Source organism: Argentina anserina, chromosome 2 (genome assembly GCF_933775445.1).
Source record: "Argentina anserina chromosome 2, drPotAnse1.1, whole genome shotgun sequence".
NCBI lineage: Eukaryota > Viridiplantae > Streptophyta > Magnoliopsida > Rosales > Rosaceae > Argentina > Argentina anserina.
In genome coordinates this window covers 2,059,995-2,189,841 of record NC_065873.1, presented here as the reverse complement: position 1 = coordinate 2,189,841, position 129,847 = coordinate 2,059,995, and the positions used below count along the sequence as shown (strand labels likewise).

General features: G+C 38.4%; 14 protein-coding genes and 1 long non-coding RNA gene across 25 annotated transcripts; 9 read left to right on the top strand and 6 right to left on the bottom strand.

Moving 5' to 3' along the window:
• The first annotated feature begins 11,476 nt into the window (after nt 1–11,476).
• On the top strand, nt 11,477–18,492 carry LOC126782646 (uncharacterized). The gene is made up of 6 exons (XM_050507940.1): nt 11,477–11,535; nt 11,663–11,736; nt 12,168–12,299; nt 17,253–17,384; nt 17,484–17,556; nt 17,631–18,492. The coding sequence occupies exons 1-6, from the start codon at nt 11,533–11,535 to the stop codon at nt 18,348–18,350; spliced, it is 1,134 nt and encodes a 377-aa protein (XP_050363897.1). The 5' UTR covers nt 11,477–11,532; the 3' UTR covers nt 18,351–18,492.
• Nucleotides 14,097–15,561, top strand: LOC126782666 (uncharacterized). Of its 2 annotated transcripts, XR_007670784.1 has the most exons (4): nt 14,097–14,896; nt 15,073–15,198; nt 15,310–15,406; nt 15,483–15,561. It is a non-coding gene; the product is annotated as an uncharacterized LOC126782666 (long non-coding RNA). The 2 variants fall into 2 exon arrangements; XR_007670783.1 differs by having other exon boundaries at nt 15,073–15,406.
• Nucleotides 18,493–21,238: 2,746 nt separating the features above from the next.
• Nucleotides 21,239–25,282, top strand: LOC126782660 (FAD-linked sulfhydryl oxidase ERV1). 4 transcript variants are annotated; one of them, XR_007670780.1, is made up of 7 exons: nt 21,239–21,439; nt 23,033–23,110; nt 23,610–23,657; nt 24,233–24,297; nt 24,450–24,527; nt 24,829–25,030; nt 25,141–25,282. XR_007670780.1 is itself a non-coding variant. In XM_050507956.1 (6 exons), the coding sequence occupies exons 1-6, from the start codon at nt 21,239–21,241 to the stop codon at nt 24,938–24,940; spliced, it is 582 nt and encodes a 193-aa protein (XP_050363913.1). In that variant the 3' UTR covers nt 24,941–25,109. The 4 variants fall into 4 exon arrangements, 2 of the variants coding, with proteins under 2 accessions (XP_050363913.1, XP_050363914.1); XR_007670781.1 differs by having other exon boundaries at nt 24,829–25,041; nt 25,141–25,281; XM_050507956.1 differs by lacking the exon at nt 25,141–25,282 and having other exon boundaries at nt 24,829–25,109.
• Nucleotides 25,283–29,374: 4,092 nt separating this feature from the next.
• LOC126782645 (probable polyamine transporter At3g19553) lies at nt 29,375–31,893 on the top strand. Its single transcript, XM_050507939.1, has 3 exons — nt 29,375–29,705; nt 29,796–30,973; nt 31,155–31,893. The coding sequence occupies exons 2-3, from the start codon at nt 29,997–29,999 to the stop codon at nt 31,693–31,695; spliced, it is 1,518 nt and encodes a 505-aa protein (XP_050363896.1). The 5' UTR covers nt 29,375–29,705; nt 29,796–29,996; the 3' UTR covers nt 31,696–31,893.
• A 572-nt stretch (nt 31,894–32,465) lies between these two features.
• Nucleotides 32,466–34,167, top strand: LOC126782651 (uncharacterized). The gene is made up of 2 exons (XM_050507945.1): nt 32,466–32,584; nt 32,925–34,167. The coding sequence occupies exon 2, from the start codon at nt 33,059–33,061 to the stop codon at nt 34,034–34,036; it is 978 nt and encodes a 325-aa protein (XP_050363902.1). The 5' UTR covers nt 32,466–32,584; nt 32,925–33,058; the 3' UTR covers nt 34,037–34,167.
• Nucleotides 34,168–36,603: 2,436 nt separating this feature from the next.
• On the top strand, nt 36,604–38,492 carry LOC126782648 (uncharacterized). Its single transcript, XM_050507942.1, has 2 exons — nt 36,604–36,705; nt 37,004–38,492. Exon 2 carries the CDS (start codon nt 37,150–37,152, stop codon nt 38,209–38,211), a length of 1,062 nt encoding a protein of 353 aa, XP_050363899.1. The 5' UTR covers nt 36,604–36,705; nt 37,004–37,149; the 3' UTR covers nt 38,212–38,492.
• Nucleotides 38,493–40,007: 1,515 nt separating this feature from the next.
• On the bottom strand, nt 40,008–42,125 carry LOC126782655 (uncharacterized). Its single transcript, XM_050507950.1, has 4 exons — nt 41,718–42,125; nt 41,400–41,622; nt 40,725–40,849; nt 40,008–40,501 (listed from the first exon to the last, which is right to left on the bottom strand). The coding sequence occupies exons 1-4, from the start codon at nt 42,045–42,047 to the stop codon at nt 40,409–40,411; spliced, it is 771 nt and encodes a 256-aa protein (XP_050363907.1). The 5' UTR covers nt 42,048–42,125; the 3' UTR covers nt 40,008–40,408.
• A 2,076-nt stretch (nt 42,126–44,201) lies between these two features.
• Nucleotides 44,202–46,945, bottom strand: LOC126782659 (leucine-rich repeat protein 2-like). The gene is made up of 7 exons (XM_050507955.1): nt 46,722–46,945; nt 46,484–46,616; nt 46,309–46,380; nt 45,980–46,123; nt 45,817–45,888; nt 45,646–45,717; nt 44,202–44,489 (listed from the first exon to the last, which is right to left on the bottom strand). The coding sequence occupies exons 1-7, from the start codon at nt 46,810–46,812 to the stop codon at nt 44,423–44,425; spliced, it is 651 nt and encodes a 216-aa protein (XP_050363912.1). The 5' UTR covers nt 46,813–46,945; the 3' UTR covers nt 44,202–44,422.
• A 2,394-nt stretch (nt 46,946–49,339) lies between these two features.
• Nucleotides 49,340–50,355, bottom strand: LOC126782663 (uncharacterized protein At2g23090-like). The gene is made up of 3 exons (XM_050507959.1): nt 50,283–50,355; nt 50,134–50,174; nt 49,340–49,459 (listed from the first exon to the last, which is right to left on the bottom strand). The coding sequence occupies exons 1-3, from the start codon at nt 50,353–50,355 to the stop codon at nt 49,340–49,342; spliced, it is 234 nt and encodes a 77-aa protein (XP_050363916.1).
• Nucleotides 50,356–51,015: 660 nt separating this feature from the next.
• Nucleotides 51,016–55,769, bottom strand: LOC126782638 (uncharacterized). Its single transcript, XM_050507932.1, has 5 exons — nt 55,592–55,769; nt 54,592–54,750; nt 54,338–54,510; nt 52,368–54,252; nt 51,016–51,606 (listed from the first exon to the last, which is right to left on the bottom strand). The coding sequence occupies exons 1-5, from the start codon at nt 55,697–55,699 to the stop codon at nt 51,553–51,555; spliced, it is 2,379 nt and encodes a 792-aa protein (XP_050363889.1). The 5' UTR covers nt 55,700–55,769; the 3' UTR covers nt 51,016–51,552.
• A 669-nt stretch (nt 55,770–56,438) lies between these two features.
• Nucleotides 56,439–86,826, bottom strand: LOC126782654 (probable prolyl 4-hydroxylase 9). Of its 2 annotated transcripts, none has more exons than XM_050507948.1 (7): nt 86,725–86,826; nt 86,475–86,632; nt 57,726–57,828; nt 57,483–57,578; nt 57,248–57,313; nt 57,031–57,150; nt 56,439–56,766 (listed from the first exon to the last, which is right to left on the bottom strand). In XM_050507948.1, exons 1-7 carry the CDS (start codon nt 86,809–86,811, stop codon nt 56,683–56,685), a joined length of 714 nt encoding a protein of 237 aa, XP_050363905.1. In that variant the 5' UTR covers nt 86,812–86,826; the 3' UTR covers nt 56,439–56,682. The 2 variants fall into 2 exon arrangements, with proteins under 2 accessions (XP_050363905.1, XP_050363904.1); XM_050507947.1 differs by lacking the exons at nt 86,475–86,632; nt 86,725–86,826 and adding exons at nt 59,407–59,564; nt 59,650–59,954.
• Nucleotides 86,827–107,246: 20,420 nt separating this feature from the next.
• On the top strand, nt 107,247–108,416 carry LOC126782413 (E3 ubiquitin-protein ligase SINA-like 10). Its single transcript, XM_050507653.1, has one exon. The coding sequence runs from the start codon at nt 107,247–107,249 to the stop codon at nt 108,414–108,416; it is 1,170 nt and encodes a 389-aa protein (XP_050363610.1).
• Nucleotides 108,417–112,996: 4,580 nt separating this feature from the next.
• LOC126784847 (endo-1,4-beta-xylanase 5-like) lies at nt 112,997–115,812 on the top strand. Its single transcript, XM_050510359.1, has 6 exons — nt 112,997–113,069; nt 113,372–113,418; nt 113,551–113,770; nt 114,208–114,374; nt 114,481–114,579; nt 114,676–115,812. The coding sequence occupies exons 1-6, from the start codon at nt 112,997–112,999 to the stop codon at nt 115,810–115,812; spliced, it is 1,743 nt and encodes a 580-aa protein (XP_050366316.1).
• Nucleotides 115,813–116,599: 787 nt separating this feature from the next.
• Nucleotides 116,600–118,805, bottom strand: LOC126782966 (E3 ubiquitin-protein ligase COP1-like). Of its 6 annotated transcripts, XM_050508329.1 has the most exons (5): nt 118,268–118,549; nt 117,884–118,177; nt 117,520–117,601; nt 117,297–117,335; nt 116,600–117,018 (listed from the first exon to the last, which is right to left on the bottom strand). In XM_050508329.1, exons 2-5 carry the CDS (start codon nt 118,010–118,012, stop codon nt 117,005–117,007), a joined length of 264 nt encoding a protein of 87 aa, XP_050364286.1. In that variant the 5' UTR covers nt 118,013–118,177; nt 118,268–118,549; the 3' UTR covers nt 116,600–117,004. The 6 variants fall into 6 exon arrangements, 3 of the variants coding, with proteins under 3 accessions (XP_050364286.1, XP_050364284.1, XP_050364285.1); XR_007670824.1 differs by adding an exon at nt 118,562–118,805 and having other exon boundaries at nt 116,600–117,601; nt 118,268–118,439; XR_007670823.1 differs by lacking the exons at nt 117,297–117,335; nt 117,520–117,601 and adding an exon at nt 118,562–118,805 and having other exon boundaries at nt 118,268–118,397.
• A 7,138-nt stretch (nt 118,806–125,943) lies between these two features.
• On the top strand, nt 125,944–128,644 carry LOC126782410 (endo-1,4-beta-xylanase 5-like). Its single transcript, XM_050507650.1, has 7 exons — nt 125,944–126,004; nt 126,295–126,347; nt 126,445–126,664; nt 126,780–126,946; nt 127,052–127,150; nt 127,412–128,197; nt 128,282–128,644. Exons 1-7 carry the CDS (start codon nt 125,944–125,946, stop codon nt 128,642–128,644), a joined length of 1,749 nt encoding a protein of 582 aa, XP_050363607.1.
• The last annotated feature ends 1,203 nt before the right edge of the window (nt 128,645–129,847 follow it).

Below are 129,847 nucleotides of genomic sequence, written 5' to 3'. Positions count from 1 at the left end.
GATTCGAACGCATGACGTGTGCACGAATTCGTATCGATGAGCTCTACGACTTTCGTGAAGGAAGTTTTTGCAACCGAGCGACGAAATAAAAGTCGATCTATACGTTGCGGTAACGTTACGTTTTCTAATTAAACGATCCGAGAACGTTTCCGTTTCTGTTTTGAAATGTCGCAAATCTCCAATTGTCGTCTTGAATTAATTTCACAAGTTTAACACTTAAAAAATACTCGACATTTAGTTTCTAAAAATTCGGGTTATTACATTCTACCCCCCTTAAAAGGAATTTCGTCCCGAAATTCAAGTTCACTCAATAAACAACTGTGGGTATCCCGTCTTCATATCCGACCCTAGCTTCCATGATGCATCACCTTCATCATGATGGCTCTACAATACCTTGACTAGCTCCACTTCCTTCCTCCAAAGCTTCTTTGTGGATCTATTCAAAATACAAACCGGCTAAAAACAAAAGTGGTATTTTTCTTCACCTCAATGGTGTTATGATCGATCACATATGCGACACATCAGGATCATACTTCCTCAACATGGAAATGTAGAAGACGTTGTGAACGTCCGACATGCAAGTAGGCAAGGCTAGTTTTCCCACCTTCTCGAGAATCTCAAAGGCCCAACATACCTCGGCCAACTTTTCTTTCTTGTCAAATCTCACTACACCCAACTTTGGCCCAACAGATAGGTGATCGACATGGTCTACCTTAAGTGCCTCATAGGGTACCATGCCGATGCTGGAAGGGTAACTGTCGTTGTAGGCGAACTCAATCAATCTCAAATGATTTCACATCTACCTTAAAATCCAGCAGACAAGCTCTCAACCTATCTTTCGTTACCTCAAACTTCCTCCATCAGACAATCTGTCACATGTCCTAACAATAATAGTCGAATGTGAGCTACTCAAAATATAATCATCCTCCCGAAACATAATGATGTTTTCAGCATGGAGGCGTCGACGCCCTCTTTTGTCTAGTTCACCACTCTCTTGCGATTTGACAGACTATCCTCACGTCATGAGTTAGCTCCTACCACTAAGCATGGTCAAAACTCTCAACATCTAACATGAGTCAAATCAATGATTAACACATGCCTACTACTTTCATCACACATAGTGGTTTCCAAATAAACGTGCTTTATCACGACAATACCTTCATGACTTCACCACAATGCATCGCTAGAATAACGAACCTACCATTCCTTCCAATCAACAAAATAATCTCCTTTCATGATCATCTTATTATAACCGTAAAAAAGTTGTCGTGCATGATACCCACTCAAGTACCATATTTGTATTGGCAACACGATAAAGAAATCTTAACTCATTGAGTTCACAACCACCACAGAATACCACCTTGGATTAAGAATTACTCTAAAAAAAATTCACCAGAGAATCGACTAATATACGCACAAGGCAGTAGAGAACCTCTACCGCCACCACAAGAGTGACGCATCACGCATCCCATCACACTCACCAAAACTTACCGTCGAAAATTAATTACAGCTTCCTGCTTCCATGAGTGGTATGCCACAATTTGGGGTTCAAACAAAGAATGTATTTATCTCCCAACGGTGGAACATGAAAAATTAGGTGAACTTTACAGCGCAAAATCCAACACGACCACAACCGAGATATACTTTACCCCTGGTTCATACATGCCTCAAATGCATGACATACGGTCCCACACAAATGTCCCAGTGCATCATCTAAGATATTGGTTCCTCCCACTGTTGTAGTACTAATAAGTTTAGTAATTACTTCAACAGAACCCGATATTAGGTCCACCATCTCCTCAAAACTAACCCAAAATGATCGCTATACCACCACTCTAAACAGTTGTTTCTTTACTTTCATTAAGAACCCTCATGGCCAACGCATTCGGCCAAAATAACTTCTCTGCAAGCAGTAATATAATTGATTACTCTTTATCGTAAAATTTATCCCTTGTTGAACACTTCAGTCAACTTCGCCTTATCCAACAATAAACAATCTGATGCATAGAGGGAAAAAAAACTCTAAGTCTCCAACACTAACACCACTTGCACTTGAAAAGAAGATTTAGTCCTCAACCATTTCTTTACCAGTTAGAAGGTACTTGTCACGACCAATTCGTTAAAACACCACTAAGCTAAGGTCATCTCATACCTTACCTTCAATAGAGTTACTTCACCGCCATTGCGTCTCATTTGGACCAGTGGCATTGTGAAGTTCCAATCCCCAACACCAAAATAAATAAATCCTGAAAGACCAGCGTTCTCATTTAAATGCTCATCTAGCAATTAATTAATTCATATCGCCACATTGAGATTTCTCCATCACCTTATATTTCTTGCTCAGCCAAGAACAATGCGTAACATCAATTGTCTATAGCCGAACCAAAACAAGTTTGGAATGTCACGTCGACAAAATGTGAATCTCAATTCAATAATTGTATTAACACTTTATGGACGTATCATACGCCCTACCACTCTGTTACCAATAGCGTTAGAGATGCTAGTCACGAAAATTTTCGTTAACCACCTCCAACCTATGGTCTACACATCTCTTACCTGAACATAATATCTCAACCTTGTTAGGCTTCAACTTAGATTAGTTGCATAACTAAAATCTAGTCCTTAAAATTTAAACACTGAACATCCCTCAATATAGGGTCAACGCTCTCTATCAAGACTCCTTGATAGTTCTCTGCCCTGATAGGAAACTATATACTCAAACCTGTTAGCATTCTAGTATTTGGATCGCATGTCAAACTCAGAGAGTATTGTAGCCTCTCTAAGCTGATCGCACTAGTCATTAAGTCTTTGAATTCATTTGTCCCATCCATACGGCATCTTCGTTATAGGGGCTATAACACAGTATCTCCTGAAACGTCTCACTTTACTCTGATATCACAACGATGTCTGTGATAGCTACTTCAGATCCACATACTCAACATATGCCATGACTCAAACTCTCATGACATTATCCGCCTCGAGTCAAAGATACGAAACTCTGGTTTCCTGGGTCTACGAATGAACCCACCATGTCAAAACAATCAATCACCGTGTACTGCGTACTCAACCAATCAATTCCTATGATCACATCATAGGTGTGATCCGGAATCACGATCAAATAAGCAGAGAACTCTCCACTTCCAATCACAATAGGACAAGCCTTTCATTGTCTCAAATTCGAGGAACACTCCAAATGCGAAGTGACACATAAAGAGTTTCTCATAGATGTAGGAGTCAATCCTACCATCTCCTCTACCGAACTATCACTAATAAGTGTCGATATCATCATCTTCTCTCTCAGGGTACTCAATCATCTCAAAATAGATTATGATGCCCTCGATCCAGTGGTCCACTACCATATGATCCAGGCCTCTATGAAATAAGACGTTGACAGACGATTAAAGCCCTTGATCAACTTAACACACGACTATCGTCGTCTCTAACGACAGCAGCAGGGTCAACCTGTTCTGCCCGTGGAGCAGCCTCCTCCTAAAGGTTCTCCACATTGCGGACTCGGCCTGCAACCCTACCTCGGCTGCGACCTCTCGTCCGTCCTCGGCCATGTTCACGGCCCTTTTTCCAAATTCATCACCATTCAACAATTAACACTCAATCATACATGTGAAGTCTCGAATTCGACAAAATAGATCCAACCAATATCAATCATGAAATTTCAGAAGAATGTGAATCATCGGAGTATCGTCACAATACTCTCTACAGGACCAAACCATAAGGTATGGCTCCTAACACTCTCGCGTACCCGGCGACATATCAATACCGAGGAGCATGTGATGGGTGCCCGCCTGCAGTCGGATCATCGCTCCCGGATGATATTGATAATCACCAAATACGCACTTAGGCTCTGATACCAACTGTAACGACCCCAAAATTTCGAGTATAAAAACTCAAAATTTCAAAGTCGTTAAACACCAAACAATCTCGATGAAATCGAAATCATTTAAAATGCCACAGCGGATCATCTCTGAGTTCAAAATACAACTCAGTCAAACCGATTATTACAATCAAATTATAATTCAACATTATAACAAATGGAAATGTATAATCCTCACAACAACCTCACAAGATAGTCACACAAAATCCTCACATAAGCTGGAGATAAATAACTTCAAGTCCTCTGAGTGGTCCGTCAATTCCCGCTAATCCACACCTGCGGAGTTATCCACTACACCATCGAATTGGTGCACCGGGATTGTAAACACAAATCCGGTAAGCTTTACAGCTCGTATGAGTAAAATGAAAATATATAACTCGCATATCAATATATACGAAAATTCACAAATCAAACAAATATAAATGCACTCATGAGTCAGTGGACGGCCCATCTGGTTGTCCCAAAGAAATATGAAATAAAACGCTCATGAGAAATTAAGTAACCCTTCTGGTTACCCAAATGCATTTATATTACGGGTACCAAGAACGCTGGTACACATCTGTTACTCCTCTCGTAATACACCGCCGACGTTGGATAGCCACCCGCTACCCAACATCCAAAACAATCTGAGTACCCATGAGCAGATAACCACCCGTTACCTCACATGCAGTACTAAGGCAGACAGACTAGAGCTCTAACTGTATCGTAACTTTCGCCCGGCCAAAGGCTAGGTTTCGACTTGCCAAACACGTACAATAATCTCACATCATATTGTACCAAAAATCAGGTCCGAAGACAATTCACATTTTAACAATCTCAATGTTAAAATCACGTACAATAATCTCACATCATATTGTACAATTCAAATCACATGCTCAATACATTCACAATAAAATCATAACAGTATATTATATAGCAAACTATATATATTCGTACTTATTTACCATTTATACAATATATATAGTCCACTATATCTTATACATGTTATATTTCACAACACTAGCTCAATACACAATTTTCCGTCATCAAAATGATCATTTCTAATGAATTAATAACAGTATATAATATAATGAACTATATATATATGCACTTATTACCATTATACAGTATATATATATAATCCACTAAATTGTATACACGTTGAAATTCATTATTAAATACTCTCGCAAAATCTTGAATCACCGCGAGGGTAGATTCGTAAATATGTGAGATTTTACTTACCTTTTTTCCTGCGTGCAACTTCCACGACCCTGAAAGTAATTTCCTCACTCGTTTCGTCAGTCACCTAATAGCACGATAAATGCTTAGAAAATGATACTTAAAATATCAGGTGACGAGTTCAGCACAGCTAAATGTTGTTCATCAAACATTGTTCACGGAACACTGTTCATGGTTACTAATTACTGTTTTTTACTAAACCACTGTTCACAGTTACTGTTTTACCAAAACAATGTTCAAAGTTACTGTTTTACCAGGACAGTGTTCACATTTACTGTTACAGATCACTATTCACAGTTACTGTTACAGATCACTATTCATGCGGAGTTACTATTCAAAGTTACTATTCATTCGGCGTTACTGTTCACCGACCGCCACCAATCATCACCAAATTTCACCACCACAACCTAAACAACATTTCCAACAACTTCCTAGTTGACACCAAGGTCTAAATCCGAGTCTAAACAGTCTAAACAACGAAGAACATGAAATCGGCACTATTCACAAACCCTAGAAAATTGAAATTTTGATTCGGGTACTTACACTTCGATTTGGCTCGATTCCTTTTGTGGGAATGTTGCTGGGACTGAGACAAGCAAAACCCCCCAAGAATCTTGAGCCATGGTGGTCGGAGGAGGCGGCGCCGCCACAGCAGTAACTTCCGGCGGTTGCTACACCGTGTGTGGTTGTCGCCGGAGTGCAAGGCGTAGCCCAAAAGATGGAGCTCGTCGAGCCCGTCAGTTTGATAGGTGGCACGACACGAGGCGACGTCGGATGGTGGAGAAATCGGCCGGAGAAGGTTTTTGGGTCGGGTGAACAGTACCCGAGCTCGGGTGAACAGTACCCCGATCTGATTTTTAGAAAAAATTTGATTTTCTGATTTTTAATCTCCTCTCCTTCCTTTTATACTATTTCCAAAATCGGAAACGAACTTCCGACGTCCGATTCGAACGCATGACGTGTCCACGAATTCGTATCGATGAGCTCTACGACTTTCGTGAAGGAAGTTTTTGCAACCGAGCGACGGAATAAAAGTCGATCTATACGTTGCGGTAACGTTACGTTTTCTAATTAAACTATCCGAGAACGTTTCCGTTTTTGTTTTGAAATGTCGCAAACCTCCAATTGTCGTCTTGAATTAATTTCACAAGTTTAACACTTAAAAAATACTCGACATTTAGTTTCTAAAAATTCGGGTTATTACAACAAAGATGTTTGCCTATATAAAGGCATGAGAAGTTGTGCAATAAACATAGAAGAACAATAAGTGAGAGATCATCTTGTGTGTGATCAAGAGTGAGAGATAGAGATAAAACTCCAAGTAGAGAGTTTTGTGTGTGTAGCAAAATAAAGTGTGTGAGAGTGTATCCCTTCAAGTGTGAGTCTTGAAGTAGTGTTTCTCTCGGTGTAACCTTTATTCGTATAGTGGAGGTTCTTTATTGTTGCTACCCGTGGACGTAGGCACTTTGCCGAACCACGTTAAATCACGGTGCTCTCTTTCATTTTATTTTCACTTGTGGTTGTGAGTTATTTCGATTTCCATTCTTCAGTTCATTCTTCTGCATTCCCTAACAGTGGTAAGAGCTCCTGGTTCTGACTGGGAGCTGCTAGAATGGAAGGATCACGGAGTACCATGATCAGACTCAACTACTCAAACTGGATTACCTGGAAGCCAAGAATGGAGGATATTCTCTATTGCAAAGATTTGCATGAGCCGATCGAGGGAGACGATGCCAAGCCAAGTGAGATTTCACCAGCAATTTGGACGAAGATGAACCGCAAAGCCATCGGTCATATTCGTGAATGGGTGGACGATAGTGTGTTTCACCATGTTGCCAATGAAACTAGCGCGCATGAGCTTTGGTTGAAGCTGGATTCCTTATTTGAGAAAAAGACTGCTGCCAAGAAAGCTTTTCTCATTAAAGAGCTCGTCAACATGAAGTATCGAGGAGGCGTTCGAGTAACCGAGCACCTCAACAACTTTCAGAGTGTACTCAATCAATTAGCCACGATGAGCATGAAGATTGATGATGAGTTACAAGCGTTGCTGTTGCTCGGGTCGTTACCAGATAGCTGGGAGACATTTGTTGTCACTGTAAGTAACTCTGCTCCAAATGGTGTATTATCTATGGAAAATATTAAAGACAATATGTTGAACGAAGAAACAAGAAGGAGTTCTTCATCAAGTTCAGAAGATGGTCAATTCTTCGTTGCGGAGAGGAGAGGAAGGAGTAAGAGCAAAGAACCCAGAGGTCACGAAAGGAGTATGAGCAAATCCAGAACAAGGTTCAACGGAAAGTGTCATCATTGTGGTCTTCCAGGCCACATGAAGAAAAATTGTAACAAATTGAAGCAGGAATTCAAAGAAGCTAGAGAAGACGCTACTCATCAACAAAAGGAGGACACAAACAATGTTGCTGCTGCGGTGTCTCATGATGAGTGTGAATTCCTGTCACTTGGAGGTGAATGTCTACTAGTTGATAATCCTGGAGTTCAATGGATCGTTGATTCCGGAGCCTCGTTTCATGCCACCTATCACGTAGAGTTCTTCACTACATACAAAGCAGGTGACTTTGGTAAAGTGAAGATGGGCAATGACAGCTACTCCAATATTGTTGGGATTGGAGATATTTGCTTGCAGACAGATGTGGGCTGTCAATTATTGTTGAAAGATGTGAGACATGTTCCTGGTCTACGTCTCAATCTTATGTCAACTGGTGTACTTGATCGACAAGGCTTTCATCATCATGGTGGTGATGGAAAGTGGAAGCTTACCAAGGGATCTCTTGTAGTTGCCAAAAGAAAAATGTGTTGCACACTCTACAAGACCTATGGAAAGATATGCAAGAGTGAGTTGAATGCAGTTGAGGAATCTTCTCCAAGTTTGTGGCATAGACGTCTTGGTCACATGAGTGAGAAAAGACTGCAGTTGTTGGCAAAGAAGTCACTAATTCCTGTTACCAAAGGTAACTCACTAGACTCTTGTGATTATTGTTTATATGGCAAGCATAAGAAAATTAGTTTTTCAAAGACTTTCACTAGGAAAGAAAATATTCTAGATCTTGTACATTCAGATGTGTGTGGCTCGATAAAAGAAGAATCATTAGGTATGCATAAGTACTTTGTTACTTATATTGATGATGCTTCACGAAAGGTTTGGGTGTATTTGTTGAAATCCAAAGACCAGGTGTTCCAGACATTTACAATTTTCCACACTATGGTGGAAAGGGAGACTGGAAGAAAATTGAAGTGTCTTCGTAGTGATAATGGCGGAGAGTACATAGCGCACGAATTTAGAGATTATTGTGCAAAGCATGGCATCAGACATGAGAAGACAGTTCCTGGCACCCCTCAACATAATGGCGTAGCAGAGCGGATGAATTGTACCATTATGGAGAAAGTCAGATGCATGTTGAAGATGGAAAAATTATCAAAAGAATTTTGGGGAGAAGCTGTGAAGACTGCGTGCTACCTAATCAACAGAGCACCGTGTGTACCTTTGGAATTTAAGACTCCAAATGAAGTCTGAACCGGGAAAGATGCATCCTACTCACATTTAAGAGTATTTGGATGTAAAGCATTCGCACTTGTATCCAAGGAGCATAGGAAAAAGCTGGATGACAAGGCGACACCATGTATATTTGTCGGCTATGGTGAAGAAGAGTTTGGCTACCGGTTGTGGAATCCAAAGACGAAGAAATTCATAAGAAGCAGAGATGTGGTGTTCCATGAAGACCAATCTATTGCAGATTTCGACAAAGAGGTACTACCAAATGCAACAAGTGATAGTCGCATTTATGATTCACCATTGCAGCAAGAATACAACGTTGGGCTGCAAGGTGATAGAGTTGAAAATGTACCTGACACGGGAGATGCTGAAGTCGAAGATGAAGGGGAGTTTGATCAGGGGGAGCAACATGTGAATAATCAAGTAGTTGTTCGTAGAAGCACCAGGAGGCAAATTCAATCCACCAAGTATCCATCATCTCAATATATTTTGGTGACTAATGATAGAGATGATCCTTATGCAAATTACATCCTTTTGACCAGTGACGGAGAGCCTGAAAGTTACATGGAAGCAAAGATTCATCAAGACCACGACAAATGGAGGCTAGCCATGGAGTCTGAGATGGAGTCTTTACTAAAGAACGGCACCTATGAGTTGATGAAGCTTCCTAAAGACCGAAAAGCACTCAAGAACAAGTGGGTGTTCAAGTTAAAGCAAGATGAGAATGAGAAATTGAAAAAATTCAAGGCTCGCTTAGTTTTCAAAGGATTCAGCCAGAAAGAAGGAATTGATTTTGATGAGATTTTCTCACCTGTTGTCAAGATGACTTCGATTAGAGTCATTTTGGGCATGGCTGCGAGCATGGATCTAGAGGTGGAGCAGATGGACGTGAAGACTGCATTTCTTCATGGTGATTTAGATGAAGAAATATATATGGAGCAACCAGAAGGCTTCGAAGTCAATGGAAAGGAGCATATGGTTTGCAAGTTGAAGAAAAGCCTATACGGATTGAAGCAAGCACCAAGACAATGGTATAAGAAGTTTGACTCTTTCATGGTGAGTCATGGGTGCAAAAGAACGTCAGCAGATCCGTGTGTTTATATTCAACAACCCGTTGGAGGTAATTTTATCATCTTACTACTTTATGTAGATGATATGTTAATTCTTGGCAAAGATACTGTTATGATTCAGCAGTTAAAGGCAGATTTATCAAAGTCTTTTGATATGAAAGATTTGGGACCAGCCAAGCAGATTTTGGGCATGGAGATTGCCCGTGATCGTGGGAACAAGAAATTGTGGTTATCACAAGAAAAGTACATTGAGAAGGTACTAGAGCGTTTCCACATGGAGAAAGCAAAACCAGTTGCTACTCCACTTGCCAGTCACATGAAGCTCAGCTCAAAGAAGAGTCCTACAAGTCAGAAGGAGGAGGAAGAAATGGCAACAGTGCCATATGCCTCAGCAGTAGGGAGCTTGATGTACGCGATGGTTTGTACTAGACCAGACATAACACATGCAGTTGGTGTTGTTAGCAGATTCTTATCTAATCCAGGCAAGGAGCACTGGAATGCTGTCAAGTGGATTATGAGATACTTGCGAGGAACCTCATAGATGAGTCTATGCTTTGGAAGTGGCAAGTCTGAACTAGTTGGCTACACAGATGCAGATATGGCCGGGGATATTGACACGAGAAAGTCCACATCCGGATACCTGATCACGTTTTCAGGGGGAGCTGTCTCGTGGCAATCAAAGTTACAAAAATGTGTTGCTTTGTCAACTACAGAAGCATAGTATATTGCAGCTACAGAAACGTGCAAAGATATTTTGTGGTTAAAGAGATTCCTAAAGGAATTGGGTCATACACAACAAGAGTTTGTCTTGCATTGTGACAATCAAAGCGCGATTTACTTGAGCAAAAATTCGAGTTTTCACTCGAGGTCAAAGCACATTGATGTGAGGTATCACTGGATACGTGATGTGCTGGAAGCTAAGGAAATTCTGCTAAGGAAATTCTGCTAAAGAAAATTCATACAGACAAGAACAATTTGGATATGATGACGAAGTCTCTACCGAAGGAGAAGTTCGAGTTCTGCAGAACCGCGTCTGGAATGACGCATCCCTCCATCTAAGTCGGGAGGGGGAGATTGATAAGGTAAGTCCCTCTCTAATGGAGGTGTGAAAACTATGTGATGTTCACATGAGTAAATCAAGCACACCTAGTGCTTTGGTGACCCATTAATTGGTGGAGTTGGTTTTGTTGAAACTTGGAGCAACCTTTGTTGAAGGTAAGAAACAAATCTACAACCTTATGGTGGTAGGTGGTTGATTTGTTTGACAAAGAAAGAAGAATGCATTGATGAGCATGCCAACATTGAGCATGAATCAAGGAAGAAGATTGACTTTGCTTCCATGCATGTTACATGCAAATGCATGAATTGCACAAAGATGTTTGCCTATATAAAGGCATGAGAAGTGGTGCAATAAACATAGAAGAACAATAAGTGAGAGATCATCTTGTGTGTGATCAAGAGTGAGAGATAGAGATAAAACTCCAAGTAGAGAGTTTTGTGTGTGTAGCAAAATAAAGTGTGTGAGAGTGTATCCCTTCAAGTGTGAGTCTTGAAGTAGTGTTTCTCTCGGTGTAACCTTTCTTCGTATAGTGGAGGTTCTTTATTGTTGCTATCCGTGGACGTAGGCACTTTGCCGAACCACGTTAAATCACTGTGTTCTCTTACATTTTATTTTCGCTTGTGGTTGTGAGTTATTTCGATTTCCATTCTTCAGTTCATTCTTCCGCATTCCCTAACAGGAATTGGGCAGCAATTTTTATTTATTTGAGGCCCAACACAGATTTTTTGACTCTTCTGGAATTGAGAAGAACAGAACACAACAGAAGAGCAGCCTCAACTTTACCATGGTAATCTCAACTTTACCATGGTAATCTAAGCAGACTCCAAGTCTTCTTCTTCCTCTTCTCTACAATTTTATTCTCTGACACTATTTCCTAACGAATTGCTTCTGTTTCTTGTTTGGTGATGACACAGTGCGATCACCACCTGTCTTCCATTTCCTTTGATCCAACTGCCGTCTCCATCCCCAGCACACCCTGCTGCAAAAGGTTCAATCTTTCTCTTCCAATATGGCCATTCCATGTCTTCTCTCCAATGATTACAAGATACCCAATTGATCGTTTAACTTCAGCTTTTAGTATGCAGTGATTGATTTAGCGTATCCATAATGCCATCCTCATGTATTGCCTATGATCGTCTCAAAACACATGAATGAAGTTTGCCAACTATATGAATGAATATGTGGATTCCTTATAGGAAGTATTTATGTTTGCATGAAGCAACATAGTGCATTTAACTTGTTCAAATCGTTAGTCCTGGGTACCTTCGGTTTTATTCATATTACCTGCAAAATCTTCAAATTAATTGTTAATGTGAAACGCTCTGTGAGGATTTTATATCAACTGTTATACATCATCAAAGTATGAGCATTTGATACGTACCTCGTGTTACTAATTTTTACAATGGTTTCCTTCTGTAGATGTCAGCATTCCACACCAAAAGGAAATTGGTTTTGTTTGTCCTGCAAGGACATCTTCTGTTGTACTAGTGTGAAAGGACATTTTTATCAGCATTATGAAGAGACAAAGCATTGTCTTTGTCTCAACTGCAAGTAAGCATTGCAGTAGTTTCTAAATATTGCAGGCTCAAGTTCTTTTTCCTCATTTGTTCTCTGCGGTGATTTATCAAAGCTCAAGATGAGTTGAAGGTGGCCTGAGACTTATCATCTTCAATCACTCAGAAGATGTTTGTAGTGCGGCAACAAACTTCAAAGTATGATGAGGTGAAAAGGGAATTGGTAGCCTCGGACGAGAAAGTTGCCAACTTCAAGGCCATGATCAAAGAGTTGGAAGCACAAATAAAAAGGCTGGAAGCTTGTTTAGCCACGGAAGAGAGCAACAGGGGAAAATATTGATGGGGCTATTGATTCCATCGAGAAACAAGTCACCACTGCTAGAGATGGATTGGTCTCGGACTTGGCACAAGTTTCTTCCATGGTGGGAGCGATCCAAGCAGCTAAACAGTCAGTCGGACTGGGATAATCTGAAGCTTAGTTTTACCAAGTTTGCATGATGCACTTGGCGCAATTTAGCAGTTTCTGTTTTTGTGGGATAACCGTATAACCACAGGTGTGTGCATGAACTCCATTTACTAGTCACTGTTTGGGTTTCGTTTAACTCCATTCATTAGCGTCTATTTTAAAGGTCAATGCAACAAATAGGGCCTTCAGAATCTAGTTGTCATCTTTTGTTATTAAGAAGCTTTCAGTATCGGCAGTCAAAGCGTCAAATTGATGGTTGTGCTTCCGAGTTCTGCTAATTGACAAGCCTGATTATAAGACACTGCTCACAAACAGTGCTATAATCTTGTTCGCTATTATACAAAGGTCAACTGTGATTCTCCCTCTATAATTTGGCCACTTTTGTTCTAGAGAGATTTCCCTCATACCTCTACAACAGCATGGTCATTGTAACTGACCATGGTAGTCATAGCTGACTTTAACTCTGCCTCTTTTGTTAAGGTTACCTATCTTCACTATACTTTGCAGATTGCAATAATTTTGTACAGATATTAAGATACAGCGTGATCATCACTTGGCTTTAGTGCCCTGTAATCTTACTGGCGTTTCCAACCCTGATACTCCTTGGCAAAGAGTTCCATCTTCCCCCAGGTTTTATTAGTGTTCTCTGAGATTCATAAATTGCCATGAGTTAGTTTCACTGTTCTTCATTCATATGCGTTTTTAATGCTTGAGCATTGAGGTTGAATAATTTTTTGGTATCTCCGAAAACAGTTGATCATTCCATTGCAATGTTGTAGATATGATGTTTTCCTGTAAAAGCCCTTCAATAAGATATGATTGATCACATTTTTCCTGGACTAACCTTGTGTAGTTCTTCTAGGTATTCTATTGACCACATTTTTCCTGATCACAGTTTTTGGCACTCGACGTGGTTGGCGAAAATCATCGCTATAATTGCAGAACATTACCTGGACTATCAGTTTTACTGCTGTATTGGCTACCAAATTACTTGGTGATCAGACGGCCACAACAAGTTCTAATCAGAACTTGAGCTTGAAATCAATAAGATTCAAACCCATTTGACTTCTAAGATCAAGAAATTACCAACACTCAAAATCTTACTATATATCTTAAGGATGCTTCCTAGAAGTCATAAAGGTAATTTTGTTTTTTGATTTCCAGTTCTAAGATATTTCCTATATGGGGCCCGAAGGCAACCCAGCAGAGGACAACCCCCAATGCTTCACGATGGTACACCGTTACATACTGAAGCGGAGGGGTCAGTCTAGAAACCGGGCATCATGGTATCCCCACGGCTGAAGGTAATACCTCCGACATAGGACTAATTTCTGACAGGGCCCATGTGAAATGGTTCTAATCCGAAATTTCACCGGATGCCCTGGCCACAGTAATGTCCACAATGCCGCAACTCAGGTCCATATTGTGGCTCAGTTAGAAACAAAGAGGTGTGTAATGCCTCCGCCAACGATCGAACCTCTGACCAATGCCACGTGTAAGCCATGGTTAAAGAGTTGTCGCGGTCATAAACCACTACACCACACCCGTGGTTCATAAAGGTGATATATAGTTTGATTGTTTGATGCACTTGGCATAATTAAGCTACTGTTTCTATTTTGGTGGGACAACCTCATAAACGTCAACCAGGAGTGTCTATATGAACTCCATAACCAATTACTAAACACCTTAGTATATACGTTCTAACTTCCATCTTTTTCAAATTTCTATACAACGGGAAAAAAAAATAAACAGCCTTCAGAATTTAAGGAGTCACCTCAAATGAGCAAAAGCAGCTTTGAATGTAGGCAGTCAAAGCGTCAAGCAGATGGTTGAATATAAGAAGATACTGCGAGTTTTGTCCAGATGTCCTTGTAGATATTGTAGGGATCCTTTAGTGTATAGGAAGATTGCTTCTATTAGAATACCAGTACTTGTGCTTACATTTTGAAAGACATTCATCAATATTAAATTTTCTTATTCTACTGTCCTCAATGAGGTAACTCTCTATGCTTTGTTTCTGTGGCTTATAATTTGACAGTGAAGGTGCTATTCTTTCGAAGCTTATAACTCAATGGTTTGGTTGGTGTATTTCAGACATGGTGCTCTCACATGGCTTCCCTGTCCTGTGATAGCATTATCATTCCCAAGCATGATACTCCCTGCAAAAGGTTCTCTATATTTCTTTTAGTTCTCTAATCATCCGTTTAACTTCAACATACTTCTCTTTAAGTTTAGCTGTCACCATTGAAATGTTTTAAGTAATAAAGTTTGTGCAAGTTTCCAGAATCATATGATGATTATGTAATTAATTGATTCTAATATGTGGAAGATTTTCATATAATAGCTGCCAGTATCCCCGAGGGAATTGGCTTTGCTTGTACTGTAAGGCTATCCTCTGTAGACAATCTGTGAACAAGCACATGATTGAGCATTACAAGAAGACGGATCATTGTCTTACTATCTACTGCTGGTAATTAATCTGACATATGCTTTGTAGATCCACGAATTGAAGACTTCAATTTTCCAAGCTCTTCACTTTTCTATCGTGACTTGATACAAATGTCTACTGTTGTACCTTTAGTGAAGCAAATCCAGTAGTTTAGTGTTACTCCTGCAAGGCAGAGAACAAAGTTCATGAAGTACTTCGACGATTGAAGGAGCTTTCTTCATCCCCCAAGGTGAGTTGCTTCCCAACTTTTGTTTCATGTATCTTCCAAATCTAATTCACTCTATTTAATTTACATGGCATTTTAGGGCATGTCCTCATTGAAGCTAGAGAAGCTAGATGCTATGATGGTTGATGTTGCTAATCTCATCTCTATGCCAATTCATGTAATCCTGTGGATCCCAAGCTATCCGTTGGCCAGGATGAGTTTGCATTAGCCAAGGAAAAACTTCAGAATATCTTTGATCAGGGTTTAGAAACTTTAGCTGATGTTCAAGTGCAAAGAGAGTTTGACACTTATTCTTGAAAACTTCTATCAGCTGATTCCTGTCCTTCGGAATTGAAGGATGACCTTTCCTTATTCAGAGAAAATCTCACAAAGGCAACCTCCAATTTTATTCAAGCTAGAAAGAAGTTGAAGGTGGCCTCGGACATAGCAGCTTCAATCACTGACGAAGTCTGTGCTCCAGCAACAGTGTACCAAGTATACACAAACTGGCCGAGTGGCTGGCATTATGATCAACATGAAGTTTAGAGTTTGAGAACGTAGAATAATATCTCACTTGGACAACTACTAGAGTGTCTTACTGTACTGGAACTCCATTAATGTTGAACCGAAATTTTCAATTTGGCAAGCAGAGTTCAACTTAATCGACATCAGTGTAGCATAATTGGATGAGAAAAACTTTAACAACCATTGACTTCAGTGTTGACCCTTCAGGAAAAATATGTATCACAAACACTGAAAGATTATTAGCTTTCAAATGCTTGTTATTCCTGTTATACCAGTTGGCTAATAGTAGAGGAAACATTGAGTGGTGAAATGAAACAACTTCCTCACTACAACCTACCTAGATTAATCACCAGCTTGGGGAAGTTTAATTGTTTCTTCTCATATATGCATACTTCTCTGAACACAGTAAAGGGTCTACTTGATAAAACTTGCACTTGCCTTGACACAGTTGATGATGAGTTGGGACTTGGGAGTTTGATTCCTGCATTTACTGTTTACGTTTTGTATATCAGCGTATCTCATGAGTTGAACTGACGACCTTGCCCACACTATGCCACATAGTACTAGTGCAAGGTCAACTGCGAGTCTATGAGAAATTGAGGACCGAATATAAATTGGTCACTTTCCCATGGTAATCAAAGCATAGTCTCTCCTCTACAATTTATTCTCTGCAGATTGTCGGATCCCATGAAGTAACTCCAATTCTGGCCTCTTGTTTGACAAAGGTTTATACTTTGCTTCTGTTTCTTGCTTGGTGATGTCACAGTGCGATCACCTCCAGGCTTTCATCTCCTGCGACCCGTTTGCCGTTCCCATCCCTGCTGACACGGCCTGCAAAAGGTTCATCTTCCTCTGTAATAATCCTATGCCGTTACTTCTTTTCACTAAATCATCATTCTTTGCTTTCCCGATGCTTTGAAACGTAGAAAGTTGAATGCTTTGAGACTTAGAGATTGAATGGTTTTTTTTTGGCATCTATGAAAACAAGATACCCAATTGCTCGTTTAACTTCAAATTTATACAAAATGAAGTTACTATACGAGTGAAATTGTATAAGTGTTTATGATTGCAATGATATAAAGGCAACTAGGTAAGTCAATTTAGATTGTTCTTCAGATCCATGGATCTAGGTACATTTAGCTTTGCACATCTTACCTGTACATTCCTAGAGGCCAGAGCTATCAATCGGAAGTCAAGATGGAATTAGAGATTCTCTCATTGAACAAAATCTTCACATTAATTGTTAAAGTGAAAAGGTCTTTGAGGATTATCTGCTGATACAGATATACATCATCGTAAGCACCTCGTGGAACTAATTTGTTCAATGGTTTTTCATATATTTTAGATGTCAGCATCCAACACCAAAAGGAAATTGGTTTTGCTTGTCTTGTAAAGATGTCTTCTGTTGTGCTAGCGTGAATGGACATTTTTATAAGCACTATGACGAAACAAAGCATTGTCTCTGTGTCAATTGCAGGTAATGAATTACTACAAGTTTGCATTCTCAAGTCTTATCTTTTTTTTGCCGCGATTGAGTATAATCATGTCTTCGCCCTTTGTTTACCTTATGAAACAGTACAAAATCATTCTGGTGTTGCTCCTGCCGCAAAACTCTAGATGCGCAAGTGATCCAACAATTATGGGTCAAGGTGAGGTTTTCCCTTCCTTTTCATTTTATGTATTGTCCGCTTTCAAGTCAAGCTCTTACATTTTGCATTTATAGGGTCGATCCACTTCATCCAAGCTAGAGAACATTGATGCAATGATTGTAGATGTTATTGATCTCTTGTCTAAGCCCTTTCCTAGCATCAATGTTTATCCACAGTTGGATGCTCAGTCATTTGTAAGCCAGGACGAGCTTGCACTGGCTAAGCAGGGACTCCAGAAGATCTTTGATGATGGGTTGGAGGCTGTAGCTGATCCCATAGTGGAAGAAGAGTTTCTCCTTTACTCAGCCACACTGCTATCAGCCAAGTCATGCCCCTCAGAATTGAAGGTTAACCTCTCATCATTCAGCTGCAATCTTTCGGAGGACACCTCTGCTTTCATCAAAGCTCAAGATGAGTTGAAGATTGCCTCAGACTTATCAGCCTCAATCAATCAGAAGAAATTTGTAGTGCGGCAACAAACTTCAAAGTATGATGAGGTGAAAAAAGAATTGACAGCCTCGGACAAGAAAGTAACAAGCTTCAAAGCCATGATCAAAGATTTGGAAATAAAAAGGTTGGAAGCTTGTTTAGCTACGGAAGAGAGCAACAGGGCAAAGATTGATGAGGCTATAGATTTTATCGAGAAACAAGTCACCACCGCTAGAGATGAATTGGTCTCGGACTTGGCGCATGTGCCTTCCATGGAGGGTACGATCCAAGCAGCTACACAGTTAGTAACTCAAAAACAGTCGGACTGGGATAACCTGAAGCTTAGTTTTACCAAGTTTGCATGATGCACTTAGCCTATTCAGCTGTTGTTTATTCTTGTGGAATAGCCACAGGTGTGTGCATGAACTCCATTTACTCACTAAAGACCTAGATTGTTGAGTTTTCGTTCAACTATATTTATGTTGGCATACGTTCCAACTTCCACCTTGGGTAATTTCAATGCAATGAACCTCCTGATTTAGTTTACACATGCTTCGAAGTCACCTTAAATGACAGTAACAAAGAAAGGTTTTATTGTAGGCAGTAAAGCGTCAAACAGATATAGCTTTAACTTGGTCTCCAAGTTAAGCTAACCAACTGGGAAAGTATCTGCCTTGATATACAAGATCTACAACAATATTCTTTCCGATTTTTAATTCTGCAATATTCTCAACAGTGCTTCTAAGTTCTAACTATTGATCGACAAGCCTCAAGCCTGAGTATAAAAACTTAAAAAGAGACTGCTATCTTGAAAAAAAAGTTTGCCCTATCAAACCTATGGAAGTTTTTCGACTGAAGGTAATTCTATCTAAGCACTTGTTTCGGTGTATTGTACTACGATATTTTGGGTTTAAAACTGCTATTCTTAAAAAAGCTTATAACTCAATGGTTTGCTTGGTGTAATTCAGACATGGTGCTCTCACATGGCTTTGCTCTCCTCTGATAACATTGTCTTTCCCGAGCCTGATACTCCCTGCAACAGGTTCCCCACATTTTCTATTTCTAGTTCTATAATCATCTGATTAATTATATATCTTTATGTTTTTTCACAAATGATTACTGTATTGATACTGGGAAAACAAAGATGTACAAAAGCAATTTCGTAATCTATAGTTGCAGTTTCTATGTTTGAAATTCACTCGCTGCATAATTGATCAGGTGAGACTGTTTTTTGTTCTATTAAGGTATGGAAAATATAAAGAAGACTTATATTTGAGATACAAAGAGAAAATATTTTGGTCTTTTCCAAAGTTAACTCAATCTCTGAGAATGCAATTAGAAATCTTTGAACAATCAGGTGCAATCAATGTGAAAAATGAGAGTACATTGTGTATTATATACCTCCCCTCTATGTTAAGTTGTATTCAATTGGATGTTTTATGAACAAAGTTTTCACCAGTCCGGAATTATATGTAATGCTTTATATGTAGTTGAATCTAATATGCGGAACAATTCTCATGTAATAGATGCCGGCACTCGAGTGGGAATTGGTTTTGTTTATACTGTAAGAACATTCTCTGCGGTGCAACTGGGAACAGGCACATGGGTGAGCATTATGAGCAGACAGATCATTGTCTTGCTATCTTCTGCAGCAGGTACACTTATTAATGATCTACAGTTTCAACCAGTTGAAGCCTTTAATCTTCACAGCTCTTCTCTTTTCTATGTCGACTTTGTACTAAAGTCTTCTGGTTTAGTTCCTTTGTTGCAGAAAATCCAATAGTAAGGTGTTTCTCCTGCAAGGCAGCTACCAGTGCTTGTCAAGTTATCCGACGATTGCATGAGTTCTCTTCACCCTGCAATGTGAGTTGCTTCTCAATTTTTCTAGTGTTTTTTACTCTATATATCCTTCAACTTCGCATCCCGTGATTGCTTACATTGAATTTTTAGGATGTATCCTCATTGAAGCTAGAGAAGTTTGATGGTATGATGGTTGATGTTGCTTATCTCATATCGAAGCCACTTCCTGGTTTCAATAATAATTCAGTGGATGCCATGCCATTTGATAGCCAGCATGAGTATGCATTGGCCAAGCAAGGACTTTTGAAAATATTTGATCAGGGGTTAGAAGCTTTAGCTGATGACCAACTCCAAAGAGAGTTTCTCACTTATTCAGCCACACTTCTATCATCCGATTCCTGCTCATCTGAACTGAAGGCTGAACTTTCATCATTCAGAGGTGATATCCCAGAGGAAGCCCCCATATTTATCGAAGCTAGAAATGAGTTGAAGGTGGCATCAGACCTAAAAGCTTCAATCACTCTGAAGAAGTATCTGCTCCAGCAAGAGTATTACAAGTATACCAACGCAAAGAAAGAACTTCTTGCCTCAGAGGAGAGAATTGCCAACCTTAAGGCTGCTCTAGCGACAGAAGAGAGCAACAAGGTGAAGACTGCTGAGCTTTTGGATTTGATTGTAACACAAGTAATTTCTGCCAAAGATAATCTGGTCTCAGAGTTAGCACAAGTCTCTGATGATATGGAGGAAACAGTCGAAGCTGCTAAGCAGTTAGTATCTCAGCGACAGTCGGTATGGAACAGCTTAAGAACAACTTTTATGAAGTTTGCATAATTTGTATCTTGCTTCTGATTTGAAAAAACTGCACTTTATGTCTCACATTGACAACCTAAGTGCTTGTGCAGTAGAATTATTATCAAGAAGTTAGTATGGTTGTTTATAAAATTTACCGTGGAGGTGGGTGTTTCTTATAGTTATTGGGCTATGCCAGAAGTCAGACATTGAATGTATGATTGATCTATAGTTATCTGCCATTCAAACATTATATATACTATGATCAATCAACACACTGAAGCAACACACTGAAGTTCCAGCGCAAAGGTCCAGTGATTGACTGGTCCTCTTCTTCGTTTGGGGTTCGATCGTTCCTACGTCCTGTGTGCTTCTCTGGTTATGTTGTTTTGTTCATGTCTTTCTTCTTCCTAGTGTCATTATGGATTTCGTGTGAAGACCTTTGAACTGTGTATGCGATCTACGTGTTGTTGGATTCGAATAATGTTGTATCATTCTTCGTTTATTAATTAAGTTATTTACTGATTAAAAAAAAAAGATTCAATAAATGGGCTAAGCCTAATAACACTAAGCTCTTCAACACCCAAACAGGCCCTTATTGCTCATGACCCTATAATAATAATTTCTCTCTGGTTTCTTTGTCTTCTTCTCACCGTCTCTGAAGATGTCTGAGAACCCATTGCAGGCACTGTTCCAAACATTTGCAAAACTCTCGAACACAGTTCAGGCCCACCTCTCTAATCTCATACCCCAACCTCCTCACCACTCCACTTCACCCATCACCAAAACCCCCTCAATCTCCATCTCCTCCTCTTCCAAAGTTACCCCATCACCCAATGACTCCTCCCATGATCCCATCAACAAGGTAACCCCCCTCCCCTCATTCACAATCCCCCATGCGCTCTTTCTCATTCTAAAGTTTGCATCTTTCGTTGGTTTCTCTTGTGGGTTAGTTAGCTGTGCGTACCAACTGTCTGATGAAAGTCCTGAGAGAAATTCTAACAAGATTTCATTTTGCATGTTGTATGTGTCAAATGTTTACATTGGTTGGAATATACAAGCAGCCAAAAATCTCTCCTTTATAACCAGAAGTTCATGACTTTCGTCTAATTGAGTTAATCTCTCCATTTAGTCCATTGCCAATTAACCTTGAATAGAAATATAGGATGCTCTACGTTCAATTGTTGATTCAGTGTGTTGCTCTCTGAATTTCGTCATCTGTAAGTGGAAAAAGTGGTTTGGTAAAGTCATTACCTATGTTGCACGGACACAGACACGGCGACACGGCAAATCTGAAAAACTCCTCTTTCGACACGGTTATATATATTTTTAATACTGTGCAATTTTCCGGGGATACATTTTCTTTCATAGAAGCTGAAAGTGTGATTCAGGATGCATTTACACAGTGCATTGGGGGCCTTCTGAGTGAGAACCAGCATGATGCCTGATGCAAGAATGGGATCTATTGATGTTGGAGACCTGTATGCTGAAGAAGTGAGGGATTTTTTGGTGACAATGAATATTCCAGTTGGTGAGTCTAGTGATGAGATGTCACTAGTACAGGTTAGATGTCTTTACAAAGATCCCATTACGAAAGAAATGGTCAATTTGGATGAAGCTGGTGAAGTCACTATCAGAAGGCCCGTAGTAGCTGGGAAACTAGTAGTGTCAATGGAAGTAGACAGGCAACGCAACAGGCTTCGTGCAGCTGAAGTAATGGCTGAGGCCAGAATAGCTGCTGAGAATGGTGACTTAGCTGGTGCAGTTTCCCTCCTGGAGAGCTGTCACCGGGAATTGTCTGAAACTCCTTCTGCACAAGCAGGTGACCGGTTGTGTGTTGCACTTTCAGCCGAGTTAAAGGAGATGCAAGAAAGAATGGGAAACCGTCGTGCATATGAAGAAACAGGAAGGGCTTATGTTTTATCAGGGTTGAGTTCACACTCATGGCAGAGGGCAACTGCTCGAGGTGATTCCACAGATAGCGCAGGCCTTTTGCAATCTTACCAAACATGAAATGAAGAATGGGATTTGATGCTGAGGTTATCAAAACACATTGTTTGAATCTGAAAACCATATTACCCGTCAAGATATACAGAAGAACATTTGAAGTATATATGGTATTTCTGAAGAGATTTCGGTTTTAGGTTTTTTTTATTGTCAAATTGCTGACGTGGCCTATCTATTGCTGATGTGGCGTGTTGGTCAGCGTATCCGAAAGTCAAAGCTCTGCGATACGCCACGTGGCGTGTCCGATACGTAAAAATACGTATCGTATCGGCGTGTCGGAACGTGTCGGACACGGCGACACGCCTCCTCTTGCCGTATCCATGCAACATAGGTCATTACTAATCCAATGGAGATGTGTTTGCAGCTAAACCTTTGCATTGCATTTTGATGGGGACTTGTCTGTAAATTTATTTGCTTCACTGCTATAGTTTTGATGGTGGTTTGTATTCAGGGGCAATCAGCTGGTCCTGTGACGAAAGAAGGGCTGGGAAGAGCTACTTGGACTTTTCTTCACACTCTTGCTGCTCAGGTAAAGGGAATAGCTCATACTGTATAGTATCCTATAAAGTTATTAAAAAAACATATGAATTTTTGTGTGTAAAAATTCCATTGATTAGCGTCCACTACACTGTATAATTGCAATAAAGTTGTTCTATAGCCTATAGCCAAGACAATATCACAAAAGTATCTTCAATTGTTTCTTCCTTCAGACCTTTTGTTTTGTTTCAACTTTCAAATAAAGTCTGTTTTTTTCATCGTTTAAGCTGGGCAAAGTTTGACAGCCTTTGTTCTTACTGAATAATAAACATACATGAAAATGATGTTTACCACCTAGCCATTGTCGTACAATAAAGCTATGTCTGACTATGGGCTATAAAAAACAATTGTCTCTATAATACCCACATGAATCCCCCCTGCTAGTTCAGAATGTAGCTTCACATGAATTCACACTAATCACTAATTTAGATGTAGTAGTCAGCATTGTAGGCCGAATTTTTAAAAAAAAAAAATTTTTTTTGCCTTTTCAGTATCCAGATAATCCAACAAGGCAACAGAAGAAGGACGTAAAAGAATTGGTATGCCACTTATCTCTTGCTCTATTATATTCATCAAAAGTAGAGGCATGAGTAAACGTCTGAATTGGGTGCTCAGGAACCTGCTGCAGGCCTGGTTCAAAAAGATGAATTATATGGTATTTTGAATTTTGTTTTTGGTTACTTATATTGGACTGTGGGTTGGGATTGCTTCATTAGTTATACAAGTTCATTACTGAAAACGAGAGTACAATGAAAGTACAGATGTACAGATCTAAGACGAGTTGCCCTATCTTTGTCTTGTAAAACTATAAAAGCAAATTTAAATACTCAAGGGGTAATACTTACTCATAATTTAACCTTTGCCATTTCAATTTTGGTTTATTCTGATTCTTTCTTGTTTCTTTTTCTTTTGGGCCTCTCGCAATGATGGATGAGGCAATAGCGTTGGCCTTGTATTTTTGTACGGAGGTCATTGGTATTTTAAGGAGTGGTTCTGTTTGAAGAAGTATGTTTTGAAATGCATGCTCTTCCTGGTCAATACATCTCACAAGAAGCCAATGTTATTGTTTAGCCATCAGACTGATTTTACAAGCAATGTGATATTGTTTGTGCAGATGTCAATATTATCACGAATGTACCCTTGCAAGGAATGTGCAGATCATTTTCAAGAAATTCTTAGGTACAGTGTCATCTTTATTAAAGCTCGTCATTTCTGTGTTCTCTTAAGTTTCAGTTCCATTTCGGGTTTGTTGCTGTTAATTGACTAATGTCTAGTTCAAATGGTATAGTTGTAGCCATTTATCTTATATCCCTTGGCAACACTTTTGGCAGATCTAATCCTGTACAGGCTGGATCTCATGCTGAATTTTCCCAGTGGCTATGTCATGTGCATAATACTGTTAATAGAAGGTATGTTCTGCATAATCTTTACACATTGCTTGTAATATTAAGAGATTGGATACTAGAGTTCGTCCACACTGCTAAGATCAGATTTTAGTCCCTCCAATGTGCCGGTATTAAAAAGATCAGTATACAAGCTCAATTGACCGTGGACTCATAAAGGGATTTTCAGTCCTTTGCTCTAACCAGCTGAGCTACCTGAAAAATAGGATTGCCCTTATTTCCACTGAGATTTGAGAAAAAAACCTGAGCATGTACATTTTTTGCAAACAAATTCATCTGAATTTTTATCTGTGGGTTACTGTTACAGCCTTAACAAAGTGGTATTCCCTTGTGAACGCGTTGAAGCAAGGTGGGGCAAGTTGGAATGTGAACAGCGTGCTTGCGACATACTAGGAAGTACCACAAATTTCTGGAAATAGATCATGTCAAAGTACTTTCTGGGGTTGGATTGGATGATTGAAGTTGATAGCAGTGTGGATGACTGAAGTAGAATTGGATAGTTAGAAATGGTAGTATAATGGTACACATGTTCAAGTTTAACCAACTCGTATATTTATTTTAGAAAATATCCTTCCTACATTTTACGATTTTGATTTCCCCCTATCTCAATCTTGATCAGGTATTAAGCCAGTTTGTTGAACCTGCAAGCAACAGAGGGTTATTAAGCATCATTTTCCTTTCATTTTCCATTTTAAGGCTACATCATGCAAATTTGGTAAAAGTAGTCCATAGGCTATTCCACATCGACTGTGTTTTCGCTACTACATTAGCAGCTTCAGTTGTTCCCTCAATGGCGTACACTTGTTCCAAGTCTGAGACCAAACCGTCTTTGACAGTGCTTACTTCTGTCGTGATGTAATCCACAACCTGATCATTCTCTGCCTTGTTTCTCTCTTCTGTGGCTCTAGAAGCTTCTAACTCCTGAATCCTGGCGTTGAGGTTGGCAATTTTCTCCGCCGAGGCAATGCTTTCTTTCTTAGTCTTAGTATACTTGGAACTGAGTAGCCAGAGCGTAAACTTCTTGTTGGTAACCGAAGCTGATAGGTTAGAGACAACTTTCAACTTCTTTTTAGCTTCAATAAAAGTGGAGAGTTCCTCTGTGATGTATTCTCCGAATGATGAAAGGTTATTCTTTAACTCTGGTGGGCATGAATCAACTGATGAAAGCATGGCTGTATAAGCGAGACACATTTTTCGCACTTTGTCATCAGCTAAAGCTTCTAACCCAAGATCAAAGATCTTCTGGAGTCCTTCCTTGGCCAATGCATACTCGTCCAGGCTGACAGATGACTTAGCATCTGGTTGATGAAAACCAAAAATAGGAAATGGTTCTGATATAAGATTTGAAACATCAACCATCATAACATCGAGCTTCTCCATATGAGGAAGATTTATTGTCAATAAACAGAAATAATTGGAATTTGGAGGATAGATAGAACCAAAAATTCAGATGTCAAAACAAACGCTCACCTTAGAGACAGCCTGCAGTTGTTGGATCACTAGATGAGCTTTTGCATTCATCTTGCAGAAGTAACAAAAAACAACTGGATCTTCTTTACTGTAGATACCAAACTAGAAGACATTTATAGAAGAGTGAAAAGCATGAATGATTCCAGCCAACGATTTGTCGAAACTCGAAACTACAAATCTATGGTTAAATACTTAAATGTATGTACCTGCAACTGAGAGCAAGAGAATGATTTGACCCCTTATAATGCTCATACATACGGCTGCCGACGCGGAGACCACAAAAGAAAAGCTTACAGCACAAGCAACGGCATAATGGGTAGGGGTGTGACAGTCGATACGACATGTAGCACATAAAAATTCTACACCAATTCAGTGGATTCTTTCTCACTGATACCACATACCTGTTTTAAGAACTTTTTTGGAAAGAAAAAAAAATGTATAGAAAAAGAAGGATGAGTGAATGAAAAAGGATGACATAAGAACCTCTTGCAGGGAGTATCTGGATTGGGAATGTAAGTGAGGTCAGATAACACCAAAGAAGCAATGTGACAGCACCAGTTCTGGAAATTCACCAACAAAACCCTCATAAGCTTTCAAACTAATTGTGTTCTGCGCGTAAAAAAACAATTAGAGAAGCTAAGTGCAAGAGAGATTACCTCCATGTAGGCTACGAGTCTACAATTTGCAAATATTTGAAACTGGTGTCTTAATATGAAAACACTAGAACAAGCGTGAAATCAGATGATGATTACTGGAAATCTGGAATAGTACAGCAATACCACGAACACTCGATTATGTTCACCCAGTGAGACCTCAAATGCCCCTATTGCTATACAATCAGTTCTTCAAATGTGCTTGGCTTGTTTTCCGTTTCACTTGAACGATGCTAAATTCGACACCGACTCTTCTTGCACCAAGATCTTCACTTGAACGATGCTAAATTCGACCACAAGAATCTTATGCAAGTAGAGCATCATGACACCTTACGATATCACTGTTCAATCACAATGTAACCACAGACTTAATAAAGGAATTCTCATGGACATTGTCACATTGACCATGCAAATGTGAACCTTATATTCTTGAGGTTAAGTAGTGTAATGACCCGATTTTTCAGAGTCAAATAAATTGAGTTCTTAGAAATTAATAGAGTTTGTAAAATTTTAATAAACCGCATTTGTTCGCTTCGCGACGTTGTTAGTCGAAAAACGGAACTGGTATCAGAAATTTTAATTATGAAAACGTTACGTTTCCGCGACGCGAGAATCGACTTTTACTCCGTCGCTCGTTTGTGAAATTTTCCTTCACAAAAGTTGTAGAGATCGTCGATACGAGTTCGTGGACACGTCACGCGTTCTAATCGGACGTCGTGCGTGAAAGTTATTAAAAACGGAAGTTTGTTTCCGATTTTGAAAGTGGGTATAAAAAGAGAATTTTAGGGATTAGGGTTTCCATTTCGGAAACCCTTCATCTGCCTCCCTCCCCCTCTCTCTCTCTCTCTCTCTCTCTCTCTCTCTCTCTCTCTCTCTCTCTCTCTCTCTCTCTCTCTCTCTCTCTCTCTCTCTCCCTGATATCTCCCTCTCTCAGAAACTTCGCCGACGATCTCGCCGACCAGCCCACCGTGGCCCTCATCGCCTAGCCCAGAAGCGTCGCACGGCCCTCCGCAATCGACCCTGAGCTCACGCATTCGCTTCTCGCCGACCAGGGCATGGAGACCGCCGAAGCCACCTGCAAGCGAAGGGAAGCTGAATCGCGCCGCTGGCCTCACCCCTCGCGAGATTTACCTCGTCGAAACTTTGAGCTCCTCCGGTGACTTCCGACCGTCCTAGGGCTTCGTGTAGGTACGGAATTTCATTTAGATGATTGTATTGTGTGATTGCTTGTGTTTTGGATGGATGTACATAAATACGTAAATAGTATGTACTTGTATAGAAATATGTAAATAGTATGTAATCATACAAGAATACGTAATTAATAGGTATTTGAACAGTAATATGTGAATAGTAATTATGTGAACAGTAATTTCGTACAAACTAGAAAATGCTGAACTGTAAAACATTATTACTGTTTCGGCATTTAAGGTTTTACGTAACGCTTTTAAATTCTCTTCTTATCTATTCTAGGTGATCGACACAACAAGTAAATGATTCGAGTTCAGAATTGTGGAAATTACGCTCAGGATATAAGGTGAGTAAAATCTCACAATGACGAATCTACCCTTGCGGAGATTCATGATTACACTATGATATGTATATGATATAGTGGATTGTGTATGTGTATAATTGGTAAAATGGGTACATATATATGGTTTGTTATATTATATACTGTCGTAATTTGCATTTGCGAATGAGTTCATTATAGCATTGATATTTATTTATTTGAGCATGTCACTTTGATTTGTACAATATCATGTGATGATTGTTTGTACGTGGTTTTAACTTGAGTTATGTTAAAACGTTTTTGTGGTATGTGGACCTGTCTTCGGACGTGTTGGCATGCTATGACCTAACCTTGGTCGGGCAATAGTTACGATACAGTTAGAGCTCTAGTCTGTCTGCCGGGGTAACAGAGGTGTACCAGCGCTCATGAGTACCCGTATTATAAATGTATTTGGGTAAACAGAGGGGTTGTCTGATTTTTCATGAGCACATATATTTGAGATATTATTGGACAACCATATAAACCGTTCAATGACTCATGATTGCATTTATAATTAATGTTTTCAGTATTTTCTTCTATATTTATATGCGAGTGATATTGTTGTTTTACTCATACGAGCTGCGAAGCTTACCAGATTTGTGTTTACAATCTCAGTGCACCTATTCGATGGTGTATGAGATAGTTCTGCAGGTGTGGATTAACAGAATTGACGGACTACTCAGAAGACCTCGAAGTTTATTTATTTTGTGGTGATGATTGTGAGGATTTTACATTTCTATTTGAAATAATGTTTGAATTTTAAATTAGTTTTATAATAATCAATTCGACTGAGTTATACTATGAACTTAAATAATTATCTTGCAGTCGAAAATAAATAGACTTGTTAAAGACTTTCGTAACAGTTATGCATTATGCTGATTATCTAATTAGGTATGATTCTAATTATAAGTCCGTGTATTTTCGGGACTAGTTATTGTGATCTTACTTTATTAGTAGAAGATTTATTCGAGTAAAAAGAAGTAATTGAATGAAACTTGCGACCTCTTATTAAAGAAATTTGCGAACCCTGCTACTAGAAAAATGAGACTAGAACAATAGTGCATCTGGGCGTTGGGTAAATAAATTGCGGGTGATAATTAGAAGACAAATGAAATGAAATATAAGTACATAAAACAATACCAAACGAGCCATCAAAGCATAGAAAATAGACAGATTGGGATTGGTCACGTCCAAAGCAGCTTCCTTCTTTACGCAAACACCAGAAAATGGAATTACATCTTCCTGCCATTCAAACATTATATATACTATTCCAAGCTGTTTCAGTGCTTCTACATCAAAAGTCAGAGATTGAATCTATGATTGATCTATCCTGACCCCACAATCCACAACTATCTTCAATCCTGACCATTCCTGTGTAAGGAGTGGGTTGAAGATTAAGAACCAGTCCAATCCTGCCATGGTTTCCAAGAAAGCTGGGTAGGTGTGGATTCATAGATCCAACATTTCTCTTATGAAGATTATAGGAAACCCAGTTTGGCAAAATCTATAAAGCAGGTACCTTTTTGCAACATATTTGATCATTTGGTTTGTGGGTTTGAATGTGATTGCAGTTTAGAGTTAGACAGGTTTGGTGAATCCTTGCAGGTTATAGATAGATGGTCCCAGCTATAAAGTTGAATCCTTTGTGAGGTTTGAAGCAACTTACATGTTAGAGTCAGGTTGTGCTTAGCAACATTAGAAAGTTACAAAGATCAAACATTTGGTAGTGCATAATCCAATTCACTGAATCCATTAGAGTGCTGTTTTGGATTTGGTGTATTGAATATTTTGATCTGAAGTTTGTGGATGGGTGAAGAGGGAATGGTCAGTGATGTCAAGGACACTCCTGCAGCCAAACCAAACCCAAAGTTGACACTTTTGCCTCTTATAGCTTTAATCTTCTATGAGGTTTCTGGGGGTCCTTTTGGAGTTGAGGATTCAGTCAGGGCTGGAGGAGGTCCTCTTTTGTCATTGCTTGGCTTCCTGGTGTTCCCATTATTTTGGAGCATTCCAGAGGCATTGGTGACAGCTGAGCTTGCCACAAGCTTCCCTGAAAATGGTGGATATGTGCTTTGGATATCAGCAGCTTTCGGGCCATTTTGGGGTTTCCAAGAGGGGTTTTGGAAATGGTTTAGTGGGGTTATGGACAATGCTCTTTACCCTGTCCTATTCTTGGATTACTTGAAGCATTCATTTCCCATTTTCAATCGAATGGTTGCTCGAATCCCAGCTCTTTTGGGAATAACATTCTCATTGACTTACTTGAATTACCGCGGGCTGCATATTGTTGGGTTCTCTGCAGTTTCCCTTGCCGTCTTTTCATTGTGCCCATTTATTGTGATGGCTGTTCTTTCGATTCCTAGAATAAAGGTCAAGCATTGGCTAGTAGTGGACTTTAAGAAGGTGGAGTGGAGGGGATACTTCAATAGTATGTTTTGGAATCTGAATTACTGGGATAAGGCAAGTACTCTTGCAGGGGAGGTTGATAATCCGAGCAAGACATTTCCAAAGGCGCTTCTTGGGGCTGTAGTTGTGGTGGTTGGTTCATATTTGATTCCACTTCTTGCTGGTACGGGAGCCTTAAACTCTTCATCTAGCGAGTGGACTGATGGGTACTTTGCAGAAGTTGGGATGTTAATAGGTGGCGTTTGGCTCAAGTGGTGGATTCAAGCAGCTTCTGCAATGTCTAACATGGGGTTGTTTGAAGCAGAAATGAGCAGTGATGCCTTTCAACTTCTTGGGATGAGCGAGATGGGAATGCTTCCAGCTATATTTGCTTCAAGGTTAGCCATTCTATGTTCTTTCACTTCCTAGCTGATTGTTTTTTGTTAGAATGCCTTGGCTATTTCCTATCAATCTCAATCTCCCTGGGAAAAAGGACCTTCAATATTGAGTTTCATACCAGTGAACTGAAATGCACTTTTGAGAAATGCCTGATTGTTGTTTTGAATTTCATTCTCAAAGGTCTAAGTATGGAACACCTACCATAAGCATCCTGTGCTCTGCCACCGGGGTCATCTTCTTGTCGTGGATGAGTTTTCAGGAAATCTTGGAGTTTTTGAATTTCTTATATGCTATCGGAATGCTTCTTGAGTTTGCTGCTTTTATAAAATTGAGAATAAAGAAGCCAGACCTTCACAGACCATACCGAGTTCCCTTCCAGACATTTGGAGCAATAATGCTTTGCCTGCCTCCCTCATTGTTGCTTATTCTCGTTATGTGCTTGGCTTCTCTGAGGACTTTCTTAGTTAGTGGTCTGGTGATTATAGTGGGTCTATTGTTATACCCTCTTTTAGTTCATGCAAAGGACCATGGATGGGCACAGTTTGATGCAGAACTACCCACTGAGGCTCCCAAGAATTGTTCGGATGGCCTCTCTGTGGTTTCACAATTGCATTATGTTCAAGATGAATCTTCTATAAGCCTTCTCTCAGACTTGCCATCTGTTAACGCCGATCAAGAATCTTCGAATATAAGGTCAGAAGAAGCCTTCAAATTAGAGTAGGTGGTCTTTATCATACTTCTGTACTACAAAGATGTGTAACACTAAAACTTCCACAGGTTTACAAAGCAATGTATTCTTTAGCTGTAAAGAAGCTGTAATCCTGGTACATGTAAAGCTGCATATTTGTATCCTTTCTTATGCCATGATTTGGTGTCTAGTTATTTTGATGCACTCTTCTCATTTAAGTTCAGTTGAAAACTGCCAGAATGTGAGAGGACATTATATTTCGTATCTCATCATCAAATTCGAAAGCGTCACAGAAATTTAAAAACTCTGTATGATATAGGAAATAGCTGTGAGAAGATAATTCTCCATGCAAACCAAATGGTGGAAGCAGGGCAGAGAAGATGCAATGTTTTTGAGCATATGTGGTATTAAACAGAACATGATGACATCTCAATCAACCAGAGATGATACATCAGAATAGTGTCTGAGATTTTCCCTGTTGTAGTTGATTGTTTCACTCTTCTATCTTCGAAAAGGAAAAGAACATTAGATCTTTGCGTCCAAGATCCAAACTTTCATCACATAAAAATCACTACTATGTATTTATCTCCGAAATGGACTGTGGAAATGTGCATCAGATTAGCTGGTTGTGTTTCTGTTTACACTCTTGTAAATGAAAGTAAAAAACGCAAGATAATAAAGTGCGCAAAACAAACGGGGCCTTGGAAACTAGAATAACGCACGTGTGTGTTTTGGTACAAAAGAAGCTTCGGATAGAACACAGAGCTCTGCATCTTAATCCTTGTTTGGTGGGCGCCCTTGTTATAAAGTACTTATCAGAATACAGAAATAGCTTCCAAACAAAACAGGGCAAATAATCCAGACAGACTTCACTTCACTTCACTTCTTCAAGCCATTGACTTGAACCCCTAAATCCACTCAGGTCTGTGTTTCTCTTTAACTAGTTTCATTCTTTGGTCAATTCACTTTTTGGGTTTCAATTTCTTGGCAAAATCTCAATCTGGGTTGTGTCATTTTTTGTGAATTGTAGCTGAAATCTAACTAATTTGTTCTAGTTTTATTTCCTCTACTCTGTTATCTTGAATACCTGAATGTTTTAGAGCTATAAGAATTAGTTTTTGATCTTATAACATAGTCAACGTTTAGCTCCCTCCCATTGATAATTTCTACAGTAATTTGAGCAATTTTTGTTGTTGGGTCTTGTTCATTTTGGTTACAAGTCTGGAAATTTGCTTTCTGATTCCATTTTTTGTCAATTACAGATGGGCATTGTCTGAAAATTTTGGGCTTTGGTATTTGGATTGAAGATCTTGCATTTTGTCATTTGGGTGTTTCACTTTGGAGAATTCATGTTAATTTGAGATGTGGTGTTGTTGAATTGTAAGAAGCTGAGGGGATGAAGATGTTGCCCAATCAAAGCTTTTCTCGTGTTGACACTTTGGAGTTGAAATCGAAGATTATTCAAAAGATTGGGCATGAGAGAGCTGAGGAATACTTAGAACTGATCAGAAGATTGTTTAGTTTGAAGATTAGTAAGTGTGATTTCAACAAGTTGTGCATTAAGATTATTGGAAGGGACAATCTCCCCCTTCATAACCAGCTTATTAGATCGATCATCAAGAATGCACACCATGCAACAGCTCCACCCTCAAAAAGTTTTAGGAAACCCGGAAACACTCTTACTGTGAAAGTTCCAAGTGAAAATAAGAAGAATGGTGATGCAATTCCTCAATCCCCTCTGACTGGGAGGTCTGCAGTTAATGGAGACCACAAGTTTCGTGATCGTCCAAGTCCTTTGGGGCCAAATGGGAAGTCCCAAGCCTATGAAAAATCAGGTTCTAAAGCACAAGTACAGCAAAGTGCTACTGAATTGCTTTCACTTGGTAGTAGGCCTCCAATTGAAGTAGCCTCAGTGGAAGATGGAGAAGAGGTTGAACAGGCTGCAGGAAGCCCAAGTATTCACAGTAGAAGCCCCGTAACTGCTCCTTTTGGTGTATCTATGAATTTGGGTGGATCACGCAAATTTCTCCATAGTGGATCAGTATGCCGTACCTACCACCTGGAAAACTGTCAAAACTGCAATGAGCTACCTGATACAAGATCATTAAAAAGTCGTTTGGAGCGGAAATTGCAGAGGGAGGGCTTGAATGCTTCTGTTGACTGTGTTAACCTATTGAATAATGGATTAGATGCTTATCTGAAGAGATTAATTGAACCTTGTATAAGGTTTGCTGGGATGAAGGGCAAACGATTGGATTCTACTCGTGCAACGATATTAGATTTTCGGGCTGCAGTGGAGTTAAATCCGCAGATACTCGGTGAAGATTGGGGCATACAACTTGAAAAGGTTGTTTTGCGTGCTTCTGAAGATTGAAATAAATTGTATACACACATTCAATAGTTGGTGTGATCCTGAAGTGGGATATTACACCCTCCTTTAGTCATGGTTCAGTATTTTGAACCCTTAATTTGACCTTACATGAATCTCCGCTGCCTCTTGTCATCAAGCTTCTGCATTGCCATAGAGATTAACTTGTTGGTTCTGTGGGAAGTTATTAAAATTGTTGTCAGTGGCCTGTTGATATGATAATTCATCAAACTTCAATACAAGTAAGATTTCCTCGCTTAAAGAAGTTTTTTTTACTAAGGTCTTCTGTTAATTTTGTGTTACAATGGCAAGTTATGCTATTTTGGTCCCATCTGTGGTTAGACAGCACTTGCAAATCTTATGTAAGTTCAATTATTTATATGGAATATACTTTTCCTTTATCTTCATTTAATTTGAGTTTATCTTCTCAACTGTTAAAGTGAAAATCTGCAATCTATAATGTCAAACTCAACTTAGTTTTCCTGAGTCTGTTGGAAATAGCTGGTCACAAGTCATAATTTGTGCACGGTATTGTATTACCATTCATGAGTACAGATTCAAACTCGAGAAAAAATCATTGCATACAGCTGTATCTCTGTTAACCAATTAAACTATCTAGGGTAGATAGTTCTATCCTGAATCATTATTTGTTCTTTCTTTCCCTTGTCCATGTGATGTTATTCTTTGACCTGTGCTGACATTCATATATGTAGTTCTTGGCACACTCAGGTGTCTAAGTTCCGATTCCATCATAATGTATATCTTTGATTGTGGGCTTGCTTCAATTTTCTAGTAGTGATATGTGTATTTGAGCAATGATGGCCAACTGTAATCCTTAACTACTGAGCATTTTGGTTCTTCAGGGTAGGATGTAACCATCACTTTGAGCTCAATATTGCTTTCCTTCCATGATATTTGTCTGGTTGGTGATTCTTCAAAAACGTGCATGCTCACATTCTTGGTTGGTTTGACGTAGGCAGCAAAAGTAGAAGAATCAGGATCATCTTTACATCAGAAATTAGAATTAATCTATGACAAAGATATAGTCTTCTGAATGAAGATAAAGTTATTTGAGGACTATATGTGAAGGCGTGAAGCAGCTTAAAAAGGCCTTTTGTTTTCTTTCCTTTTGCTTTTTCATGGAAGCGACACTGCAACACCAAATGCTGCAGTTGCATGGAGCCATTTTCTTTAGTATTCAGCCCTAGTTAATGTTAACTGATGTGCCTGTCTCCAAGTTCTAATGTTGAATGCCTTATTTTGTTCTGTGATACTTCTATTGATGATAGCTTGAAAAGCTCAATGCATGACTTCTCCAGCCTAGCTTGCTTTCTGAATGCTGTATTAACTCAAGTTAGTTATGTAAAGGCACTCAACTGTAGTCAGTTGGCATTTAACTCCAAAGTTGAAGGAGCCTGATTGATTGTGAAGCCCAGGACATCTGTTGATGTTCCCTTCACGGACCTCACCAATCTATTAACACCTACCTACCAGTTCTACTGGCATCTGAAGAAGGAATGAGATTGTGAAGGTGGGTAAAGGTTGGTTCTTTTAAGCTGAACTGTGACATGAAATAAGTTTTGTCCCTTCTTTCCTCTTTGGGACTCTTTTGGTTTTGGATATCCTCCAATGTCATGTAAATTTCTGTTCTGCTTTCGCCTCATCAGCATCCCTACTTTCTAAATTTCCAAATCTGAAGAACCTGCAGAAGCTGGGACTGAATCACAATGCAGTATCCTATTTAGATTCAATCATTTATTCAAAAGAGAAATGCAAAGGTCCTGATTGTTGAAGGTCAGGTACATTTGATCATCAATGAACTGAAGTCAAGCTAAAAAATGATCAGTGAACTAATATCCAGTTAAACTATCAGAATATACGCCTTGATACTTCTCGTGAATATGCAGAATATACGCCTTGATACATTCAAATCTCTCGCCAAAATCCGAATCTGAAACTGTGAAAGTAAGTGGAAAATATTGATTTTATTTTTATAATAAAATATTGGTCACTCTTCTAAACTTTAGAAACTCGACATTTTAGTCTTTTATGTCTTAATTTAAACTAATCACTCTTTATACTCTCAAATTCTAAACAATTTTGTCATTCCGTTAAGTCTCCATCTAATTGCACCGTTAAGTGGTTTTTCCCCTCTTTTGTGATGTTTATTAAGTCAGCAACTTAATAGTGTAATTAAATGAAGATTTAACGGAATGACCAAATTGTTTAGAATTAGAAAAAATAAGTTGAAATTAAAACATAAATGACTAAACTGTCGGATTACTAAAAATTAGAGTAGTGACTAATTTTTTTTTTATTTGTACTGTTACAAAATAGTATCAAAGTTGGGACAAATGGAGGGAAACCAAAACCCCCCAAAGAAAACGTGAATAGTGAAAACGATTTTTGTGAAAAAAGGCGCAAACAAATGGGTCCTAAGTGTCTCAACTCAGAAGCTCCGCACGACCGCACGTGCCGTCGTACGACGTTAGAAAGCTTCGAAACGAAACACAAAAAGCGCTTCACTTCCTTAATCCCTGTTTGGTCTTGTCCTTTGTTATAACACACATAAACCGATATGTAGCTCCGCTTCCAAATCAATCAAACCCAAAACAAAAAACAAACTAAAACTCGACCAGGCCAAACCCAGGAGCATCGGCTTTCATTCAACTCAGGTTTGCGTCTCTAATCTTCATTCTCTGCTCAATTTGGCTATTTGGTTTTTTTAACTTATGCAAATTGCTGCTTAATCTGTTCAATTTTAGCTTTCCCTTATCTTTAGGTGAATGTCTGAATTTCTTTAGTAACTTTTATTATCAATGAAGTTTGGAAAATAGTGGAGATTTTACTTGTGTTGCAATATTGGTTTATGTAATTAAAGTTGTTTTTAGCAGGAATTGGAGATGGGATTTGCTTATTTTGATTGAGAAATTCTGGGTTTCTGTTTTCTGATGTGAATTCGGTGTACTACAGGTGGAGACACTATATGGAGATAAGGGTTTTAGGTTTTGGATTGGAGATCTTGTTTTCTGGCAGCTGGGTATTGCTGGAGAATGAAGGTTTCAATGAGAAACTGAGGATCTGATTTTGGTACTTTATTGGAGGTGGGAGGGGAAAAGATGACTCCCAATCAAAGCTATTCTCGGATCAACACTTCGGAGCTGAAGGATCTGATTATTCAGAAGATTGGGAAGCAGAGAGCTGAGAGATACTTTGATATGATCAGGAGGTTGTTTAGTTATAAGATTAACAAGTGTGAGTTCGACAGGTTTTGCAATCAAACTATTGGGAGGGAAAATATTCATCTGCATAATCGGCTTATAAAGTCGATTCTCAAGAATGCATGCCTAGCAAAAGCTCCACCCTTGAGAGGAGTTAGGAAAGCGGGAAGTACACTTAATGCTAAAGTTGAGAATGGGTATCCTGGGAGCTGCCTTCAATCGATTTATGGAGATGGATTTCCTAAGTCCCCTCGCAAGGTCCGCTCGCCACTTAATCGAGACCACCGAAAGTTCAGGGATCGTCCAATTCCTTTGGTGCCAAATGGAAAGCCCCAAAATTTTGCTTCCGAAGAACCACTTCCCAAAGTGCAAGAGCAGCATGAATTGCTTTCTCTTGGCAGCAGGCCTCCAGTTGAAGTTGCATCAGTAGAAGATGGAGAAGAGGTTGAACAGGATGCAGGAAGTCCAGGTATTCAAAGTCGAAGTCCTGTAACAGCTCCTCTTGGTATATCTATGAAGTTGGGTGGATCACGTAAGTCTCTTCATACTGTATCAGTCGGTGGTGCATACCGCCCTGAGACTTGTCAAAACTGTGGTGAGCTACCTGATACAAGATCTTTAAGAGCTCGTTTGCAGCACAAGTTGGAGATGGAGGGTATGACTGTTTCAACCGACTGTCTTAACCTCTTCAATAATGGATTAGATGCTTATCTGAAGAGGTTGATTGAACCTTGTATTCGGTTAGCTGGGAGTAGGCATGAAAAAGATCATTTCAATCAACAGAATAGTCTGTACATCCATGGTTCAAATGGGATGACTGGTCGACCAGAAATGCAAAGGGAATTAAGTTATGCTACTATGGTAGATTTTCGTGCAGCAATGGAGTTGAACCCCCAAATACTTGGTGAAGATTGGGCCACACAGCTTGAGAAGATTTTTTTGCCAGCTTCTGAAGAGTGAAAACAGCCTTGTACACAGAATTAGCGTCGATGAGATAATGAAACATCAGATTACACCCTCATATATTCATGGTTCAGTTTTTTCTGAACTAATTCTTTAACCTTACATGGTACTTTAGTTCCTAGCTGTTATCCAATTTTGAAATTTGCGATATGAAATAAGTTTTAGATTATGGGAACCCGTAGATAGAGTTCATTAGGTTGCATTTAGATATAGGCTTGATAATTGTTATGGAGGAGGCATGTTAATATATTGAAATGTAAACTTTTTGACACAAGAAAGAGATTGGTAGTGTCGGAAGATTTTGACACTTCTGAGAGTACTGTTCGTTCTGTTTCCATCTTATTGGCCAAGTTATGGGAAAACGTTATTCATACTACTTAGATAAACTTCTTCCTCTGCTTGGTGCTTACCTTATTCAATTCTAGTGTCTTATTCCTCTTAAGAGCTGAATCTGCCTGCTCACGTAACATATTTTCTGGAGTATTTTTGAGTAAGAGGCGCTGGAAATAATACATGTCTTACACTCTTAGCGCATATGGTGCATTGTGATAATTTAGTATAATAGTCAATAATCTCAACCAGTTTACGCTAATCCAACCATGTAAAAATAGAGGGTTCTTCCTTTAAAAATTTGTTGCTTCTATATCTCTCTCTTCCAATTTATACACAATGATTTTCTTTAGCTCACCTGTTATAACTGCGTTTGCACTTCTTATCATAATCAACTGTCCAAGGCCATGTAAACTATGTTTTGATTTGAGACAAATCATACGAACACCTTAAGGGTGAAGGCAGCTTGGACAGCAAGCAAAGCTGTAGTTCAAACCGGTGAGATTTTCACCATGAAGCATATTAGTTGCTTCTAGTTCCAGCATTATTTTGAGCTCAATACTTATATTCCATATGTTGATATATAATGTGTCTCTGGGCCAATAGGGTTGCTTCAAAATTTATCCTGGCTAAATCCATAGTTTGATCTTGAAGAGATTTTAGTATGGAAATTTTCCTTTTTCTAGGAATGACTGCCGGGATTGTTGATTATGTGCTGGAATACCTGTTGTTTGTTTGCTTGCTTGTTGCAGTTAAGGACATTCTTGAAAACAAGGTAATGGATATGTATGCATGATGGTAATCGATAACTATGTTCTACCACTTCACTTCTGTATTGCCCCCAACTGTAGTCGGGGACCATTTAACTCAGGGATCCATTGACATCTGAATAATGTCGATAGATAATTGTAAAAACCAAAGTTAATTCTATTTTCTACATGGATCTCATACAGCATTGATCGCACAAGCCAGTTAAGCACCATTTAAAAAACTGGGTGTTGGTCTTTCTGGCTATACAATTTCGAAGAAATCTTTAATCAACTAGTTTTGAAGAAACTCGTGATTTTGCCTAAGAAATCTTTGATCAACCAATTTTGAGGAAACTGGTGATTTTGCGTTGGTCTTTTATTCTGTTTTTGTAGTTGTAACTAATTGTATTCTGAGATTCGGTATCTAATGCTGAACTAATATGCGCTGCCGTAGCGTGACACATCGCAAGACTTGAAGAACGATTGGCATTCTAAAATCAAGCTCATTGCCTCATTCATAGCACTGTCACTTGTGTTTGCTTTCAGATTAACAGAATTCGCAAATCATATCTGCTGAGTTTTACAAGGTTATGTGCACTTGGCTCTTAGTAGTTTGTCCTCGCTACAACTGAGAATGGATGACATATTTAATATCTCCATTGAAATCGCAACTTCATCTTAGGATCTCAATCCGTTTCAAATTATAATGATCCCAGTGGACTGCAGCCAATATCTGTACTCAGTACTCTTAAAAGCATCTCTTCCAAGAGCACAGATTGCTAACTGATAGTTCAAAGCATCTCTTTCCAACAACATAGATTGCTATCTGAGTTCAAAAAACATTACCCCACACTTTACAAAACCTCTAAATTGCTCCGTTAACATAAAAACATTGTGCAAGAATCTTTGAGTAGCTACACATGATCACCAATGAATTTACTCGGTCTAATTCAAAATTAGAGTGTCAAAGCTTCAGCTTCAAACATGTTTTGGCCATGGATGTCACATTAGCACTTCTGCCAGGGTTTACTATGTCGCATCATGAGCAACTTCCAGCACATTCATGGAGAAAAGTATAAATCTTGAAGACGAGCAAAAAGAATGGGCAACTACGGTCAATCAATAGCTATTGAACTTGCTTTCTCCAGGTTTGCCATGTACGTCAAATATATGGTCCATAGATAGGCAAATCCATTGCTCACTAATGTCTGTCAAATAAGATCATAAAAAAAAAATTCAGAAGTGTAATTCACAGATAGTTTTAACCTGGTGCCAAACTTAACTGGCTCATAACCCAAATACCAAAGTTTTGTAGGTGGCAGGTGACGTGTTTGTTTGCGTGAAAAAAAAACACACCCCTTTGAATTAAAGCAATTCCAAAATCCAGAATGTTTGAAAGGAGAGAAAATGAACAATGATTTTTCACATTACCTGCAAATGGACAGGAATGAATCTGAATGTGATAAAATCACATACTGGCCAGTACATAACACCTCTCAACAATGTAGGTACCAAGTCTCGCTTTAAACGCTCAAAAACTTCTCCAACATTTTCACCTGATATTGAAAATCACAGCAACCAAGTCAGATCTCACCTCATAGTAACTAGTTTAGAACCCCTTGTCTGGTATAAAACCAGTTTAAGCAGACTTTGTTCATTATAACATGATACGCTATACGCAACTTTATTACTTAACATCAAGCTTAAACAATCATTCACCATATGTCTATACCATTACTCAACATATGCCACAGAAGGACCCTACAAACAGGTTCCAAAAGCTAAACACGAAGGTCACTATTCAAAACTCAAAACAGCAAGACTTATTTCTCTGTTTAGATTCAATAGCCCACAAGGGTAAACTAAACAGTTCAAGTAGCAAAGTTAACACCCTTTGTTATATAGAGGTGTTAAAACCTTTGTCAAAGCTCATTCGGCAACCCAACCTGCTTAACTCAATGCTTGCAGTCATAAAACTAGCAAAGGTAACACTTTTGTTCAAAACCAATACTTCAAAATCATCACGAAATCGAACCAAAAGCAAACTACACATTCCTTTAACCTTCGCAAACACATTCATCACTAAAAGATGGAAACCTTCATTACCTTGTAGAAATGCATTGACAGAGAAGAAAACAACAGTCATGGCAGGACCATAAACTCCTTGCCCCATGGCCATTTTCTTCAAAGTCGAAAACATATCGCGCTTGGGGAAAGTCTTGGCCATGAAATTGAACCAGAAATGTAGAGAAGGCCCCAAGATCACCATCCCATACGCCGCCATTCTCAATGTCCTCACCGGATCATAAGTATCCGATTTCGCGATCGTCTGATCAAACACGACCACATTAAAAAACCAAACATTCTTCAAACTGAAAGATCAAACATTAAAAAACGGAAACAGGGTTGAGGGACAGAACTGACCTGGGAGGACAAATCGGCGGCGGTGTAAATGAGGGCGGCGGTGACGCTCTTGGTGAGAACAGGGCGGTTCTTGACGAGGCCGAGATACCAGGCGACGAGGCCGGTGGAGGTCTCGGCGGCTTCGGCGGCGGAGGAGGAAGAGGGCTTGGCGGAGAAGAAAGCGGAGGGGAAGAGGGAGTGGTTGTGTTTGGGTTTACGGAAGAAGGCGTTGGGAGCGCCGCGGAGGTAGGCTCTGGACTGGAATTGGGACGCCGGGGAGCGGCGGCGATTGACGGATTGGTTATGTAAAAGGCGCGTGAGGGTTGTGTTTCTTCTCAGAGCGCCGGACATGATGGCGGTTCGGTCTGGTTGTTCGGTCGCTCTGAGGTTGTGTTGTGTTTGTGTTGGGGGTTTTAGGTTGGGAGAGAGAGAGAGAGAGAGAGGGTTTAGGAAACGTGTGTGTTGGTGTTTATATAGGAGAGCGTGGTTTTTGGGTCTTTTGCCAAAGTTTGGGGGGAGTTTGTTAGAAGCTGAGAGAAATGGTAGCAGGAATAGTCTCGCGTCTACAAAGAGAGACTTGTACTCGCTTTGCTATGTGTAGAAACTAGAAACACATTCACTACTTTGAACTCTAGATTGTAATTTGTTTTGGAACTTCTTTCATATAGAAGGTCCTAGCAACCTCAAAAACAATCTACTTAAACAGAGTATTTATTTTAACCATTTTCATTTACTTGATTCGAATCAGATGAAATCAAAAGAAGAGTGAAACCTGAAACAAGATGAAACCATTTTTAGGTGCGCGTTTACAATCTTACTCTTATATAGAGCTGTTATCATAACGGTATGACCACATCTCACAATTTTACCAATATTATGGTGAGGAGTTTATTTATATAATAAAACGATGGACAATTGTGTTGATGTTGAAGAAATGCAAGTTTCTTTGTCGAAAATTGGAGTTTACCTGTTTCCTTGGATCAATCTACGTTTTTCCTCTCTGTTTTTTTTTACCTCAAAAATAAACTTAAGATGGAGCAAGGAGGCAGCGAGTATGTTTAGTTTGTGAAGACGCAGAGAGTGATCATGTCGGCATCTGTTTTGAACTACAATTATAATTGGAGCAGATTCCAGAAAGTCAGGTGTGACACCTTACCCAACACGTGTCCTCTCTTCCAACAAGTTTTCGCCACGTGTTAGAAGAACTACACGTTGCCTTCGCCGTCGGCGTGAAGCATCTGGACATGTGATGTTGCGATTCTAGGGAAGAAGAGCATTTGGTTGAGAAGGTCGACGAGCTTGTGAGTTGTGTGAGATTCAAGGCTCAATTGTCTTGACAATCCGAGAAGTTGAACAAACGTGTCAAAGTTCCATGTAGTATGAAACTCGCACAAACGAGTGTTGATGTCAGCTTTGGCTTGGTATGAATGTGAAGTTCTAGCTACGATGTTCAGCTCTCATACTTGGCTTGTTAGAGAAACTAGGAGTCCAAATGCATGCAATTTTGTAAATCAAGGTCTGAGCAAATTGTAAGTCATTGTGAGATTGCTGGAGTTTTGAGCAGGAGCAATTTTGTAAATCAAAACTCAACTCACAAAGCCCATCAGCATCGTTAACCTGGAATCTTGGATAGTATGGTCACCAAATTGGGCACTAAGAGCATCTCCCTCCGTAGGCTACATGCTAAACTAATATAACCTACCAAAATAAACATATTCTCTCAAAAATGCTTTTTTACTCTATCACTAAAAATTCAACTTCCCACCATAGGCCATATTTTCAAATTTGCATAAAAATGACTAATTTGACTAGTTGACTTTATATAAATAAATGTATATATATATATATATATTTATATATGTAACAGCAAGAAACGGCTAAATTTATTTTTGAAAAAAAATATAAATATTTAAATAACTGATGTTAATTTACCGGAATATTAATTTATGTTTATGTTAATTTTATGAATTTTGTTTTTTTTTTGCTTTTTATGTTCTTGTATTTCACTTCCTAGTACTCTTTTTCCCAACTTGAAATTTATTTTCAAGTATAGTTTTAACCAGGCTACCGATAAATTATTCAAATTACTTACCAATAACATATATAGGTATGCATCATACAAAAAAACAATTTAAGCACAAAATTATTAACACATTAAATATTAGACTCATATGAAAAATCACAACGAGGTTAATACCATGTAATAGTTTTTATATTTAAAGACATTATAAAAAATACATTTATATAATAAAATAATTATTTCCTAAATGCTAAAATGGTAATATAAAATAAAAATGAAAAACATAATAACAGTGAGACCCGCCATATGCCCTATGAAATTGGGTAGTCAAATTTGGCCTGCCTTTGGCCGAAGACCATTTTCAAATATTGGGATTGTTGTATTTGACCTATGGTGACACAAGGCAAATATGGCTTTATAGCATATGGTGGGAGATGCCCTAACAGTCCAAAGAAAACTACTGTGGTTCAATGCGCAGAAGGAAGTTATTGAACTAAACGTTCCAATCTCAGAATAATTTTATTCTCATATCCCTAGTGTTACATTCATATTCTCACATTAACCGTGCGCTAGTGTTGCATTCATATCCTCACATTAACAATGCGCTAGTGTCAGATACATAATATAATTAGAGACACAAACATTTTTCCTTTATAGTACAAATATTCCTGTCGTTGAAAGGATGATCGATGAATTCCAGATTTCTTCAGCATCCGAAGTCATATGGTACCAGTCCTTGCAGCTCTGGGCCACTAAGTTTGTTGTTCTCAAAACTGAAACAGAAGCATAAGGAAAATGCATTAGATACTTGCAATACAATAGATGCTTTCTTCACAAATTATAATACTTTGGTGTACATACAAGCCTGACATTAAGAACCATGATTGAACTATGAAAATAAATGTTTTGCTGATAGCTTATGATTCATTCGGATCAATGATATCTCAATACACTAAACTACAGTGTAACTTCACTATTTAGCCAAGCCAAGCCAACTAACATTAGGTCGACTGGTAAGCCATCTCTCCAATAAGGGCTCTATCAGTTCTGTAATTCAACTCCACTCTCCCCCTTCGGTGAAGAAAAAGGGGTAAAATAACAAAACCAGAATCAGTGACTTAAAAGCTATCTATTAGCTAGATACACCTCATATGATTTTTTTTTTTTGCCAAGAATTAAGATCTGATTCAGATCACATATATGAGTACACTGTGATCTGGCCTCATAGTATCAGCATGGGCTGCAAAAGGCATTGGGTTTAAAATATTTTTTGTTTGCAGAACATTTGAAATGCATGAGGACTTCTCGACAAAGAACAGATTTTTACCAGCCAAGTCATCAAGCATTATTGCTCTAAAGATGGCTAAACCCTTATGTTTCTTTTCTTTTTGTGGTCCGAAGGATCACTAACGTATCTTTGGTTCCTATCATATGACTATTAGCAGTGTAGCACCCATTGCAGCAAAGCAGTATGAAAATACCCCATTCAATACGATTGGAAAATGGTATCAATCTAATACAGGATTGCATCAGTATGGAACTCCTAACAGTGTCAAGAATCAAGACACATTGGTGCAACAAGACACAAGTCTCAACGTTGAGCAGAGCAGAGTTAGTCCACACACACACACACACTAAGACAGATGTCTTTTGTACTGCAGCTCATCAGTCATCAAATCACACAACTGTTCAGCACAGCTTTACAGCATCTAGTGCTATCAGACTTGAAGTATGTATACAGTATACCACTGTAAAGCATAAATTCTCCTGGTGAACGAATATACAGATTATATAACAAAATTTTGTATCTTTCTACTCTTCACTATGAAAGTTATGGATTTCTTTCAATGACTAGCAAACTCAAAACAAATTTGTTTCTTTCTAGGAAAACAAAAATGAGTTAATTGCATGCAGTGATAGAAGCAGTACCTTTCCATCGAGAAGGTGCTAAACGGGCCATCAACTGGAATAGTTCCACATAGATCATTGTTTGAAACATCACTGACAGAAAAATAATTCATAAGACTTCTAGGAAAAAGTAAAAACAAAACGCATTAGTTCAAGAATACAAAAGCCACTCAGATAAAATTAGGGACTTACAAAACTTTGAGGTTAGATAGGGCTGTGAGTTCCCTCGGAATAGATCCTGATAGTTTGTTGTTGTTTAGCCTCCTGCATCATTTGCAACCATACTCTGAAGTGAGCTGAAAGTGGAATTTATGGAAGATAAAATAGTCTAGCCGATCATTGTAAGAATACTCACAGAAATCTGAGTGACTTCAACTTGGAGAAAGATTTTGGAATTCGCCCTTCAAATCTGTTGCCATATAAATCCATGCTAACAAGGTTTTTCAAATTCCCCAACTCCTTTGGGATTTTACCTCCTATATCATTTCTATAAAGCTCCCTGAAATTCACAAGCCCTTTTCAATTACTTCCAAGCACAAATTGTGCAATCAATCACTTCAAATTAAAAACTGAAAGAATTGTTCTCTTTACAGGTATCTCCAGAAAGTTTAAATTTAGTTGAAGGCTATTTTCTAACAAACCCTAAAAAGCATAAGCAACTTGGTTTGAGTAAGGGAAACATACAAGTATTGAAGGTGCTTCAGCTGCCCAAGTTCTGGCCCCAAAGACCCAGAAATGTTAGAGTTGCCCAAATCCCTAAATTGAAGACAGGAAAATCAATCAGGCACAAAAATTACATTAAAGTTCAATCTTTAACAACAAACACCCTATTTCGAAATCAAAGAGAGATTAAACTCACAAACGGATCACATGGTTGTCGGCATCACAAGTAACATGGAACCAGGTGCAGGGATTGACCAGAGTTGGGTCCCAACTCTGAAGAACATTGGTGGCATCATTGAGCCTACTTCTCAAAGCATGCAAAGCATTTCCTGAAACATATCAAAACCCACATAAATTCAAAACCCAATACACAAAAACAGAGCTGAAAGCAAACACAGTAGAGCAAATCAGAGGGGATCAAGTAAAGTGGGTACCTTCAGAGTTAGTAGACAAAGCAGGGGAGAGGAAGAAGAGGAAGGTTAGAGAGAAAGAGATGAGAGATAGAGAACAAGAAGAAGAAACCATTTTTGGAGAGAGAGAGAGAGAGAGAGAGCAGGAGGAAATGGAAGGAGTTATGAGAATATAAAACCAAAGAAAGGGAAGAAAGAAGGTGAAGTAGTTCAAAGAACCAAAGTTGAGTCCAAGCCAAAACAGTTATGGCGTGCGTTTCGGAGAAGAGACTAGGATTAGTGATATAAACGCTGTTCGCAGTCTTCGGAGACTTTGGGAGTGAAAGAAAGAGAAAGCAGGCCAATTGGAAACTAGTGGGAAACTCATGACCGACCTGTGTGACTAGTCTTCGTAAAAGACTTGTGATGAATGTGATCTATCGGTTAGGAAAATCAGAGTTCTTTTGTTTGTTTGATTAGAAGTGTAGGATCAAAGCCATCAGTTAGTTCTTGATCATTTTTTTTATGTCAAATCACTTGATTTTATAAATGAAGGTCTCAAAGGGGACAAATCATTGCCGTGAATAAAAAAAAAGTCTGAATAGTCATAGGCTAGTTCTGAATTAGTCTTAGTTAGAGGGACTCACTATATATTAGTCTAGTTTATTTGGCATCAACTAAACCTACTAAACCCACTCATAGAAAAAAACTAAACCTACTCATAAATCTATCTTAAAGTAAAAGCTTCATAATTTTATAATTAGAATTGTTACATCAAAGTAAGATTAGTTTTGTTGTGGGGGAAATATGAGAGTTGGGAAAATGAAAGGGGTATGGAAGATTGGCATGGTTGGATTGGTTGAGTTGGGGACACATGACGGGAATCTAGGAAATTGTTGAGACTCAGTCAGAGAGTGGAAGCAGGGAGAGTTGGTGTGGAAACACAGAAATAGTAAGTGAAGACCTGGAGACAGTGGGGACATTTGGTAAGTATTCTGTTCTCAACTACAACTAGTTTCTGTTTTTATGGGTAAACACTAAACATCATGTCCTCCCATGTTATGGCATGCATCACCCATCTAGTACTAGGGCCATTCAACCCATCATGTTCAAGTTCAAAGTGTTCAACAGATCTGCTTTCAAAATTTGCTAAAAGATCACTAATGAAGTAATGAGGTGATTACATTGTATGTCCCATGTCTTGTGAATTGTGATGAAGTTGAAGGCACAAATATGGAGCATTTTCGATGACAGTTAAGCCGAATTAAGAACATGATCTAAGATTGGTTGTAGTGTTTACTGCAACAAATAGATTTTACCACATTCAATTCTAGTGTGGCACATATTAACTTTGTGTTTATAGTCATCGAGAGATTCTAGAACAAAAGCGAGACAACAACCACCTTATAGAGTTTATGGATTATAATAGAGTTGAGTTATGTACCATGTTCATAGTGTTCTACTATCTATGTTTAGTATATTCAAAAAGTCGTACCTGGTCATCGTTTTAACATGAAAGTTGCAGTTTATGTTGCTCATAATTTTGTTGTTCCGAACCATGACACTATCGGCATTCAAGTTTGGTCTCATTTAATTTATATTTTTATGTGTCACTTCTGTTTCGTATTTTAATCGTGTTTTAAAGTGTAACTGTTTTAGATGATTTTTACCCATAATATTACTCTCCCCAGAGGTAAAAACATGATCACTGCAGTTTTCAATTTGACTTTGATCGTCACCTGATTCTAAAATCGTCCATAGAATAATTTAAGCATGAATTTTGTATATTTGATGATACAGAGCACCTCCCATGTGAATGAAGAATGACATTTCTGGCAGGCAATCACTAGTAACAAACTAACAAATAAATATTGATTGCCCATGGATGGAATGATTAGGATTCCAACTTGGCCAATACCAACATGCGTTGCTCAGTTTTGGCTTTACCTTCAAACCCACAGAGACTGGCATAATTGGTTGCTCAGTCCCACCAAACTTAACCACTGACAAACCAGCCCGGTCCAGCAGCAACCACCTATTGGAAGCATGGAAATTACTACCCTGGTTTTATGAGATGCAAATCTACGAACTAGAAGTCTAGAATGATGGATTGATCATACTCGCACACAAAAACTGAATGTCCCAAAATTATACTAAGGCGAAAATAACTTCACATTCATTGATTCGTAATGCAGTTACTAAGCAAGCAGTGAAATATTCATGATCAAATTGTTATGCAGAATAATTGTAACAAAAAAAAATTCAGCGAATCTGGACAAAATATTATATTTTAAAGCTCAAAAAATTAGATTATACATTAATCATTTTGAACTATTATATACTAGTTCGCGCATATTACACTATCATCGGCATTAAACCTTTAATCTTTGAGTTTCAAACAAAATCTTTTTTAGCTAATTAGTTCTAATACAAAAGGATTCGAATACGAAATTATTAATAATCTGTTATAGTCAAATGCAATAGTATTTATACTAAGTGGCAAAGTTTATATGATGAGTTTTTTATTTTCTAACCTCTCAAAAACTCACCTAGGCTTAAGCCTAGGTAAGCCAAGGCTGGATCCGCCGGTGTAAGCAAGAAGTGCTAAACAGCGCTAGAAGATACATTATGATATGCCACACATTCTGCAGCAAATTTAGAGATCATTTCTTGAGGTGCGGAAAACACACATAGACATCGGACTTGGGGTGCTTTGCTTCTGCATGTTCTCGACACTTGACTTCTGTTGTGGTACATATAAATGTCTGCATGCACACCTTGCACTGCATCAAGTAAACATCACCCGCCAAGATGCATCGTTGAGCCATTGTCACAAGAGCAAACCACAAGTCACATACTTTGTGAACAGAAAATTCTTTTTAATGCTCTAATAGCAATTTCTTCATGATCGAATAAGGGAATTGCTTGCAGCTACTAGGAATAAGAACTCAAGGGAATACAAGATCAGAGACTCAAATGTATTATCAAATCTATTGGCACAATAAGAATCTATGTTGATGTCTATAGAAATCATAAAGGCCAATTTCCCAAACCCGGATAAAGAATGACTGATCAAATACAAGAAATTAGTTAAGTCACTACCTCCTTGGCTGCTCAGAGACAGAATTCTACAACCTACTTGAAAATAACAATTCCTATATTAAACAATTTCACATTAAGTGTTGTGTATAACTCAAGTTTCAGGTCACACGGTAGTAATTGAGGAGGAAAAACATGACCACCTCTTTATTTTGTGAGAAAGATCATATCTTTGGAAACGGTTTTGGCATCAGTAACAACAGGAAACATAGAAAAATAGCAGAATTTGAGTATCTAGATTCATATAGTTGGATATAGCACACTAATCAATCGAATATTAAACCTAATAATAATTCATATGATGCAAGACAAGAAAGACAAATGAAAAGGCAGGGTTTGCACTTTTCAAAGAGGCTACCTGGATGGACATGGCCTTCTTGTTGATCTCAAGCTGGCTACCTGAAAAATCCCAAATTCACAAAGGAAGGTCAGAAATCAAACAGAGAAATGTGACAAAATGAGAAAGCTCAATTCTTTGAGGTATAAAACTAAAAAAAGGGATGATACCCTTTGCGGCCTTTTGCTTCTCCATGTTCCTCTCACGAGCCATCTTGGCCTTCTGTCCGTTGCCTCCTCCCATGGCTGATCTGATTATCAGAAAACCGGACTCCCATAAGACCAAAACGCCTTGTTAATGCTTTATTTGGGGAATGTGGCTGCCCTTCTGGATGATCCTTCATCATGATATATTCAGTGGCAGATCTTGAAACCAAATTCTGCAGGGGCCGAAAATCTCAGAGGTGCCAATTTAGTATAAATTTTGAATTAAATATTAATTTTTACACAATCATACCATATTTAGAAGCAAGTTATACCATAATTACATACAATTATATCATAATTTTAGCAATCATACCTTAATTAAGTACAATTATACTATATTTATTAACAAATATACCATAATTATGTGTAATTATACTACAATTAAAATGAAGATTTTGACGTGTCGCAGGTCCATAGCCCCCTCCCGCCCCTTAAAGGATCCGCCACTGGATATATAGCAGAAGAGGGGGCGGACTCCAAACCCAACCATATTAGGAAGGTTGTGTCAGCCAGTTGCAAAGACAGGTGCCAATCATTAATATATATATTTTTTTATTCATTCTTATTTTGCTTGGTGGAATTCTACTTTTGTATTTATAGCCCCATTTTAGGCTAAAATATTTTAGGAAGAGATGATAATATAATGTTCATTACAAAAAATGAAGTACATCATGGTGCAAAGATTATATGGTCGATTTTGTTGTGTTTGAGCAATATAAGTGTTCCACTGCGAAGATCAACCATGCGGCACCTCTTGACTAAGTTTATGTTCTTAGTTGCGGAATTGTAAAAGGTTTTGATGCCACTGTAAATGTTGCAGAACCGAAGGTGCAAGGGTTTCAGGGTTTTGAAGGATCAGAGTTGATCTTGACTCCAACCGATTTGAGGAAGTCAAGAAGTTTGGGGTGGATGAATTTGTGAATCCAAGAGATCATAAAAAATTGATGAGGAGGTGATAGCTGAGATGACCAATGGTGGAAGTGATAAGAGTTGAATTCACTGGAAGCTTCCAAGGCTATATGATATCTGCATTTTAATGCGTTCATGATGGTTGGGTATATAATCTGGCCTCGATGAGTGATGACTATGATGACTTCAAGTTCAGGAATTCAATCCAAGCATTGCTGTGATTGCTTGCTTCTATACACAAAATATTCTCCTGTAACAAATCAACTTCAGAAACATATTCTTTACAGTTTGGGCCGTGACTGCTTCATATTTCCCACCTTCAGCCTCAGAATCCCACAGCTTGCCTCTTTTCCTCTTGCTCAGCTTTAATCCAAGCGGCCTACACAAATTAGTATTACCAAAAATCAGAACCACACAGCAATGCAACCACATAAAGCGCAAGAGCTAACAAAAAAAGGGTTAGAGCAACAAGCAGAATCACACAGAATGTAACCACAAGAAATGTAAGAGATAACAAATAAAGGGTTTAGAGCAACCACACAGCAATGTAACCATGAAATACACAGAGCCAACAAAAGAAATTACAGCTTAAGAACAAAAAAAATTACCAAATCAGAATCACACAACAATGCAGCCACGTGAAGCATAAGAGGTAACTAATAAAGCGTAAGACCAAGAGAATTACCAACATCAGATTCACACGGCAATGCAAACACATAACATTTAGAGAAAACTATAAAGCGTATGAGAAACAATCAGAATCACACAGCAAAGCAACCACATAAAAAATGTAAGAGCAAACTAATAAAGCGTAAGAGCAATCAAATTACTGATAATCAGAATCACACAGCTATCCAACCACATGAAAAATGTAAGAGCTAACTAATAAAGCGTAAGAGCAAGCGAATTACTGTCAATCAGAATCACACAGCAATCCAACCACATAAGTATAAGAGCTAACTAATAAAGCGTAAGAGCATGAGAATTACCAACAATCAGAATCACACAGCAATGCAACCACATATGTGTAAGAGGTAACTAATGAAGCGTAAGAGTATGAGAATTGCCAACAATCAGAATCACACAGCAATGCGACCACATAAGTGTAAGAGGTAACTAATAGAGAGCAAGGTAAATTACCTTATCCAGTTCAAGTTTCGACTGGTGTGGCTTCATGGCGTTTCCTAAGCCTAGACCTCCCCATTGTTCTTGTAGTTCTCTCTCCCTTGCTTGTTTTCGAGTCACAGAGAATCTAGTCTGGTCTTCTGGTTTCTGAGCAGCAGCCACCTTTTCTCTCTCAAGTCTTGATTTATGTTTAACCAAAACTTGGTCCAAGCCACCTGCTTCATCATCAAGTGAATGCAGTTTTGCTTTGCTTCTCTTCAATTCAAGAGGTTCTTCTGCACCAAGCTTCATCTTCATCTTCTCCTTCTCCAACCTGGATACATGTTTTACCAAAACTTTATCCAAGCTCTCACATTCCGTAAAGCTGTTTCCGACCTTTTTCTTGTCAATTGTATGATACTCAGAATTGTTTCCCTTTGCCAAGGCTTGCATTTTCTCTCTTTCTAACCTGTGCACTGGCTTAAGCATCATCTCGAGATTAACTTCAGCCCCTTTGGTTCCAGCCTTCTTATTTGTTTCCGGTGCACCATCATTCTTAACTGCAGCATTCTTATTGAGGTCAATATTTTCTTTCTCCTCTGGTCCTTCACTAGAACAGGGATTGACATCTGTAGCATGTGAACCAACACTGACACCTCGAGTATTGTTTTCCCTTCTGTTCTTTGCCTCCTGGACCTCCTTCTCAAGTCTTGAAACATGTTTCACCAGGACCTTGTCAAGGCTGGGGAGTTCTGTGGAATTTTCTCCTCCCACTTTCATATGACAAATAGCAGCTGTTCTTGCAAAGGTTTTCTTGGCTTCATCAACTTCCTTTTCAAGTTTTGAAAAATGTTTAATCAGCATACACTCCAAGCTAGGAACCACATCAGATGATGTTTTGTTTCTGTTTGAGTTCTTCTGAATTGTTTCATAGTCTCCTCTTGAATTTTCCTTTGCCTCTTCAATCTCCTTCTCAAATTTTGAACCATGCTTCAACATGATACTTCCCAAGTCTGGAACAGTCCCCAAGGTGGATTTATCTGAACTGGCTTTATCATTGATGATTCTATCAGAATTGCTCACAGTTCCTTTCTTAGACTCATTCCTTCTGTTCTTGACTTCTTGCACTTCTTTTTCAAGCTTAGTCATGTGCTTAACCAGAAACTTGTCTAGACTTGGGAGTTCTGATTTAATTTCCTTCCTTCTGTTCTGTCCATCTGAGAAGTATTCAGGCTTCCCTCCTCCTAAAGAAGACATTCTTCGTGGAAATGTCTCAGCAGCAGATCCTGGACCAAGCAGCTTGCTATTTTCTGCCAAGGCGGCATTTAAACCACAAGTAGCAACTATAGTGGCAAGAGAAGAGAGTTCCTCTTCTTTCAAGCATTGAAGCCTCTGAAGAATCATGACCACTATATTTTCCATACTAAGCTTTCCAAAAGACTGTCTTCTATTTTTCTTTTGTCTTAACTCCAGACCTTGCATCTTACATTCCAAATCTTGGGAACTGACATTATCTTTCTTGGTCACTGCTTCAAGTTCTGATCCAGCTTCTGATTCACACTCTGAGCTGAACTCAGATAATTCCTGATTACTTCCAACTGTATCGGGGTTCTCACTAATTTTTCGAAGCAGTTCTTTAAACTCATCTTTATTGAAAGAAGGGCTATTTCCAAGCCTAACCAACGCAACCTTCACAGCAGCAGCAACTTCTTTGTCCACGTCGAATGCAGTCTCAAAAGATGCTGTGACAGTGTGGGTAGTAGAACTTCCTCCATTTACTGTGGATGTTTCTACAGAAGGCTTGCGAGTGCAGTTTGGTATATCATACATGATCACTCCCATGGATGATGCCACCTCAAAAGCTTCCGCTGCAGCTTTGTCCGCTTTCAACCATTCAGCTTCTGCTTCTTTGCTATGAATCCTGACATAAAGAAGAAGAGAAATACATTGCCAGACTAACCAAGTAACCACTAAAGTATTTGGACTACAGTAGATTCAACATTAACCTGGCTGCCAGAAGTATTCGACACCATGATGCTTCCACCAATGCAGCTTTCCGTGCCTGCATTGCCTTTTGTGCAGCTTCTCTGGCTGCCATTTTTTCACTCAGAACCTTTGAGTAATGTGGATTAGAATCACCTAGAGTCTCATCAAGAGTAACATTCATGCCATCTGCTTCCTGGAAAAGCTAGAGTATCAGTATTTGAAGTTTTCAACTAATTTTAGAAACTCGTTGAGTCATTAGAGACGGATGGAAAACCTGTAGCATTTTAATTTTCCTCAACAAGTATGATTCTCCTTTCTTTCGTGGAAACCAATTGAGTGGAGAAGTTTTGCGGTGAGCAGGCTTTTTAATCTGTGATGTGAATTTGTTAAGAGAATTCAATGTTGACACAGCTGTCTCTTTAGGACTCTTGTTCTGTAATGTAAACAGAAAGTTTAGTGGTGACAAGATGACTTCACAGAACAATTATTCTACACACATAAGAAGCTCCACGAAATCTATATCACAGCATAACAGTGCAAAATATAGACCAAGAATAACAAGTGTAAGCCCCAATCTTCAAATGTCGAAGCGAAAAAAGCACATATCACAACATTGGTGTGTGTATAGCCAAACAAAACTAACCCCAATTCATCCTAATATCCGATGGTATACACTTGTAATGACAGATATTAAGCACTTAAATCAATCAATTATCAAACAGAAACCAAGGGAATCAAAGCAAAGAAGATCAGTCACATCTTTTAAGTCAACTTCCATCAGCGTAAAGCAACACCTAAAACAGAAAACTAAACACCAAAATCAAGTACTCTAAAGTCTAAAGCATTTCTTCATTCCTTTCAGGAAATGAAAACGCCTCTCCAGACTCTAATTAAATAGCTTATATTCGAACGAAAAACCGCGAAAAAAGATTAAGAACATCACATAATCAGCCTAGAGTTATCAAATTTCACCGAGATCCAATCACAATCGCAATCTAAGATCTCAATTTCAATAGCTCTACCGGAATTTCGATTCAATCAATCAAAATAAACAACACACGGTTTAGTCACCTACACTGACACAAATTGCAATTAACTAATCAAAGAAGCCAGACCTAATTAATGAGCAGTCATAATCCTAGGGTTTCAAATCCACTCCAAGTTGAACACAAAGATAATCATACAGAGAATTCGGTAAGTATAAGAATCAGAGAATCGTAATCGAGAAACACAAGAGTAGAATCTGAAGGGGAGGAGAGTAGAGTGGTGCAAACCTTTCCGATCTTGGAGGTGGCCGTGAGCGACTGAGGGCTGGGCTGAGAAGCGGCGCCGTGCTTGTCGGAGACCTTTATGCAACCCAAGTCCAAACGGCCGAGGTCCATCGCCGGTCAATTTGGCTGGAGAAGAAGCTTCCGGAGAATCGTAGAAGAAAAGAACGACGGAGAGATTTGAGAGAGAGAAGAATGAGGAGGTTGGGATGAATCGGAGAGAGAGAGAGTGAGAGACGGTTTTGTGTTTTCAATTTGGAAAATTTGGATGTAGCCGTTACGTTGTGTCTCTAACGGTCCTTTCAAATTTTATTTTGTTACCTTTTTTTTTTGGCTTAATTGGATTTCTTATTTTCCACGTCATAATTTTAAGAACCCTCACTATTGTTTTTAAAACATCTTAGATTGTGAATTGATTTGACGTAGTGTTCATCGTTGAGTATGGTCCAATTAGTAAGAGTTTAGGTGTGAAATCTCGTACGCAGATTTCTCATTGTATCATAATGTGAAATCTTGGTACAAATAACTTGTTTGAGAGAGAGAAAGAGAGTACATATCGTTGAGTACTTATTTGGATGTAGCATTTTGTAAATCGTCTTGCTTCTACTACATTGCTCTCCAAGCTGCGGATTTCCAATTATATCATTAAGTCCAATTGCTTAAATTACTTGATCTGGAGAATGGTGACTTTCTCTAGTGTTTATGTCTTGATGAGTAGTAACAGAGGCATCTTGGTAGTGTTTAGCTAGTACTGCTTTCTGGATGCAGGCAGAATGTCATGACTCTTTCCTTTCATGTTAGAGACATTCCAAACCTCTAGTCAATCAGCGAAGCGGGTTACATTGGAGCAAGATAAGAGCTAAAACTTGTGAAATGCATATATGCTACAATGCTACAGAAAACTAAGCAGCGAAACAGTTTTCAAGCTAAGCAGGTTTTTAGTGCTAAACTATACATCCAAGTAATTACAGTAGCAACAAAGTGGCTCACTAAACATCTATTTGAAGCATCAAACTACACGTACACTTCTGGAAAGAACACTGTTATTGATGCTTCGACTATATTATGGTCAGGTATACTGTTATAAACGCAGACCCTTAAACCTCTTCTTGATTCCTGATCCATTTTGTTGCCACCCATTTCTCCCCTCTGATCACCGGGCAGCTTCCATGAAGTGATGTCTGCAAATGGTATATAAATTTTAAGATGAGAGAAGAAGTAAAAGGTAGCATTTATAAATGTACCAGAGGCCTCTTCTTCAATTACAAATAAAAAATAGCTAAGGAAAAGAATGGAAAGGACTCTAATATCAAGAGCCGTTTTGGATACTATATGTCTCCTTATTGACACTCCCTCAATACCATGTATGACAAAGGAACTGAAAATAAGTTTCCTAACTTTTCATCATAAGCAAGAGATGTGATTTCAGATTCAAATCAAATTACCTGATCAATTGTGCCATTTGGAAGCACCGAATAAAATAAAAGTCCATCCCCTTGTCTTGGCTTAACTTTTAGACCAATGCATTTCTTGTAATCATATCCAATGTCCATATTTGAACCGTTCTGCCAACAAAAGAAGTGTATTTGAGCCGCTGAGAGCATGCAACAAGATTGAAAAGGAAAGGTGCCTGAAGCAACAGGATATGAAATTTTAACCTACCTCAAAAGGAAACATTGTTTCTCCACCTTCTTCTACATCAGATAGATACAGCAAAAATGATGCGAACTGCACGATTGAGGGTAATATTATGATGATTACAGCCCATGGTTGAACAACATTTCAATATTTATAATGAGCTTATAGAAGGGCAGAAATTTTAACCCAAAGATTTCTCTGTAACCCCTAACTATTAACAAGCCGCACATAATTTAGGATGCAAGTTCAGAATGTTTACTCTTTGGCTTTGCTGTTTGCCATATTCATCTGGGTTGAACGCATCATAATGAGAATCATACTTCTGGCCAATCTCATACCGCAATACATTGAATGCCTGCAACATGATGACATCCCAGCATTACTCAGATTAATTTAGAATTTACCTGTAGTGAAAAATTATTTTGGAACTTCAAGAAAGTAAAGGTAGCTCATGGATACACTATTTCTACCTGTGGAAAGAAAACAAAGAGCTAGGCCATACCTCTCCATGGTCCCTTGGCAACATCGTAGCCCTGGCAATCTTTTGCTCAATAATATCCAGGATTCCGGTCTCGTCTTCTGAAGCACTGATAAAGGTCCCTGAACTATAACCATTTTTAGAATACAAGTCAATGTCAAAAGCAGCATAAATCTCCTATAAAAGCAGCTACTATATATAAACACATACATTACAAAAAAGTAAATACCAAAATTAAAATGATAACTAATAGGGGGCAAAAAAGAACGTACACGTAATACATACACTAGCATGATAGAAGTGACATGACACAGAGAGGAATTTAGCAAGACCCATTTTTAATTCACTTTCAAGATTTCCTTCTTCAGAAAGATATCCAGTGTGTGGAGACTTAACAACTGTCAATTCATAAATTTTACAAATTTACAGGCACACTAATAATTAAAAAGGACAATGCATGCAATGAAATCATAAGGACAAAGAGTATGTTTTTGGTGGACTGGAAGTAGGCAATTCCGCCAAATTACCTTGGAATGAAAATGAATCTGTATAGCATTCATTATTTCTAGTGCTATTTTCCTGCATTACTGACAACACGTACAGATCAAAGACTATTGTCAATGTAGCAAAATCCTACAACTAGTAAATGGTAACAATAACCAGTAACTAGACTTGAATCATATGTTGGTTTTCATTTACAGAAGAAAACATGTCCTGATCATGGTAGTGTCAGAAACAGACTGCCAAAATGTTAGAAACATATCTGAGAGTAGTTAAGACCATCCATTCATATCATTTCAAGAACCCAGAGTCCTAATTATGATATCATAAACCTTATATATCAGCTGGATCAGGAGTAAATTGTGCATCGAACAGATCAGGTTGACAATTCTATGAAGAAGACAACCAAAAACACATTCTGTTGTTCAGTTGCATCTACATTAATGTATCTTCCTAATCAAATTGAAGACGATATGACAAAGAATATGTCAATATTCTAATCACAACTTTATATCTAAGCAGCCCAGTGGGGTTTGGAGAAAAGAGAAAAAGGAGACTAATGATATAACAAGCCTGTTAGAACTCGTTTTCAAGTAGGGCCATTATAGAGACTCCATATTATTGTTAAACTGTAAAACATACAAGATCAACTCAGTCTAATTTGATTTTTGTACAGTCTCAACACGATTCAAATTGTTTATGGTTGAAAGGCTTTGATTAGACTGATTCTCAGAAAGAAAATGGAGCTATGTAAGCTGAAAAACTATACTAAAATCCACACTCAAGTCGAACTCCCAGGTAAAAGAAACAATATCGGCGACAAAATGAAAGGGAATGGGACACGTACTGTGGAAACTCATATAATAGTTTTGAAAGTGGTTACAAATTGGTGTTCTAAATAAGGTTATCAGATGCTCACACTGAAATTTCCCAATGTAAGAGTTCAAGCAGTGTCTTTCCCAATGTACAACCAGCTTTAACTTGCCGAAAAATCAAAAGATGAACAAAAGAAATTCCTCCCAAGAGAAATGTTATTACTCTTAACAGCTGATACCCAAACTACACTATCCATAAGTAATTGCACAGCATAATACTTAACATTTCCAATTCACACATAACACATTATCAATGTACCACCATGTCATTGTTGTAAAGCTTAAAGACAATACACAAGATTCAAACCAAACAAGCAAGTAAGCATTACCTTGTTCTAGTCCCCTTAGTGCTCTCAACAGTCTCTCCTTTCCTCAAAGCCAATGTCGACGGCCTCAGCTTCGCCTTGGCCGCTCTGATCACACTCTCACACTGCTCCGCTGTCGCAAATCCCGGAAAGTAAAGCGCCCTCGGCTTCCAGCTCAGCACCTGCAACTCAACCAATACCTTAATAATCAATCAAACACAGTTGACCAAATCACGATGTCGCTGATCAGATTACAACTCTTTTTACCTGAAACGGAATCGAAGCAATGAAGCTGTCCCCGGTCTCGCCGGGCAGCATTGGGCCGCTGTCCTCGTCGTCGGAATCGAGCATTCTAGAAGCGGAGGAGCGTGGGCCGGAGAGGAAGTAAGGGACGGAGAGCTGAGAGAGGACGGTGGAGGTGAAAAGGCCGGCGATGAAGCAGAGGCAACAGAGGAGGACGATGGTGGGTAGAACCAACTTTGCTTTGGGGTTTTTGGGTTTCGGTTTCATTGCCAAAGTTTTGAGCTTTCTTTTGAGCTTTTTCTCAGTTCAACGCAGAGAAAAGTTTTGGAGCTTTTGGGAGCCCGATGAGAATCTCTTTCTACGGTTATAAATACATCTTGTGTGTACAGTAACTCTTTTATTTTAATAGACAGTAGCTTTTAGTGAATGTAATTAGGGTAATCAGGTCCATTTTTAAGAATAAAAAAATAAGAACAGCAAGAATGAGAAACGTGATGAAGCCAAAAAAGAAAGGTACATTAATCTGAGGGCCTGATAAGTCTTTGTATTTGTAAGCAATCCAAAAACAAATACAAGACTCATTTAACGTATCTCTCCTTAGTCATACCCCAACTACATAATTTGATCCCAACTCTGTCTAATCCTCACCTTCAGCACCAACTTTTTTTTTGGATACAGCTTTCTGCACCATTTGGACAACTTTGATTCGGCGAAAATTGCTCTGGTTGAAGAACTCGCGAACCAGTCCCTGATCTCCAAACCTAAGACGGATCCTTGCATTTTCCTTGAACTCCTGAGGCGTGAGCAAACACCCTAATCCCTCGGGCACACCAGGGGCGGCGAGGATGAAGACCTGGATAGATCTGCAAATAGAGGAGTCGACACTGTGTTGATGGAACTTGTTTGCTCTAATGGCATTCTGCTCGCCGGGTCTGAGTTTCAGTACCGTCAAAGGTCTGCTGTTTTCCGGGCACTCCCGTATCTCTAGCTCTGCATCGGTAGAATTTTCGACGATCGTTGTTCTGGATAGCCAACCACCCATGGATTCTTTGTTTGAAACTCTCCAAGAAAAGAAGAGAGGAGAATGATCGGGGGGGGGGGGGGGGGGGCAGTTGACTAGCTAGCATACAACCGAAACAGAGAGAAATGGGGTTTAAGAAGGCAAACCAGGCGTGCTAGGGTTTTAGGGTGCTTTGCGGCCCAGTTTGGCGCTGCGTATTTTGCGTAACCTCTGTTCAATAAATTATTATATATACTCCCATATATCTTACGACATATCTTACGTAATCTCTTATTATTATTAATTTATTTTTTATTGTAATTGTTTAATATGGTTTCTGATTGGTTCTTACTGTAATTATATCTTACGACATAATTTTTACTATTTTCAACATGTTAATTATATCATTACGTAATATAATTAGATGAGTACATTACGTAACAAAAAGTGTACGAGTACACAATAATTACTCCCTTTCTTCGGAATAATTACTCCCTTTCTTCGGTTTGAAGCTCTCCACCCCCACTTTCATCTTAGCCCACCTATAAAATGGCAATTGTCTTTCTAACTCAATTATTATATCATGGTTAACTTTATAATCAGAACTTTGTAGCAGGAACTACAAAAATATAAGAAACAATTTTGGTCTGCTGTGCATATATGTCATTTTTACACACTAGAAAGGATTTTACCAAACGTTTTGATAATAAATAGTTAATCGCAAGTATCTTAAACTGTTAAACACACATCATATCTTACCAAACAGTTAATTGATTTAATGTACCACTGATTATTTTGATCACTCATTAAATTTAAAGCAGATTATTCTCACTGCAGAATCAACTGGGCCTAAGAAAAATGAAAAGGAAGTTGTTGCATTCAGGCGCGCGTCTGTCGGACAAGAACATGTGCTCAGAGCGAGAAGGCATTAGGAGGGAGGTCAGTACCCATCGAAGTAACTGAATCAGCAAGGAAATTTATTTATCTGAAAATGTGGGAGATGGAGATATCATCGAATGAGATGATCGATAAACTCAATAAACTTATTAAACTTCTTAACTATAATGAATACTTGCTTCAAAAAATGAATACTATATATGCATGACAAGTTAAGAAAGAACACCAACAAGCTATTTGCATGTCCGTAGACGCACAATAGTACATGACAATATTTGTATCATAGTAATTGAAACCTAGAAATATGGAAAGGAAACCGATCGGGTAGAAAGTTCGAAGAACTGTAGAAATTTCGCAGAACTATTGAATGCTCGAAGCCTTAGTTATCAGTGCAGATGCTCATACACCTGGCACCTTCACAAAGCCTAATGCATTTATCATGGATTGATGTTGGGTTCTTACATTGATCATCTTTCCTGCAATGAATCGAACAACCCACAACCACGATCGTGGCAAAGCATGCAAAAAGAAACATGCAAACTCCAAAGCAAACTGTACGTATGTTCTTTTCCCAAGTATCGACACGGCTAATGGTGCTCGGCCCTTGATTATTGCTTTCTACTGGCGGCGACCTCAGATGTGAAGACCTAAGGCCTTCGACGTCAGTGTGCAGTTTATTGCACTCAGCCCAGGTTCGGTCTCGCTGGTCGTAGCTTCTGAGATAATTGCGTCCAATGACGAACAATGAAAATAAATTAAGCACAGCTGCTATGATAGAAAGGGTGATGAGGAACCATCGATCTGAGCATCTGAGGGATGAGTTACCACTAACAATTGCAGAAAGAATAACTCCTTGAAACACGAAGTAGAAGTTTGCGAGTTGGAACGCATTTGATTGGAGAAAACTGAGTCGGGTATCCTGCTCATGGATTCTAGTTTCTAGCTCTTTAATCTTATCCTTCTTTTGATTTATCACTGTTTCTCGGTCGACATGAGTTGTTTGGTGGTTAGCCATTGGTGTGCATATCTGATGATCAGCAATTGTGCAGGCACAATTTAATGTGTGCAACTAGGCACACCATGTGCGAAGGAACCGCGGGGTTTCTATCGGTCGTCTACTTGAAATAAATGGTTGAGAAATAGTGATTATGACTTTGAGCAACTAGTTAAGTGTGATGAATTTTCCATCATTTATGTATTTTCCATGCATTTACGACAATACGACTTGTTTAACGTACGTATGTTCATAGTTGGGCAACAATACAGTATTGAAGCTATGATATGATTATATATCGATATACTAGTTGATATTTCTAGAACGAAATAGTTCGTCAAAGTAGTCGTAGTTTTCCAATGAAGAAATTCCTCATTTGTTTCTCTACCGTGATAATATTTTTATTTTTTTCCTTAAGTTTGTTTGAATTTGCTGCATCATTTTCATCATATAGGGTTTGCGAGTAGAAATAACATTTTTTTAAAGAAAACTACTGCTTTATTAAATAGAATTAAGCAATGTGATTACAATCAATGTAACGACCCCAAAATTTCTAGCTTAAAAACTCAAAATTCTAAAGTCGTTAAACACAAAATAATCTCAATAAAATCGAAATCATTTAAGTGCACAGCGAATCATCACTGAGTTATCAATACAACTCAGAAAACCAATTATTACAACCCAAATTATAATTTACATTACGTAAGTTGGAATGTAATAATCCTCACAATCTCTCACAAAATAGTCACACAAAATCCTCACACAAGCTGGAGGTAAATCACTTCAAGTCCTCTGAGCGGTCCGTCAATTCCCGCTAATCTACACCTGCGGAGTCATCCACTACACCATCGAATTGGTGCACCGGGATTGTAAACACAAACCCGGTAAGCTTTACAGCTCGTATGAGTAAAATCAAAATATAATTCGCATATCAAAATATACGAAAGATCACAAAACAACAAATATAAATGCCCTCATGAGTCACTCGTCAGCCCATCTGGTTGACCCAAAAAAAAATGAAATAAAACGTTCATGAGGAAATTAGGTAACCCTTCTGGTTACCCAATGCATTTATAATACGGGTACCAAGAACGCTGGTACACATCTGTTACCCCTCTCGTAATACACCGTTGATATTGGATAGCCACCCGCTACCCAACATCCAAAATACACCGAGTACCCATGAGCAGATAACCACCCGTTACCTCACATGCAGTACTAAGGCAGACAGACTAGAGCTCTAACTGTATCGTAACTTTCGCCCGGCCAAAGGCTAGGTTTCGACTTGCCAAACACGTACAATAATCTCACATCATATTGTACCAAAATCAGGTCCGAAGACAATTCACATTTTAACAATCACAATGTTAAAAATCACGTACAATAATCACACATCATAATGTACCACACATCACGTCCGAAGACAAATCACAATTTTTAACATTCTCCGTGATAAAATCATGTACAATAATCACTCATCATATTGTACGTTTTTAAAACTTTCACGATATCACCACAATAAAAATCATAACAGTATATTATATAGCAAACTATATATATTCGTATTTATTACCATTTATACAATATATACATAGTTCACTATATCCTATACATGTCATATTTCATAAACACCTGAAGAATTACGTACAATATTCTCACATACTCATGCTCAATTTTCCGTCACCGAAATGACTATTTTTAATGCATTAATAACAGTACGTAATTTAATGAACTATATATATATTATGTACCTATTACCATTATACTATATATATGTAGTCCACTAAATTATATACATGTTATAATTCATTTGATAAACACACTTGCAAAATGTTGAATCACCACGAGGGTAGATTCGTAAATTCAGTGAGATTTTACTCACCTTATCGACTCGAGTGTAAATCCTCAATTCCCGATGATAATTCCTTTCCTCGATTAATGATCACCTTAAAAGAATAAGAAAAGAATTTAGAATCGTTTCGTAAACCTTTAAATGCCGTAACAGTATTAATTGGTTACTGTTCAGCAATTTTCGGTTTTACGAAATTACTGTTCACGGTTCACTATTCACGGTTACTGTGCAATACTCAATTAATACGTATTTCTGTACGTATAATTACTATATACGTATTTCTGTACGTATAAATACTATATACGTATTTCTGTACGTATAAATATTAAATACGTATTTATGTACGTATAAATATTAAATACGTATTTCTGTACGTATAAATAATAATACGTATTTCTGTACGTATAAATAATAATACGTATTTCTGTACGTATAAATATTAATACGTATTTCTGTACGTATAAATATTAATACGTATTTCTGTACGTATAAATATTAATACGTATTTCTGTACGTATACGTACGATTTAAATGTAAATACAACTCAGTAAATAAAATTTACTAAATTACCCTTTTACAAATTACTTTTTACATTTACTGAAAGTAATTTATAATTACATTTACCGAAGGTAAAAATTTAATTACATTTACCGTAGTAAATAAAATTTACATTTACATTTACCGTTACACAGTAAATTACCAAAATACCCCTATCGGAAAACATTTTCACACCGCCGCAAGTGGCGGCGCGTGTGGCACACGCGCCACCTCCGGCGGGCCGCGCGTGGGGCCCACGCGCCGAGGCTAACCACGGCGCGTATCACGCCACCGCCGCCTCCAAAACCACCCTCTCTTCCTCCTCTACTTCTCCACGGTCTCCGACCACTCATAGCTTGCCCCCTACTCCCTCACGCGCCGCCTCTAGGCGGCGGTATCCCTCTCCTCCATCTACCTCCGAATCACAACAAAAACCTCCCAAAATCAACACAACAACATCACAACCCATTCAATTTCACAACCCTTACCTCTATCACGCCGTGGAAGCACCGGAGAATCGCCGACGAGCTCGAAACAGTCGGTCTTGGCTCGGTGACGTGCAACGCGACTCCACGACGGCGAGAGACAGTGCGTCGACCTCGGGGTCGACTGCTGGAGGCCGTGCGACGCTCGTAGTGCCGGCGGTGTGGCTCACGGACGCGGGGTGGCGGAGATCGGAGAGGGAGATCGATGGTTTCGGGAGAGAGTGTCGTGAGGGAGAGAGGGAGAGAGAGAGAGAGAAAGAGAGAGGGAGGCGGGCTGAATGGGAGAGAGAGGGTTTCCAATTATGGAAACCCTAATCTCATAAATGTTCTATTTATACTAGTTTCCAAATCGGAAACTAACTTCCGACGTTAAAAACTTTTACATACGATGTCCGTTTCGAACGTGTCACATATCCACGAACTCGTATCGACGAGCTCTACAACTTCCATGAAGAAAGTTTTCACAACCGAGCGACGAAATAAAAGTCGATATAAACGTTACGGAAATGTAACGTTTTTCAATTTAAACGTTCTGAGAACGTTTCCTTTTCTCGTTTACTAACGTCGCAACCAATTACGTTCATTCTAATAAAATTCGAAATTTTATAGAATTCCAAATCAAACTAAAATGTTTGAAATTTAGGGTTATTACAATCTACCCCCCTTAAAGGAATTTCGTCCCGAAATTCAAACTCACTCAATGAACAACTGTGGCTATTTGGTCATCATGTCTCACTCTAGCTCCCAAGATGCATCACCCTCGTCATGGTGACTCCACAGCACCTTGACTAGCTCAACTTCTCTCCTCCGAAGCTTCTTTGTGGATCTATCCAGGATACAAACCGGTTTGACAACAAAAGTGGCATTTTCCTTCACTGCAATGGTGCTATGATCGATCACATGTGACTCATCTGGTACATACTTCCTCAGCATGGAAATGTGGAAGACATTGTGAACCCCCGACATGCTAGTAGGCAAGGCTAGCCGATATGTTAGTTCGCCCACCTTCTCAAGTATCTCAAAGGGCCCAACATACCTCGGTCAACTTTTCTTTCTTGTCAAATCTCACTACACCCAACTTTAGCCCAACAGATAGGTGATCGACATGGTCTACCTTAAGTGCCTCAAAGGGTACCATGCCGATGCTGGAAGGGTAACTGTCATTGTAGGCGAACTCAATCAATCTCAAATGATTTCACAGCTACCTTAGAATTCCAGCATACAAGCTCTCACCCTATCTTTCGTTATCTCAAACTTCCTCCATCAGACAATCTGCCACATGTCCTAACAATAATAGTCGAATGTGAGCTACTCAAAATATAATCATCCTCCTGAAACATAATGATGTTTTCAGCATGGAGGCGTCTACGCCCTCTTTTGTCTAGTTCACCACTCTCTTGCGATTTGACAGACTATCCTCACGTCATGAGTTAGCTCCTACCACTAAGCATGGTCAAAACTCTCAACATCTAACATGAGTCAAATCAATGATTAACACATGCCTACTACTTTCATCACACATAGTGGTTTTCAAATAAACGTGCTTTATCACGACAATACCTTCATGACTTCACCACAATGCATCGCTAGAATACGAACCTACCATTCCTTCCAATCAACAAAATAATCTCATTTCAAGATTATCTTATTATAACCATAAAAAGTTGTCGTGCATGATACCCACCAAGTACCCTATTTGTATCGGTAACACGATAAGGAAATCTTAACTCATCGAGTTCACAACCACCACAGAACACCACCTTCGGTTAAGAATTACTCTCAAAAATTTCACCAGAGAATCGACTAATATACGCACAAGGCAGTAGAGGACCTCTACCGCCACCACAAGAGTGGCGCATCACGCATCCCATCACACTCACCAAAACTTACCGTCGAAAATTAATTACAACTTCTTGCTTCCATGAGTGGTATGCCACAATTTGGGGTTCAGACAAAGAAGGTATTTATCTCACAACAGTGGAACATGAAAATTAGGTGAACTTTACAGCACAAAATCCAACACGACCACAACTAAGATATACTTTACCTCCTGGTTCACACATGCCTCAAATGCATAACATACGGTCCACACAAATGCCCCCGTGCATCATTTAAGATATTGGTTTCTCCCATCGTTGTAGTGCTAATAAGTTTAGTAATTACTTCAACAGGACCCGATATTAGGTACACCATCTCCTCAAAACTAACCCAATATGATCGTTATACCACCACTCTAAACAGTTGTTTCTTTACTTTCATTATGAACTCTCATGGCCAACGCATTCGGCCAAAATAACTTCTATGCAAGCAGCAATATACTTGATCACTCTCTTATTGAAAAATTTATCCCTTGTTGAACACTTGAGTCAACATCTCCTTATCCAATAATAATAATCTAATACATAGAGGGAAAAAGAGCATCTAAGTCTCCAACACTAACACCACTTGTACTTGAAAAGAAAATTTGGTTCTCAACCATTTTTTTACCAGTTGGAAGGTGCTTGTCACGAAAAGAAATTCGTTAAAACACCACTAAGCTAAGGTCATCTCATACCTTACCTTCAACAGAGTTACTTCACCGCCATTGCGTCTCATTTGGACCTGTGGCATTGTGAAGTTCCAATCCCCAACACCAAGATCATTAAATCCTGAAATACCAGCGTTCTCATTTAAATGCTCATCTAGCAAATAATTAATTCATATCGCCACATTGAGACTTCTCCATCACCTTATATTTCTCGCTCAGCCAAGAACAATGCGTAACATCAATTGTCTATAGTCGAACCAAAACAAGTTTGGAATGTCACGTCGACAAAAAGTGGATCTCAATTCAATAATTGTATTACCACTTTATGGACGTATCATATGCCCTACCACTCTGTTACCAATAGCGTTAGAGATGCTAGTCACGAAAATTTTCGTTAACCACCTCCAACCTATGGTCTACACATCTCTAGATTAGTTGCATAACTAAAATCTAGTCCTCAACATTTAAACACTGAACATCCCTCAACATAGGGTCAATGCTCTCCATCAAGTCTCCTTGACAGTTCTCTGCCCTGATAGGAAACTATATACTCAAACCTGTTAGCATTCCAGTATCTGGATCGCATGTCAAACTCAGAGAGTATTGTAGCCTCTCTAAACTGATCACACCAGTCATTAAGTCTTTGAATTCATTTGTCCCATCCATACGGCGTCTTCGTTATAGGTGCTATAACACAGTATCTCCGGAAACGTCTCACTTTACTCAGACATCACAACGATGTCTGTGATAGTTACTTCAGATCCTCATACTCAACATATGCTATGACTCAACTCTCATGGCATTATCCGACTCGAGTCAGAGATACGAAACTCTGGTTCCTGGGTCTACGAAAGAACCCACCATGTCAAAACAATCAATCACCGCGTACTGCAGCCTCAACCAATCGATTCCTCAGATCACATCATGGTGTGGTCCGGAATCACTATCAAATAAGCAGAGAACTCTCTACTTCCAATCACATTAGGATAAGTCTTTCATTGTCTCCAATTTCGAGGGACACTCCAAAAGTGAAGTGACACATAAAGAGTTTCTCATAGGCGTAGGAATCAATCCTAACCCCTCCACTGCCAACTATCAATAAATGAATGTGGCTATCATCGTCTTCTCTAACTCAGAGTACTCAATCATTACCAAGTAAGTCCCAATACTGTCGATCCAATGGTCCGCTACCACATGATCCAAGCGTCATGAAATGACAGCACTAGCAGCTCACTCATGTCCTTGATCAACCTCAACACACGACTATCGTTTCTAACGATAGCAACAAAATCAACTTGTCTTTCCAGTGGAGCAGCCTCCTCATAAAGGTTCTCCCTATTGCAGACTCGGCCTGCAGCCTAACTCGGCCTCGACCCTGTCCACGACCATTTTCCAAATTCATCACCATTCAACAATTAACACTCAGTCATACATGTGAAGTCTCGAATTCGACAAAAAGATCCAACCAATATCAATCATGAAATTTCAGAAGAAGGTGAATCATTGGAATATCGTCACAATACTCTCTACACGAGGCGACGTCGGATGGTGGAGAAATCAGCCGGAGAAGGTTTTTGGGTCGGGTGAACAGTGCCCCGAGCTGATTTTTAGAAAAATCTGATTTTTAATCTCCTCTCCTTCCTTTTATACTATTTCCAAAATCGGAAACGAACTTCCGACGTTAATAACTTTCGCGTCCGACGTCCGATTCGAACGCATGACGTGTCCACGAATTCCTATCGATGAGCTCTACGACTTTCGTGAAGGAAGTTTTCACAACCGAGCGACGGAATAAAAGTCGATCTATACGTTGCGGTAACGTTACGTTTTCTAATTAAACGATCCGAGAACGTTTCCGTTTTCGTTTCGAAATGTCGCAAACCTCCAATTGTCGTCTTGAATTAATTTCACAAGTTTAACACTTTGAAAATACTCGACATTTAGTTTCTAAAAATTCGGGTTATTACAGGATTCGACTCAGATCCCCCAAACCACTTTGGATGTCTTGAACATTGAACACGAACTATTAAAAAAAAAGTAGAATGCCAATAAAATGGTAAGTACGTAAACGACAAATTCACCTTCCGGCAACGACAATACACAATAGAGTCATAGAGACCAGTTTTATTTTTGCTATATTATTTTTTAGGAGTCAATAGAGTGTTAGCTAGTCTCGCTTGATAGTAATATATAAAGATATACTTGAGAACGGAAACTACAAGGTACTGACCGCCGGCCCATTGAGCACGGAAAGAGTTGCCAACAAACGCGGTATGTTTCGATCGATTCTGAACGCGGTATGTTTCGATCGATTCTATAAGAATCGATTGTTGTAAGGGCAGTGTGCTTCATCCCATCGTGCACCACCCGCACTCTAAACTGTGGGAGTCGGAGAAGGTGGTAATCTAATTCAACCTGAGGGTATAAAATGGTGGATGGTACGCTGGAGGAACTGAAGAGATGTTACGCAGAACTAGGCTCCATTACCGAAAAACAAGAGAAAAGAGTGCGATATTATGAATCAACAACAATGAAGCTGGTAGTAGCTTATATAATCTTGCAAACCCTTATATTTATTTCCGTTTCTCATAGCAACCTCTTGTGCAAACGTTGGTGGCTCTCATTCTGTCTCTCATCTCTGAATGCTGTTTTATTTGTCATCCCTTACAAAAGAACCGTCCGGAAGTGGGAGCGGACTGAATACTATTACGAGATGCATTTCATGGACCAAGAGATGATTCATCACAAGATGCAGATCATGATGCTTCAAGAGGGGAAAGAAAAGGCTGGTACGAATATCAATATTAATATTCAAGATGAATCGGATCAGCAGACATCAAAGCCTGATGTGGTGAAGCTATATCAGAGGAATGCGTGCATTTACCTTGCTACTTCAGCACTTGCTGCTTACACCGCTGTTGTCTTAATAGCATGTCGATCCATGCCTTGCAATTAGCTCCGACCAAGGTTGTTCACTACAATAAACGTTATCTTTATGATGAATATTATATGTATCAGGGACCTTCCACTAAGCTACATCAGTATTATATGTGTGGCTGCGATTCTGAAATCTAGTTGCTAGCACCACCATGCTGAATGATAAACAACCAGCACTGGATACAGAACTTCCATTTATATTACTTTCATAATGATAAGAACTGTTTAGGCCAAGTATATACATCTGAGAGCTCTGGTTCCTAATTAAAATTCAATCAAACCCAGTTGACCAAATCACGATGTGACCAATAACTGATCAGATTACAACTCTTTACCTGAGACGGAATCGAACCAATGAAGCTGTCACCGGTCTCGCAGGGGCAGCAGGGGCCACTGTCTTCGTCATCGGATTCGACTGTTCTAGAAGTGGAGGAGCGTGGGCCGGAGAGGAACTGAGGGACGGAGAGCTAAGAGAGGACAGTGGAGATGAAAAGGCCGGCGATCAGGGGCGGAACTAGAAACAAAGAGTATGGCTGGTTTTAGGGCGAGTTTGGTCCTGAGCTGAGTTTTTTATGATCAGATACAAATGTGCTTTGAGAATTATCAGCTGCAGCTGTGTTGTGAGAAAAATCAATTACTAGTGTTAAAGTGTTTGGTAAATATTAGTATAGAAGTATAGTGAGTTTAAATAAAGACTAAAAAGAACATGAAATTAAATAGTATGGGGTTTAAGAGAGATAAAATGAGAGTAATAAGGTAAAATGTGAAAATAATCTCAGTTTCTATTAGAAGCACCAAAAACACAATTTCTAGATTATGCATTAGGAAGTGTTAGATTCAATTATAATCAATAATAATTTTGTTAACGAAACACCTTACTCAGCTTATTTCATAATTTAAGCCCATGATCTCTAAAAAACTTACGGCCAAACAACATAGCCTTAGTGACCTAAAAAAATTGTTTCAGAAAACGAATAAATTAAAGCAAACGTAAAGAAAATGTTGTTACTGAGGAAAAAAATAGGGATAGAAGTCATAGAATAGAGAAAGATAGTGAAATAGAAGGAGAGAAACGTGGGAACAAAAGAAAGCAAAATTAAAGAAACAAAACAAGAAGAAGAAGGGGGGGGAGTGAATCGAACCTGCAACCAGCCATGCCGATTTACAATCCAACATATAGGAAGCAAAATACGCTGTTGTTTTTTGGCTGGGCTATAGCCTGACCAGTAGAAAATAAGAATACGATATGGGTTTAATACTTCGATATATTCTTCTCCAATGTAAGAGGTATATATAGAGATACAAGTATTATCCTAATAGGAATTCTATACATACAAGAAAAGTAAATATTTACATAATATTCTACACTCTCCCTCAAGTTGATGCATAAATGTCAATCATGCCCCCCTTGTCAATTGAATCGTCAAACACTTTCATTGACACTACTTTTGTAAAAACATCTGCCAATTGATCATTTGTATACACAAAAGGAAATCAGATGACTTTCTTCTCCAAGTTCTCCTTGATAAAAAACCGATATACTTTCACATGTTTCGTTTGATCATGCTGAACTAAATTATGAGCAATCTCAATTACTTATGTGTTATCACAATGTAGCTCCATAGGTTTCTTGAGTTTGATACCTAAGTCCTTCAATATATTTCATATCCATAACAATTCACGCACTCCATGAGCCATATCTCGAAATTCTGCTTCTGCACTTGACCTAACAACAACCTTTTGTATCTTACTACGCCAAGTAACGTTTTGTTTCTTACTACCCCGGATGTAGATCATTTGTTAGTCTTATCACCTGCCCAATAAGCATTTGTGTATCCCACAACTTTTAATTCACTCTTCTTTTCAAACAACAAACATTTCCCATGTGCCTTCTTGAGATACCTCAATATACGATACACTGCATCTGTCACGACCCCGAAATTTCGAATGATAAAAATTCAAATTCGAAGCCATGATAACTCTACAATAATCTCAAATATAATGAAATCATCTTACAGAAACAGTGTATCGAAACTGAGTTTACAGTACGAGTCAGTTGACTTAAATAATACATTATCAGTTTATACACTCAAGTATTACAACAATTAAAAATGTAACATTCACTCAATCCTCACTACAAACAGAAGAATGAAACCCTCAGTAATCCTCAAGTAAGCTCTCTGAGCCTGCTAATCCCCACATGCAGGACTATCTCATACACCAATGATAACAGATTATTGGAGTGAATATATTTATATTGTTGTGCAAGAGTCGCTTGGTTGTAGTACATAAACATGTGTAGATTGTTATATTGTACGTGTTTTAATATTGAGTCTTGTTGAAACGTTTCTGGTCTTCGGACGTTGTTGGCATTAAATCGGAACAAAAATTTGGCGGGGTGTCGGTTATGATCAGAGCTCTAGCATGTCTGCTGGTGTACTGCATGAGGGGTAACAGATGGGTTGCCTAAGTCTCATGAGTACCCATGTTTTAGAATGATATTGGGTAACATATGGGTTGCCTAGTGTCTGTCGGTGTACTGCATGAGGGGTAACAGATGGGTACCTGGGTCTCATGAGTACCCATGTTTTTAAACGATATTGGGTAACATATGGGTTTCCTAATGTCTCATGAGTACACATATTTTTAAATAATATTGGGCAACCAAATGGGATGTCTAGTGTCTCATGAGTACACTTGTCTTTAAATGTTATCTGTTATATTTCTTTTGTATGCGATGTATGTTATAATGTTGGTTTACTCATATGGGCTGAAAAACTTACCGGGTTTGTGTTTACACTCCTGGTGCACCAATTCGATGGTGTAGGGGATAGTTATGCAGGTGGGGATTAATAGATTTAGAGGGCTTACTCTGAAGATTGGTGAAGATTTCTTTCTTATATTCGTGGTGTGGACTGAGTGAATTTTACATTCCAATTCTTTATAATACTTGAGGTATAAACTGGTTATGTATTGTTCAAGTCGACTGAGTCGTACTGTGAACTCAGTTTCGATACACTGTTACTATAAGATGATTTCAATATATTTGAGATTTTTTTTGAGTTTTCATGGCTTCGAATTCGAATTTTTATCATTCGAAATTTCGGGACTGTGACATAATAAGTCAAAACGCCTCTTTTTTTGTTGACCGTAGGTACGGACAGTCAAACAATGTCCAAATCGGACGAAATTTTCACAGATTCTCTAAATATATATACTTATCACATCTGCTTTTGTCGATCAACCATATTTCGAATTGGAGTTATCAATCGCCGAAGTGTCAACTAATGTATTATAACGTTTTATATTAGGTTTATAATAAAACTATCGCATTACGAAGCGACTATATGAAGGAAACTTCTCGGGATCGATCGACACCAGCTGATATGATCGGTATATATATTTAGTGACTCTATAAAAATTTCATCTAATTTGAACATCGTTTAACAGTCGGAATTTCTGGTAAACCAAAAACACCACTAAGATATGCCCTAAGAGAAGACCCATTACAAAGATGAGAACGCCAAAAGCCGTTTGCATATTTAAAATTACTTAATTTTTGTTACCTATCGTGCACGGTCGCACTAAAGAAACTCATTTAGCAAAGCCCCGGTTAATGGGGTTTCAAGATGTTAAAACGCATATTTTTTAGTTGACCGTAGGCACGAACGGTCAAACCATGTCCAAAACGGACGAAATTGTAATAACCCGATTTTTCGGGACGCGTTAATCGACTATTTCTAAAGTTATAAGTTTTTCGAAAATATTAAATCGTGTTCGCTCCATTTTGTAACGTCGGGAATCGAAAACGAAGACGTTATCGGAACGCTTAATTTGAAAAACGTTACGTTTCCGTAACAAATATACCGACTTTTATTCCGTCGATCGTTGGTGAAAACTTTCTTCACGAAAGTTGTAGAGCTCGTCGATACGAGTGCGTGGACATGTGACGCGTTTGAAACGGACGTCGGAGGTGGAAGTTATTAACGATGGAATTTAGTTTCCGATTTAGAAACGGGTATATATAGAACTTTTTATTTTAGGGTTTCCATTTGTGGAAATCCATTTCTCTCTCCTCTCTTTCCGCCTCCCTCTCTCCTTCGCTCTCGTTCTCCCTCCCCGATCGCTCTCTCTCCCTCACTCTCGAAACCACACCGGCGACCTCCACCTCCAGGCCGCCGTGCCTCTCACCGCCAACACCTACAGCACCACAGGGACCTCCGCAGTCGACCCCAAGCCTGGTGCACCTCACCTCGTCGCCGCAACCTTCCTCGCGACAGATCGAAGAACGGGGACTGTCTTCTCCGAGCTCCTCCGTCGATGCCGTGCTCATGGTAAGCACGCTTCCACCCCTCCCCATCTCTGGAGCCCTCCACGACGATGGTCGAACCTGGAGTCGCCGCGCGCTCACCCCTCTGCTCGATCGACGATGCCGACTCCTCAAGCTCTCCCGACGACGAGTCAAGGTTTCCACCGTGAGACCTAGGTATGAATTGGATGCGATTGATATTAGTATGTGATTGTGTGTTGATTTTGGTTGAATCTGAGTTGGAATTGTAGAGATCGGAGGGGGATTTGATGAAGGGGGATACCGCCGCCTAGGCGGCGCGTGAGGTAGCGTGGAGGAGGTGAGGAGCGGGGTGATGCCGCAGGAATGTAGAGGAGAGGGAGAGGAGAAGAAAGGGGGCGGCGGTGGCGTGCTACGCGCCGGCCTTAGGCTCGGCGCGTGTGCCCCACGCGCTGCCACAGTGAGTGGCGCGTGAGCGCCACGCGCAGCTGCCGGCGGGTGGCGCGTGTACCCCACGCGCCGCCACGTGCGGCGGTGTGACAGTGTTTCCGATAGGGGTATTTTGGTAATTTACTGAAATGTAAATGTAAATTTTATTTACTACGGTAAATGTAATTAAATTTTACCTACGGTAAATGTAAATATAAATTACTTTCAGTAAATGTGAAAAGTAAATTGTGAAAGGGTAATTTAGTAAATTTTATTTACTGAAATTGTATTTACATTTAAACAGTACGTATACGTACAGAAATACGTATATAGTATTTATACGTACAGAAATACGTATATAATATTTATACGTACAGAAATACGTATATAATATTTATACGTACAGAAATACGTATATAATATTTATACGTACAGAAAATACGTATATAATATTTATACGTACAGAAATACGTATATAATATTTATACGTACAGAAATACGTATTAATTGTGTATTTGTACAGTAACAGTGAACAGTAACACTGAACAGTAACTTCGTAAAACCGAAAATTGCTGAACAGTAACCGATTATTACTGATTCGGCATTTAAAGGTTTACGAAACGATTCTAAATTTCTTTTCTTATCTTTTCAAGGTGATCGTTAAAACGAGGAAATGAATTATCGTCGGAAATTGTGGAATATCGCTCAAGTCAATAAGGTGAGTAAAATCTCACGTATTTACGAATCTACCCTCGCGGTGATTCAATATTTTGCAAGGGTATTTAATAATGAATTACGAACATGTATACAATATAGTGGACTACATATATACTGTATAAATGGTAATAAGTATATATATATATATATAGTTCATTATGTTATGTACTGTTATTAATTCATTAGAAACGGTCATTTCAATGACGAGAAATTGTGTATTGAGCATGTGTTTGTGAAATATGACATGTATAGGATATAGTAAACTATATATATATTGTATAAATGGTAAATAAGTACGAATATATATGGTTTTCTATATAATATACTGTTATGAGTTTTATTGTGATTATATCGAGCATAATTTTGAGACGTACAATATGATGTGTGATTATTGTACGTGGGTTTAACATTGAGTTTGTTAAAAAGTTAATTTGTCTTTGGACGTGATTTAGTACAATATGATGTGAGATTATTGTACATGTTTGGCAAGTCGGAACCTAGCCTTGGCCGGGCGAAAGTTACGATACAGTTAGAGCTCTAGTCTATCAGCCATAGTACTTCATGTGAGGTAACGGGTGGTTATCTACTCATGAGTACTCAGATTGTTTTGGATGTTGGGTAGCGGGTGGTTACCCAATATCACCATAGTACTTCATGTGAGGTAACGGGTGGTTATCTACTCATGAGTACTCAGATTGTTTTGGATGTTGGGTAGCGGGTGGTTACCCAATATCAGCGTAGTACTGCATGTGAGGTAACGGGTGGTTATTTGCTCATGGGTACTCAGACTGTTTTGGATGTTGGGTAGCGGGTGGCTATCCAATATCAGCGGTGTATTACGAGAGGGGTAACAGATGTGTACCGGCGTTCTTGGTACCCGTATTATAAATGCATTTAGGTAACCAGAAGGGTTACTTAATTTCTCATGAGCGTTTTATTTTCATATTTCTTTGGGACAACCTGATGGGCCGTCCATTGACTCATGAGGGCATTTATATTTGTTGATTGTGATTTTTCGTATATATTGATATGCGAACTGTATTGTCATTTTACTCATACGAGCTATAAGCTTACCGGGTTTGTGTTTACAATCCCGGTGCACCAATTCAATGGTGTAGGGGATAAATCCACATGTGTTGATTAGCGGAGATTGAGGGACGACTCCGGAGACTCGAAGTCGTTCGTACCCTGCTTGTGGTGAAATTTCTCGTGTGGATTGGTGTGTGAGATTAGTGTGGTTTATTTGTGAGTTTTGTGAGAGATGGTGAGGATTATTACAGTTCCATCTTATGTAATGTTAAATTATAAATTTGGTTTGTAATAATCGGTTTGACTGAGTTGTATTTGGAACTCAGTGATGATCCGCTGTGCACGTTAAATGATTTCATTTTCATTGAGATTGTTTTGGTGTTCTAACGACTTTGAGTTTTTGAGTTTTTAGGCTCGAAATTTTAGGGTCGTTACAGAAATTTTACTGGGTCCCTAAAGATATATACCGATCACATTTGCTGGTGTCGATTGACCATATTTCGAATTGGAGTTTGCAATCGCCTAAGTGTCCACGAATGTATCATAACTTTTATATTAGGTTTAGAATAAAACTATCGTATTATGAAGCGACTATATGAAGGAAACTTCTCGGGATCGATCGACACCAGCCGTTGTGATCGGTATATATATTTAGTGACCATGTAAAAATTTCATCCAATTCGAACCTCGTTTGACTGTCGGAATTTTCAGTAATCAAAAACACCACTAATACCCTAAGGGATGACTTATTACAAATATGCGAACACCGAAAGTCGTTTGCATATCTGAAATCACCTAATATTTGTTACTTATTGTGCGCGGTCGCACTGAAAAAACTCATTTCAGAAAGCCCCGGTCAATGAGGTTTCAATATGTCAAAACACCTATTTTTTAGTTGACCTTTGGTACGAATAGTCAAACCATGTCCAAAACGGACGAACTTTTTACGGGTTCTCTAAATATATATACCGATCACATCTACTGGTGTCGATCGACCATATTTTCGAATTGGAGTTGTCGATCGCAGAAGTGTCTACTAATATATTATAACATTTATAATAAAACTATCGCATTATGAAGCGACTATATTAAGGAAACTTTTCGGAATCGATCGACATCATTTGATGTTATCGGTATATATATTTAGTGACAATGTTTTAATGTTTTTCATGCAATTTGGACCTCGTTTAACCATCGGAATTTCCGATAAGACAAAAACAACACTAATATGCTCTAACGGGGGATCCATTATCAAGATGCGGGGAATTCGGAAAACTGTTTTCATATTTGAAATCACCTAATTTTAGTCACTAATCATGCGTGGTCGCAACGAGAAAACCCATTTGGCAAAGCCCCAGTAAATGAGGTTTTATAATGTCAAAACACTTTTTTTTTACCGTAAGTACGGACGGTCAAATCATATTCAAAAACGGATGAAATTTTTACATGGTCCCTAAATATATATATATATATATATATATATATATATATATATGAATCACATCTACTAGTGTCAATCAATAATATTTCGAAACTAGAATTTATTTGTAACTATTTTTAAGAATGTTTTCTAATAATTCTCTTATTTTTTCAAACACATAAATTAGAATATTATGTTTTTTCTAATACAAGCCCGCAAAGCCCGACCCGCAAAATCCCGCAAGACCCGCTTTAAGTGGGCGTGCTTGGATTTTTATATTTATGAAAATACCCAAACCGGTCTGACCCGTCACTTATTTAAATGTACTAATGCCCAACTGGGGGTCGGTTCGACCCGTTGAGGAGCCCTATTTATAAGGGCTATAAAAACATTTTGTACAGGTATACGGTCATTTTTCAACTAAAAAAAAAACAAAGTCAAAATTCCTCACAAAATTTCGTGGTTAAAAACAAAAAGAGAAAAAAAAACATTTCGTAGCCATACGATGGATGGCGTGCTGCCAAGTGTCCACTCAAAATGTACAATCGGTTGATACTTGTAAAAGTAGGGTTTGCAAATTGCAGCAGAATGGCAACGACGGTGGTAAACAAAAGGATGAGAGCTATGGATAAGCCGATCTACCTCGAGTTTAGTCTCGACAACGAGTTTAGTGTCGAAAACCTTGGGAAGCGGTGGGCTGTGATCGAGGAGAAAGATGAAACAAACAAAGCACAAGCGGAGGGTGAGTTAGGGGATGAACTCATGATCCATAATAATGGAAAGGATAGAGTCAGAGGTTTGCATCTTCCCAATTTAGATCCTACTATCTATTCTAACTGCATCGCCGCCGCCGGGTCCCGTCTATTCGTCATCGGTGGCTATTCTAATCGACTCCGTGAGCAGTCGTTCTCGTTGTTTCAACCACGTCCCCTGTATAATGATTTTTTGAGAGATAATCAGATTCTCCAAATCGACTTGGAGCAGAGCCACCCCTATTGGGAGAGAAGCATCACCACCGATGAGCATCCCATCAAGATTCCAAAAACTCTCAACTCTTGGAGTGCGGTGGCTTTTTCCGAAGACGGGGATTGGATTTATGTGGTCGGGTTCTTAAAGGTGGTCCGCTTCCACCGCCTCGATGTCGACAGAAGGAACTCTTTCCCCGATTTGCCTCCTACTCCTGTTCCACCTCGTTTGCTTGGTATCACCGCCTCTTCTAAGATTCTCCTGCTTTGGCGTTCACCCGACGCTGTTCAATTGCGCTCCTACGATTTGGAGTCCGGCTCATTGCAAATCATCGATGCGTCCCTACCCTGGTGCGAGCACGATGCCTCCAGCGTCGCCCTCGTGAGAGACTCGTATCTGATTTGCTTTGCACATTGCCATCCCGTGATAAAAGACTGCCCTCATCCGGCTTGGTATGTTTATGATCTTGGTCGCCGTCAATGGCTCCCCGAACCAGTTCAGGGTCTACCAAACAATGGCATCGCCCTTCCCTTGTACGAAGATGAGGTCAGTTTTTCATCGCTGATGCAAGTTCGGAGAGCTGAACTGAAATTAGCACTGCTTTGGACCTTCCAAGATCTGAAGACTGAAGTTCACTGGTCCAAATTCACACTCGCCATTCAAGAAAATGTTGATCAAGACATAGCCCCAACCTTTCATGCTGAAAGTTTGTACTCTGGAGCTTGTGTTTTTCCCAGCGATACTGGCTGTATGATCAATTGTACAGCCGGATAGGATTGTAAGCATATTAATTCATTCCCACTATCACTTTTCAATTCCTACTTTTATCATTTCATTGTGGAGTCTATTAGATAAAATTAAATTGATAATTGTGCTAAACAAATTTTGATTTATATGTTCTTCAATTGGGCTAAGTTCTGTCGTAGGACTATTTCTATAGGATTCATTTTTAATAATCTTACAAAGTACTATATGTTTAATAACATCATCAGTTTTTTAAACTTTAGAGAGGTCCTTTCTTGATCCATATGTGTGAATATCTTACTATACTTCTGTTTACTCCAGTTCTGGGTTGTGTTGTGTCCAGTTCTAGTTGTCTTTGATCAAACCAGGTAGACTTGGTGTTGTGTTCGTGTCGTATTAATTCGTGTTGTGTATTTGAGTGAAACAGAATAACGCATAAAGGATTTTAATGCCACAATCAAACCATAATATTTGGTGTTAACCGTTTATACTAGGGCTGGGCATGGTAGCCGATCTAAAAAAACCAACCGACATAACAGCCGAAACACTGTGATCGGTAGCCGACACTTCGGTAGCCGAACTCGTGGTACGGTATTACCGTACCAATATATTGTAGGTCGTACGACAATGGTATTGAATTTCGTAGTACGGTATTCCCGACCGTACCAAGTATTTCATAGATTGATATAATGATTAGATCTACACCGTCGATTTTAGGGTATGTTGCTCCCCCAATTCACTTTCTCTGCCTCCTTCCCTTTCAAACAATCGAAGAAAGAGAGAGTTCTTCCACTTCTTCGACATTGAGAGAGTTTTGAGACTAAGTCACTGAGAGAGTTATCGAACCCACCCCTACTCGACAACTCGATTCCTTTTCTCTTCTCCTCTGGTAAGTTTTCTTTCATTGCTGGTCTCTACTATTCAATCAAAATCAAATGAGAATGGATATGATAGAAACTATGAATCATTGCTTGTGTTTGAAATCATATATGTTTTGTTATATTGAGAAGAGAAAGTCAGTGGCCACCAGCCTTGATGAGGTGGATCGAAGCATGTACACCTCCTTCTGCAGCGCTGCCAATTCCCTCTCTTAGCTTTACACACAAGCCATGAACCATCAGAAGCTTTCCTTCCAACTTCTAAGCCGGTGAACGTCATGCCCTCGTAAGCCTAACCATTCAATTTTTTATTTTGAAATCAGGGTTGCGTTTTTTTTTGTTAAAGGTGTTTGCTTTATGGTTTGGATTGTGTTGTGATTGTTTGGTTTTGAATTGGGTGGATGGTGGTTTGTGAATTGTATCGAGTTTTTGAGATTTTTATTCTAGTGGTGTATTAAAGTTTGCATTTTTATTGATTTTAAGTGATGATAAGTATGTTCAATCCATTAGAATTGATATAAGGAAGAGTGTGGAGTGTTCGGATAAGCGAAAAATAGTGTAGAATTTAGTGGAAGTAAACAATGTCAGTCTTAATTTTTGCCTTGTTTATTGTTATTCAGAGTGAATTACATGTGAGTGGAATTCTAACGTTTTCGGTTTGGTGTTTTTCTGTGAGGAAGTGAAGGTACATATATTGGCCTCCATATAGTTGATGAAGATCCAAAGGTGTGGAGGACAAGTCATGAAGATTTGATATGCAAAAAGAGAATTGAAGTTGTTTCCTAATTGGACTAGGAAAAGATTATGGTTTGTTTTTCCTACCAAATAAGTCTCCACCGATTTGATTATGGATAGATTGATATATATTTGGGAATATATATTTAGTTAAATGGTGTTTGGGAATTGTTATAGAAAAGGATTCAAAATAAAAGGTGTATTCCATATTCATATGGATTTTTTCCTTTTCTATGTGAGATGTATTAGGAAGGGAAGTTAGGTTTAATTCCTAGGGTTAGGGAATACATGTGGCTGTTATATATATGATGTATATAGGCAGTAGGTTGGGTGGCCTCTAGGAGATACACGAACAAGAAAAAAAGAGAGGAGAAAGAAGGTGAAACCAAAGAGAAGAAAATTCACAAAAAGGAGAGCTTAGTGCTAGGAGATCTCTGTGACTCCATTGAAGACCTTAGTGGCATCATCGACAAGCTTAGTGAAGTCGAAGTACGTGTGATTACAACGATCTTAGTGAGGTTGTATCGACACTTGAAGCAACGATCTTAGTGAGGTTGTTTCATGCTTGATTGTGACTATCAAGTAAGAAGTATTTTTACTTTTGAGAATAATATTATCATTGATTAAGGTGTAATCATTATAATATGAATTGTTCAATAGAAAAGTAACATTCTTCTATATATTCCGCTGCTATTACTCGTTGTTGTTCTATCTTGTATTTTCAGGAAGCCAGTATTAGGTCGTTTGTATTGAGAGAAATAGTCACTTTAGGCTATTTTAAGCTTTTGCTGAACACTTTTGTAGTTGTGCCGGATTGACTCAAGACATATATGATTTCCTTCCTCCTTTGTTTTATAGGCATCTTGATAGTATGTGGTACGTTGTTCATAGTTTTTGTTCTGTATATACTGGTCTGTGATTCATTGTTTCTGACTCGTGAAAATGTGAAGAATAAGTTGCTTCCATTATTTCTGTGAATGATTTGTGTAAAACACTTGGAGTGAGTAACTAAGTATAGACTTAGTGTGGAACTAAACACACTAGATCACTACAAAAAACCCTACATACAGACACACTATAAAAACATGGCCTCACTCTCATTCTTCTTCATTCTGCCATTTTTCTTTTTCACTATTGAGAGATCAGAGATCTCTTTCTTCTCAAAGCAATAGATCAAGATCAAAGAGGGTTAAGAGATATCACCAAAGAGCTTCACTACATCATCTATTAGAGATGGATTCTGTAAGTACAAATTCTTCACAACTCTTTTTCTTTCATATTTTCTTATCTTGCTTCTAAATTGTAATGCTTATGTTTGTGTTGTTTCCAATTAACTGATCTGAATTTGGGAGGAATTTGTCAAGATTAAAAATCCGGACGCTTCGACCATAGCGGAACCAATAGTAAAATGCAAGTATTGTAACCAAATCTTCCCTTGTGATCCGGTAAAAAATGGGACCGCAGCATTGTGAAATCACATGAACTAATGCGAGAAGTCTCCAGTTTAATTAATTTTTTTTTGCAATATGATTTAAATGTTTAATATTAGTTTCTTTATTTTTGTTAGTAAACTTTCATGAGTCATTTGAGAGTGGAATATGATATAATAAATTTTGTTATGAATTTGTATAAACTATAAAACTAGTTAGCTTTGCAATAAAACGTTGGGCTTTAGAATTAATTAGCCCAAAAATATATGTTGGTACAAAATCCATTACCAACCGAACATGTTAGTATACCGAGAATGTGGTATACCGACTTCGATGGGTGGTAATGGTAGCAAAAATCTCCAAACCAACTATAGTTGATTAGTAGATGGTAACACTAAAATATGGGTGGTATTGTACTGAACCCACCCCTAGCTTATACCCATTAAGGAAAATAATTGTGACACCTCGATATATATATACAGATTTTTTCTCAAATGTGGGGGTCCGCACCAATGATTTTGGTGCGGATTTTCGTTTTTTACCACTTTTTAATCGAATTTTCTCATCTCCACCGTCTAGTATCTAGATAATATTGTGTAGATCATCTTTGCAAAATTTCAGCCAATTTGGTAATCGTTAAGGCCTTCAAAATCGAATAACGAATGGACGGACCGAATTCTGTCGAACCGTTACCGTTCATATTTTTAACAGAAAAACGCAATTTTGAGGGCCTTAACGATTACCAAATTGGCTGAAATTTTGCAGAGATGATCTACACAATATTATCTAGATACTAGACGGTGGAGATGAGAAAATTTGATCAAAAAGTGGTAAAAAAATGGAAATCCGCACCAAAATCATTGGTGCAGACCTCCGCAGCCAAGAAGGGTTGTATATATATATATTTCAACTTTTTCTATGGCAAGATACTAATGGTTTGAAATCTAAATTTAAAAGTAGGTTAGAAATCAAGTAACTTGGATTAAAAGTTTTAGAACTGATGTCGCCCTGAAAATTGATTAGAAGAGTACAACAAATTAGAGATCTGCCCTATCGTTTCTTATATATAGTAGATAAGAAACAAAATTACCATCATGCTATTGGCTTCTATCGTGTTGCCGTATTAATCCTATACCGAACCACCGAAGATCGTGTTGTTATTGTGGTTACTCCATATGGAACAAGAGCTACGGACCTCAAACCAAATCCTTATAAATTAATTCGTGTTGTGTTATTGGCCATGTGCAATATTGCCAGGTCTAGAACCGGGCCTCTTAAACAGTTATTCTTGTTCAGTCACGTCATGAACAAAATGCATTGCTCTCCATACATCAGCTACGATGACTTCTTCCCAAAAGCATTGATTTAGAAAATATCCTTTTAGCATCTTGCATAATGGTACCAGAGGACTGCAAAAGTATTATTAACTGGTGGATTCAGCAGGTTGTTCCCCTATAAAGGTAAAACTGAAAAAAAAAAATTTTAAAAAAAACTAAGAATGGACAATAATCTTAAAGGAGGGCATTACAGGAACACAATCATGTCTACAACATTGCAATGGAATGATCAACTATTTTTGGAGATTCCAAAAAAATTATCCAACCTCAATGCTAAAGCATTAAAAACGCATATGAATGAAGAACAGTGAAAATAACTGAGAACACTTATAAAACCTGGGGGAAGATGGAACCTTTTGCAAGGAGTATCAGGGTTAGGAATGCCAGTAAGATTACAGGGCAACAATTATTGCATCTGCAGATAGTATATTGTAGATGGGTAACCTTAACAAAAGAGCCAGAGTAAAAGTCAGCTCTGACTACCATGATCAGTTACAATGATCAGCTGTTGTGGAGGGATGAGGGAAATCTCTCTAGAACAAAACTGGCCAAAGTATAGAGGGAGAATCACAGTCGACCTTTGTTTGATAGTGAACAAGATTATAGCATTGTTTGGGAGCAGTGTCTTATAATCAGGCTTGTCAATTATCAGAACTCGGAAGCACAACCATCTATTTGACGCTTTGACTGCCGATATTAAGGTGACTACTTAGATTCAAAAGGCCCTTTTTGTTGCACTGAACTTTGAAACAGACACTAACAAATGGAGTCACATGAAAACCCAAACAATCTAACTGAGTCCATAATATTATTCACGTGCAAAATACACAAGGTCAACTAAGTCTAATTTGGTTCTTGTACAGTCTCAACATGATTCAAACTGTTTATGATGCAAAAGATTTTAGTAGACAAAATTTCAGAAAGAAAATGGAGCTGATAAGCTGAACACCTATAAAAATCCACACTCAAGTCGAATTCCCAGGGTAAAAGAAACAATATCGCCGACGAAATTAATGGGAATGGGACACGTACTGTGGAAACTCCTAGAATAATTTTAAAAATGGTTACAAGCTGGTGTACTAAATAAGGTTATCAGAAGCTCACACTGAAATTTCCCAATGCAAGAGTTCAAGCAGTGTCTTTGTCTGATGATTGTTCCTAAGTAACGTCATAGCAGACTTTCTGATTGTGAGGGAGAAGGGGTGGATTGTGGATCAATTTAAAGTAAATTGCTGCGAATTCCATCTTGGGATGGTTTTCCCTCGCATTTATCTCAATTTTGTTTCTTGGATTTCCCTATGTAGTTTAATCCATGCTTTTGCACTATCAATCAAATAATCTTTTGCTTTTACCAACATTACCAAACCTAAGTAATGAAATGACTACTCTCAACAAAAAGTAGTATAACCAGCTTTAACTTTCCAAAAAAAAAAACATTTCCTCCCAAGAATTCTACAACTTATGAACTGTTACTACTCTTAACAGCTGATTGTTAAACTACAGTATACATAACTAATTGCACAACATAATACTCAACATTTCCGATTCACACATAACACATTATCAATGTACCACCATATGATTTTGTACCAAGAAAGCTTAAGATTGATACAAAACATTCAAACTAAACAAGCAGGTAAGCACTACCTTGTTCTAGTCCCTTTGGTACTCTCAACAGTCTCTCCTTTCCTCAAAGCCAATGTCGAAGGCCTCAGCTTCGCCTTGGCCGCTCTGATCACACTCTCACACTGCTCCGCTTTCGCAAATCCCAGAAAGTAAAGCGCCCTCGGCTTCCAGCTCAGCACCTGCAACTCAACCAATACCTTAAAACCCAATCAAACACAGTTTGACCAAATCACGATGTCAACTACTGCGGATCAGATTATGAATCTTTTACATGAAGCGGAGGAATCGAAGCAATGAAGCTGACACCGGTCTTGCTGGGCAGCATTGCGCCGCTGTCTTCGTCGTCGGACTTGAGCATTCAAGAAGCGGAGGAGCGTGGACCGGAGAGGAAGTAAGGGACGGAGAGCTGAGAGAGGAAAGTGGAGGTGAAAAGTAGGGGTGTTAATCGGTGTGAATGGTGCGGTTTATAGGTGATACCGAACACCAAACCGTTTTATTTATTCGGTTTTGTTCGGTTTGATTTTTCATTTTTTTTTTCAAAAACCAATTGTGTTCGGTTTGGTTCGGTTTGATTTTTCTCTGGTTTATATCGGTTTTTCTTTCGGTTATTTTGTAAAGAAAATCGGAGTTTCTTTCCTTATCTATCTACTTGATTCTTAACGAAATAAAAAGAACAGGCGGACAGATTTACAAAATTCTATTTATAAGATATAGTTGCTTCACAAATGCATACAATTGCAAAAAGCCACTAAACAAGTTATACCACATTAGTAGACATGTTGTGGTTCCAATGTCTAAAATTCAAAATATTAAATTTTGACCGTCAGATGTGATCATCATATTTAAATACGGATATGGTAAAAAATTCAACTAATTTTAATAAAATTTGGGTCTCGATCGATGTGGTCAACATTAACTTAATTTCATCTAATTAAGTATGAATTCGTTCTTACCCCCTCCTTCTTGACTAGTTTTGGTGGATTCTTTCACGCACACACTCTCACATATATGTGATGTAGCAGCTCGTGTAAAATTTTCAAAAATTTTACCTTCCAGGGATAGGGCTACCCATAGGCCCATAGGGGATAATAAGCGTAAAAAAGGGTTGACCGCCTTGATCGGGACACAAACGTTATCGAAAATATGTGATTTTTTTACCACAACAATATTTCACTATACGTAACGCATCATGCGGACAGATTTGCAAAATTCTATTTATAATATATAGTTTCTTCACAAATGCATACATTTGTAAGAAACCACTAAACAAGTTATACCACATTAGTAGGCATGTTGTGGTTCCAATGTCTAAAATTCAAAATATTAAATTTTGACCGTCAGATGTGATCAGCATATTTAAATACGGATATGTTAAAAAATTCATCTAATTTTGATAAAATTTGGATCTCGATCGATGTGGTCAACATTAACTTAATTTCATCTAATTAAGTGTGAATTCGTTCTTACCCCCTCCTTCTTGACTAGTTTTGGTGGATTTTTTCACGCACACACTCTCATATATATGTGATGTAGCAGCTCGTGTAAAATTTTCAAAAATTTTACCTTCCAGCGATAGGGCTACCCATAGGCCCATAGGGGATAATAAGCGTAAAAAGGGTTGACCGCCTCGATCGGGACACAAACGTTATCGAAAATATGTGATTGTTTTACCATAACCATATTTCACAATACGTAACGCATCATGCGGACATAGTTGCAAAATTCTATTTATAATATATAGTTGCTTCACAAATGCATACATTTGCAAAAAGCCACTAAACAAGTTATACCACATTAGTAGGCATGTTATGGTTCTAATGTCTAAAATTCAAAATATTAAATTTTGACCGTCAGATGTGATCAACATATTTAAATAAGGATATGGTAAAAAATTCATCTAATCTTGATAATATTTGGGTCTCGATCGATGTGGTCAACATTGCCTTAATTTCATCTAATTAAGTGAATTTGTTCTTACCCCCTCCTTCTTGACTAGTTTTGGTGGATTTTTTCATGCACACACTCTCACATATATGTGATGTAGCAGCTCGTGTAAAATTTTCAAAAATTTTACGTTCGAGGGATAAGGCTACCCATAGGGGATAATAAACGTAAAAAGGGTTGACCGCCACGATCGGGACACAAACGTTATCGAAAATATGTGATTTTTTTTACCATAACCATATTTCACTATACGTAACGCATCATGCGGACAGATTTACAAAATTTTATTTATAAGATATAGTTGCTTCACAACTGCATACATTTGCAAAAAGACCACTAAACAAGTTATACCACATTAGTAGACATGTTGTGGTTCCAATATCTAAAATTCAAATTATTAAATTTCGACCGTCGAATGTGATCAGCATATATAAATACAGATATGGTAAAAAATTCACCGAATTTTGATAAAGTTTGGGTCTCGATCGATAACATATTTAATTATGTATATTAAATATATCTATAAATAATATAATTTCTTTATAATATATATATATATTCGGTTTTTCGGTTCGGTTTCGGTTTCCAAACATCTCAAACTAAAACCACACCAAATTTTTCGGTTTGGTGCGGTTTTTTTGCGGTTTGGTGCGGGTTTTTTTTCTTCGGTTTTTTTCTGTTATGGTTCGGTTATGGTTCGGTTTTTTTTCTGTTTTCGGTTTTCAATTAACACCCCTAGTGAAAAGGCCAGTGATGAAGCTGAGGAAACAGAGGAGGTCGATGGTGGGTAGACCCCACTTTGCTTTGGGGCTTTTGGGTTTCACTTTCATTGCCAAAGTTTAGAGCGAACTGAGAGAACAACGCGGAAAAGCTTTGGAGCTTTTGGGGGACAAACTACGGTAATAAATACCTCTGTGTAGGGTAATATTTTTATAGGCCGTAACTTTTAATCAAATGAGGTTAGTGAATGTAATTAGGGTAATCAGATCAATTTTTAGAAATTAAAAAAACAAGTTTGAATCTAAACGTTAAAAAAATTGTATGTCAATAAGAATAAGGGAAAAAGAGGGGTGTATGCCCAAACATATGTTGCATGCCACCATCATCATGCTTTCACGCAACGGTTGAAGTAGCTGAATAAGGTTTTCTAGATCATATCATAACATTCATTTTGTAAGCATCAGATATGACCCACTAATAATCGCAATGAATAAAAATATCAAAGAAAGTTACGAATAATATACGGGATCCAAACATACACAAAAATCAAAACCATGTAAATGAAGTCCTATCATTAAAGCCAAAAAAAAATTATTGGGAAGGATAAGAGATTGATGCACACAAAAATTAGCAAAAAAAAAAGTGTTGTTTTCTAGAGGCATTGTCAATATGGTAATCAGTGTGTGTTAGGCATAAGAAACTTCTAGTGAGGTTAGTTATTATTTTTTGGCCAAATACTGACTTTTTTTCTAGGCATTCTCATTGATTTGTTTGGATGAAGAATTATCAAGCCTATTGGGTTATGTTGGAAAGAAAATTGTACAAGACCTATAGTGTCTCAAAAACACCAAAGATTTAGAGACTCACAAGAAGCTCTCTTAGTCATCCGGAGAATGGTGTCCGAGAGGATACATGATATTGGCGAGTAAGTGAAGCTTTTGGGAAAATGGCTTAAGGTTTCTGAGATATCCTTCGAGTTCTTGTTAGCCACTATGTCAAATGTATATTAACCGTCAAGTCCAACTAGCACATTGTCAATTTTTGATGAGAGGCTTGTTTTAATGTCTATAGGTTATCATTCCCCACCCTTCTTTGGTAAGAAGTCACAAATCTGCAGAAATCCTTCAATATGTTGGTGGCGTGATTGGTGTTCATCGGTTGGATCCCGACAATAGCAACATAAGTCATGCAGGTGCAAAGATCTCTTGCAAATCAAGTATGTTCTGCTGAAAATTGTTTCGAGCTGTAATAATATTACAAAGAAAATTCAAAAATATGAACAATTCGAATTGTTAAGATATATGAACACATACAATATACAATTTTGGAAACTAAACATCCTGCAATGGGGGCTTGAATGAATACAACTTCATTCATTTATGTAATTCCTATAGATTAAGTCAAATCATGGAAGCATAAACCTCCCTTAAGTATTGTTTACGGACACAGTGGACAATTCCATGGAACACCGACAAAACTTGATGGTTACCGGTTGTGGTTTCCGGCGCGTTCGCTGCAAATGTGTGAGTCCAATAATGGAAATCTACATAGATTTTATTAAAGAGCAGATTGTGTGAACTGTTGTGTTGGAAACAACAGACCGGCCAGAGACAAACATCAGCCGCATCATCAAGGGCTTGGAACTGAGCACCTACTTCGACCTAAATCGTGTACTGACTGAGTGTGCCGACCACCCAGTAACCCGACCTCGTCTCATATACAGAGTAGGTCTGTGTCCACGGTGGATGAGTGATGCATAAGTTTTTCCCAGTTATAGCATAACTTTCATTTTGTAAGCATTGAATATGACCCACCAATAATCGCAACGAACAATGATATGAAAGAAACTTACAAGAAACATGATCCCAACATACACAAAAGTGTGACCATGTAAATGGAGTCTTATCAATAAAGCCAAAAAAAGCTATTGGGAAGGATACGAGATTGAGGTACACAAAAATTAGCAAAAAAAGTTTGTTGTTTTCTAGAGGCATTGTCGATATGGAAATCAGTGTGTGTTGGGCATAAGAAACTTCTAGTGAGGTTAATCGTTATTTTTTGGTTAAGTTCGAAAGTGCTGAAGTGTTGGCCAAAAGACTTCTTTTTTATTAATTCCCCAAGAAGGTAAGAACTCCAACCTGTCAGATGCTTTTCGGCCAACTACAATATACAAGTGGGACTTGCACTATGAGCAAGCTGTGCGACAAACCGCTTCCTTTTCTGGCCGAATACTGACTTTTTTTCTAGGCATTCTTATTGATTTGTTTGGATGAAGACTTATCAAGCCTATATGGTTATATTGGCAAGAAAATTGTAGAAGACCTATAGTGTCTCAACAACACCAAAGGTTTAGAGAGTCTCAAGAAGCTCTCTTAGTCATCTAGAGAATGGTGCCCGAGAGGATACATGATCTTGGCGAGCAAATGAAGATTTTGGGAAAATGACTTAAGGATTATGAGATATCCCTCGAGTTCTTATTAGCCCCTCCATTAATATATATGAACTGTCAAGTCTTACTTTAATGTAGCTCCTTTCAATTTATTACAAATAATGTGTATACAACATACTTGTTGGGTAAGAACTTCTTTAACTTTAGGTTTATCCTCCCAATCGTCATCCAAAGAACACCAATTTTTCTCCCACTAGCTAACAAACTCTACTTGTTTCATAACCTCTTTGAACCCCAAAAACTTTGGTTTATCTGCATCATCCACATTACACTTCGTCTCCAACTTTACCTAAATCACAATATAGGCTAATGCTTATTCATCTTATTTTTCTATAACTTATTCATCTTCTTACAATTCTGTTTCAATTTCACTTTTCCTTCTAGTTTCAACTTCACACTTGTTCATAATCGACAGATTCGTCTCGACAAGTCACTCAATCCCCTCTTGTAATATTCTCATAAGCTTAAATTGGTTATTTGAGTTTCAAATTTATCGTTTATTTTTGTGATGTTTTATTCTGAATACTCTCTCTCTCTCTCTCTCTCTCTATTCTAAATCCTCGCATGGACCAATTTTTTAACTTAGGAGTATAAGGGAAAGAAAAGATGAGCTTTCAAAATTTAACATCTTCTTTGTTTAGAAAATTGAGCTCTTTTCGTTTACTTTTGGGCTTCAGTTACATGCATCAAAGACTTATAGAAGAAAAGAGTGATAAAAAGAATCTCAGTATCATTGCTCCACTATCAATTGGGATCTATGAGACTACTGTCTTTCGACCATGCCAGTAGGTTTTGATTTTATTAGAAATCTCGGCCCAATACTAAAATTTGAAAAAAAAAATTGGTTAAGACTTGGCCCATCGCTGACCCTTACTCCAAAAAAATCTGAATCTACCATACATGTAGACCAATGTGATTGAATAATCCATTCGAATCCTTTTAAAATTGCTAGCAACTCGAACGGGTTAATTTACCAAACAGATTGCCTTGAAGAATGACCGAATAAGTAACCGTTTCCACACAATCCATAACAAGATGAATGAACCGACAAGGAAAACCCATGGACTCCAATATTATCTTTAAGAACACCATTTCACTCTATCATAAGCTTTCGCCATGTCAAGCTTCATTGCAATCTTGTGTCGACTCTTCTTCCGTCTTCTTTTCAGATTGTGAATTACTTCAAAAGCCACAATAACATTATCATGAATGACCATGTTTGGAATGAAAGCACTTTAATCATTGCATACATCATCAGGAAGCATCTATTTTAACTTGTTTGCCAAAGTCTTCAGCACCAATTTATATAATACATTACACAAGTCAATCGGCCAATATATACTCCGATACTTTTTTCGGAGTATTCACCTTCAAAATAAGGGCAATAAGTATGATTACAATTCCACACAGACGCCTCCCTATTAAGAACTTTTAAATTCTAATGGTGACTTTGTAGTTAGCACCCATCCCCTTGAGAGCTTGTTCAACCTCCCCTAATCGTCGTGACGATAGTATTTATGAAATTATCATAATTAATTAGCTCTTAATTTGTAGTGTTCTTTAAGTCGTGCTTATTGATTAAAAAATCTCCACATTTGTGGATTGTTAATTATAATGTGTTTATTGATTATAATTAACATTGAGATTTTCAGGTGCGTAGGTCCGTATCTTAAGCTATGGTACGGATTTTCATTTTTTATCAACTTTTCGATAAAGTTTTCGCATCTCCACCGTCTAGTCCTTTGGTAATAACATATCCTTTGTAAAATTTCAGTCAATTTGGTAATCGTTAAGGTATCTAACTAAGTTAAACTAATGAACGGATTAAATATTCCGAACTTGAACCGTTCATGTGTATGATAGAAAAACACAGTTTTGAGTGACTTAACGATGATCAAATTGACTGAAAATTTGTAGAAGTGACCTATACGTTATTACCTAAAGACTGAATGGTGGAGATGTGAAAAATCTATCGGAAAGTTGGCAAAAAATGAAAATCCGTACCTTAAGCTAAGTTATGAACTTCCGCACCTGAAAAACCACGATAATTAACAAGCCACATGATTAACACCCACAAAGGAGCCACATGGAAAAGTGTTTATTGCCAAGTTTTTTGTAGTGTCACTTCTAACATGGTAATGAAATAAGCTTCAGATTTGAAAGCAAATTAAAGCTATAAAATTTTGGGATTGTTTGCTTAGGTTATTAACGGATATTATATCGTTGAGTCAATTATACATTTTAGATGAGCTTTTTATAAAGAAAAATTCTGTTTCAATAGTGGTAATTAAAAAAAGTCAAACTAGATTTGAAAATTAGAAAAAAAAGTCACCTAACTAAATTTGTAAGACCATTGTCCTGAATTTTTGTGAAAATTACAATCACCACCACTAGATCTGATCCTAAACTTGATGAAACGCAACGTCTTTGTCACCGTCATTCTCCGATTTCTCCCTCATCGATACGCGGGCTTGCCTCTACCACTTCCAATCTTCCGATCAATCCTTTCCATCTTCGTCACCCTAAAACGTTAGTTCTCATCAGACCTCGCAGTTGAAAAAGGCTTTGCCGTCCCTCACCTCCAACACCGTTGTGTTCGAAGACCTCTGGTGATCCACCAGCCGGTCTCATGTCGCCTGTCGAGGGTGCAACTGGTTACACGCATCGCCGTCGTAGGCATCCATATTTGCTCTGGACACCTATAGCTTCTTCTCTCGACGCCCGACATCAAAAAATGCAGATTCACCACAACTCCGACCATGATGACTGTTGGATTCTTGTCGCTGAGTTGAACATGTTCTCCAGCTCGCCATCAGATGAGGTCGCTAGGTTGCAGAATGAGCTAGATCAGTCTTTCATTAATTGGAGATCCGCGTTCGCTTAGTCTTTCACTTTTTTGTAGGAGAACGCATTCGGCGTCGAGGTATTAGCCGAGGGTTGACCGGCTCCGGCCATGGCTACTGTTTTGACTGAGTTAGCTTTATTTTTTTTTCTACGGGAAAAGGATTGAGATAACGGAGTGAATCAGAAATCTTCTTTTGGGATCGGATCTAACAATTGAGGTCATGTGGAGGTCGCCGGGGGGGGGGGGGGGGGTGAGCGGTGTCAGGAGAGTCGAATAGTGCGGAGGTCCGATCTGTCATACTGGCGCCAAAATGATAGAGCGTTTTGTTAGAACGTCTATAAAATACCCTGAAAAACATCATCGTTAGTATAGAATAAGCAGGGATCGTTCAGTCCGGGGAATCAAAAGGGCCTCAACACTTATCATGTTATTGGGGGATTTGATTTGGATTCTAAAACTACAACGTAAAATAAATCCTAAATTACTTATATACAAGTGATCAACCATTCATCACATAACCAAAACACGAATTCTACTCATTTAACATGTATCACACGTATAGAACAACATATAGCAAGTATTTTCGATTCTTCTTAGTCCATTTCAATTCCAATTCTAATTAGAGTCCGAAGCGGTTCATCTAATCGTTAAGACTTCTTAATTATTTAGAATCAATGAAGCGTTCAATTCTAAAAATATGTTAAAAAGAGTTCAACATAACGAAGCGTTCTAGTTAAACAACAAAGTAGCACATAAGCACAATAAGTCGAATTGGAGACGTGTAAGCAAGCATGGCGTCACTCATCTTGATTAAGCATGCAAATTCCTAGAACTATCACAACCCTAAACAAGTATCAATAATTGAAACACGAAGCGCATATTCAATCAATGAACACTTTGGTGAATTATATCGCAACCCTAGGAGAACCATGGCCTTGGCTTCCTCAAGCATTGATTTAGATGCACAAGTTCAAGGAATTAATTGAAATAAAACCTAAATTAATTTCGAAAACCTACTGCCAATAGCTATTATACACGGCATAGACACATATTTCATGAGTTCATACAATCAAAACATAAAACCAAAGAAGTCTGAATTTATATTCTTCATATATGAAACAGAAAATAACATCCAATAATTCATTCAATAAATTCGAAAATTGCAGAAAATAAAAAGAAAGATTACAAGCCATGGATGAATCACACATTAGAAACCTTGAAGGATGAAGCAAGGATGAATTCGGATTTGGAGAGGCAAGAAGATGAGCACGGCTTGGTGGAGATGGATGAAGTTTTTGGCTTGTAATTTTCTGGATATTTGGGCAGAATTCCGGCTTTGTTTTTGGGAGAATAGCTCTTATCTCCTTGTTTCTCTAGGGTTAGCATGGGCTGGACTCTCCTTCTCATGGGCTGATTTGGATAGCACGGCAAGACTTCTTTCACAAGCTGAATTGGATAGCACGGCAAGACTCCTTAATTTCCTCAAAGATCATTCATGGCTTCTCCTCTTTTCTTCTTTGAATTATCTCTTCAAATTTGAAAATAAAAACCGAAATTAATAAGAAAAGATAATCTATTTCGAAACTTATGTCTTAATCTAAACAATTATTGTCTTAAAAAGACGCTTGTAATAGATGAGCTCAACTAGATTAGGAAAGTTTCTAATTTGCAAAAAGGAAACTTACTAGAACAAGAAAGTTACTAGATCAAGAAAGTTCATTTAGGAAAGTTTCGTAATAAGAGTTTGAGTTCAAGTAGGACTTTCTAAAATGGTATGTTTCCTAGTCTAACAAGGATTCCTAATGCAAACATGACTCTCAAGATATCGCAAATGCGACCAAAACGTAGAAAGATGAAGACTCCTAATTCAACTAGGTTTCGTAGTCCTATAAGGATTCATACTCAAACTAGGACTCTAAACCAATTCTTCGTTTTTAACTCGTTTAAGCACAAATACACATCCATAACCGTCTAAGACTCCTATTGTGACTCAATGACTCGATATTACAACAATAAGGGTTAAGCAAAGTATAAATAGAGGTAAAAACATTTTAAGAACTTAGCACAAAGTGCTCCTATCAACTACCTGTCATAGAGCAAAGTTAGCGTGACTGGTAGTGTGGCTGGTTGTGTCACTATCAGTTTACCCATCACACTACCCGTCATATTACTTGTCACAGCTACAAGAGTAATTTACATGTCACACTACGCAGCACGCTACCCGGCACATTACTCGTCACATCTACAACTCTACAAGTGTAATTTACACATCACACTACTCGTCACATTACTTGTCATAGAATAATGTTTGTGTGACTGATAGTGTAGCTGACAAATATTTTGTATGTGTGATTGGTAGTGCCATATTTGGATCGTATGAATTGATTTGAGAAGTTCAAGATCACATAAGCGTAGACAAAAATTTCATTATTTCTAGTCATTTTTCTTCTTTTCGCATTTATTCTTGTCACAATAGTCACAGAAAAGCAATGTGACAATTAGTGTGACGCTAAACCCACAACACTAAACCCTCTAGGGTTTAGGATTTAGGGTTCACTAAACATTGTTCCGCGCCATTTCATTATGTGATAGAATGATAGGTGGTGTGACATGAACTGTAACAACTAATGTGACATTTAATGTGATAGTAGTGTGACATGCTGAGAGAAATGTCTAAATAAGCTAAATTATGTTAAAATTCAAAGGATATTAGTATGACTATATTCAGAAGGAAGTGAATAACTAGAATTAGGGAACTCGAGCTCCGGTTTCGCCGGAATAGCTTGGAACACGACCACTAACGACAGTAGCCCCTTGCGTGGGTTGCTGCGCGTTGTACGGTGGTCGATTCAGAGTGAGTATGGTATCAAATGAAAGAGGAGAGAAAAATCTTTCCAACGGTACCAACCACGCTCAAATCCATCGCCAGACGGAGAAGTTATGGCCGAAATTAGAAGGAGAAGGAAAAATAAAAATAAAACGAGTGTAAGAAATGACAAAACAATCCTGAAAATATTTAAAAGTGACTATTTTCTATTTTTGTTTGAGTCTTGTTTACCATTTTCTAATATCCAATTAAATGAGATGAAATTTTTATAATGGAAAAATAAGTAGTAACATTATTCTAATTTATGAAAGAAAATTGTACTATTTTCTAATTTGTCCTTTTTATAATAGATAATTTGGAATCTGGGAGTACTGCCATACTGCATATCGAGGCTTTTTTGGGGGTAGTTAACGTAGTTTCATCAATCTTATATAGATCGAGTGCAGCTTTAAGATTGGAAACGAAAAAGAAAATGCAAAGAAACTAGATATAGCTACGCTTCTATTAATTAATATTCATCAAAGGCAAATAGAGGGAGAGTCCCACGTAGAATTTGACAAATTGTATAGTTAGAAGTAATGAGTAACCAAGCATAATTACCACAATTTAACAAACTAATTAGTAATTAGTACAATCGGCAATGGATTATACTATGGTGAGCCAATCAATTTTTACGTCAAAATTGAGTAAATATATACGTCAATCAACACTACAAAAAAAAAAAACTTAGGCAATAAGCACATTTTTTTCCTTAGAAATGACAAACACGCATCAAACACGCTTGTTAATAAGTTTCAGACCAAGACAGGACTTCATAAGTTTGAGTTACCAGGTGTGGAATATAAGATGCATTGGACATATCATGTAGGTCATTTTTCTCCTGCAAATATATGATCACGTACATTTGTAGCATGCAGATAAACAACTTTGAATCTTTGATTGTGGTATTTACTAATGAGGAATTGAGGATGTGTACGTCCTACAATTACTGTTGCATGCGTTATGTGCAAACTCGTAGATGATGTATGTTGGTTCTCTAATTTTACTTCTTCGCTTATTTCTTTCTCGAGCGTCTCCTTCCGAGTTCCGAAATACGTACTTGGTTGCTAGCTACTCCGGGGCGATCCTTTAAATCATATAAAGTCATCATCAACTATTAGCCCATTTGGTGTAATTCATTTTCGAACCTTGTAATCTTCATATAGGTACTTGTTTAAATTCATGGTACGTACTTTTGTTCCACGAAATAGATGAAATCTAAAGCTTAATAATCTATATGTAAAAAACTCTATAATCTTCATTACATTAGGCTAAATAAAACAAAACTTATATTTGGCGATAGTTAACCAGTTCAGCTAAGTCAGATTATATATTTATATGACGAAAAACAACCTCATCTTTCTTGATTAGATTTCTGATTGCAAATGTACTAACATAGGTGGGCTTCAGTTTATATCTTTGTAATAATCCTAATTTTTCAAACAATATTTGGTTGATTGAATTCTATAAAATTTCGAAATTTAATTAGAATGAATGTGATTGGTAGCGATGTTATGAAACGAGAAACGGAAACGTTCTCGGAATGTTTAATTAGAAAAACATTACGTTTCCGCTACGTATATATCGACTTTTATTCCGTTGCTTGGTTGCGAAAACTTATTTCACGAAAGTTGTAGGGCTCGTCGATACGAGTTCGTGGATATGTGACGCGTTCTAATCGGACGATGTACGTAAAAGTTATTAACGATAGAAGTTAGTTTAAGATTTGGAAAGGGGTATAAAAGGAAATTAATCAGAATAGGGTTTCCATTTTCAGAAACCCTATTCTCTCTCCCTCACCCCCGCGCCTCCCTCCTTCCCTCTCTCTCTCCCGAGTCGCTCTCCCTCCCCGATCCTACTCCCTCGCCGATTCTCCACCACCGTGCGTCCGTGGCTCACACCGCCACCCTCTAAGCCACCGCGAGCTCGACCCCTTCTTCTCCTAGTCGAGACACGACCTCCATCGTCGCCGGGAAGCTACACCGAGCTTCTTCATCTGCTGCGATGAACTGCCGCCGCCCTAGCGTACTCCGATCAAGCTAGGGTCCAAGGCAGGTACATCTCCGCCGCTCACCAACTGCAGTACCACCTAAGATCAGAAGGGAGACTCAACGCCGCACCGTTCCTCACCTCGACTCAAGCACGATCGATCCGACGAACTCCAGTGTTTCCAAGACGTCGATTAGGTGAGGATTTGATTTTAATTGGTTGTGATGATTGTTGTGGTGATTTTGGGTTGAATCGGAGGTGAATTGAGGAAGGATCGGAGGAGGAGGAGATGTGGAGATACCGCCGCCTTAGGCGGCGCGTGAGAGCGTGTGAGGTAGCCTAGGGGCGGTTTGAAACCGTAGGAAGGTAGAGGAGGAGGAGATGAAAGGATTGGGCACGGCGGTGGCGTCATACGCGCCTTGGTTGATGTCGGCGCGTGTGCCCCACGCGCTCCACAGTGAGTGGCGCGTGCACCCCACGCGCCGCCACGCGCGGCGGCGCGTGAACAGTGTTCTCGAAGGGTAAAATTATAATTTATTTTTACGGACAGTGAATGTAAAAATGTGATTTACGTACAGTAATTGTAAATTTTATTTACGTACGGTAAATGTAAATTTAAATTACATTCAGTAAATGTAAAAAGTAAATTCAGAAGGGTAAATCAGTAATTAATATTTACTGAGACAGAATGTATTTTTGAATAGTATTTATACATACAAAAATACATAAACAGTATGTACTCTTACATGAATACGTAATGAATGAGAATTTGTACAGTAATACATAAATAGTAAATACGTGAATAGTACTCAGTGAATAGTACTCAGTGAACAGTAATTCGTAAAACCAGAAATTACTGAACAGTAACAGATTATTACTGTTTCGGTATTTCAAGGTTTACGAAACATTTCTAAATTCTTTTCTTATCTTTTCAAGGTGATCGATAAATCAAGGAAATGAATTATCTTCGGAAATTGTGGAATTACGCTCGAGTTGATAAGTTGAGTAAAATCTCACTTATTTACGAATCTACCCTTGTGGTGAATTCAAAATTTTTCCAAGAGTTTTAAATATTGAAATACGACATGTATATGATATAGTGGAATATATATATATTCGTATAAATGGTAATAAGTACATATATATATAGTTTGCTATATTATATACTGTTATGAATTCATTTGAAATTAGTCATTTCGATGACAAGCATGTGATTTAGTTTGTACAATATGATGTGTGATTATTGTACGTGATTTTTAATATGGAGTTATTAAACGTTTTGTCTTCGGACGTGTTTGTGAAATATAACATGTATAGGATATAGCGGATTATATATATATTGTATAAATAGTAAATAGGTACATATATATATGGTTTGCTATATAATGTACTGTTATGATTTTATCGTGATGATGTCATTTTGATGACAAGATTTTATCGAGCATGTGATTTTGATTTGTACAATATGATGTGAGATTATTGCACGTGATTTAACATGGAGTGTTAAAATGTTGATTTGTCTTCGGACGTGATTTTTGGTACAATATGATGTGAGATTATTGTACGTGTTTGGCAAGTCGGAATCTAGCCTTTGGCCGGGCAAAAGTTACGATACAGTTAGAGTTCTAGTCTGTCTGCCTGAGTCCTGCATGTGAGGTAACGGGTGGTTATCTACTCATGAGTACTCATATTGTTTTGATATTGGGTAGCGGGTGGTTGCCCAATATCGGCGGTGTATTACGAGAGGGGTAACAGATGTGTACCAGCGTTCTTGGTACCCGTATTATAAATGCATTTGGGTAACCATAAGGGTTACTTAATTTCTCATGAGCGTTTCATTTCATATTTCTTTGGGGACAACCAGATGGGCCGTCCATTGACTCATGAGTGCATTTATATTTGTTTGATTTCTGGATTTTCGTATATATTGATATGCGAGTTATATTTTCGTTTTACTCATACGAGCTGTAAAGCTTACTGGGTTTGTGTTTACAATCCCGGTGCACCAATTCAATGGTGTAGGGGATACTTCCGCAGGTGCTGATTAGTGGAGGTTGAGTGACGACTCCGGAGACCTCGAAGTCGTTCGTATCCTGCTTGTGGTGAGGTTTCTAGCGTGGATTTGTGTGTGAGAATTGGTGTGAATTTATTTGTGAGTTTTGTGAGAGTTTGTGAAGATTATTACATTTCCATCTTATGTAATGTTGAATTATAAATTTGGGTTGTAATAATTGGTTTTCTGAGTCGTATTGATAACTCAGTAATGATCCGCTGTGCATTTTAAATGATTTCGTTTTCATTGGAATTGTTTAGTGTTTAACGACTTTGAAATTTTGAGTTTTTAAGCTTGAAATTTTAGGATCGTTACAATCTTTATATCCAAAACCAGTATAAAGATTAAAGAAGAAAATAAAACAGAGGACATCTAATGGTAATTGAAGCAGCAACAGTTTAAATAGAAGCAGAGATTTGATTACCATCGAACCAATGACCTGCTCCACACAGTAAATGGCATCACGAGTAGCTCAAACTTGTTTGAATTATTTACGTCATGCAGGCTACGCCAAAGATTAAAAAGAAACAACAAACCCATCTTCTTGTTCTCAGTTTTCAACATGATCGATTTGGACACCAAGTAAGTAAGTAGCTAGGTTAATTAACATCGTCAAGATCACGAATTATTGGTTTACCTGCTTTCTTTTCCTCTGGCTACTAAGATGTACTTGCACTACGCAGTAATAACTACCTCATTCCTTCTCCCTCTAAACTGTTGAAGAAGCTAGTGTTTTTTGGTGCTTCGGTTTCGTAGCTTGCAATCTAATTTAGTATATTTGGATTACGAGAAATAAGATGCGTTTGAAGGTAAGGTTTTCAATTGGTATCTCAGTAAGCCAATGCTAGCTACTAGTTTCATTCCTTCTTTTTTTTCTTTAATTCTTTCGGAAGGGGTAGTATTTGCCGAAGGTTTACTATGGACAAGGACAAGGAGCTGCAGATCGATATATGGTTTCGCATACATGCATAAATTGGAGCTTATTTTTGTTTATCATAACGTCCTTAGTGTATATATATATATAGTAGGAGGTAAGGCTTGTCGTCCCCGGCCCCTCCTCCTTTGTACTATGTATCATTTTAAATTCTAATAAGATCGAGGGGCTGATGACCGCAACTTAATAATTAGCAGAGACACCGGATTACAAATGAAATAGCGACTAAATGTGCACTTGGGTTTAATTTAGCAGGCATGTTAATCAAACTTTGAGTTGAATATAGGTTGATCCTAATCAAAATTCTTGAAAAAATATATAACATTCTACATAAACTTCAACCCAAACCAGAGAACAGAAAAGCTTAATTGAGAATATATTCTAGCTAGCTACGGGCAAGCATGCCTGATAGTTGGACCTTCTCAATCTCTTTCTGGATAATCTGCTTCAACCTGAATGGTAACAAATAAAACAAACGCGCATATTTGATCTAATGTGCAGCGAAAGCATCCACTTTCACCTTTCTATGTAGCAAGCGTTCCACATGTACGAGGCTCCTTCTCCAACAAGTAATCGACCTTCTCTAATTCAGCTTCTCTCGTCTTCAAGGTGGGTATCTTGAACTCAACTGCATCGCTCGGACAGAGACCTAGCCACTTCGTGTACCAGGGCAATTTGGTTGGTCCGGTACCACCCGATAGAATCCTGAAGTTCAATGGATCCCAATTTAAAAGGCAAAATTAAACAAAGGGAGTTTTATTGGAGCATATGAGTATATTGGAGCATTGGGCAGAGCTGCAAGTGCAGACATGGCAGACAGAGCTGCAATGATGCAAGGCAAGGTGTGAGTTCAAAATGTGAAGATTTAATGTTGGATCATGGCTGAAGATAATTCTCTCCATCCTCTCTTTTCTCCATCATTTATGGAAAAACTAATGTAAATTGTCTTTACTTTTTAATGTTTTGGTAGACTAGAGTCGGTAGCTTGTTAGCTTTCTTTTTGCTTGCTATATTAGTCTTCTATTGTTCTTGTAAAACTCAATTGAATGAAATACAATTGGAGCATTCTCCAAGTTCAGTTCACCATTTTCAACATGATATCATAGCAAGTTTCATGACTTGTCTCTTTTACTCTGCATCTTAGATCAGAGCAGGCTTTCTCATAGTACATGTTTCTACAATCCTGCTTCTGCAAAACTTCATCTTCATCTTCCTTCTCCATTAATTCATAATGGCCAGAGGAAATAACTTTCTCTTCATCTATCTCACTCATTCCCGATAAGAAGTATATTCAAATCGGAGTCATTATCTGATTTGTTCTTCTTTCTTTTTAAAGAGAAATCAAGTTCGAGGTCATATCTCAATCATTCCTCATTTCATTTTCGATTCGCTTGGGTCATTTCCCAAAAAAATTTCTCGTTCGTCAACGAATATGTTTGATTCCGACCCCTCCTATTTCCTTGCCAATGGGGCTCGGCTGATCAATCCATATTTTCCATTCCTGATGCTAGTGTTCTTCTTTCCAATAAAAAGTAGATCCAAGTCGGTCTCATTATCTAATTTCTTCTTCTATCATTGGGAGAGAAATCTGTTTGAGTTCTTCCATATAAGACACTTCATTTGTTCATTGTCATTTCATGATTTCCTGTTTTCATTTTGAAGAAAAATCAAGTTTTGATATTTCCATCCCATTCCATTTTGGAGTAGAGATCAGTTTAGAGTTCATAACTCCTCATTTCATTTCTCCTCGGCCAATTTATTATTTCTTCTTTCATTTTGAATAGATTAGTTGTCCATGGTCAAGATCCGATTTTTTTCATTTTTCATTTAGAGGAGAGATCTGTTTAGAAGTTTTGTTTTAACCTCATCATTTTTGATGTTGGACTATCGAAGTTTTTTTCTTATATATATGTTGGTTCCAATTAGATTTGTTCCCTTCCAGTAAGAAGGTATGGGTCATATCTCAATTTGGCTTCAGAGGGAGCAATTTTGAGCATGCAACCATTTGATCAAGCAAAACCGTGCTCTGTTTTTCTGAAATGACCTTGCTGCACTAAAATCAAAATTGGGATTGACTCCGACCTCCGAATCCAGATTTGTAAAAAGGTACATAAATTAGACCCAGAGAACTTTCCCAACATATGTGGCTTATGGTCTCAGGTTATCAGAGCAGAAAATGGGAGCCATCCAAAGTGGACGGATAGAGCTGCCAGAATTTATTTCACTTATTCCCATCCATAACTTCTTTAGCCATATTTGAAGATTGTTGGTCAAGCTCGACTGTCATTTCTTTTTCAGCTTTCGCTTACCGCTTAAGGAGGAGTATTGGAGCATATGAGCATATTGGAGCATTGGACAGAGCTGCAAGTGGCAGACATGGCTGTGCAGGCAGAGCTGCAATGATGCAAAACAAGGTGTGAGAGCAAAGTGTGAATAATACGAAACATATTATTCAAGCTACATTTAATGCTGGATCTTGGCTGAAGATTTGCTTTCCGCAAATCTTGAATTCTCTCCATCCTCTCTTTTCTCCTTAATTTAGGGAAAATCTAATGTAAATTGTCTTTACTTTTTACTGTTTTAGTATGCTAGAGTTGGTAGCTTGTTAGCTTTCTTTTTGCTTGCTATATTAGTCTTCTATTGTTCCTTGTAAAAATCAACTGAATGAATTGGAGCATTCTCCAAGTTGAGTTCACAATTTTCAACAAATTTCAACTCTTCTTAAACCTTCTTAGAGAAACCTAAGATTTCGGTGGTGGGGAATTCCACTCCGGCGATGAGGATGCACCGATAGTCATTAACGAAGTCAGACAATGGAATAAACATGGAACTATTTTGCACCAGTAATACGAACAAGACTCCATGATTTTTCATATCACTAGCCACATTCGTAAGAGGTGGGATGTTTTTCCCGTATATACAGAAGTGTTCAATACCATCCTTCTTGAAAGAAAAATGACCTGCAACATCGCCTAGGTTTTCTTCGGACTCAATGATATTGAGCGTGGATTGAGAGCAACCGAGAGTAGAACAGATATAGTCGACAGCTAAATAGGCTTCAGTTTTATTTTTAAAGAGGTCGCAACCTCTGTAGTGAAGCTTAGCATGGTCACAGTGAATCTCCTTGTGCAAATGCTCAATAATAAATTAATAATATCAAGAGCAGTGACCACAACCAGTTTCCTGTATTCGTCGTCGTTCCGTTGAGAATGTTGATTGTTCTTCATCATCTCCAACAAAATTCTCTGGGTGTCGTCGCCAACAAGGTACCAACTTTTGCAGTGATCTGGTGGTGGTGATATCGAGTTTATTTCTTCATCACTATTTGCAATTTTTTCCTTCAAAGCTTTACCTCTGTTCAGGACTTCCGATGGAGGGAGGTCGTCGAAGTTTTCAGAGGAGGGCGAGGCGCTTCCAGCGATCAATTCAGTGTGAATTGAGCTATAGGTTTGTATTCAAAGGCGGACGTCGTCTTTGTTTGGGATTTCAGGCTTTATACATTCCATGATGGATGCAAGGCAGGGAACCGCTTACGAGTATTGGACCTTGAGTTGCTAGCCATTGTTAGAACTCGAGAAGTTTTGTTTTATTTTTGGAAGAGGGGATCAAATAAGTTGCCTCAAAGCTCACCCAAAGGGCTGATAAACGATAAACCAAACTAGTCTGATGGACAGACCCATCCAGACATAAACCGACAAGGGAAAATTAATATTCTCCTGCACTCCAAGAGAGCCAGTATCAGAAAACTAATCACTAAAATAAAATAAAATTTAAATACACAAGCCAACATAGAGACCAAGCCCACAATTGAAACCCTAGTTGTTGCCATCCAGATCGAGCCGCAATCAACGCATCGTCGTCGAACCACCGGAAGCAAAGCACCCAAAATCTCCATCCAGGTAAAACGTTGCCAAAACAATCCCAAACCACAGAACAAGTTGGACCCACCAACCAAGAGGATGAAATCCCTCACAACAACATCAGTTTTTCCACCAACAAGACCAAAGAGAAAACATGGTATTCGACAAGGATCCGAAATCCTAAGCAACAAACAAGGACAAGAATAAGAACCGTAACTGAAACCATAGATAATGGGGGGGGGGGGGGGGGGTAAATTACCTAGGCGCAAAGAGCACCCATACTCAAAGAGGTTAGTGACATGCACTTTCTGGTCGCTGCCATAGAAGCCTCCTTGGTGGCTGATGATAGAAAGAGAATATGTGTTGTGTGATTGAAAGGGTATTGCTCCGGAAACATGTGAGATATTTTTACAAGTAGAACAACAGGAAAAGGAGGAACAAAGCCCTCCCGTGCTGGACATGAGCCAGAAATCACCACTGAATGGGTAACAAATCAACGACAAATCGGGTAAAATGATCACCACAAGACTGAGAATAAACCACAAAATTGGGTAAAAGAGGTCACCAAAAGGGTGAAAATAGTATGCCTAGAAGGCAAGAAGAAGTGAGAAGTAGTAAAGATTGAGGGAAGCCAGAGGCTAAGAGGCTTGTAAGTCCTTCCCCAACTCTTCTTCTTCTTCCGGTGATCTAGACCCGGATGGATCCAAGATCTGGATGAGAGAGTTGGGAAGGAGGAGACTGAATTCTAGATATGATTTCTCTCTGGGGGCACGTTCGACAAGAAAGAAAGGGGTAAGCAGATAGAGTTAGTAGACTCGAGAAGTTGTTTATGAATGTGATGGGGTACCTTATATAGTGCACACTATGATTTGGAATCTAAGCCGGAGCACCTTCCCGAGTAGCGATTAGTGGCATTCTTGTATTTATATTAGACAAAAGAATAGACAAAACCTATTTATATTAGGATTTGATAAAGAGGCCCAACCTAGAAAACGTAGACCATTTATAATTATAGGTCGGTTATGACGGCTCTATATATACCCCATCAACACAGTCAGATTTGATTCTTACAAAAGAGTCTTACGTACATCTATAGATTAATTAGGTCGGGAGAGACCACAGATACAGGATTAATGGTGGGAAGAGCTCGAATATTTGGTAGGGAAATCGGAGAAGATGTAAGAGAGCCGTTTCCGAAGAGATTTCGTCAAGATTATCCCATATATTTTGAAAGATTAATGCCGGAGCATGATCGTGATATATTTGAACGACCCATATATCAAGATCTAGAAGATGATGAAGAACTAGAATACCAAGAAGATGATGAGGAAGAACAACGATATTATGCATATCAACAAGATGAGGACGATATAGAAGTACAAGTTGTTGATGAAGAAGAAGTACAAGTTGTTGATGAAGAAGAAGTATATCCAGAAGATAATGGAGATGGTGAACATATCTATATAGAAGAGGAAGAGGAAGAGGAAGAGGAAGAGGAAGAGCCAAATTATGAACCCATCAGTGATGAGCCTATTAATGTCACCTTAAACGATCCACGAATTTTTGACTGTTCAATTTGCTTTGAACCCTTAACCATCCCAGTGTTCCAGTGTGAAAATAATGGGCACATAGCTTGCAGCTCCTGCAGCTCCAAAATACACAGATGTCCATCATGCCCTAGCCCCTTTGGCTCTAGTCGTTGTCGTATCATTGAGAAGGTTCTGGAATCAACTACAACATCATGTCGAAATAGCAAGCATGGCTGCAAAGAAACCATGACTTATGACAAGAAAAGAGAACATGAAAGGGCATGTATGCACTTGCCTTGTTCCTGCCCCCATCCTGTCTGTGACTTTGTCGCTTCGTATGGGAACTTATACAAGCACTTCCGCACGAATCATGCCAGTTCTGCGACCCAATTCAGGTTCAACAGCGAGTTTTCCATTACATTGAACAAGAATGAGAAGTTTACTGTTCTCCAAGAAAGAAACCAAGGCACAATGTTTGTCATCAAGAATCGCATCATCGAAGGAGTAGGGAATGCGGTCAGGCTTCATTGTCTTCAACCTAGCTTCTTAAAGGAGTCTTACTATAAACTTGATGCTATGTCGACCAATGAAAATGTCCTCAGATTACAGTCTTACACTAAGAGCAGTCCAAACTGTGTTTATGATGGCCCTCCTTCTTCAATGGCTACTTTCCTTTTAATCCCACTCGATTTTTTCAGGTCAAGTGACCAGCTGAGGATGAATCTCTATATATTGCCAAATGGAGTGCCTCTTCCTCCAACATTATCAATCTAGCTTCTTGCTCTGTTTTGTGCGAGTTTATTGAATATAATTGTACGTTCAATTATCAAATAAGTGTCCATGATCCATTGATGAATTCCTAGCTAGCTAGCTTCTTGCTTGTAATTGAGTACTCACAAGGGGAACCCCCTCTCTTTGTAACTCTTGTTTTATAAAAAAAAAAAATTGAGGTGACAAGATGGTTTATAATCGATCAGCCATGAAAATTTCAAAGAGGGCAGGCACCCTCTAATACATGAGTACTGTGATTTATGATGCTACAGGTACAACATGACACATGGATACATTTTTTATATATATAAACACTACACGAATATAATATATATATGACAAATTCCATAATTTAATTAAAAAATAGTAATTAGAACACATAAAATCTTATCAATTTTACAACAAACTAAGTTCATGAATTAAATTCCTAATAAATTAAAGCAAAATACAAGTTAATACTTACTACACATAATAATTTTAATATTAAAAGGACTATTTTACCCAAAAAACGTATGCAAAACATCCGCTGGGTCAACTTTGCATTACTTGGTCAAGATACTTTTTTATGTCAAGGATACGTATATGCAGCATATTTGGGTCGTACCCATATCCGACACGGGTACGATATGGGCATATTATTTTTATGCCGTATCCATGCTATATAGACTACGATGCCCAAAGAGTCGGTCAGAGTCAAAGATAAGAAAAAAAAAATTTTGGAATACCTTAATGTTCCTCTGTTCAATACTGTGGTGGTGACCTGCAAGGTTGGTAATCCCCCGAACCCATTTAGAATTTGTTGGCAAATTAGTACAATGTAAATGAGATACAGACTTTGGCAATTCACTAATTAATTTTATGAGGTTAGAGGTGCGACATGTCAAATGGAGCTTTTATTCTTACCTTCAAAAATGGTATATAAATCTCCTATTTACTTTAACAAACCACTAAAATTGTAATAACCCGAATTTTCGGGTTCAAATTGTATGAATTCTGGAAATTATTAAATTTGGAAAATTTAATAAATCACATTTTTCGCTTCACGACGATGTCAAAACAAAAACGGAACCGTCTTTAGAAATTTAAATTGGAAAAACGTTACGTTTCTGAAACCTACCTTCACGGAAGTTGTAGAGCATGTCAATATGAATTCGTAGAATCGGACGTCGTATGTGAAAGTTATATTAGCGACGGAAGTTAGTTTCCAATTTTGGAAAAAGTATAAAAAGAGTTTTTAGGGAATTAGGGTTTCCTAAAACAGAAACCCCTCCCTCTCTCTCTTTCTCTCTCTCTCCTTCCCCCGCAGCCCTCCCCCTCTCTCTCGAACTGACCCCTTCTCTCTCAAATCGCCTCCGGCAATCTCATAACCCAGGCTTCCGTGGCTCTCACCATCGGTCTCTCACGCCGCCGCTCGCCGCATCAAAGCTCGATCGACGACTGGAAACACCTGCGTTTCGCCGCCATCTAAGCTCCATCTCCGGATACGCAAGCACTCGGCGATAGTCCCTCTCCACCGCCCATCACTCCCTGGTGCCTTCTCCGAATTATTTGGGACCCTTATAAAGCCACATCCCATCCTCCCTGAAAATCGACCCCGTCGGCATCTCGAGCTCCTCCGACGACTTCCCGACAGTTCTAAGGCTCCACATAGGTGCAGAAACCCTTTAAATCAAATGATATGTGTGATTGTGTGAAGTTTGTGAAGATTTGTGGAGAATTGGAGGAGGAGGAGGGAGAGTACATACCGCCGCCCTAGGTGGTGCATGAGGGAGAGTAAGAGGGGTTAGAGACAGCATTAAGCCGTGGAAGAGTGGAGGAGAAGAAAATAGAGAGTTTTGGGCGGCGGTGAGCACCACGCGCTGCGACTGTGGATGGCGCGTGAGCGCCACGCGCTGTCAGTAAATCGGTGAACTCCATTAAAAAGTAAATTTTGTAAAAAGTAACTTTTTTGTATGGTACTTGTAAAAAGTAATTTATGTACGGTAATTGTAAAAAGTAATTTTTGTACAATAATTGTAAAAGTAATTTCTAAAATAGTAAATCGGTGATTAGTATCTACTTAAACAGTAAATCGGTGTACAGTATATGTAAACAGTACTACATGTACAGTAATACTTAAACAGTACATGTGTGAACAGTAATATGTGAACAGTAATTACATAAAAACCGTAAATTCCTGAAGAGTAAACAATACTACTGATTTGGCATTTGAGGTTTCACGTAACGTTTCTAACCATTCTATTATACAACTAGATGATCAACAAAACAAGTGAAGGATTTGCTTTCAGTATTGCGGAAATTACGCTCAGGAAAATAAGGTGAGTAAACGTCACTATGACGAGTCTACCATTGGCGATGATTCATAATTACGCTTTATTTTAAAAGACCAAACTATGATATGTATATGATATAGTGGGTTGTGTATGTGTATAATGGTAAAAACGATATATATATATATATATATGGGTTGTTGTATTTTATACTATCATATTCATATTTCCAAATGAGTTTATTTATAGCCCTAATATTTATGTTATTTGAGCATGAGTAGTTTGATTTTTGTACAATAACATGTGAGGATTGTATTGTACGTGGTTTTAACTTGTGCCATGTTAAAAAGTTTTATGTCTTCGGACGTGTTGGCATATCGAAAACTAGCATTGGCCGGGTGACAGTTACGATTCAGTTAGAGCTCTAGTTTGTCTGCCGGTGTACTGCATGAGGGTAACAGATGATTACTTGCTTGTGAGTACCCATATTTTTTGGATATTGGGTAACATATGGGTTGCCCAATGTCTGACGGCGTACTGCATGAGGGGTAACATATGAGTACTTGGGTCTCATGAGTAGCCGTATTATAAATGTATTCGGGTAAACATATGGGTTATCTAATTTCTCATGAGCACTTATATTTTTAGATATTATTAGACATCCCAATGGGCCGTCTTGTGACTCATGAGTGTATTTATAATTAAATGTTTTCAGTATTTTTCTCTTGTATTACTATGCGTGTTATACTGTTGTTTTACTCACGAGCTGCAAAGCTTACCAAGTTTGTGTTTACAATCCCGGTGCACCTATTCGATGGTGTAGGGGATAGTTCTGAAAGTGTAGATTAGCAGAATTGGAGGGCTACTCTGAAGATTTCAAAGTTTTTTTATTGCTATTTTGTGGTGAGGATTGAGAGGATTTTACATTCCCATTTGATATAATGCTTGAATTATAAATTGGTTTTTGTAATAATCAAATCGACTGAGATGTACTATGACCTCAGTTACAATACGCTGCGACTATAAGATGATTTCGGGGTCGTGACAAAAATAGTATTTAGACCTCCCCAATTTTTCCAAAATGCCCATAGTCCAATAAAATCAATAAAACTCTAGTTTTTTCTTTAAATTTTATTCATTGGATTCAAACGTATTATAACTATATCAAGTTTCTCAAGCTTAAGTAGAATTATAATACAATAAAATTTATATACAATTCATAACAATAAATGTATTCAAACGGATGAATCACAATAAACTAAAAGAACATAAAGTGAAATCAATATTTTTATTACAATCCATATATGAAATTATTGAACACGATAATATACAGTATAGTTAGATCTTCCTACGTTTGAAAATTCTTTTATTATTTTGTAAAGAAAAATTGAGAAATCAGATGTATTGTATTGAAATTTTTGTTTATTTGTTTATTTTTATTATTATATGTATTGGTAATTTTATATCTGTTGATAAAGTCAACATTAACTTGAAAAAAGATTGAGGTCTAAATGCTGTTTTGAGAGGTGTAAATAGAAGCTCCCCGTGTCAATTTTTTTTTTGCTGCAAATTAAATTTATTTATAAATATTAAATGATGAAAGTAGGATTATTTGAATTTCTACTAGGATATTACATGGCTCCATAGTTACCACAAAATTTGAAAGGTTTATTTGGAATGAAATCTGGAAGGTTAATTGACCCCCATAATTGTGGAATGTATATACCATTCTTTCAATGCCACCGTAGAACTACGTGGTAATACCTAGTAGTTTACCATTCCAATCACAATTTGATACGCAATATTTTATCAAAAAAATTATATTTCAGCTATTTTGTCAAATATTATTTTAGGCTTCTTTCTATAACCCCACACTCTAATATCTTAAACCATAAACCCTAAACTCTAAACCCGAAATTCTAGTTCAAAATCATCATTACCCATGAAGGTCATTTCACAATTAATAAAAATATGTTAAAATAGAATTTTGGTACAATAAATTCACGTGTTGAAATGTAACAAATAAGAATGATCAATAGGCATTTTCACGTGGTATTACGGTAGCATATAAATATATATATATATATATATATTTATTTATTTATTTATAAATATTAAATGATGATCAAAACTAGGATTATTTCAATTTCTACTAGGATATTACATGGCTCCATAGTTACCACAAAATCTGGAAGGTTTATTTGGAATGAAATCTGGAAGGTTATAGCCTTTGATTGGTACCACATATCAAAGGGAAACTCCGTCGAATCTCTCATATAAATATAAAGCCTATATGTCTCTTAATCTTGCCTCATGAAGATGATCGGGAGACAGTACAATCTGCTGCTTCTGGTGTTATGCACTTTGATAAGTTTTATTTCTTCAGGTTCGTCGTCTTGTTTGTTCCATATTATACTTACAAGCAAAGTTGTTTCATATAATTTGCATGTTTCTCTTTGGTAACATTTAGCATTATCAAATTCAACATATTTTCGTGATAAACACTATTATCAATTTCGAACTGCCTCACCACTTGAACAAATTCGAATGGAGTTTATTGAAATATATAGTTGAGACCTCTACTAAAAACTATATCAGCATAATGTCGTTGATCATAAGTTATGATGGGTTTATTGCTTAATTATATTTTCGTCAAAAAGAAACCCTAACAGTATGAGTATTTTGCAGAATTTGACGTACAAGCCTTACCCTATGATTACTCAGCAAGTATTGAGGCAAGTTAATTTTACTTGCGCAGTATTCAAGCAATGATTATGTTGTTAAATCTAGTAATCTACATAAACGTACGCTTTTAGTTACCATCTCAAGTAAATTATTTCTGACGTATCTTCTTTCCCTCTCTCCAGTGTTTGGCAAATCCTCACAAGCCTAAGTATGGTGGAGGTATCATAATGAACCCCGAGTTTGATAATGGGTTAAGAGGATGGTCTTCTTTTGGCAATGCAAAACTACAGCACAGAAAATTACAGGGTAACAAGTTCCTTTCGGCTCAGAGTCGAAGCCAACCGCATGATAGCATGTCTCAGAAGGTTTACCTTCAGGCTGACAAGCTCTACACATTTTCAGGTATCTAATCAACTGTCTTAATTAAGTGCACATATCAGGTAATCAGGTGACCGGTCTCTACCCTGATCTGTACCATTAGGTGTACGTAGAGACACAAATAATTGATGAGATCATGCAGGTTGAGACTTGAGAGACACCAATTATATAAGATGCACAGATCAGGATATATAAGGGTAGAGGTGGAAACTACTAAACATCTCTCTTGTGATATGTATACATTATATCATTGGTGTCTATACCTTTACGTATTTTTATTTACCTTATTTACCAACTACTATGTTGTGCATTAGTATTTCGGTTTTCCTAATTTTACCTCTAAGTTAGTAATTAGACCACCTCTATTTTACGTTTTCCAGCCATATGAGATTTAAGTATTAGCCCTTACATTTATATAAGCAAATCAATTTGTGTTGATGTAAATATATGTATATCGCCAGCTTGGATACAAGCAAGTGGTGGCAATAGCGTTGCAGTAGCAGCTATGTTCAAGACAGCTTCTGGATTCGTACGTGCTGGTGAGATTATTGCGGAATCAAGTTGTTGGTCCATGCTGAAGGGTGGTCTCACTGTCGAGGCTTCAGGCAATGCCGAGCTCTATTTCGAGGTATATCAAAGCAATTAAGCAATACAATAAAGTTGGATTTACTGATCCTATAATATCTGTATCCTTTTATGATCTTATTGATTATGAATTTATGATCTTTTTTCAGAGCAAGAACACCTCCGTTGAGATTTGGGTTGACAGTATTTCATTGCAACCGTTCACAAAACAGCAATGGAAGTCTCATCAAGATCAAAGCATTGCCGAGGTAACATTACTAGGCACAAATAATATTTCATTCATTAGTCCTTAATATGTGTACACACTCGATCTGAACCTCATTCAATTACGATTTACGTTGTAGAATCGCAAGAGCAAAGTGCGAATCCAAGCAGTTGATGCACGAGGCAATCCTTTGCCAAATGCAACAATCTCCATTGAACAAAAGTATCCCAGTTTCCCTTTCGGTTGTGCTATCACCAAGCTCATCCTCGACAACCCTGCCCACCAAAAGTGGTTCACATCAAGGTTTAGAGTAACAACATTTGGGGACGAAATGAAATGGTATAGCACAGAGAATGTCCAAGGACATGAGGACTACTCGGTTGCTGATGGCATGCTTCAGTTTACACAACAAAACAACATTGCAGTCAGAGGCCATAATGTGTTCTGGGATGATCCCCAGTATCAACTCGGTTGGGTCAAAGCGCTCAATCAGCAACAACTTGAAAGTGCAACCAACAAGAGGCTCAATTCTATCATGCAGAGATACAAGGGCAAGGTCATTGCCTGGGATGTTGTCAACGAAAACTTACATTTCAATTTCTTTGAAAGTAAGATGGGTCCAAATGCTTCAGCAATATTTTATAACTGGGCTATTAAAGCTGATGCAGAAACCCCCTTGTTCTTGAATGACTACAATACCATTGAGGAGACCAGAGATGAAGTATCCTCTCCAGCTAAGTACCTCCAAAAGCTCAGAGAGATCCAAAGCTTTCCGGGCAATGAAGGCGGACGATATGGAATCGGGCTTGAGTCTCATTTCGCTACCACTCCGAACATTCCTTACATTCGAGCTTCTCTTGATACTCTTGGGGCTGCAAAAGTTCCCATTTGGATTACAGAACTGGACGTATCAAGTAAACTCAATCAGCCATTATACTTGGAGCAACTTCTTAGAGAGTTGCACTCTCATCCTCAGATTCAAGGAATCATTATGTGGGCCGGAAGGGGACCTCAAGGATGTTACCAGATGTGTTTGACAGATGAAAACTTCAACAACTTGCCGACTGGTGACGTTGTGGACAAGTTACTACGTGAATGGGGTTACTGGGCGACGTCGGAGTCTTTCAGAACAGACAGCAATGGATATTTTGTGGCTTCTCTTCCCCATGGAGATTATGACGTGAAGATCAGCTCTAATTCTTCAGACGTAGATTCCTCCAGGCTTCACAAATTGAATGTAATATCAACAACTAGGTCCTTGAAACTTTCTGTTTAGTTTGAAGAATATTTTTGCTTTAGATCGAGGTTGATGTAATTTGAATATAGTTGAAATTTGAAATGAAGAACAAGAAAACATGTTTTGAATAATTAAGGCCGGTCTTTGCACAATCTGCTGGATAGCTCTAATTGAATATCAAAGCCAAAAACTTGCATTGACATTTTTAAATGATCTTTAAAAAAAACAAACTCTCAGCTAATAAACTCTTAATTAAATGACATTTTTAAATGATCCATCTCGTATACAAATTATCAAGAAATATCTAATATATTTCAGATGTCATGAAATCGGAGCAGACGCGTATGATGAAAGGATACATTGTAATTCATTATTGTGCTTAAACCATGCATGATCATAATCAATCAATAAGCATATAACGCACTTTGACCCTCTAGTAGAACGTCGATTCACTACAAGAAATATGACTTGAGGGGACATTTGTTAAGTGTCCCATTTGATACACATATTTCAGCTATAGATACACATAACACAAATGTCCATTTCTCTAGTGTTCCTATTGATTTATGGCACATATAAATTATATGTCCCCAAATAAACACAATGAGGCCCATGATTTCTTAAACTACAAATGTATATCTACTCTCATATCTTTATACAAATATTTATACAAATACACTACACTTATAGGGACACTTGAGCTATTTGTGCCCATTGACAATCTTTTTCTTTTGGTTCCCCCCTCCTAATGTGGAATAATTGCAGATCTAGGCAGAAAAAAATTAATGTTTCATTACTTACCACAACAGTAACTACAACAAGAATGTAATACTTATTGAATCAAAAATATATATTGAACTCAAATATTCAACAATACATCAACATGACCTAGAACCTCTTGTCTGAAAACAAAAAACATATCCCAGAACCTCTATTACATTCTCTCATGAACAATAGATCAACCCAGCTCTATAAGAGGTGCTACTGGGACAACTTGTGATAATAAAGACATAGAGAGGCATATGATGGCCAAATTCGCTTATTGCTGCTCTATCAAGTAGAAAAAAGTAGTAAGAGGTAGTCGGAACCTGCTCTCTGACATCATCACTGCTGGAGCTTAGAAGGTGCACAATTAGGGGAACTGCACCATGTTCAATAAAAACTCGATCTAGTGACACCATCATGTATGTAGCGAGGATGCATAGATAGCTGAGATGTGCCCCCAAAAGGTCTAACTTTGGTTCCCTGCAACCATATAACATGGCATTTAAACGAAGACTTCATATACTGATTTGAACAAAACTGAAAGAACACATGCACAGGTAAGTACAACTTATTCATCCTATATTGTAACACAGTTCAAAAAATAAGATTCATAACACTAACAGACTGTAGCATAACCAGTTGATGCAAGGAGAATCTCTCCAGCAATTATTTTCAAGATTGTGTGACATATGTGCATTTCCAACCTTTAAGAGTCCATGGCATGTTAAAAGTACAGAAGGAATGACATAAGCACTCACCTCGACACAATATTTGCAGAGTGGAAAATATCACCCTGTCTGAGTTCAGAAATGACCCTCAATCAGTTGGTTCAAGTAACCAAATACCAACTATAAGGTGTAAGTATCTATATCTAGACATGGTAAACTACGAGATACTTAAAGCTGATACTTATAAGTTTGTGCCTGTATTGTGTAAATCCCTTTAGTACATAATAGAAGTCTTCAAGGCCTGGATTATAACCTTCTACATCCATAGCATTTAAATCCCTTTGTTTGTTCAAATTTCGCTGCTTTTGCAAGTAACAGTCTTGTAGGTCGTTGTACTGTTGCAACATGAAGAGATGACATCAGGAAAAGAAAAGCCCCAAATAATGATTCAGGATACTATGAAAGTTTAGCTAGTAGCCTATCTGAAGTGCGGAACTCCTTGGCCTAACCACAACAAGTAACTCTTACCATCACACATTTCTAATGTCACATTAAGGTACAAGTCGTGTTCCGGAAACAAACATGAAAAGGAAAGATATAGTGGATAATCTAAAGGTCTTTAACATCCACAACAATTGGCCAGGCTATTAAAAAGCTCACTTCACAACATTGCTAACCTGCGAATGGACTCGCCTTTTCCTTGCCACCGACAGTCCTCCTTGTGGATTTACAGGCTGCATATGCCTCGTATGGGTTTGCACATTGTTTACAACAGCCTTGTTGCTATGTAAATTGATAGAACTCATCTGTGCTTGCACATCTTACGCACTATGAACAATGTCATTTCTCTGCTGTTCATCACCAAGCAGCCTCAGTCTCACTGACTTACCCTGTTGTTGGCTGTATAGCTCAACTCTACATCTCTCCACCGCAATCATGTCTTTCTTATTGTAATCAAGATCAGCTTGTCTCTGCCATGGAAACTCTCACATTATCATATAGGCCAAATATTTATATCACCCAAAAATCACCACAACAAATTTTATCGAGTCTCAATCTACCTCATTGAGCTCCTCTAGCTTTTGGCTTTTGCCTCTTAAGGCAATGCAATAACCCAAGCATGACCTCCATGCTCGACTCGGACTCTTGCACCTCCATCTTCCTCTTCTTCTCTTCAAGTGACTACCCAAGCTGCATACAAAGCCTAATGAATCCTAGAATTGACATAAGAGCCTCCAATTTTCGAAGAACAACGCCGACCAATACCCAGAAAAATTCAAAATCGAATTAGTCAAGAAAACAATCAAACTAAATCACCAGGATGATGAAGACAACGAGATGAATGATTTCCATACCATATTCGATAGAATCGGTGGCTGCAAACGCAGGTGCCACCTTGATGCTGGACATTATTCACTGTGATTTCTCCTTCCACAATTGCCGATCGGAAAAGCCAGAGCCGGAAACGCGTCGGCGACATCGAAATAGGTTGAACGGAGGTGGTGCGGCGGCCTAAGCGAAGCTAAAGGTGGAGGAAGGACGGCGGTTTGGCGCGTGGGTCGTTAGGTCGCGAAGAGGGAGGTTGGTTTGAGAGCTCGATCTGTTTGCTCTCAGTTACTCTCCAATACACATACATAGTCTAAATAATCCAAGGGCTGAAGTAATTCCACCAATTTCTACGGCTAAGATTGCACCGTAACCATTTTCTGATTTCCCAAATAATTCCTTTAAATTTCCCAACTTAAGAAAAATCTTATACATAGCTTGATAATCCAGAAAATTCACCAAACATTCTCAAGTACTCGACGTAACGTTTATAACTCTTAGTACAAGAGAGTCACTTATCTGAAACAAATATTCTCGATATTTACTTTAATTAATCACTAATATCGTAAAACAGTCATTAACGATCTCAACTTAACTCGTTAATAACTCCGGGGCTTACATCCTCTCTTGGTCTGGGTATTCTACTAAGAGCGAGAAGAACAAGAATCATATGTTTGAGAAATTTTTTGTCAAATATATCAATAGATATTAGTGAGAAATAATAGAGATAAGGTAATGAGTTAGTTTGATGGTGGCCAAGGGTTTTTGTATGGCACAGTATTTCATAGATAAAAGAAAGAGTTTGAAAAGAGTATTCTACTATTTGTCTTGGAGAAGCAACGGTAGTCTACCAACAAAATATACATTTTGTGTAGTTTAGGGACATATATAAGTCTCTAAATGTCACACCCCGGGACTATTTCAGAGATCGAAATACAACAGTATTCGCCGTAATCCCAAATAAATAAGCAACCGAAAGTCAAGACCGACGTGTCGATTTTCTATTAACTCGAAACTACAAGGCTAATGATAAAAATAGGAACAAAATGATGATAAGACATGAGGAGCAAATGTAATATAGACGCAAATAACAAATGCAAAAGGTAGCAATGTAAGACTCAAACATCAAACAAAGAACATGTCTAAGTTTCACCGGTCCACTCGGTCCAATAAGGAGGTAAATGACCAGGTTAGAAGACGAGATATACTAGAGTGCGTCAAATGCATCAACAAAATTCAACTCGGAGATCGGAAAGCTGAAACACTGCGAATTAAGATCCTCGGGAGTGAGAACCAACAAATGATACACGAAGGCTAACAAACCGGCCACTAGCCTCCAGACCAACGTCACTAGACACCTGCAAAACAAGAGGCTGAGCACTCATCCTCGCTAACTCGTTTTAGGACCGATACCCTACCGAGGTAGGGTTTGAAAATGAAGGAAAATATGATAAGGGTGCAATGCTTAAATGTAAAAACATATAAATGTGCGCTCAAGTAGGAAGTGAGAATGTAGCGTGAAAGTGAACTATGCGTCTAGTACTACCCTTTTCACGAGTCCCGGAACCAGAAATCAGGACTACGGTACCACTCACGATAAAGTATACGATGTCGGATATCAGGACAACAGAATCACCGTACATACACATAGTCGGTACCAGATACCAGGACGACGGTATCACCGATAATTCAGTATGGTGCCAGACATCAGGACAACGAGATCACCAATACTAAATAAGACACGGTGTCGGATATCAGGACGACAGAATCACTGATAATACAGTATGGTGCCGGACATCAAAACAACGGGATCACCAATACTAAATAAGACACAGTGCCAGATATCAGGACGACGGAATCACCGGTAATAAATTTACCGTCTAACTCGAGTAAAGTGCTCGAGACGTCGACTAAAGAACTGCACAAATAACGATAAATATCACTAACTTGGAAAGGTAACGGCTTACCCTAGCGGGCGGCTCACCACTTACCTGAGATAGTAGTGCCGAAGTTCGTGCTCCAGATCTTGCTCCTCGTGCTCTGTGTAGAATCACGTCCCTCGAGTTCGTCTCATATCTCAACGAATAACGAAAAATGGGAGTAAGGTTTACTGTGCTTATAGTTGATTTAACAAATTATCGACGGTTGACCAATTTGACCATCTGAGTCGAGGTATCCGGATGATAGGTTGATTTTTTTCAAACGCGAGTGTGAATTTATTTTATAGATATTCTTATTTTAGATTTAAGACGCGAATTACCGATAAAAATGGAAATGTTTAATTTACTATTCCGACATTTAAATCTCTCACGCTCAAAAGTTTCTCAATTTCCGATTCGGGAGAAAATCAAGTTCGACGTTTAATCGAAAAGCTAAGAATACGTTTTAGTGGAAAATACTAAAATCCCTTAATCCGATTTAAATCGGAAATCGTAAAGTGAAAAAGGAAAGTAGAAAGTAAATTAGATTTGGGAAAAACAATAACTTTTTAACTTATTTACTACTAGGAGTAAGACCATAATTCTTGAAGTCAACGTGGGTATTTTGGTAATTTCACAGTTGCAATAAAATAGTGAAATATAACTCGGTAACAATAAAACCAGGGTTTTCACCCTATCTTCTCCGATCAATTTCCGGCCAACAATCTTTGATCAAAACCAACCAAAACCAACATACAATTTTACTAAACGAATCGAAACGACGTTACAAACACAATAACACCAAAATTAAAGGAATCGAGGTTCGATTGATACCTCAACGAAGCACCAGAAAGAGATCATGTCAGCGTTGCACTCCTCCACTCCTAATCCGAGTTGCTGGGACATACTGTCCACCTCCCAAATTCTGTTGCAGCTGCTTCGAGCTCACCTCCCCTTCTAGAGTCCAAAACTCACTGCTAGAAACCAAGAACAAGGTCACTGGAGTTCATGGGACATGCCGGAGACAAAACCAAGAAAACAAAGAGGTTCAGGCTTTGACTCAAAGAATTAAACTAGAAATCAAGGAAGATGACCGAGCTTTACCATGAAAATGAGGAGGAGAGGCCGTTAGAGTCGAGGAACCCGACGCTGGAGCTCACTGCCACAAGATTTGATGTCGCCGGATCGAAGCTGAATGTCAATTCCGTGGACATGGTTGAAGAGAGAGGAGAGAGGAGAGAGGCGGTCACTGCGGTGGTGGTCTCGCCGTCTGCGTCAGCCGGACGGTGGCGCTAGGTGGAAGAGAAGGCGGAGGCCCTTTCTGGGTACTCTCGGGGAGAGAGGAGAACTCGAAGGAAGAAGAAGAGACATAGGCTCCCGTGTATGGGTGTGTAATGTAGTTGGGTATTTATAGGTTGATCTGACGGTTTAGATCAATTCGCTCAAATGGACGGTCAAGATTTTAAAAATGGAAAATATGAATTTCTGAAGATATGACTTAGAAGTCGTTAACTTCGTAAACGCGTAGAAAATTAACCGAGCGTCGGAAAAATATTCCGCAAATACCCGAAGATCAGCTACAATTCTTCAGACGTAGATTTCTCCGAGCTTCACAAATTGAATGTAATATCAACAACTAGGTCCTTGAAACTTTCTGTTTAGTTTGAAGAATATTTTTGCTTTAGATCGGGGTTGATGTAATTTAAATATAGTTGAAATTTGAAATGAAGAACAAGAAAACATGTTTTAATAATTAAGGCCGGTCTTTGCACAATCTGCTGGATAGCTGTAATAACCCGAATTTTTCGAAACTAAATGTCGAGTATTTTCAAAGTGCTAAATTTGTGAAATTAATTCAAGACGACAATTGGTGGTTCGCGACATTTCGAAACGAAAACGGAAACGTTTTCGGATCGTTTAATTAGAAAACGTAACGTTACCGCAACGTATAGATTGAATTTTATTCCGTCGCTCGGTTGTGAAAACTTCCTACACGGAAGTCGTAGAGCTCGTCGATATGAGTTCGTGGACACTTCACGCGTTCGAATCGAATGTCGGACGCGAAAGTTATTAACGACGGAATGTCATTTCCGATTTTGGAAACGGGTATAAATAGAATATTTTAGGGATTAAATGGAAACCCTTCATCCGCGACTTCTCTTCCCCCCCCCCCCGAACTCACCTCTCCCTCGGATCGCCTCCGGCGATCTCCTCAGATGGAACGACGTGGTCCTCACCGCCACACCACACGACCTCGCAAGGACCTCCGCATCGGACCCCAAGCCCATGACGCCCCGCCTCGTCGTTGTGAAGCAGCGAGCCACAACCGAGCCTCCTACGATTCTCGCCGACGCAAACCTCGGCGCTCATCCTCTCCACCGCTCCTCACATCCAGAGCCACCAACAGCGCGACCGGAGCTCGATTCGCATCGCCCAAATCACAGATCGCACGATCTCGACTCCGCCAAACATCTTGAGTTCTCCGGCCATTTTAGGGCAACGTACAGGTAAGGAATACATTTAATTTGATGTTGTGATGTGTGTGGATGATTTTGGGATCGATTTGATGAAGTTTGGGAGAGAATCGGAGGAGGAGGAGATTTGGGGATACCGCCGCCTTGGGCGGCGCGTGTGGACGCGTGGAGGTGGCTAGGCACGGTGTGACGTCGTGGGAAGGAAGAGGGGAGGAAGGAGAAGAGATTTGGGGCGGCGGTGGCGTCATACGCGCCTTGGTTGGTTTCGGCGCGTGGGCCCCACGCGCTGCCACGGTGAGTGGCGCGTGAGCGCCACGCGTGCACCTCACGCGCCGCCACATGCGGCTGCGCGTGAACAGTGTTTCCGAATGGTAATTTTGTAATTTATTTTTACGTACGGTAAATGTAAAAATGTGATTTACGTACGGTAAATATAAATTTTATTTACGTACAGTGAATGTAAATGTAAATTTACTTTTAGTAAATGTAAAAAATAATTTTGGAAGGGTAATTCAGTAATTATTATTTACTGAGACAGTACGTACATTTGAATAATATTTACACGTACAAGAATACGTAAACAGTATGCACTCGTACAGAAATACGTATTGGATGTGTATTTGTACAGTAATACATGCATAGTAAATACGTGAATAGTACACAGTGAACAGTAAATTCGTAAAACCGAAAATTGCTGAACAGTAACCGATTATTACTGTTTCGGCATTTAAAGGTTTACGAAACGTTTCTAAATTCTTTTCTTATCTTTTCAAGGTGATCGATAAATCAAGGAAATGAATTATCTTAGGAAATTGTGGAATTACGCTCGAGTCGATAAGGTGAGTAAAATCTCACATATTACGAATCTACTCTTGCGGTGAATTTCAAGATTTTTGCAAGAGTTTTAAATATTGAAATACGACATGTATATGATATAGTGGAATATATATATTTGTACAAATGGTAAATAAGTACTTATATATAATTTGCTATATTATATACTGTTATGAATTCATTGTGAATAGGTCATTTCGATGACAAGAATTATATTGAGCATGTGATTTAATTTGTACAATATGAGGTGTGATTATTGTACGTGGTTTTAACATGGTGTTTGTTAAAAATGTTGATTTGTCTTCAGACTTGATTTTTGTACAATATGATGTGAGATTATTGTACGTGATTTTAACATGGAGTTTGTTAAAACGTTTTGTCTTCGGACGAGTTTTGTCTTCGAATGAGTTTTTGTCTACGGACGTGTTTATGAAATAAGACATGTATATGATATAGTGGATTATATATGTATTGTATAAATGGTAAATATGTACATATATATATAGTTTGCTATATAATATACTGTTATGATTTTATTGTGATTATGTCATTTTGATGATGAGATTTATATATCGAACATGTGATTTTGATTTGTATAATATGAGGTGTGATTATTATACGTGATTTTGATTTGTACAATATGAGGTGTGATTATTGTACGTGATTTTGATTGGTACAATATGAGGTGTGATTATTGTACGTGAATTTAACATGGAGATTGTTAAAATGTTGATTGTCTTCGGACTTGATTTTGGTACAATATGATGTGAGATTATTGTACGTGTTTGGCAAGTCGGAACCTAGCCTTTGGCCGGGCGAAAGTTACGATACAGTTAGAGCTCTAGTCTGTCTGCCGGAGTACTGCATGTGAGGTAACAGGTGGTTATCTGCTCATGAGTACTCATATTTTTGGATGTTGGGTAGCGGGTGGTTGCCCAATATCGGCGGTGTACTACGAGAGAGGTAACAGATGTGTACCAGCGTTCTTTAGTACCCGTATTATAAATGCATTTGGGTAACTAGAATGGTTACTTAATTTCTCATGAGCGCTTCATTTCATATTTTTTTGGGACAGCCAGATGGGCCGTCCATTGACTCATGAGTGCATTTATATTTGTTTGATTTGTGGATTTTCGTATATATTGTTATGCGAGTTATATTTTCATTTTACTCATACGAACTGTAAAGCTTACCGGGTTTGTGTTTACAATCTCGGTGCACCAATTCGATGATGTAGTAGATAACTCCGCAGGTGTGGATTAGCGGGAATTGACGGACCGCTCAGAGGACTTGAAGTTATTTATCTCCAACTTGTGTGAGGATTTGGTGTGACTATCTTGTGAGGTTGTTGTGAGGATTATACATTTCCATTTGTTATAATGTTGAATTATAATTTGGTTTGTAATAATCGGTTTGACTGAGTTGTATTTTGAACTCAGAGATGATCCGCTGTGGCATTTTAAATGATTTCGATTTCATTGAGATTGTTTGGTGTTTAACGACTTTGAAATTTTGAGTTTTTATACTCGAAATTTTAGGGTCGTTACAATAACTCTAATTGAATATCAAAGCCAAAAACTTGCATTGACATTTTTTAATGATCGATCTCGTATACAAGTTATCAAGAAATATCTAATATATTTCAGATGTCGTGAAATCGGAGCAGACGCGTATGATGAAAGGATACATTAATTATCTTATTGTTCTTAAACCATGAATGATCATAATCAATCAATATGCATATAACGCACTTTGACCCTCTAGCAGAACGTCGATTGATCATGAAATTTAGCGTATGAGTTCCCATATATTTATTATTAAATTTATTAAAGATTCCAAAGAAGCTGAAAGTAAATTATTGCAAAGCTTGGATCGGGGAGAACATAAATTTACTTCGGAGATAACTTCTAGCGCAGTCAAAGTACATGCATGAGATCAAATTTGGATTCTTACATTGAACACTTTCAGTTCAGTGCATTAATCAATCCAGATTTGACTGGCATAAAGTTTCGTCCAGATTTGACTAATTTAATTTAATTTAGTTTTATTACCAGCGATGAATCTCCCACATAAGCAAATTATATCAAGATTTGATTTAATTTCATCATCTTTTGCTTTACATATAAATACATGCAGTGCTTCGCTCCTTTTCCCTCATCAAATAATATGCTTGTTTATTGATGAATGAAGATTCAAGCAGGAACCAACATGCTTCTTCTGTTATGCACCCTTCTTTTAGCTACAGGTTTGGTATACTTTATTAGTTTTGTGTTTTGTTTATCGAAATCATGGGACATTTGATATGTTAGATTATTGTAGAGAAATTAGAGTATTAGACATGCATTCATATATACTGATTACTGGACCTGATTAATGTATTACAATTTTGCAATTGATATATATATATATATATAGTAGTAACGTACAAAAGTGTATACATACTGTACCGTACGTGTTCGCAAGCAACTATACTAGGCTTAGCTGTTTGAAAATTGTGCTAGATCATATAAGAGTATTTAAAGAATACTTTGGCAGGGACGTCGTTGGAAGCAAATGGTGTACCCTATGATTACACAGCCAGTATTGAGGCAAGTTTTACGCACAAGTAATCCAGCGATATGTGCATTCCTTACTTAAACCTTATTTGGCAAACCCTAAAATGATATGTTTTCCCTTAATTTTCAGTGTTTGGCGAATCCTCTCAAACCCCAGTACGATGGAGGAATCATCGTAAACCCGGAATTAAATGAAGGCTTAAACGGCTGGACTACCTTCGGTAATGCAACCATAGAACATCGAAAATCCGAAAACAATAGCTTCATAGTGGCTCATAGCAGAAGCCAACCACATGACAGTATTCTTCAGAGGGTTCACTTGGAAAGTGACAAGCTCTACACATTTTCTGGTATATAAATTATGTAACTTTATATATACAAGGCAAAGGCAGTGCAGAAATTGTTCATTTGTGCTCTACGTGGTAATTAATTATCAAGTTCTAATTTGTTGATGCATGTCTGCAGCTTGGGTACAAGTGAGCAACGGTAGTGACGTTCCGGTAACTGCTGTTTTTAACACACCTACCGGATACGTTCCCGCCGGTGCAACTATTGCAGAATCAAATTGTTGGACCATGCTCAAAGGTGGCCTAAATGTGGATGCCTCTGGCATTGCCGAGCTCTATTTTGAGGTTGTAGCTACTTATTCCGATATATTGATCACTGCATGCAATAAAATTATTTGTGCCATATGTAATTTTATAATAATTAGATCTTTGATTTGTTGAACACTCCAGAGCGAAAACACTATGGCCGAAATTTGGGTTGATAGCATCTCTTTACAACCTTTCACCCAGGAGCAATGGATGTCTCATCAAGATCAAAGCATTGAAAAGGCAAGGCGTCTCAAGTAAATGTGATTATTTGGACTAGGCAATTATGTTACTGCATGCAATCGATCACTATCATCTCAGTAAATGTGATTATTTGGACTAGGCAATTATCTTACTGCATGCAATCGATCACTATTATCTCAAGTAAATGTGATTATTTGAACTTGGAAATTATCTTACTGCATGCAATCACTAGCTTTCTAAGTTCATACAATTAAAGGTAATTACATGCATAATGAAGAAACTGGACAAAATTGTTTGCAGATACGTAGGAGCGAGGTGAAAATCCAAACAGTTGATGCGCAAGGAAACCCTCTTCCAAATGCTACGATCTCTATCGAACAAAAAGCAGGAGGTTTCCCATTTGGCTGTGCTATGAACAAACTCATTCTCTCCAACACTGCCTACCAAAATTGGTTCACATCAAGGTTCAGAGTGACAACATTTGAAAACGAAATGAAATGGTATAGCACAGAAACTTCCGAAGGACATCAGGACTACTCGGTTCCGGATGCCATGCTTTCGTTTGCGAAACGGCACAACATTGCAGTAAGAGGTCACAATGTTTTCTGGGATGATCCACAGAACGTACAAGGCTGGGTCAAATCACTCCCTACGAAACGACTCACCACGGACGCATATTGGAGAGCACGTAATATTGTGAATAGATACAAGGGCCAACTTATTGCATGGGATGTTGTCAATGAAAATCTGCATTTTGATTTCTTTGAAAGAAAGATGGGTCCTTCAGCTTCAGGCATCATGTATAATTGGGCTCTTAAAACTGATGGAGCAACTCCTTTATTCTTGAATGATTTCAATACCATTGAGGAGAGCAGAGATTGGAAATCGTCACCAAAAGCCTACATTACCAGGCTTAGAGGGATTCAAAAGGTACAAGATAATTACAAAGGCCGATTCGGGATTGGACTTGAGTCACATTTTGTTACTCCCAACATTCCTTACATAAGATCTTCTATTGACTATCTTGCCGCTGCAAAGTTGCCTATTTGGATTACAGAGTTGGACGTGCAGAAGGGTCCTAATCAGGTAACATTAATCGAGTAATACAGTTACGTTTTCGTAAATAGATCTTGAACTGAGACTGATCTGTGTTGGATTTCATATGAGCAGGCATGGTACTTGGAGCAGATTCTAAGGGAGGTACACTCTCACCCACAAGTTCAAGGAATTGTGATTTGGTCTGCATGGCAACCTCAAGGATGTTACAGAATGTGCTTAACCGATAACAATTTCAAGAACGTGGCTACTGGAAATGTTGTGGACAAGTTACTACACGAATGGGGTTTGCGGGATTTCGATACGACTTCTGCCACAACAGACACTAATGGTTTCTATGAAGCCTCCCTCTTTCATGGGGATTATGAAGTTAACATCACTCACCCCTCAGTTACAAATTCTTCCTTGGTTCATAGATTCAATCTGGCACCAAGATCTGAGTCCCAAGGACCATTGCAGCTCAAACTCTCTGTTTGAGAATACTCAATGATGCTAGCAAAATTTCCTAGCTACCTTCTTTCCATCACGATTCATTGCATCTCAATTTGTAATACAATATCTCAAAAATATAGATAATTAATCAATACAATCAAAATACAAGTTTTCAGTTTTTACATTCCCTCTTACGTGCCCATATTTGATCTCACCTACATTTAATTAAGTACATTTTCCTGTATGTCGAGGAACATTCTACTTCATAATTGTTTTTGTTGACACAAATGTGAAACTACGTACGAGTGCTATACACAAATTCGTTGGTTAATTGATACAAGCTTGCACTATCCTACAACGTATTGCTGTCGATGACACATATGACGTTAATTGTATGTAGAGGTCACTCTTGTGCGAAAACAGAAAAGAAAGCTAGTGTAGAGGCCACTTTGATAATTGAGGTATTGCACTAATGCACACTCTCCTTATCTTGATTCCATTACGAATTGAAGATATATACGTATAAACAAAATTGCTTAAAGGTGGAAGGCGATATAGGAGAAGGGTACGTGTCCGGAGAAGATGTAAAATGCATGGCTTAAACTGGCCTAAAATCTTCCTTCTGATTCTCACGTACCTAGTGGATCACTTCGATCCGGCCACTTAATTAGAAGGCCATTGTATATATTTGAGTGCGGGTACAGTCAGTCCACTGTGTGAAGGTGCTTCTAATTAACCTAGCTAATAGAAGTCTGCATCTCGATAATTAGTCCACTGTGTGTATGCCATATTTACTTCCACGTACAGTTTAAGTTTTCCGGCTAGAATAGCAGAACATCATTACCGGTTTGGATGTGTTATGATCGCAAAAGTGAGTATTTCGATTAAGTCATGCAAGGCTGTTCACTCGATGCTTTTCTTGTTGGAGATGAGAGATCTCACATTTAAAAAACGACAAAGAAAATAAAGCTTATAAGTGAATGAATAATATATAATTGTACCGAGGCTTTTTGTGATTAAAATCCAACACATTTGAGGTGACTAAGTTTGGATAATATCGGTACAGTTGGTCCACAGGCCACGCTTGTCATTGTTTAACATGATGTCAGAGCGAGTCCCTCTCCAGTCGCGCCTCCAATCTGTTGTGGGCTCGAGTTGGGTGTCACTTTGTCATGGGCCCAAAATGGGCGCCATTATCATGTCATCGGAGAGTTTCCGATTGGATGGTCACCAAGTGTCGTTGGTTAC

Excerpts from the sequence above, each read along its gene's own strand:
- LOC126782646 (XM_050507940.1), top strand. Across the intron at positions 11,737-12,167 it reads AGCACACCCTGCTGCAAAAG|ATGTCAGCATTCCACACCAA; the intron begins GTTCAATCTTTC and ends TTCCTTCTGTAG. Across the intron at positions 17,557-17,630 it reads TCCAACAATTATGGGTCAAG|GGTCGATCCACTTCATCCAA; the intron begins GTGAGGTTTTCC and ends TTGCATTTATAG.
- LOC126782660 (XM_050507956.1), top strand. The coding sequence starts at position 21,239 with ATGTCTGAGAACCCATTGCAGGCACTGTTCCAAACATTTGCAAAACTC. Across the intron at positions 21,440-23,032 it reads CCCATGATCCCATCAACAAG|GGGCAATCAGCTGGTCCTGT; the intron begins GTAACCCCCCTC and ends GTTTGTATTCAG. Across the intron at positions 23,658-24,232 it reads AGAAGGACGTAAAAGAATTG|ATGTCAATATTATCACGAAT; the intron begins GTATGCCACTTA and ends TTGTTTGTGCAG.
- LOC126782645 (XM_050507939.1), top strand. The coding sequence starts at position 29,997 with ATGGGTGAAGAGGGAATGGTCAGTGATGTCAAGGACACTCCTGCAGCC. Across the intron at positions 30,974-31,154 it reads CCAGCTATATTTGCTTCAAG|GTCTAAGTATGGAACACCTA; the intron begins GTTAGCCATTCT and ends TCATTCTCAAAG.
- LOC126782651 (XM_050507945.1), top strand. The coding sequence starts at position 33,059 with ATGAAGATGTTGCCCAATCAAAGCTTTTCTCGTGTTGACACTTTGGAG.
- LOC126782648 (XM_050507942.1), top strand. The coding sequence starts at position 37,150 with ATGACTCCCAATCAAAGCTATTCTCGGATCAACACTTCGGAGCTGAAG.
- LOC126782655 (XM_050507950.1), bottom strand. The coding sequence starts at position 42,047 with ATGTCCGGCGCTCTGAGAAGAAACACAACCCTCACGCGCCTTTTACAT. Across the intron at positions 41,623-41,717 it reads CCGCCGATTTGTCCTCCCAG|ACGATCGCGAAATCGGATAC; the intron begins GTCAGTTCTGTC and ends GTGTTTGATCAG. Across the intron at positions 40,850-41,399 it reads TGTCAATGCATTTCTACAAG|GTGAAAATGTTGGAGAAGTT; the intron begins GTAATGAAGGTT and ends TTTCAATATCAG.
- LOC126782659 (XM_050507955.1), bottom strand. The coding sequence starts at position 46,812 with ATGGTTTCTTCTTCTTGTTCTCTATCTCTCATCTCTTTCTCTCTAACC. Across the intron at positions 45,889-45,979 it reads TTGAAGTCACTCAGATTTCT|GAGGCTAAACAACAACAAAC; the intron begins GTGAGTATTCTT and ends CAAATGATGCAG. Across the intron at positions 45,718-45,816 it reads CTATCTAACCTCAAAGTTTT|TGATGTTTCAAACAATGATC; the intron begins GTAAGTCCCTAA and ends TTTTTCTGTCAG.
- LOC126782663 (XM_050507959.1), bottom strand. The coding sequence starts at position 50,355 with ATGGGAGGAGGCAACGGACAGAAGGCCAAGATGGCTCGTGAGAGGAAC. Across the intron at positions 50,175-50,282 it reads GAAGCAAAAGGCCGCAAAGG|GTAGCCAGCTTGAGATCAAC; the intron begins GTATCATCCCTT and ends GGGATTTTTCAG. Across the intron at positions 49,460-50,133 it reads AGAAGGCCATGTCCATCCAG|TGCAAGGTGTGCATGCAGAC; the intron begins GTAGCCTCTTTG and ends TACTTGATGCAG.
- LOC126782638 (XM_050507932.1), bottom strand. The coding sequence starts at position 55,699 with ATGGACCTCGGCCGTTTGGACTTGGGTTGCATAAAGGTCTCCGACAAG. Across the intron at positions 54,511-54,591 it reads GGAAAATTAAAATGCTACAG|GAAGCAGATGGCATGAATGT; the intron begins GTTTTCCATCCG and ends TAGCTTTTCCAG. Across the intron at positions 51,607-52,367 it reads CGAAACTTGAACTGGATAAG|GCCGCTTGGATTAAAGCTGA; the intron begins GTAATTTACCTT and ends TAATTTGTGTAG.
- LOC126782654 (XM_050507947.1), bottom strand. The coding sequence starts at position 59,892 with ATGAAACCGAAACCCAAAAACCCCAAAGCAAAGTTGGTTCTACCCACC. Across the intron at positions 57,829-59,406 it reads ACTAAGGGGACTAGAACAAG|TTCAGGGACCTTTATCAGTG; the intron begins GTAATGCTTACT and ends AAATGGTTATAG. Across the intron at positions 57,579-57,725 it reads TGCCAAGGGACCATGGAGAG|GCATTCAATGTATTGCGGTA; the intron begins GTATGGCCTAGC and ends ATCATGTTGCAG.
- LOC126782413 (XM_050507653.1), top strand. The coding sequence starts at position 107,247 with ATGGTGGGAAGAGCTCGAATATTTGGTAGGGAAATCGGAGAAGATGTA.
- LOC126784847 (XM_050510359.1), top strand. The coding sequence starts at position 112,997 with ATGAAGATGATCGGGAGACAGTACAATCTGCTGCTTCTGGTGTTATGC. Across the intron at positions 114,375-114,480 it reads ATGCCGAGCTCTATTTCGAG|AGCAAGAACACCTCCGTTGA; the intron begins GTATATCAAAGC and ends ATCTTTTTTCAG. Across the intron at positions 114,580-114,675 it reads AAGATCAAAGCATTGCCGAG|AATCGCAAGAGCAAAGTGCG; the intron begins GTAACATTACTA and ends TTTACGTTGTAG.
- LOC126782966 (XM_050508327.1), bottom strand. The coding sequence starts at position 117,626 with ATGTCATCTCTTCATGTTGCAACAGTACAACGACCTACAAGACTGTTA. Across the intron at positions 117,336-117,519 it reads AAATGCTATGGATGTAGAAG|ACAGGGTGATATTTTCCACT; the intron begins GTTATAATCCAG and ends TTCTGAACTCAG. Across the intron at positions 117,019-117,296 it reads TCTGCAAATATTGTGTCGAG|GGAACCAAAGTTAGACCTTT; the intron begins GTGAGTGCTTAT and ends ATATGGTTGCAG.
- LOC126782410 (XM_050507650.1), top strand. The coding sequence starts at position 125,944 with ATGAAGATTCAAGCAGGAACCAACATGCTTCTTCTGTTATGCACCCTT. Across the intron at positions 127,151-127,411 it reads AAGATCAAAGCATTGAAAAG|ATACGTAGGAGCGAGGTGAA; the intron begins GCAAGGCGTCTC and ends AATTGTTTGCAG. Across the intron at positions 128,198-128,281 it reads TGCAGAAGGGTCCTAATCAG|GCATGGTACTTGGAGCAGAT; the intron begins GTAACATTAATC and ends TCATATGAGCAG.